Source organism: Spermophilus citellus (genome assembly GCF_964194105.1).
Source record: "Spermophilus citellus genome assembly, chromosome: 2".
NCBI lineage: Eukaryota > Metazoa > Chordata > Mammalia > Rodentia > Sciuridae > Spermophilus > Spermophilus citellus.
Genome location: NC_138183.1, coordinates 193,791,831 through 193,915,249, shown reverse-complemented (window position 1 = coordinate 193,915,249; position 123,419 = coordinate 193,791,831). Strand labels below are relative to the sequence as shown.

Here is a 123,419-nt window from a genome sequence, read left to right as displayed (position 1 = left end):
CAATCTACTGTCCATGAACCAAATCCTACTCACTCCTTTTTTTTTTTTTTTTTTTTTTGGTACCAGGGATTGAACTTGGGGACACTCACTGAGCCACATCCCCAGCCCTATTTTGTATTTCATTTAGAGACAGGGTCTCACTGAGTTGCTAAGTACCTCGCCATTGCTGAGGCTGGCTTCCAATTCACGATACTCCTGACTCAGCCTCTGGAGACACTGGGATTATGGGCATGCACCACCGTGCCTGGCACTCCTTGTGTTTTATAAAATAATTTATTGAGGTAAACTTCACATACCACAGAATTAGCCATTTTACAGAGGCATTTAGTACATTCACCATGTTGTACAAACACAACCTCTTACCTAGTTTCAAATTCCCATTCTATCTTTTTGTAAATAAAGGTCTATTGGAGGAGGGCCATGCTCATTCACTTAATATTATCTATGGCTGCTACAATGACAGAGTAGTTGGAATGGAGTCCATAAAGCTAAAACACTTTCTGGTCCTTTGTAGAAACAGTTTGTCAAACCCTTGTCTAAATGATTGATTCTCAAACTTTAGCATACATCAGGACCTCTGGGAGGGGGTTTCTAAAGCACAGATTGCTTGATTTCATAGGTATGGAGTGAGAGTCTAGAATCTGCATCTCATATGAGTCCCCAGGTGATGATGTTGCTGCTGCTCCAGGAAACCTCTTTGAGAACTAGTAGTCTAGGTGATCTCTAATGTTCTGTTTCTTCTGAGCCTTTGTGCATTTATACTTTGATGCAGAATAGCTATCGTTTATTGAGTTGGACCTTGTGCTAAGTACACATTTAATCTTCTTACCAGTCTTTCAGGGCGTGTATGTATATGCCTGTGTATAAGTATATGTGAGTGTGTTTTAGTCAGCCTTTTGGCTGCTGTGACCAAAAAGACCTGACAAACATATTAGAGAAGAAAAGTTATGGTTTCAGAGGTCTCAGTCCATAGAAAGCTGGCTCCATTCCTTGGAGCTCAAGGTGAGGCAGAATGTCATGGCAGAACAGTATAGCAGAGGAAAACAGCTAGAGACATGACTGTAGTATACAGAGACAGAGAAGACTGTACTCACCAGGGATAAAATATATACCTCAAAGGCATGCCCCCAATGAGCCACCTCCTCCAGCCACACCCTATCTGCCTACAGTCACCTCTCAGTTAATACCTATCAGGGATTAGCGCACTGATTGAGCTGAGACTCTTATAACCCAGTCATTTCATCTTTAGACCTCCTTACATTGTCTTACATGAGCTTTTGAGGGAAACCTCATACCTAAACCATAACAAACATGGATCCTTGTGTCTCTGTCTCATTCATTCTCCTTTTTTGCTGCATACTTTGTACAAAGTATCCTTTGAGGTTGTTGGTATTATCCCAGTTTTACAGTTGCGAAGTTAAAGTTTGAAGAGTTGAAATGACTTCCGAGGGTCAAACAGCTAATAAGAAGCCAAAACCTCTTTACCCTCTATTTCTAGCCTTCTCTGGGGTAACCCTAACCAGATGTCTGTAGAAGCTTAACACATTCTCAACATTGCATGTACATTTCTGAAACTCATAGCTTCAGTCCTGAAATTATTTTGGGTTTTTTGCTTGGTCTCCACAGGCAACAAGAGGAAACTCAGATTTCTTCCCAAGGTGAACATTAAGGGAAGGCTGTCAAAAGAGCAGATGCCCTTATATTAAAATGCTTCTCTGAATTCAAATGGAAGTCCCAGGACTTCCAATTGAACCCCAATTGGAGTGTGGACAGAATTTTCCAGTGAAGACTGATACTTTGATTTTAGAATTCCCTATTTCTGGGCTAAGGGTGTGGTTCAGTGGTAGAGTGTCTCCCTGATATGCATAAAGCCCTGGGTTCAAACCCTATCACCACAAACACATTTAAAAAAGCTTCCTGCTTTGTGTAGGTGTTTGAGTAAATAAGCAAAAAATAAATTTATAAAATTATTCCCTATTGCTAAATCTCAATTACAGAAGATAAAAGAGCAGCAACTAATGGATGAGTGTGAAGCTGGGGGATATATATAGTGATATGAAGAGAGAATGTATATACACATACATATTTCCCCATAGCACATAGGCAATGCCACATGGGTTCCGTTTAGGAATCTGAGAAACACATTAGATTCCAGCTGCCCAATTTTCCTTGTTATAATATGTAGAAACAGGACTCAGAGTTTCATAAAATGGATAAGATACTGGAGCAAATGCAGGTTAGAGGCCCAGAAAAAGCAGTGCTTTGTCCCAGGTCATAGGCCATCTCCATGGCAGAGTAACAGCAGAATTCAGATCTAATGTCCCACTCCATTCCTTCCCATCACATTTGTTTCAGAATAAGTTAGGTTTATCTTAAATAGGAGGCAGCTGGATTCTGTCACTCGAGCTCTGGTGTCACTAACCTAGTTGATGATTTATCCTCTCACTGGAGTCAAAGGGCTTTTGTTGCTCATAATGACTCTACTCTAAGAAATGGAAATTGCTCTTAATGCTCCATCCTGGTAAAGGACAGGAGATAGTCTGATTGCTATAACCTCAGGGTTATAAAACAATTACAAGCTTCATTTGACTCTCTCAAGTGAGGCCCGGGGGATTTGGATTTTCTTAGGATCACATGGCTGTGAAATCAAATGGAACACAAGTCTCCTGGTTCCAAGCTGAAAATACCTTTCCCTCCCTCCTTGAGACAATCTATTATAAGAGGCAGACAAACTTGGGTTGTGCCTGGGTTTCTACACTTATTAGTTTTAAGGTCTTTTGTGAATTTTTTTTTCTCATGAATTAACATCACTGAACCTCAGTTTTCTGACCTATAAAATGGGTAATCCCTTTTTAGAGTTTGTGATAGAGATCTGTAACAGGCTTGTGCTTGGTAAATGTGATATTTCTTCCCTTCTAAACAACTTCAGTATATATATTCTAAGAGATTCTTTGAGATCTAATTTACACATAGTGAAACACAGATCTTAATTGTGTATTTGATCAGTTTTGAATCTGATCGGTTTTGAAAATGCATTTACCCATGAAATCCACCCTTCTGTCAATTACCCCAGAAAGTTCCCTCATATTCTTTCAGTCATTCTCCCCTAGAAGCAACCATTAATCTCATTTATATTACCATGTCTATTAAAACAATTAATCTTGTACAATATATACTCACTTGTGTCTTATCTTTATTTATACACTTTGTTGCATGTGTCAGTAGTTTATTCCTTCAGCATACTTTTAGTTTTGAATGCCCCAGTTAAAAAATTCCTAGTAGGGGGCTGGGGATGTAGTTTGGTGATAGTGTCTGCCTGCTATGTAGGAAGCCCTGGGTTTGAACCCCAGCACTGAAAATAAATTAGATCTACAACAGTGCTTCTTGCTTTGTGTAGGTACCTGTGAGTAAACAAGCAAAAAAAATAATAATAATAATTTAAAAAATAAATAAAATAAAAAGTCCTAGTAGAACCATGAAAATACAAGGGATAGGTGGGGGTGGGGGGTCAGTGGATTAGGAGTCAGAATAACTAGGTTCGAGGATTGGCTCTATCAATATGTAACTTTTGGGATAATCCATTTTTGTCTTCATTTTACTCATGAGTTAACTGGCCCAGGGAGGGAAACAGACTTGTCTAAAGTCAACCATTCAGCCAGTGGCAGAATCAGGGATTGTTCCAGGTTACTCAATTGCTGGTTTATTGCATATAATGGATTTTTAGAAGTGGATTTTTATGTATATCAATAACTTTCAAGGACAGAATGCCTGGGTCAAATGGGTGGTTTTCTTAGTTAAGGCCAGCAGATTCCTCAGCTACATGTTTTAGTCCTTTCCCTTTGGATGAGGATGTCTGTTCTTCTGCCTTAGAAGCTTGAGAAATGGCCAGCTGTGGATTCTAAAAGGGTATGTTTTAATCACTGAGAAAGAAATAAAAATCTTGGTATTTTGAGTATTTGGACACTGTAGCAATGCTGAGACCTCTATCTCCTCTGTTTCTAGGACAAAGAGTATAATTAAGGAAGGAAAACTGAGTAGACAATGGGCATGTCTAGAACTAGACCAGCTGGAAAGATACCAGAGGCACAAAGTGACCAATGTGTTTTGGGCTTGTTTCATCTGTACTTTGATTTCTTCTTGATGTTTTCATCTCCAATTGTCTGATTGACCTGCAGAATCTGGAAAGATTCATTTAGCTTTTACACTCCCCCTGGAATAATTTATTCTCAGACATTTCCACTCACTTTAGGGAATCAGCTCACCATTCAGGCAAAATGCCCAGGCTCTGAAGAATGAATATTCTTTAAAAAATAGCTTAAGGAAGGGAAGAATCCTTTCCACTTCCTCCACTCCTTTAAGTCTTGCAGAGAAAGGAGGCCATGCATTTTCTACAGGGAGAAAGTGTAAGGTTTCAATCTGGACTCGCTCCAGTTCTTTTTGGATTTCTGAAGTCAGCAGCCCAAGGATTTAGTCTGTCAACTTCACCTGAGGGAGAGACAGAAGTATCTTCTTACTCATCTAGTAAAGCACATTGTAGTGCACCTATGTACTGAGTATGAAGCCAAGTCCTTGGCCAAAGACCTTGCAGGGAAGAGCTTAGCCATCAGTCTGCCCTAGGTCTAGTCAAGAGACAACCAGCCAAGAGGTCTCTCCACTCATTGCTGGCACTGCACCTCTTCCCAGGAGTTACCCAAAGCTGCCAGAGGTAAGTGTAGATTATATAGGGAGAAACTCAAACCACACTGCACAGAGCACAGAGAACAGTATGGACTTTAGAGCAACATATGCCTGGAACCCAATTCTTAGGTCTTACCTTTATTTCCTCCTCTGTAAAAAGGAATGAATGCTATGTTCTAAGGATTAAATTAGACAGCCTACCTCAGGACAGTCACTAGCACACAAGAATGGGGTGCCAGGCACTGTTTCTAAGATCCCCACCAATATTAATTCTTTCAACAATTCTATGAGGAAGGTCCAAACTAATGTTTTGAGGCTTGTGAGGAAAGCATACCACACACACATACACACACAAGAAAAAAGATTTTGAGATGTTAAGTAACTTTTCCAGTTAGGTGTGGTGTATGCCTATAATCTCAGTAACTCAGGAGACTGTGGCAGGAGGATTACAAATTCAAGGCCAGCCTCAGCAACTCAGACCCTTTCTCAAAATAAAAAATAAAGAGGTGGGCTGGGGATGTGGCTCAAGCGGTAGCGCGCTCACCTGGCATACGTGTGGCCCGGGTTCAATCCTCAGCACCACATACAAACAAAGATGTTGTGTCCGCCAAATACTAAAAAATAAATATTAAAACTCTTTCTCTCCCTCTCTTTAAAAAATAAATAAATAAATAAAGAGGCTGATGATGTAGCTCAGTGGTATATGCCCTGAAGAGTTTTATCCCCAATACTAAAAAAAAAAAAAAAAAAAAAAAAAAAAAAAGTGTCCAGTCACACAGCTAGTAAATAGTGTAAAGGGATTGACAGCACAGACTCTGGAACTGGATTGCCTAAATTAAATGTTCAATAAATATTAGTTATAATCACTCAATAAATGGTAACAATTTTTACTTATTTATTCTTTTGTTACTGGGGATTGAACTTGGAGTGCTCTTACCACATGGCTACATCCCCAATTTTTTTTTAATTTAGACATTTGATTCTTCTGCCTCAGCCTCCTGAGATTACTAGGTGTGTGCCACCACACCCAGCTATTTGTTTTTTTGTTTTGTTTTTGGTATTGAACCCAGGGGTGCTTTACCAGACTATACCCCCCATCCCTTTTTTATTCTGAAACAGGGTTTTACCAAGTTGCTTAGAACCTAGCTGATTTGCTGAGGCTAGCCTCAAACTTGCCATAGAACTGCACCACCTTGCCTGGCTCCAGCTATCATTAAAGGCTCAACTTGACTAACTTCCTCCTCTTCTTTGAGATTCTTGGTGACAGCTCTAGAGCACACTGCTTCCTCCCTCTGATGATCCACAGCATTGAGTACACACAGACCCAAAGAAACACGTTTATATATTCACCTGATCATCCCCTTTGGCCTTAAATAAGATTCTACTGTTTCTTTAACTCCTCATGTCCTCTCCTCTTTCTTTCCTTCTTTCCTAAAAATACCAACACAAAGGCTCAAATTTTAGGGCCTACTATACTTCAGGTTTGGGTTTTTAAAATGTAGGTGCTCAAAAAGTATTTGTTATTAATAATGATGAAAGCATTCTAGCTTCTATGGCTAGAGCCACTCCCCTAACCTTCTTCTCACTCCCAAATGTCTCAAGGGGCTATTCAGGAATAGCGGTTGGTCTCACTGAAGAACGAGAAGTGATGGTAACTTCTATAATAGAACACAAGCCCCTGAAAACAGGCAGTATTATTCAGCTCCAGCAATTTGTTGTCAAGTAGAAATATAAGCTCTGTGTACAATAGCATCTCCATTTTTCAAAAGCTGAAAATCTGTATTTTAATGTTAAACATACTTTTAAAATGTCAGGCCAGCTTTCTGTATTGGTTGAGTTGGGGAAAAATTCTGCATCTGTTAATCAACAGAGTCTAACATGTAACAGGTACTCGATATTTTTTGAATAAGTTTCCATGTTTGCTTTCTTCCTTTATTAAACAGAATAAAACACTCAAGAGTAGGTGATAAAAAGACAGAGGCACTCACATCACTGCTGGAAGCTAAATTAGTTGGTCCAGTGTTGTTTTATTTCCATCTCTCAAACTAGACCCTAAGAAACATGAAGGCAGAGATCACATTCCAACACAGTGCCTTAGAAATACTTGATATAATTGAACCCATGACTGAAAAATTGAAGACCTAATTATGTAACCAATTTAACTTCAGGTTGTGAGTTTACTTCTAAAATTAAAACATCCCTATAATCATCTTAGTATTTGGCACACTAACGCAAGAGGTGGGGTAAGGGAGCTTTCTTTACCCCACTTCTTGTTATACATGGCAAATATTGGTGGAACAAGAAGGGTGAGAATGTGTGAGATCTGACCATTAAACATGGCAGCTCAGTATGGTAGTCATATCCAAATTTATGGTGTCTGGCTCTCAATCCTAGTCCAAAAGACCATCTCCAAGTTTGACACCTCCTGGCCCATACTCCCACCATGATCTATGTGCTGGTTTCTGCAGGACCATCCTCTGGAGACAGGTGGTTTGGGGTCTCAGCGGTGGGTGCTAACTTGTTCTTTTCTTCTCTGTAGCTCCTCCCGCCGCTTTGCCTGCTGTTCACTCATGCAATCCCTGAAGGCCTGCACCTGTGGCTGGCACTGCCGCCAGTCCTGATGCTGGGCCATGCACTCCTGCACTGCAAAGTGGGAGGCAGCACAGCCAGAGCGGGAGATGAGCTGGTCCAGAGGATCTACTTCTTCATCCTCCTTCTTCACCTGTCGGGCCCAGTTATGGCCTTGAGGGACTGAAGTTGACATCTTGAAGTCTAGAACATCAACAGAGACAAGGTAAGAGTATAAATATGATTATAATAAGGTCCCTGTGTCATAAATAGCACCAACTAAACTGCACTATTAGAACTTGCTTATGTATTTATCTCCCCTAGAAGACTAAGCTCTTTTTCAAAATATTTATTTTTCAGTTATAGGTCGACACAATGTTTTTTATTTATTTTATGTGGTGCTAAGGATTGAACCCAGTGCCTCACGCATGGTAGGTAAGCGCTCTACCTCTGAGCCACAACCCCAGCCTGAAGACTAAGCTCTTTGAGGAGATATTGAGCCTGATTTACTTTGGTGCCCCCAGCAGTAGGCCTGGCAGAAAAAACAGGCCTAGAAAATGGTTCGTATTGAACAACATTATATATTTGAGAGTGCTTTAAACAGTATTCAATAAGCTCAATAGATTCTGCTGATGGAATATGAATTAAGTGAAATGTCATCTTTTTGGAGAAGCAATCTCTGACCTACCTGAAAAGAACTAACCGTTAGTTATTGTTGTCTCCTTTGGCTTTATTCTATGCCTGAGAAAGAACAAGTTGAACACTTGGGATGATACCCAAATACGGATAGGTTTTGACATGGGAGGAATGGAAAGAGTTCACTTTGAATGTAATAAAACATTCAGATGCCAGGGCAAGAGTTCAGTCTATAGAGTAAGTGAAAATGCTTTGTCAGCTATGCCCAAATGTTAGGTATGTTTGCCCAGAATATGTCCCCAAGATCATCTGCCTCACAGCAGTCAAAAGAAAGTAGCAGAGCTGGGCGCAATGGTGCAAGCCTGTAATCCCAGTGGCTAGGAGGCTAAGACAGGATATTGCAAGTTCAAAGCCAGCTTCAGCAACTTAGGCCCTAAGCAACTTGACAAGTCCTGTCTCCAAATAAAAAATAAAAAGACCTGGGGATGTGGCTCAGTGGTTAAGTACCCCTGAGTGCACTTTCCAGTACCAAAGAAAGAAAGAAAGAAAGAAAGAAAGAAAGAAGCAAGGAACTTAAGAAACATTTGAAGAGAAATGATTACCCTTTCACAAATTTTGTCATGATGAGCTAGCTGTAAAAGAGCATTAGAATTTCTTAATGCCTCTCTTGTGTCTCATTCATTCAATAGATGTTTGTGTTTTTTTTTGGTGCTGCTGGGGATGGAATCCAGAACTTCAAACATGCTAAGCAAATGCTCTTACAACTGGGCTACATTCTTAGCCCCAGAAGATGATTATTGCGTACCTACCATGTATCAGTCATTATGCTAGAGTATCCAAAAAAGATATAGTTCCTGTTTACAATGTAGATAAGTAAGCAGACAGTTTCAACATGTGTATAGATAGCTAGGATTGGGAACACAGAGGAGGGGTACTTAATCCAGATATAGGGCAAGAATAGGCACAGAAGACTTCCTGGAGGAAGTGATTTAAAAAATGAGACTTAAAGGATAAGTGGGAGTTGGCCAGAGATGGGAAGAATATTTCTGGCCAGTGGAAGATAGAGACAGAATTTAACATATAAGAGGAACCAAAAGTTCAGTGATGGGCCTGAGGGTGCAGCTCAAATGTGCGAGGCCCCAGGATTTGATCCCTAGCACCACAAAACACACAAAGAAAAAACCTGGCTGGAGATGAGAACAAGACCAGAAATGAAAACTGGTAAAATGACTAAGCATCTCATCGTAGAAAGGCTTTGCAGGCCATATTAAGGAGTTAGGACTTTTATCCTAAGAACAATGGGGAAATCACAAGAGGAATTTAATCTCTACACAAAACTCACTTGCTTTGAAGGCAGTATAATTTAAGAAAGGAAATGGCTTTGAAATAGACATGGATTGGAAACCTTGCGTTGTCACTGTTTCATTGGATGCTCTTGTGCAAGTCACTTAGAAGCCTCTTTTGAAAAACAGATGATAATGTTTGTAAGGAGACTGACGCGAACAAAAGTTTAAATATTTGAGAGTTCCTATTACTGTATATGTTTCCGCTTCCTATGACATTGTGAGGTCTTCAAAGGCCCAGAGCAAATCAATGAAATCAAGAACAGTGGAAAGGAAAGTACCTTGGATTCTAAACAAAGAGATCCAAATTCAAATCCCAGCACCACGCCTTACCGTGCAATAATTTCATTACTCATTAATAATGTTTAACTCGCAGAATTTAAGTATTAACATAATGAATGAAAAGTGCTTTGGGCTACAATAGGACTCTGTAAACGCTATCTTAAAATCCTGCCCGCATCCATCATCTGATTTCAGTCTCCTGTGGAATAAAATGAGGGCGACCCCTGCTCAGAATTCAGGGCAGGTGAGATAGTTGGCAACTGAACAGTGGAAGCTGGCTTGAACTAGGAAGGTACGGAAAGGATCGGAAAGCAGAGCAATCCAGGTTAGGTCACCTTAAGCTCCTCTGCCACTTTAAGGAGAGGACGCAAGCCTGCACGGCAGCCGAGTGCACCCGCGTTCTGTCCGCAGTGCCTCCCGGCGCAAGGACTAGGGGTGTCGTGCTCACGGAAAAGGTGGGAGGAGAGGACCCAAATGGAGCGACGGCACAGGTTCTTCAGGCAGTTAGAGATCCTCTGCGTCTCTCCACAAGAACCAGCCCCTCATGGCAGCACGCCGACGGAAGGGCAAGATAGTGCATTTTCATTGGTGGTTTCTCCGTGTATTTCCCGCCCTCCGTTCCTACCTCCTGTTTGGGGGCTCCACTTCCGGGAAGGGGCGGAAGAGGCGGGCTAGTGGAGGCGGGGCCAAGATGGCGGCGCCTTTGAGGATTCAGAGCGACTGGGCCCAAGCCCTCAGGTGAATCCAGGCCCAGATCAGGGTCAGAGGAGGCGGGTAACGGATGTTGCCTTAACGTCAAGGAGAGCCATGCCTGATCCTGGATATCCACAGAGGTTAACCTTCAATTGTTGAGGAAGCTGGAGGCCACAAGGTCCAGAAAAAAAGTCCCAAACCCGCATGGTTATTGCTTTTCATTCTTTGCAGTTGTCCTGAGGCCAAGGGAATACGTACGCACTGTGTGATCCCTGCGTAAGAAATAGTATCAATGAGTGGACAAACTGGGAGACAGGAAGACGTTTGGCCAAGTAGTCTTTTTGAAAATATTTCTTGGTCATCAGTTATTTGTAAAAGTTCCAGTACTCTCTACCACTTTTGCGTTTTATGGACTCTATTTTCGTGCGCCCCCAGTGCCCTATTAAATGTATTGCACAGTTCTGTTCAGAAAACCATGCCAAATCCAGGCCCTGTCCTAAAGTTCTGTGGAGCTCAGATGTGTATTCTAAATTTAAGTGATAGTTCCTGCCCTTCAAGAAGGTGACATTTAATTGGAACTACGCAGTAAATCATTCATTCACTCATTTAATGTATATTTGTTGATCATATACTGTGCCAATTATTTCTCTAGGTATCAGGATGAATACAGCAATGCCATAAATGACAGTTGCTATTACAAATTGATTAGTAACTGTTATCACCATTGAAACAATGGTGAAGATGGATGAAACACAGCCTCCTGCACTTAAGAAATTTATACTTTGGTAGGTGGGACTAACCAAAATACACATTACTTATTAGTGTGCAAAATATGATAAGTTACAAATGAATAACAGTACCATTAAGTGCCACAAGGTACCTATGAAACAATGCAAGATCAGAATCAAAGGCAGCTGCTCATGTGATAGAAGGCTGCTGTCAACCTGGAGCTTTCTGACTTAAAAGTCTAGGTCCTTTCCATCTTACCTAAGAGATCAGGATTTAGAGGATTTGGAGTCATGCATTCTAAAACATGTAAAAAGTCAGCATGAGGTTTTAGAAAGAACACATATTGTGTACCAGTTCCAGATTTCAATTCTTACTTCATAGCTAGGGGTTTGGGGCAAGTCACTTATCCCAGACCCTCAAGTTTTTGCATTTAATATGGGGATAATAAAAGGTATCTTGTTTGGTTTTTGTAAGGAATAATTATGCTATATGCAAAATGTCTAACCCTTGTTTTATAGTTATCTCAATAAATGCCTAAATATAAATAATCTTGATTTTTTTCAAAGCAAGCTCCTTGTTGATCAAAGTATTTGAGAATCGATTTAACTAGTGATATCTATTCATTAAATACTTAATCCACAAATATTTCTTTTTTTTTTTTTTAAAGAGAGAGTGAGAGAGGAGGGAGAGAGAGAGAGAGAGAGAGAGAGAGAGAGAGAGAATTTTAACATTTATTTTTTAGTTTTCGGCGGACACAACATCTTTGTTGGTATGTGGTGCTGAGGATCGAACCCGGGCCGCACGCAAGCCAGGCGAGCGCGCTACCGCTTGAGCCACATCCCCAGCCCCCACAAATATTTCTTTAGCAATAAAATTTGACTGTCTTAAAATAATGTATGCCTGGATGGGAGATTAGACTAGATCATGTTTAGGTACAATGAACAAACTGAAGGTTATATGACCTTTCTCCCAAGTGTCATTCTTTTCAACTTTGAGCCTAATTAGGCTTTTGTCTCTCTTCATAGGAAAGATGAAGGGGAGGCCTGGCTGAGCTGTCACCCTCCAGGTAATGTCTATAAATCTATTTGTTCTCCTTTGAAAGAAAGCTTTAGTACCCCTAGTACAAAGCTGCCTATTTTCTGCTGGCCCAACCTTCTGGCACAATGCTTATAGTTTACAAACATGCTTCAGTAGTTTGTATTTTACTGAAATAATTCCCACTCCTCTATTCTAGAAGGGCTTCAGATTGTGTTTTCCATTTGTAAGCCACAGATGTTTATGGAGATATTATTAATGCTTTTGTGTGTGTGTGAGAGAGAGAGAGAGAGAGAGCGTATATGAATGAGATATTGGGGATTGAAATCAGGGCCTCTCATACACTAAGGCAGGTGGTCTACCACCAAGCTACTTCTCCAACCTTTTTTTTTTTTTTTTTTTTTTTTTTTGCCATACTGGTGGTTAAACTCAGTGGTGCTCTATCACTGAGCTGTGTGTGTAGCACTTTTTCTTTTTTATACAGGGTCTCACTAAGTTGCCCACATTGATCTCCAACTTTTGATCCTTCTGCCTCAGCCTCCCAAGTATCTGAGATTACAGGTACCACTGCACCTGTGCTGGTGCATTTTAATTAGCCCATTAGCCTTTATGTGATATATTCTACAGTTTTTTTTTTTATCTAATTTTTTTGGTGGTACTGTGTATTGAACTTAGGAGCACTCTACCATTAAACCATATTCCCAACCCTCAAGGCCTCGATAAATTGATGAGGCTGACCTTGAACTTTTGATCCACTTCCTTAGCTTCCCAAATAATTGGGATTACAGGCATGTGCCACTGCATCAAGATGAGAAAATATTTTAAACATAGAATCTTTCTTGAGGAAATTGGTGCTGTATGGATGAAGCTAAAAATCTCATAGTCCAGAGCTTTTGTTTTTGTTTTTGTTTTTTAAAGATGGAAAATAATTGAAGAAAGAGCAATTTTTAAAATACAGTTGGAAGCTAGATGTGGTGGCACATGCCTGTAATCCCAGATTGAGTTAGGAGGATGGCAAGTTTGAGGCTAGCCTCAGTAACTTGGCAAGGCTCTAAACAACTTAGTTAGACCCTGTCTATAAATAAAATATAAAGACTGGGGATGTAGCTCAGGGGTAAAGTGGTTCTGGTTCAATCCCCAGTACCTAAATAATAATAAATAAAATGTAGTTTGAAGGTAAAGGAAAGAAGGATTAACTGAATAACCAATATCTTTGAAGAAAAAGAAAAAGAGATTGAATTACATGTCTAACTCTAGCCAGGAAGTTAGACATGTAATTGTTATATGGGCTTTGATTTGAATATACAAAGTCCAGAAGAATGGACAAAGTGTTTAGCTTCATTCTAGTATCTGCATATGTTTATATTTAGGACAGTATTTCATTCAGTTCATATGACTGCAAAAATTCTATTTAGGCATATTTTCTAGAATACTGAAGCTTAATTATTTACGATGTGTTATATAATGTATATACTGTTGGTAAATACACATATGTATGATGATCTTCACCTTTCATCCTGGAAGAATTCCATTTCATAGCCATAAAAGCAGGTTGAGATCACTTCAGCAGCTTTTTCTATAAATGTATCTCTGAATCTCCATTCCTAACTTTTAAATCTTTTAGTGTATTCACTCCCAAATTAGGTTTATTCTTTCTACCTCACCTGAATTTCAACACAGGTATCTGTTTTTCTTTCATGGGCCAATTTCATTATAGGTTCCATCTATACAGATGCTTGAATTGGGTCTGTAAGGAGAAAAATAATAAGTTCTTATAATTTTTTGAGACAAACTTTTAATTTTTTTTTTCCCCACGTAGGGAAACCATCTTTGTATGGCAGCCTAACTTCTCAAGGAATTGGCCTAGATGGTATCCCAGAGGTTACAGCCTCAGAAGGATTTATTGTAAATGAAATAAATAAGGTAAGTTTTTATGTCTTCTAGATGGCATACTATTCAGAAGTATGGCCATACCTCTATATCTACTTCAAATATTTACACTGTTATCTTTATATATGTGTCATCTCTATTTTATTTGTATAATAATCATACTGTTTGCTCCTTTGAATGTCAAGAGTTTTCTTCTTGTCTTTAATTATATTTACTTTAAAATGGAAATGTATTTCTTCTTATTTACCTTGCACCAGCTGTGATAATAACAAACTACATATACAATTTTGAATTTTCTATTAGCCACATTAAAAAGGTAAAAGAAATAGGTGAGCTTAATTTTAATAATCTACCTTACTTAACCCAATATGTCTAAAATATTATTTTAATTTTTAAATAATATACATATTTACTAATAAGATATTTTATATTACTTTTTAAAAATTTTTACAATTTTCTATTTTACATTTATAGCACATCTCAATTCAAACTTATTTTTTTATTAGGAATGACTTGATTTGTATTTATATTTCATAAGATTTACAGTTGAGCTGGTGGGATAGTGCATTTAGTTACATCCCAGCAACTCAGGTTGCTAAGGCAAGAGGATCACAAGTTGGAGACAATCCTGGGTGATGTAGCAAGATTCTGTCTTAAAAATAAAAAGTATTGAGGATTTAAGTCAGTAGTAAAGCACCCCTGGGTTCAATCTCCACTCCCAAAAATAAAATAAAATTTACAATTGAAAGCATAGATTCATAGGGGTTAGAGAGTGTAGCTCAGTGGTAGAGTATGTCCTTAGTGTTTGTGGGGCCCTTGGTTCAGTCCTTAGCACAAAAATCCTCCCTGATTTTATATGAGTACATATGCCTGTACTCCTGACTGCTTTGGAGGCTGAGGCAGGAGGATCACAAGTTCAAGGCCAGCCTTGAAAATTTAGAGAGACTGCCTCAGAAGTGAAAAATATTTTAAAGGGTGGACTGGGGATATAACTCAGTGGTAGAGCACCCACTAGGGTTCAGTCTGCAGTACTGCAAAAAAAATTTCATATTGTTGCAAACATACCTAAAAGTTTTCTTTTTTAGTACTATATCACTGAGCTAAATACTCAGGCCTTTTTATATTTTATTTTGAGACAGGGTCTTGCTAAGTAGCTTAGAACCTCACTGGCCTTGAACCTGTGTTCCTCCTGCCTCAGACTCCTGAGTCTCTGAAATTAAAGGTGTGTGCCACCCTGGCTAACTAAAAGTATTCTAATTACTGAATCAGATATCAATTTTTATTTAATTTATTTATTATTTATTTTTTGTTTTTGGTACTGGGGATTGAACCAAGGGGTGCTTAACCACCAAGCCACATCCCCACCTCTTTTTATTTTTTATTTTGAGACAAGGTCTCACTAAGTTTCTTAGAGCCTCACAAAGTTGTTGAGGCTGGCTTTGAACTCGCAGTCCTTCTGCCTTAGCCTCTTGTGTCACTGGGATTACAGGTATGCACTACCATGCCCGGCTTTAATTTTTTTTTTTTTTGAGAATTTTTTTTTTAATATTTATTTTTTAATTCTCGGCGGACACAACATCTTTGTTGGTATGTGGTGCTGAGGATCGAACCCGGGCCGCACACATGCCAGGCGAGTGCGCTACCGCTTGAGCCACATCCCCAGCCCCCAGCTTTAATTTTTAAATTAAACTTCAAGTTAAATAAAACTTAAAACTTACTTCTTCATTTGCACTGGCCGTATTTCAAGTGTTGAATAGCCCGAATGTGCCTAGAATCTACCATATTGGATAGTATAGCTTCACGAACTATATCTGCCTAGGCCTTGGTGAGAAGTGTACATTAATAGTATATTAATAGTATTTAAGAGTTTTTCTCATTTGTTTTTGAGGTAAATAGATGGCTAAAGTATTACAGAACTCATGATCTACCTTTTCATACTCATTCTAATGGCTATAATCAGTGTGCTCTGGTGAGATGCTTCCCAAAGGGTGAACCAGTCTTTTATTTATTTTTTATTTCCTTTTCTTTTTTTTGTGTATATTTTTATTTTATTTTTTGGTTTTAAGATATTTGAGTATCCTGACAAGAATAGAGAATACTTTGTTATTTACATAAGATTTTTACCAAATGTGCATTCATGGGTTATAGGCTTCATGTTACATATTTTCATAAGCAGCTATGGTTGTAGAAAGTGTCAGAAGATCTGAGTTTAAGTCTTAGTTAACTCTGATACTTATTAGGTTTGTGATTTTGGACAAATAAAAGTTACCTGAGCCTCGATTTTTTCATCTAGATCCCAGAGATAATACTGTATCTCATAGAATGGTTAATGGAGAGTTAGACTACAAATGATAAAACTGTAGAATATTGCAAAAAAAATAGTTATTTTTATCATAATAATCCTGTGGGCTTGGCATTTTAAATTTCCATTTTTTTCAGATAAGAAAACATACTCAGGTTAATTAATCCCTATTAATCAAAGTCAAACTGTATGCTGGAATTAAAACCCAGTTTTATTGATTCCAACTTCAACACCACCTTGCAAGTCTCTGTTTTTCTCAGATGTTTTGCCAGTATCCATTCACAGCCTGGATACTGATTCTTATATGCCTTTTTTTCTTAAGTTTTCAAAATTCTATGTATATTTTATACTTGTAACACATCTCAGTTTAGACTCTTTAAGTTTTTTATTGGAAATACTTGATTTATATTTCTTCCCTTCATACTTAGGCCTGGATACAATCCTAATCTCTTCAAACATCATTGCTAATTTCTGCTGTGAACCTGCTGGGTGGGTTCAGACAGTAAGTGCTTATGGTTGAACATTAATTTGTTTCCTAACTGCCATGAGTCACTTGCTATTTGATGTTGCTACAGTGTTTTGTTAAATAGTATACCTGTCGTTATGCTTAAATGCCTAACTCTGGAATATAAAAAAAATTGACTTTGAATTTCATTCTAGTGTGGCATACTCACTTTTCCCTCCTTGGATTTGTCTGTTTTGATATCTCCTGCAGCTTTCCTTTAAATTTTTTTTTCATTAACAGCATGATTGTCTACTCTGCTGACATTGGAAGATAGCTCAGTATTTATCTTCTTCCATAGTCTGTTTATGGATTAATGGTTGATTTGTAGGGTTGATAAGCAGGAGAAAATCACTGATTCTTGAAATCTTTCATGTAATTTTTCCCAAAGAAATGAAGTCTTCTGGGCTGGGGTTGTGGTTCAGTGGTAGAGTGCTCGCCTAGCATGCTTGAGGCACTGAGTTCCATCCTCATCATCACATAAGTGTAAAATAAAGATATTGTGTCCACTTAAAAAAACTAAAAAATAAATATTAAAAAAAAACAAAAAACCAAGAATGAAGTCTTCTGAGAGCAAACCCAGTTTTTACAGAGGTCTGAACATTAACCTTTGGAACTCCTTGCATCCATGCTGGTATGACTGTTTAGCCAAGAGTTTAGCTGACACTTCAGTTTCTGGTGTAGGAGGTAGTTCTGAATCCAGGTCAGCTGTCTTGCTATATGGGCTTTGTCATGCAGTTAGAAGCAGAAATTAATTTAGTGAAAAGACTGTAGGCAGCCAGGCATGGATGTGCTGGCTAAGAAAGTGCTGTTTGTGTAGATATTCTAATTGTCATTTAAAAGGAGAAGATGGCCTGTAATGAGAATATAATTGATTTTCAGTAATGAAAATATGATCTTGAAGCTGTTCTTTCTAATGAAGTATGAGTATCTGTGCCTGTTGGATATAAAAAGATTCAGAAAATCTTGATTATTGAAGGCATTTTCATTGCCCTCCAGAATTTCCAGAAAATCTGAAGTACCGTGGCAGAAGATATAACAGATTAGGGGCTCTTTAGTGAGTTAGCTCCTCATAAGAGATATACAATTAAGTCATATTCTGTTGGTTAGAGTATTCTTTGATTAAAGGATGTCATATTGCAAGAATCCTTGACAAAAAGTTGACCAAGCCTTTTATTAGTGTACTACCTTTATCAGTCAGCTACCTTGAAATGCCAACATACTTGGGAAAATTATTATAAATGACCATTAGCAAGTCTCATATCACCTGAATTTAACATCTGGTTGTAGGCATACTTTCCTACTACACTACCAGCCAAAAGACATGAACATGACTAGTCAAAACACATGGGGCATCATAAAACAACTATGTAATGATGGCTAATCTATGATCAGGTTGTCAGTTTTAAGAGTTAGGTGGGAATGGGCACTGCAGTTCTGACCCATCCCTACACATTTATGGGTATACCATAATTTACTTTACCAATTTCTCTAGTAACTATAAATGTCAGTAATCTAACAGGTTTTTCTTAAAGTTCTTATAGGTAGTAGGGGCTGGGGTTGTGGTTCAGTGGTAGAGCACTCGCCTCACATGTGTGGGACCCTGGGTTCGATCCTCGGTGTCGCAGTCTGGCTGGGCACAAAATCCCGAGCCACTCAAGCAGGAACAAACTTTATTTCCAAAACTCCCGGGACACACCACACCAACAGGGAATCCCCCTTCCGGAAATCCCTCCAACCGCACTTCCCCAACCAATGGGAACTCTCCGGGAGTCCTGCCAGAGCTCCAAAGTAGCAGGCCAAGGCGGACATCAGGGGTCTAATATCCAATTGAATGCAGATCTTAACATAATCATTATCATCTCAATGGCTTGCTGGCATCACCTTTCAACCAAAGATGCCATGTGTCATTCCTACTATGGTTCTTAGCACCTCAGCACCACATAAAAATAAATAAGTGAAAAAAAAAAGTTCTTATAGGTAGCAAGTTCACTTTTAGACTTGTTTAGACCCTAGACTTGGGGGCAGGTGCTAAATTTCCTCACATCTCTTTATGTACTCTCCTGCTTATCCTAGGAGTTCCTTGTCCCATTGCTAATTGAGAATATTGAGATTTGATTTTCTTCTAAAAATTAATGCTCTCTTGCTTTTCAGTTGTATCATATTGTTAGTCTGTCCTCTAGGGGACCATTTACTTCAAAATAAAAACAAAATGGCATCTCAGTGATTCTAAATTGCAGTGCAGCACTCTGCAGTGAAAGGACTTCTAAACCAAGGGAGGGTTCTAGTTTTGTGGGCTGGGGAAGAATTAGAATGAGAATTTCCTGTGGTCTTAATGTTTTCTTTGAGAGGCTTTAATTACTTGGGAGTAGCTTCACTGACAGATTTTATCTTTTCCTCTTTGTTTAGAAAAGTATTCATATTTCATGTCCAAAGGAAAATACATCTTCTAAGTTTTTGGCACCATACACTACTTTTTCCAGAATTCATACAAAGAGTGTAAGTATTTTGATAAATAAAAAGTATAATAGCATGCTAATTCTTTTACTTTATCTGCTTTTCTAGTGCTGTAAAGATATTCATAATTAATGAGTCATTCATTTGCTCTACATTGTAAAATGATACAGCTGATGAAGTGTGATGTGTGGCAAAACTGGTGTGAGGGTCCGGAGTATGTACACAGACAGGCTCACTGGTAATCTTAGAGATTGTCTGAAATTTTTTAAAATATATTTTAGCAGAGTCACTTACCAGCTTTTGGATAATGATATAATAGCCGATGCTTGCATAATTTGGCACTGCTCATATTTCATTACCTTGTCTACTAGACAGGAACATTTTCTCAATATTCTAAATATACCTCATTGAGGAATAATTTTCAGATGTTTTTTGTAATAAAGCCCTTTCTACTTTTTTTTTAAAGCAGAAGTGAAAAAGTGGTGGATAAACTGTCTCCTTTTTACTGTGTGGTACATTTTTTTAAAATATATTTTTTGTTGGGTGCAGTGGCATATAACATAATCCCAACTACTTGGGAGATTAAGGCAGGAGGTTTGCAGGTTTGAGGCCAGGCTGGGCAATTTGGTGATACCCTGTCTCAAAACCAAATAAGAAATGGCTGACATCCATTGAGTGGTTTACCTACCATTGCATGAGCCCTGGGTTCAATCCCTAGTACTGCAAAATCAAATAAGTTACTTTTTACTCTTGTTGCAAAGCAAATAAATATTTATAGTGATAAAATTAGGAAATAGAAAGTAAAAAATTACTCCTGTTTTTATATTCTAAAAGATAATTGTTGTGAACTTTTATAGCCTTTATTGATAATAATAATAATAGCAATGATAACTAATATTTATTTATTGCTTTCTATGAGTTAGCTCCATGTTGAACTTTATATATTATTATTTGACTTTATTCTCTCAGTCTTTGGGAAACTCTTATGTAGGCAAGTTTATAACTTGCTTTTTATTACTTAATAATATGTACATTATTCTCAATCATCTTTCCTAGTGTTCTTGTAGGAGCTGCATAGTATTACATTGTATGACTTTGTTATAATTTATTTTTCTAGTCTTACATTACCAAACATACAGGTGTTTCCATTTTCTTCATTTGTGTTATGAACATAGGAAGTATATCTCCATTTATACCTTGATAGAAGTATCTTTGCTTGAATCCTTCTGGTGTATGTTGGAAGATTCTTTTGTATAAGTGGGCTCCTAAGAATTAGGAGAAATATCCTAAAAAAATAAAATCATGAAAGATGGAAACTTTATAGGGAAAACCTTTTAGTTATAGTAGAACACTAGAGATGATTACAGGAAGTAAAGGATATTTATTTCAGCCTTGTGGGGAGGTTGTTGATGAAAACAGCCTTCATATCAAACACAGGTCCTTGCTGTTGGGAAACATAGTCTTGAAGAAGATTTGGAAGACTATGAAAAAAAGGAGATTTATAACATGTTTCAAGGAAATAAGAGCATTTCATTATTTGTATTATAAGTTGTTTTGTCTTTTGAACAGATAACATGCCTGGACATTTCCAGTGGCGGCGGCCTTGGTGTGTCTTCTAGTTCTGATGGTAGCATGAAGATCTGGCAGGCTTCCAATGGAGAACTCAGAGTAAAGGATTTGGATACACTTTTAGAATCTTATACATAAAGGGTAGTTTCAGAAACCTTGGATTGGATCATGAAAGGAAGAATGGCCCATTGAAAATATGTAGGACCACTATACTTAAGTTGATCTCTCGTCTCATGTTTGTTAATTGGTACTATCCTCAAGCTTAGTGATTTACCAGACCCGGACAGAGTGGGACTGTAGCATTTGAGTGAGACCAGTGAGTGTCTTAGATGGGTGGGCCCTTGGTTTGAACTGCCTTCAGTGACCAGTTTCTAACGAAGAGTAGCTAGGCTATTAGGGTAGGTATGGCTAAGCTTCAACCTATACAAATGATTTTAAGGAGAGATGTTGAAGAGTTCTGAGTGTCCTCAACTCATACTTAGAACTAGAACTAGGGATGGCTGTGAGACCCTAAATTTAGTTCTATAACATCTGTAGCTCAGTCCCAGGAAAGGAAGCCAACCAACTCTTACAATACTACTTGGTAGACAAATGATCTAAAAAGTCCTCTGGGCATCCTTTTTATTTTTATTTTTTTTTAACTTTATTTTTATTTATTTAATTTTATGTGGTGTTGAGGATCGAACCCAGGGCCTTGCACATGTGAGGCGAGCGCTCTACCGCTGAGCCATAACCCCAGCCCCTGGGCAGCCTTTTTAAAAATGTAGTATGAGGGGCTGGCTGGGGTTGTAGCTCAGTAGAGCGCTTGCCTCGTACATGTGAGGCACTGGGTTCGATCCTCAGCACCACATAAAAATAAATAAAGATATTGTGTCCATCTTTAAAAAAAAAATCTTAAAAAAAAATGTAGTATGAATTCCAGACACACTGGCACATGCCTGTGATCCCAGTTTCTTAGGAGGCTGAGGCAGGAGGATTGAGTTAGCCTAGAAAATTTAATGAGATCTTGTCTCAAAAAAAAAAAATAATAATGATAAAAAAATCTAGTATGGGGCTGGGGATGTGGCTCAAGCGGTAGCGCGCTCGCCTGGCATGCGTGCGGTCCGGGTTCGATCCTCAGCACCACATACAAACAAAGATGTTGTGTCCACCGAAAACTAAAATAAATAAATATTTAAAAAAAAAAATCTAGTATGAGCTGAGGAGCAATATTGCCCATATTATATTGTGTGCATGTACAGATATGAAACAACAAATCCCCTCAATATGTACAACTAATGCACCAATAAAAACATAAAAAAAATCTAGAACAAGGGTATAGCATATATATATTTCACATAAGGGACCAAAGATATGGGGCAGGGGGAATGAAAGAACATCAAGGGATGGACAAAAGAACTAGCATGGCACTTTCTTTTGTTTTTCCAGAGAGGATTGGAAGGACATGTGTTTGATGTGAATTGTTGCAGGTTTTTCCCATCAGGCCTTGTGGTTCTGAGTGGGGGAATGGATGCTCAGCTGAAGATCTGGTCAGCTGAAGATGCTAGCTGTGTGGTGACCTTCAAAGGGCACAAAGGAGGTATGAAAAGCTTTCTCTAATGATCCCCACAGAGGAATTACAAGAGAGGAATAGAAGCTGTTCACAAATGTACAAATAATTCATCCAACTGGTCATTTGGATGAGCTGCTATTTCCCCAAGGACTAGAGATTTCTTTGATAGTCTTGTTATTGCTATCTAGAACGAACAGTCTTCCACAGGTAGTTGTTTTCCACAGTCAATAGGGGAAAACAAATCCTCCCAGGAGATTTTATGCTTGTGTGCTGAGAGAGATGAAAAGAGGAAGAATCCACATCTTATTAGTCCTTTGAGGTGACAGTAAAAGCTGGGTGGCAAATGGCTACATCATCAGATAGCAACATTAGGGCTCAATATTGAGTGTCAATATCCATGAATTTAAGTTATTCTTCATATTTTAAAGATAAAAATAGGTTAGCCTATAATATAATATCAGATAATATCAGATTACAGAGATTGTAAGACTCTTATTAAAAATTGAAATTGATTAGTTGGTATGTTGAAAAAGATATAGAATTTAGAGATGTTTAATCCTTAATTAGAACATTAAGAGGGTAATAAAGTCGGGTGCAGTGGCACACTCCTGTAATCCCAGCGAGCAGCTCAGGAGGCTGAGACAGGATGATCTCGAGTTCAAAGCCAGCCTCAGCAATGGCAAGGCCCTAAGCAGCTCATTATAAGTTTGGATATTTCAAAAAAATGTCATAACATTCTCAGTTCCTTACCTTGAATCCCTCCCTGGGAACCATAATAACATTTTCTGTGCTGGGTATGGTGGCAGGCACCTATAATCCTAGTGACTCAGGATGTTGAACTAGGGGGATTACAAGTTCAAGGCCGGCCTCAGCACCTTAGCAGGGCCCTAAGCAATTTGGTGAGACCCTGTCTTAAAATAAAAAATAATGGGGCTGGGGTTGTGGCTCAGTGGTAGAGCGCTTGCCTGGCTTGTGTGAGGCACTGGGTTTAATCCTCAGCACCATATAAAAATAAATAAATAAATAAAATGAAGTTATTGTGTCCATCTACAACCCCCCAAAAAATTAAAAAAAAAATCTCACTTCTTGAAAAAATAAATAAAAATAATAAGGGCTAGGGGTGTGGCTCATTTTTAAGTATCCCTCATTTTAAGGGTTCACTCCTTCCTATAAATAAATAAATAGGAAGAAAGGGTGGGGGTATAGCTTAGTAGTAGAGCACTCCTGGGTTCACTCCCCAGTACCACTTAAAAATTTTTTTTTAGAGAGAGGAGAGAGAGAGAGAGAGAATTTTTTTATTAATATTTATTTTTTAGTTCTCGGTGGACACAACATCTTTGTTGGTATGTGGTGCTGAGGATCGAACCTGGGCCGCACGCATGCCAGGCGAGCGCGCTACCGCTTGAGCCACATCCCCAGCCCTCCACTTAAAAATTAATAAATAAAAATAGCATTTTCTGTACCACTTATTTGGGAACTAATTATGTATTGTCCTCTACTTATAGTATTTGTACCTGTGTTTTTGCTTTGTGAACCTCACTACATTGTAACTTATAGGCAGACATCAGGTTTTACGTTTTAATATAATTTTTTTTAATATTTATTTTTTAGTTGTAGTTGGACACAATATTTATTTTACTTATTTACTTTATTTTTATGTGGTGCTCAGGATCAAACCCAGGGCCTTGCACATACTAGGCGAGTACTCTACCACTGAGCCACAGTGGTAAAACCCAGCCCTGAGTTTTAATATTCTCTGTGATGGTTTGTCAGATTACATGGAGATGATCTAAGAAACACACGTTAACCTTATCAAATAAGTGATTTACTTCTATAACTGTAAGTAAATGGGTACACAGAAATGGAATAGAAACAATATTTGGCACCTTCCTCACATTACTAAAGAACATGATGGTGCACACTGTAATCCTAGCTACTTGTTAGGCTGCGGCAGGAGGATCATAGGTTTAAGGCCAGCCGGGGCCAGCCTGGGCAACAGTGAGCTTGCCTCAAAAAAAAAATTTTTTTTTAAATGGGCTGGAAATAGTAGTTCAGGGGTAGAACATTTTCCTAGCATGTGCAAGGCCCTGTGTTCAATCCCTAGTACTGCTGGGGGAAGGGAGGGAATATATATACACATACATAATTGTTCTTCCTATTGTGTATTTTAATATGGATAATCAAAGGATTAGCATGTTCTTTACTTAACTGACAATCAGAGGTAAGATTTCTGTATATATTCTGAATCTTTCAAATACAAAGATAAACTAAAAGTAGTTCAGTGTTTCTAATATATGAGTTTAATAAGTAGCTCTAAAATGTGTTTTAATCAGTTTGAAGTTAAATTGTCCAAGTTGTTTAATTAAAATTGGTTCATTTGGAGGTATATATTTATACTACTGATTTTTGTAATAAGCATTATACTGTATCATTCATAATTTATGGAACATTGAGACCAAATTAAATCTCATTTCATTTGACTAGTTATTGAATTTGTTCACCAGGGTAGTGGATGTACTTACATTTGTAGAATAATTTTAAGAATTCAGGTTGCATTGTCAGCACTTTGACCATTATTATCAAACTCTTAGAAATGGTGTATTTTTTTTTAAACAAGTGCTCAGTTTTTCTTTTTTTTTTTAATATTTATTTTTTAGTTTTAGGTGGACACAATAATCTTTATTTTACATTTATGTGGTGCTGAGGATCAAACCCAGTGCCTCGTGCGTGGTAGGTGAGCACTCTACCACTGAGCCACAACCCCAGCCCCAGAAATGATGTATGTTGACTCCAAGCAAAAACATGTATTTTCATTGTTCCTTAGAAACATTAAAAAAGGCTTAATCTGGGGCTGGGGTAGTGGCTCAGTGGTGGAGTGCTTGCCTGGCATGTGTGAGGGTCCTGGGTTTGATCCTCAGCACCACATAAAAATAAATAAATAAAATAAAGGTATTGTGTCCAACTACAACTAAAAAAATAAAAATTAAAAAAAGCTTAATATGATAGTAAAACTAAATCATTTTAATAGAGTGAACTTGTTAAAAATATACATATAGAAATATGAAATTTGCTCTGTGTCTATAGATATTTTAGTTGTAGTTTTGTGTAATGTTATATGTGAACTTGCTGGGATGCTTACATGTAATTCAGTGAAATCTTTTCTTGAAGGCAAATGTCTGTTTGCCTTGATTTATATTCTGAAGACTTGTATTTATTTGGTTTGATATATAAAGCCTTTTGTAACTGCCAGTAGGTCTTAGCTAGTCTGCTTCTCTTACAAAGGCATTCTTGAAATTGCTACTTTCATAGCTTCTTTCTGAAATAATTTCTCAGAGGTTCCCATTCTCTAGGGCTCCTCTTTCCTTTTATTCTTATCATCTAAGTATGAAGAAACCCACACTAGGTACCATTATATTGTGAGTGACATTTTATTAGAGGATGGTAATTTTCCATGCTACTTTTATAGGAAGGGAAACTTTTCTGGATGGCACATCTTTGCTGAGTGTTACTTGAGACTTGTACACAGTTAATACTGTTCACAGTTCCTTAGCTACAACTGTAGCTTCCCTGCCTGGGGTGTATACATTTCAGAATTGTTTTTTAAAAAAGCTTGTATCACTTTTGTGGAATTCAGTAACATTTTAAAATAGTGGGAACTTTACAATGAAGACAGAAGCAGATCTTTGATTGTTTATTGTGTAGGCCCAGCAATACATACCTGTAATCCCAGTGGATCTGGAAGCAGAGACAGGAAGATTGAGAGTTCAAAGCCAGCCTCAGCAACTTAGCAAGGGCCTGAGCAACTCAGAGCGACCTTATCTCTAAATAAAATGCAAAATAGGGCTGGGGATATGGCTCAGTGGTTAAGCACTTGCATTCAATTCCCTGTACCAAAAAAGAGAGAGAGAGAGAGAGAGAGAGACCCCCTTCCTGATGGGGTCTCTAAGATCCTTTTTCCAGCAGGATCTTTTAACATAATGATTTGCAAACTGAACTCCCCAAGATGTCCACTTACATTTTCTTCAAAATAAAAAAAAAAAAGATGGGGTGTTGAAGCCAAAATAAAAAACTTAAAAACCACTTCTGTAAAACTCTACTAAATTTAAGTCCAGAGCTTGGTTTTGTTGTCTGTGTCTCACTACTGATCTTTGAACCATTGGGAAGCAAGGATCTATTTTTGTTTTCTGGCACTTAAAAACACCCAGAATGTGGAACATGAATGTTTTTTTTTTTAAAGAGAGAGAGAGAGAATTTTAATATTTATTTTTTAGTTTCCAGCAGACACAGCATCTTTGTATGTGGTGCTGAGGATTGAACCCGGGCCGCACGCATGCCAGGCGAGCGCGCTACCGCTTGAGCCACATCCCCAGCCCTGGAACATGAATGTTCATGTTCAATATATGTTCATAAAGGGATGAAGTCATTTATGCAGTCCCATCTTCTCTCCCTTTATAGTTGCTTTACCCCCTTCTCCATCTTAGCTACTTTTTTTCTCTTGCCAGGTATCCTTGATACAGCCATCGTTGATCGAGGGAGGAATGTGGTGTCTGGTTCTCGAGATGGAACAGCACGACTTTGGGATTGTGGACGCTCAGCCTGCTTGGGAGTCATTGCAGACTGTGGTTCATCCATTAACGGAGTAGCAGTGGGTGCTGCTGACAACTCCATAAACCTTGGCTCCCCAGAGCAGACACCTAGTGAGTCGATAATGATGCATGAGTTTGTTTTGTTTTCTTAAGCCCCCAGCAATGTTTGCATTAGTGTCTTTTTTTTTTCCTCATCCCTTTCTGTTCTGTAGCTGTATTACTATTTTCACTATAAGATTAATATTTATCTGTGTTCCTACTATAATTCTGTTGCTTTGGAATCTACAAAGAAAGTATATGCTATAATCATTGTATTTGAGTAAGTACAATGTTAGTTAGTAGATAAAATTAATCTATAAAATAATGTTTTGACTAAAATAGTTATTCCTTTTTTAAAATTTTTTTTAGTTGTATATGGACATAGTACCTTTATTTTACTTATTCATTTTTATGTGGTGCTGAGGATTGAACCCAGTGACTCACAGATGCAAGGCAAGCGCTCTACCACTGAGCCACAACCCCAGCCCCCCAAATTAGTCATTCTTAATGCAAATATAATAAGTTTTCAGAGGAAAACTACACATAAACAGTTATTTATTAAACGAATAATTGAACATTCTAGACACTAGATTATAATGGAGAGCAAAGAAATAGATAATATATATATATATATAGATAAGAAACAAAAAAAAAATAAGTGCATGATTGGGCAAAGGGTGTAGCTCAATGGTAGAGTGCTTGGCTAGCATGCACAAAGCCCTGCTTAGCTAGCATGCACAAGGCCCTGCATTCAATCCCCAGCAGTATACCAAACAAACAAAACCTTCACAGATGAATTCCTGATGAATAGATTAGAATGGGTAAGGGTAGGAGAACAGGAGCTGTGGCTATGGGTAGATGTAGAGCCAGCTGGCATTATGGCATGGAGGTGAGATTGATTGTTATATAAAAAGATACCCTTGGGGCTGGGGATGTGGCTCAATTGGTAGCGCGCTCGCCTGGCATGTGTGCGGCCCGGGTTCGATCCTCAGCACCACATACAAACAAAGATGTTGTGTCCGCCGAGAACTAAAAAAAAATAAATATTAAAATTCTAAATAAATAAATAAATAAAATAAAAAGATACCCTTGGACTAGAAGGTTGAATTCAGAGTAAGGTTGAATAAATGTTAAGACAGAATAGTATAGTCCCAGGAAGGCAACTTTCATTTTTATTTTCCCATGATAATACTAATAATTGCTCCTCTGTTCCATAGGACCACTTTTCCTGTCATCATCTTAGCACCTCACATTTTAAAAAGACATTTTTAGAGTAGTTTTAGATTCACAACACAATTTAATAGATAGTATAGAGTTGTCATATACCCTCTGCCCCACCTCCTCACCCCCAGATTGCCTCCCTTGCTGTCAATATCCTACACAAAAGTAGTACATTTGTTTCAATGCATAAAACTACATTGGCACATCATTATCACCTAAGATCTATCTATAATTTACATTAGGGTTCACTCCTGGTGTACTTTCTGTGGGTTTTGACAAATGTATAATCACATGTATCTGTTTTAGTTAGCTTTTACATTGCCATGACCAGAATACCTGAGAAGAACAACTTAGAGGGGGAAAAGTTTATTTGAAGCTCACAGTTTCAGAGGTTACAATCCATAGATGGATGACTCCATTGTTCTGGACCAAAGGGTGGGCAGCACAATAAGGGAGAAGGGCCAGAAGGAAGAACGCCCTTCCAGGGCATAACCTCAGTGACCCAACCTCCTCCACCCACACCCCTCTTACCTTCAGTTACCACCCAGTCAGGCCATTTAAACTAGGATGGACTGATTCTATTAAAGTTCTAATAATTTAATCATTTTACCTCTGAATATTCCTGCAGAAATACAGGAGCTTTGGGGGGCCATCTCATATCCACTCCATAGTACTATCATTATAGTATCATACAGAATAGTTTTAGTGTCCTAAAAATCCTACGTGGTCCATCTATTCATCATTTCCTCCCCTGACCCCTTATACCCACAGATCTTTTTACTATTTGTGTAATTTTGCCTTTTTCAGAATGTCATAGTTGGAATCATTTAGATTTAGCCTTTTCAGATTGGTTTCTTCTACTTCATAATATACACTTAAAATTCCTCTATATCTTTTCATGGCTTGATAGCTTATTTATCTCTTTCTCTCTTTTTGGTACTCGGGATCAAACTCAGGGATACTTTATTATGAGCTACATCCCCAGACATTCTCTTATTTTTTATTTTGAGTCAGGGTCTCTCTTAAGCTGCCAAGACTGAGCTCAGACTTGTAATCCTCCTGCCTCCTCCTGAGTAGCTGGGATTAAAGGCATGTGCCACTGTGCCTGGCTCCATTCATTTCTCTATAGTATTCAATAATATTCTATTGTCTAGATATAATACAGTTTATCCACTCACCTACCAAAGGACATCTTGGTTGCTTCCAAGTGTTGGCAATTATGATTAAAGTTGATAAAAGCATCCATATATAGGTTTTCAATTCATTTGGATTAATTTTGCCCCTTGCTTTTAGACACACTGTAGGTGCTCCCCCACCTCTCTAAAACATTCCATATAGATGCACTATGGTAAAACTATTACTGACCATTAGGTGTTCCCTGACCCCTCTTTGGAGATTAATGGATTAATAGGGAGTATTTATTTCCAATGCACATTACATGTACAATTAATGGTTAATGAAATAATTTCCCACAGTATTTTTAATTTGTTAAATATTAATATAATACACATACTTGAAACCTAGGAATTTTTTGGGGGGTGGGGTACCAGAGATTGAACTCAGGGGCATTTGACCCCTGAACTACATCCCCAACCCTATTTTATATTTTATTTAGAGACAGGGTCTCACTGAGTTGCTTAGCACCTAGCTTTTGCTGAGGCTGGCTTTGAACTCACTATCATCTTGCCTCAGCCTCCTGAGGTGCTGAGATTACAGGTGTGCTGGGATTACCGTGTGCCATCAAGCCTAGCCTCAAACCTAGGATTTCATAGACATATGATTATTTAAAACAGGGTTGTTTTCAAAGATTAGTTGATGATTAAAGTAATTTAAATGAATATATTCTTGTTTTCTTTCCTTCTTCATTACCTATTTACTCTTGAGTCCATTCTAGGATGGTTTATGCTCCAACTACTTGACTGAAATGACTCTTGTCAAGGTCATCAGTGACCCCCATATTGCCTAATCCAGTCTGACTTCTCTGTGCTTGTCTTTCTGAATTCAGCAGTATTAAATATAGTTAAACCTCTTTCTTCTAAGCACTTCTTTCTTTGCTTTATGATACCACTCTTAAGTTTTCTTTCCTATCTCATTGACTGCTTCTTCTTAATCTCCTTTTTAGTCTCCTCTCTTCTACTTTTAAACATCATCAGGCCTCACTCTTAAGTACTAGGTGCTCAGCTCTGAGTATAATATCACCCTAGGCAAGCTCATCAATTCCATAACTTTCAGACGCCTGCAGTCCTCCCCTGCCTCATGTCACACCAGCCTTTGTGAAACCTAATGTGTTCTCATCACCCACCTTCTCCTTGTTCTTCCAGCATAGTGAACTACCTCAGCTTCCTAGCCTTAGCTGCCTTCTTCCTTAGCCTGGAATATACTTCCCAAAGCTCTTCATATGACTGGTTTCTGGCTACCATACAGGTCCAATTAAAAGTGACCTCCATAGAACCTTTGTAAAGTTGAACTTTAAACTTAAAGTCACCTTCCCCTACCCAACCTCCCATCATCTAGTTATGTTTGGTAACATTTTCCTGTTTTGGTTCCTTTGTAGAATTTACCATTCTGAAAGTATCTTATTTTATTTTATTTTTTTTTAGTTGTTGATGGGCCTTTATTTTATTTCTTTATTTATATGTGGTGCTGAGAATCAAACCCAGTGCCTCACGCTTGCAAGGCATGTGCTCTACCACTGAGCCACAATCCTAGCCCCAAATATTTTATTTTTTTTCCTCGTATGGGTTCATTCCATTGGAATCCTCAAATGGAAGGACCTTGTTTTTCTGTTCATCACCACTGCCTAGTAGACCCTCAGTGAATATTTGTTGAATGAATGGATATATTTCATTTCCTTCAGACTAAGATCTTAGAAGGCAGAAGACTATTTTGTTCTACATTATATTTCTACTCTTGGTGTGGTGTTTTAGTACATTACAAACAACTTAAGCTTTTTAAAGTTGGGTTTGTCCAGGTATCTTTTATATACAGTAAAAACCACTCTTTAATACACAGCTTTTTAATTTAAATTTTATAATTTTTTTCTTTTTTGGTACTAGGGATTGAACCCAAGGGTGCTTTAACACTGAACCACATCCCCAGCCCTTTTTATTTTTTATTTTGAGACAAGGTCTTGCTAAGTTGCTTACTTAGGGCCTTGCTGAAGCTGGCTTTGAATTTGCAATCCTCCTGCCTCAGCTTCCTGAGCCGCTAGGATTATATGCATGCACTACCATGCCTGGCTAGTTTTATAAATTTTGACAGGGGATGTACCATTGTATAAAAAATACAACAGTGAGAAATAGAACATGACTTTTTAAAGAATTAATGAATCCCTGACAAAGTACATTCTGCTGGTAACTGGCCATCATGTCTGTTGTGTGGGCACTGCCAGCTCATCTGGCTGGTTGTCATTAACATGGCTCCTCTTTCATGCAGGTGAACGAGAGGTTGGAACAGAGGCAAAAATGCTACTATTGGCCCGGGAAGATAAGAAGCTGCAGTGCTTGGGACTACAGAGCAGGCAGCCGGCAAGTTGTTCCCATGTTTTCCTATAAGACCTCTGAACTCTGAGTTCACTCTGACTCTTTTTTTTTTTTTTTTTTAAAGAGAGAGACAGAATTTTAATATTTATTTTTTAGTTATTGGCAGACACAACATCTTTGTTTGTATGTGGTGCTGAGGATCGAACTGAGCCGCACGCATGCCAGACGAGCGCACTACCACCTGAGCCACACTCCCAGCCCCTCACTCTGACTCTTGACAAGCTGTTTGAGAGATATTTTCTATTCATTCCTTATGGTCACATTTTGAGGAGGCTGCATGTGTGAGCGATTAAGAGCATGGGACTTGGAATAGGGCCAACATTTAAATCCTAGATATTCCATTTAATGGCGTATGACACTAGACAGTTTCTGTAACTTCTGAGCCTGTTTCCTTATCACTAAACTGGGCATAATAGGATTTACCTCATAGGGTTATGTGATTAGGATGAAATGCTTTATGCTTTATGACCTTGTTATAGTTACTTTTCCTCTCTGAGCCTTACCATGTTGTATGTAAAATGATGAGGTTAGATAGATCCTATTTATGGGTCCTTCTGTTTTTAAGATAACATAAAGAAATTCTTATTAAAGGGCTCATACATTCAGGATTCTTGATCAACTAATGACCAGAAAATATTTGAAAGAATTAGGTGATTTTTCTTCTTTCATCCTTGAGGTTTTGTTGGGCAAATTGTACTCTTCGCTAAACTCAGTCTTCCCTAAGATTAGATAGATTTTTAAAATTTCCTTCTAGTTCCTGTCATCATCATTCAGAACAACTTGAATGATTTGATTTGGCCAAAATCTTTGTATTTTCATTCCTATTGTTACTCCATTCTTCTAGTGATGTTTTCATTTTCAAAGTTTGTCCCAAAGGCATCACCATTTTTGTTACCTTTTATTTCTAGAGGAACATCAGTGTTTTTTTGTTTATTTTTGGGATAAGTAAAAAATATAATTTTTTTTAGATGCATGAGAAGAATTGTGATTCATTAAGTTGTCACTTTATTTAAGTTTCTTTCTTTCTTCTTCTTCTTCTTTTTTTTTTTTTTTTTTGGTGCTGGGGATTGAACCCCAGGAGTTTGCACATGCTAGGCAAGCACTCTTAAGAAAGGGTCTCAATAAGTTACTCAGGCTGGCCTTGAACCTGGGACTCTCCTGCCTCAGCCTCCTGAACAGCTAATTAAGCTTGTTTCTTTTTCTACAATGTACCCCTTCAAAAGGTTGCTGGAAGTGATATGAAGCAAAATTTAAATGTGGGAATTATAGATGTTTCTCAAATAGAGAGTTGTAATGGAAAGGGGTGGAAATTTTTGTAGTGAAAGTAAGTCAGAGTGTTGGTTTGAGAACTGTTATTTCAAAGTATGGTGTTATATATACTACTCAAGTCCTCAGCCAACCTCAGGTTCTGAAACCCTTGGACAGCTTCCTTCTTCAGCTACTGGTGAATGCTTTGTTTCCCATTCAAGTCTACTTAAAGAGGGAAGAAAGAAGATATCTCTAAAAAATAAGAAATTTCCCCCCTTTTTGGTGACTGTTTATTCCTAGAAACAAATTAATCTTCAAACAACATTTGTGTCTCCTGTATATTTCCAGGTGTTCCTCTTTATTGGCTCAGATGCCTTCAACTGCTGTACTTTTCTCTCTGGCTTCTTGCTATTGGCTGGGACACAAGATGGAAACATTTATCAGCTAGACGTGAGAAGTCCAACGTGAGTCATCCTTCCCTTTATGATGTAGATCTTCTACAGAGTGGAATTTTTTATTGGCTTTAACATTGGTTTATCCTAACATATAATGACTGTTGAATTAAGAGTATAGTTTTCCAGCTGGGCTTGGTGGTGCATGCCTGTAATTCCAGCAGCTCTGGAGGCTGAGGCAGGAGGATCATGAGTTCAGAGCCAGCCTCAGCAAAAGGGAGCTGCTAAGCAACTCAGTGAGACTCTGACTCTAAATAAAATATAAACTAGGGCTGGGGATGTAGCTCAGTGGTTGAATGCCCCTGAGTTCAATCCCCAGTACCAAAGAAAAAAAAAGTTTATTTTTGCATCATTAAAGTTCTTCTGGTGTGAATTATCTGATTGTTTTTATTATTCCTGGAATCATAGTAAAAGATTAATTTGATTCCTACTGTCATGATTACCCAACTGTAATATTTGCTTTGAAAATTAAGCTTAAATAAGAACTAACATTTCATTTAAAATGATTTTCTATGGAGGAACTTTGGTAGGTCAAAGGGGAAGGAGGAAGGGAAAGGGAGGAGGCATGGGGGTAAGAAAGATGGTGGAATGAGATGGACATCATTACCCTACATGTATGAAGACATGAATGGTGTGACTGTACTTTGTGTACAACCAGAGAAACAAAAAACTGTGCTCCATATGTGTACTATGAATTGAAATGCATTCTGCTGTCATGTATAAAAAATTAGAAGAGGGGCTGGAGGTGTGGCTCAAGCAGTAGCGCGCTCGCCTGGCATGCGTGCGGCCCGGGTTCGATCCTCAGCACCACATACCAACAAAGATGTTGTGTCCGCCGAGAACTAAAAATAAATATTAAAAATTCTCTCTCTCTCTCTCTCTCTCTCCTCTCTCACTCTCTCTTTAAAAAAAAAATTAAAAGAAATAAACTAATTAATTAAAAAATGATTTTCTAGAACTTTTTTTTTGGTACCAGGGATTGAACTCAGGGGCACTGAGCCATATCCCTATCCCTTTTTTATATTTTATTTAAAAACAAGGTCTCACTGAATTGCTTAGGGCCTTGCTAAGTTGCTGAGGCTGGCTTTGAATTTGCGATCCTCCTGCCTCAGCCTCCAGAGCCACTGCAATTATAGGTGTGTGCTACTGCCTTGGAACCTTTAACTTTAAGGAACTCAATAATTTTCTCTAAGCAGTTAGACCTGGACTGGCCTAAGATTGAATGCTAATTTTTAATTCAAGTAAAGCTGGTTCTGTGTTTTGTTTAGTTTTATCATGACCTAAGACCAGCCTTATCCTGGGCTTAAAGATATCTAAAGAGAATCATGTAAGCTCTCTGTTGCAGGACCTAACAATCTCTATTATTCTGGCCCTTCTTTCTTTTGTTTCCTTCTTTTGTTCAACTAATATTTATTGAATGGCTTTTGTAGCCACTATTTTTATCTTTCATTTCAGTGTCCTGACAATTTTAATATTTTATAAATAGTTCTAATTCTATCTTTAAATAAAAAGATTAACACATTGTTAAAAGTGTAACTATCTGTTTTCAATCCATGTCAGTTTTCTCCTAAAAACTTGACATGTTGCCCAGCATGATGGGTCACACCTATAATCTCAGCAATTTGGAAGTTAGAGGCAGAAGGATTGCAAGTTGGAGGCCAGCCTCAGCAACTTAGCAAGGCCCTAAGCAACTTAGCAAGGACCTATCTCAAAAAAGAAAAGAAAACAAAAAGCTGGGGATGTAGCTCAGTGGTAGAACATCCATGAGTTCAATCACTAGTACCAATAAAAATAAAACCTGAGATGTTGTTGGTGACTTATTTCATGTTTAGAGACACATTTAGATTTACTTCAAGGTGAATTTGAGTTACTTCAATCTTCCAGTTAAGGATCTTGCCAGGAAAGAGATCATATAAAGAGATCATTTGTCCTGTTTCCTTTTATGTGGTTAGTACTATATGTTGAATATAGTCAAGCAGTGCTTTCAAAGAAAAAGAGTGAAAGTAAAATTTCCCCTTTTACTTTAAATTCTAGGGTTCCGATACAAGTCATCCACAGATCAGGAGCACCAGTTCTATCCCTACTGAGTTTCAGAGATGGATTCATTGCTAGCCAAGGTAGGTCCAGTAGCCAATGAAGAGAGCTTGTTTCATCTTGTTCAGTTAATTAAACATAGTTGTAAGTGGCTCATCTATGTCTGAGTTGGGGCATGGTCCTCCATGATTCTTTGGCATATTGTGCTTATGACATAGTTTTTATCACTCTGCTTTGTAATTGTCTGTGTTTCCCCCTAGTCCAGGCTTCTTGCAATAGTAACAGTGCCTTATTCATCATTTTATTATCCCCATCAGTTAGTTTAATGCTCACTAAATAGTGGGAACTCAGTAAACATTGGTAAAGCAAATGTGTGGTCCTAAGTTGCAAAACACTGAGGATTCAGTTATCAGTCAATTATGTTCTCTTCCCTAAAGGAACTCACAGTTAGTGTGGCAGACACGTGTGAATCTTTGATTGTGAACTCAATAGTAGATGTCATTTTTCCTTGCTGAATGGTGTAATAATGGTGAGAAGATGATGAGATCATGGTTAGTTTCCCACTATAGCTTAAAGTGAGATTTTTGAGACAAAAGGAATGTGGACTTCAAACTAGCGTCATATTATGGCACATGAGCAGCTTATCTTGTCTCAGAGGCATCTCTGAAGCAAGAGCTTAATATCCCTGACAACCTGCAGATTGGCCACCCAGGAGGGCCTTGATAATTCTTCCCTCCCTGCCTTACCCTTAGGCCATTTTTTCATTGAATATGAACATCTATGTTGCAGGCAGTGGGTGGGTTAGAGGAGGGGTAGCAGGTGGAGAAGAGCTAACTCCTGGATTTTCTACTTTTTGTAGCTGTTTTCTGCTGGGAAGAAAGCAAAGCATGACTTCTGTCACTAACAGCTGAAGGCAAAGCGAGTAAAAGTATAACTATCTGTTTTCAGAGGATAAAACTAAAACCAATGGGAGAAAGTTATCAGACGTCACATCTCAGTTATAAGAAGGAAGCACTTTATGTTCCTTGAGAAGGAAGCTGTCATTGAGCACCCTAGCAGCACAGCTGGTGGCTACTCTGCAGGGGAATTCTGTACTTGTTTAGAAGTTGGGCATATTACAATCTTTGAGCTCTTTGGAATTCTTTAGTGATTAGTGAGGAGACCTCTCTCTCTTTTTTTTCCCTGGTACTAGGAATTGAACCTGAGGGTACTCTACCACTGAGCTATATTCCCAGCCCCTTTTCTAATTTTGTTTTGAGACAGGGTCTTATTAAGTTGCTGAGGCTGATTTTGAACTTGCAATCTTCCTTCTTCAGCCGCCTGAATAGGTGTGATTATAGGCATGTGCCACCACACCCAGTTCCTGTACAAAGATATTCCTTTTTTTTTTTTTTCCACCAGAGGCAACTACACGGCCTCTGCTCTGCTTTATTGACTTCAGAGAATATTTGGATACAGTTTTTTAAAAAAAGAAAAGAAACACACACACATACACAATGGAAACTGGGGATCCAGGCTGGTGTCACCTGACCCCAGAAGAATTCCCCAAAGTAGGTTTATTCAAAATGCCAGAGGAAAAAAAAATGAGGTAATGTGGTGCTGAGTCCAGGGGTGGCCAGTTGGCAGAGGAATAGTCAGTGACACTGCTGGTGGGTCATGCCTCTTTCTCGTAAGTGCAAGTGCACACTACACTGCCATGGGTGAGTGTCAAGATGAGTTTCCCATCATTTAGCTCCCGCACAAGTGTAGTCTCTTGCCCATCCCACTTCTGCACATGGACAAGTTTTCCTCCATCCAGTGTCACAGTGGACTTGACCTTCCTGTCATCTGCTGTAGTCTCATCAAACTCCACCCCCAGTTAAAAACCGATCTCCATGTTCTTGAAGGTGCTCTGTGTTTTTAAGATGATGGTGTCCCCATTCTTTTCAATGATTGTAGTGGGCTTGGTCATGCTGGCCACTTGCCTGGTAGCAAAGCCCACACCAAGTGACTTCATGTAGTCATCGAAATTCTTGCTGTCCACTAGTTTCCAGGTGCCCACGAAGGCGTCCACCATGGTGAGGCTGGGCTAGGCTGAGAAGCAAGCTGCGAGAGATGGAAGGCTTGTAGAGTCCGGGACCAAAGATATTCCTTTATGCAGCATATGCAGCATGCTTTTAACCATGTAAAATAAATTTTTTATTAAGATTAGAAGAATGGTCAAAATTTTAATATTAATTATCTTTGGTAGATTATGGGTGATTTATTTCCCGTGTTTTATTTATTTTTAATATTCTCTTTATTGAGCATGTACCACTTTTATATTAAATAAAGCAGCAAAGATCATCTTTTTAAGTAGTTTACAGATTATCTCAAGTTTCAAGAAAATTAAGTTTAAAATTAGATATAGTGGGGAAAAAAAAAAGATTAGATGTACTTAATTTTTCCCTCTGTGGGACTGGGGATTAGTCTCAGGGCTTTATACCTGATAGGTAGACACTTTATATTGATCTCCATCCCAATTAAGATTAGATATATGTTTATTTTCCTCCTGTCCTAGGATATGTAGCCAAATTCCCAATTTTTTTTTTTTTTTGGTACCAGTGATTGAACCCAGGGGTGCTTAACCACTGAGCCATATCCCCAGCTCTTTTTAATATTTTATTTAGAGACAGGGTCTCATTAAGTTGCTTAGGGCCTCGCTAAGTTGCTGAGGCTGACTTTGAACTTTCGATCCTCTTGCCTCAGTCTCTCAGGCTGCTGGGTTTATAGGCGTGCACCACTGTGCCCAGCCCAAATTTATAATTTCGGGAATAATTTGGGGATATAAAAATTTTTCTTAAAGGAAACTTTTGTATAGACAGTTCTTATTAAAAATCATTGTTGGACTGGGGATGTGGCTCAAGCGGTAGCTCACTCGCCTGGCATGCGTGCAGCCCGGGTTCAATCCTCAACACCACATACAAACAAAGATGTTGTGTCCACCGAAAACTAAAAAAAAATAAATATTAAGAATTCAAAAAAAATCATTTTTAAGGATAAGTTTGTAAATAAATGTATAAGCCTACAGTTGCTTGCTCTGTGCATTTGGCAGGTTCTAAAAGTCAAATATGGTCCTTTTTCCACTGACTCTACTATTGACCTTCAAATCCTCCCCAGCCAAGCATTCTAGGCAGCCACTGTAGATCATTGTAGTTAGCCCACATAGTAAGACTTACTTGCTTTTTGCATCTTAGGACCATCTTTTTCAGGCTACTAATCTGTATAAAAAAGTCAAAATATGGAGTATATTAGTTTATGGTATGCAGCATCTCTTTAGTTGTCTAAATTACCTTTCTGCCTTTTAGGTGACGGAAGCTGTTTCATTATTCAGCAAGACCTAGACTATGTCATTGAACTCACTGAAGCTGACTGTGACCCCGTGTACAAGGTATACAGGCATAAAAGGACACCAGGTCTGAGTGATTCTCTCCTGGGATCTAGGGCTTTGAAAGGACTAAATCAGGCTATCTGTGGTCATTAGGGTGCTAAAATACTGCTTATTATGGAAGTTATTATAAAATACAACTTATTATATAAGTAGTATGGTGGGACAGAAAGAATTCCAGGTATTGAGTCAAAACCGGCTGACTTCCTCACTGACTGTAGAAACTTGAAAAATTACTTTCTATCTGTAAATGAGGATAGTAATGAGATAATGCATGTGAAAGGTTTTTTTTTTCTTTTTTTGAGTACCAAATGAGGATAGTAATGAGATAATGCATGCGAAAGGTTTTTTTTTTTTTTTTTTTGAGTACCAAACTACTAATGAACTACATCCCCAGCCCTTTTTAAATTTTATTTTGAGATAGGATCTCACTCAGTTGCTGAGGCTGGACTTGAAATTGCTATCCTCCTGCCTCAGTTTCCCAACTAGCTGGGATTACAGGTGTGTACACCACACCTAACTATAAATATATTCTTTAAGTTTTAGCAATAATTTTATTTAAAGGTAAAGACTGATTATCTCATTTGATTAGAGTGGAAAGAGAAAAATGAAAGATGAAGTCATATTTATTGACCAGACATTATATTGGATGTTTTTATAAATATTATCTCATCTAATCTTTATTACTTTTCCTTGAGATATGGGTATTATTATTCCGATTTTTTCTTGTTTTCAAAAAGTTGTACAATTAATACATACCTATAAAAAGTTATAACAGACTGAAAAGTTGGCTCTAAAACTTATATAGTTCCAGTCTTTGTAGCAATAACTGACACTTATAGTTTTGCATATATCTTTTAAGACTATTATATATTTGTATCCATGTATTTATGCCCTTATATAAATATAGTTTTAATCTTTAGTTTGCATATATAACTGGGATTATTCCATAGATGTTTCCCTATGACTTATTTATTTTTTACTTAACATCTTGGAGCTTTTCCCAGGTAAATGCATATAGGTCCATTTTACTTTTTAAAATTCCTAAATGTGATCTATATTGTGAGCTGGCATAACATTTCCATTTTACAAAAGAGGAAACTGGGGCCAAGGATTTCTCAAAATGATTGAGAAAATTGCCCTAAGTCGTGCAGTTATATGGTAGCAGGCCCTAGATTAAGTTAATTTCAGAATGCATGCTATTTCCCTGATGTTAGTATTTCTTCCCTTTCTTTGAGAAGTTAATGAACTCCTCCTCAGAAAAAAGGCACATATTTGGAACTTTTTCACATACAATTTTATGAGGTTCAAGGATACCCAAGCCAATCTGTGGACCATCTGTTCCTCAGATGCAGACCCTCTGCATGAAATCATACACAACACTAAGAGGTTTGCATTTCACTTAGACCGTTTAGTGTCTCTGTTCTGCAGTCTTAGTGTTCCCTGACCTTGGGCAAAGATTTTGTAAATTTGTATTATGGATGTAATCTTCTCTTGCCTTCAGAGTTACTAAAGTTTCTCAGACTCCTTTGGATTAATATGGGCTAATAGCAAACTTCCACCATTTTGAAATGAAAAAATTCTAGGCTTCCTTTGAGCTGTGAATTCTTGTGTTCCAGGTAGCCACGTGGGAGAAGCAGATCTATACGTGCTGTCGAGATGGTCTTGTGCGACGCTATCAGCTTTCTGACCTCTGAACCCTTTCCCAGTTAGTGAAAAGGGTTGACCCTGATCAACAAAGAACAGAAACATTACCCATATTTCCCAAGGTCTTTGGCTCCTTAATGTCTTGGGCACCGCTTGGAAGTCACAGCAAGTTAACTGTACTGGCCCATGTGGAACAATCATCCCAAGACCTACTTGAACTGAGTGAGAAGCTCACTTGTGCTCACTGCCTTTGCCCCAGCTTTTCTTTGCGTAAATTTAGCCCACAACACATGGCAAAGATCTGGATGCTTATATTTTATTCTCTCACCAGTTGTGTTAATTGTTTACAAGGCACAGAGAATTAAAGCCTGTTTGCTGGAAGAAAAAGAAAATATGTTTGAAAGAGTCTTGAGTTTGGAAAACTTTGTTAAATTTTCTTACTCGATCTAAAAGGGAAGATGATAGAACTCCTTCCTCTGCAGTCCCTGTTGACCTGGCCCTAGAGAAGGATATTTGGCATTAGCAGTAAATATCCTGAGAGAAATTCTTAGGCAGGGTATCAGCTCTCCCTGTTTTCCCAGAACTGAGGGGTTTGGGCAGCATGGGAATTTTGGTGCTCAAACTGGCACAGTCCCAGGCAAACTAGCATGGTTGCTCAGCCTCTGTATAGGTGAGGGAGTTGAATCTTGATCATGGTGAAGGCAGTCGTTGTCAATCTGTGGTCCCTGAAATAGTGGCATCAATATCACCTAGGATCTTACTAGAAAGAGAAAAGTTTGGGTCCCACCCCAGACCTGAGTCAGAAATTCTGTGAGTTTAGCCAGCAGTCTATATTGTAACAGACCTCCTAGGTGATTCTGCTGCAAGCTGAAGTCTGAACCATCGACCTAGAGGAAGACATCCTGAGGGCACTTTAGTTATAGCAGGAACCAGGGCTCATAGGATGGGAGATGTGACCAGAAAGGCTGGCAGGACCAAATAGTGAAGAAGCTTGATTGAATGTCAGGTCAGGAGCTTGGACTTGGTCAGCAATGGCAAACTATTGAAGAGTTTTTAGAGAATGGCATGGTCTCCTCTTTTCCTAAACATAAAACACTTATTTTCCCCAAACATAAAAATCGAATTGTAATGTGTGTGCCATGGTTTATTTTCACTTAGTATTTCCAAGATCTTTCCATCTCAGCACATTTAGACCTTCCTCATTGTTTTTAGCAATGTTGAGCATAAAGATACCCTATTATTTACAGTTTAGAGATGATTTTAGAAAGGATTCTTGGAGGATACAACACTTGAGTTGGGCTATGCAGGCTAAGATTTTGGTTTATTTAAGGGAAGAAAGTTATTTCTGGCTAGGGTAATAACATGGTTAACAGAGTTCCTAAATATATATTTTCATCTGGGTGTGGTGGTGTGCCCCGGTGATCCCAGCAACTTGAGAGGCAGAGATAGGAGGATCACAAGTTCAAAGTCAGCCTCAGTGACTGAGCAAGGCCCTAAGCAATTTAGTGAGACCCTGTCTCAAAATAAAAAAAAAGGGCTGGGGATGTAACTCAGTGGTAATGCACCCCTGGGTTAAATCCTGGTACCCCCCCCCCCGCAAGAAAAATACATTCTTAAAACTACACTGTGACTTTCAGAGATTGAACACTGTGAGACTCAGATGAAGTAATTTGCCAAGTATCTGATTTGCCAAGTGTCTGAGAGCAGGAACTTTATCTTTTTTTTTTTCTTCTGTTATTAGGAATTAAATCCAGGAGTGCTTCACCACTGAGCAACATCCCCCACCCTTTTAATTTTTTAATTTTAAGACAGGGTTTCACTAAGTTGCTCAAGCTGGGCTCTGATTTGTGATCCTCCTGCCTCAGCCTCTCAAGTTGCTAGGACTACAGGTGTGCACTACCTTGCCAGGCTAATTTTTTCACTTATATTTTAACTTTAAATTGAATTTTTTCTACAACACTTTTGATTATACCTAAACCAAAGTGTCAAAATACTGCATTTTGTTGAATATCTAACAAGTACCAGCTCTGTTCTAAATATTATATTTATATATCTAAACATCCTCATAATAATTTTTTTTTTTGGTAGTACTGGGGATTGTACCCAAGAGGGTTCTGCATCTGAGTTACATCCTACTCTTTCTTAAATTTTATTTTGAGACAGGGTCTCACTAAGTTTCCCAGGCTGGTTTCAAACTTAAAATCCTTCTATTTGAACTTATGAGTAGCTGGGATGGCAGGTGTGCACCTGAGACTCGCTGTCCTTACTCATAAAAATCCAACTGGATTCCTGTTTTATTCAGATATGGAAACTGAGACTCAAGAAATTAAATACCACAGCTTTGATTTGGACCTTGGTCAGTCTCCAAAACCTGTTTTTATATCCTTTCCATAATCATCTCTAAACTGTTTATGTAGTCACGAGCATCATGTAGTCGTGTGCAGGTGCCAAGAGAGATGACTGAAGTAATTTTTCTTTTTCTGTGTAAGTTTTCTATCACTTTAGCTCTCACAAAAGTGTAGTCCCTTCTTGTCCCACTTATGCACATGGACAAGTTTTCCTCCATCCAGCGTGAAAGTGGACTTGACCTTCCTGTCATTGGCTTTAGTCTCATCAAACTCCACCCCTAGCTGAAAGCTGATCTCTGAGTTCTTAAAAGTGCTCTGGGTTTTTATGATGTTGGTGTCTCCATTCTTTTTGATGATTGTGGTAGGCTTGGTCATGCTGGCCACTTGCCTGGTAGCAAGTGACTTTGTGTAGTCATCAAAATTCTTTCTGTGCACTAGTTTCCAGGTGCTCACAAAAGCATCTACCATGGTGAGGCTGTGCTAGGCTGAGAAGGAAGTTTCAAGAGATGGAAGGCGTGCAGAGGCTCTGGAACCAGTCAGCAAGCTCATTTTAAGGAGTGATTTTTGATAGAACCAGGTAGATCAGAGGGGACAGATTCCAGAGTTTTGTGAATCCTAGAAGGCCAAGGGGGAACTTTCAGAAGTTCAAGAAAACAGGGTGACCTGAGCACCATGGCACATGCCTATAATCCTAGTGATTCAGGAGGCTGAGGCTGGAGAATCTCAAGTTTGAGGCCAGCCTCAGCAACATGTGACACCCTCAGCAACTTAGGTTGTATTTCAAAATAAAAAAGGACTGGGGATGCCGTTCAGTGGTAAAGTATCCCTGAGTTCAATCTCTAGTGAAAGAAACAGGATGAAGAGAGAGATGGGTGAGTTCTCACAGCAAGTGACCATCTCTGAGTTCCCACTCCAGGGTTTACTCCTCTGCATTGCTGTTACATTCATAAGCCGGTTTTCATAGGTCTAAAAAATTGATGTCCTGGTTGTGAGAGATGTAGTGACCCTTGACAGCTGCTCTGAAATCCAGACCCAAACAGAAGGATCAGAGGCCAGCTCCCAGGCGCTCCAGAGCCTTGGGCACTGTGAGTTGAAGGAGCTCCAGTTGTCAGCAAAGTATTTTTTTCCTTTAGGATTGAGGAGTAAGTTCTGGATCAAGAACAGTGTAGCTCCTGACCATCTGTGGCAGCACAGGCCTGGTGAAATCCTGTGGTGGATCTTGTTTCTTAGCTTTCAGGTGCCCCCTTGTGACTTCTAGTGAGAAGTACCTCTTTTTCTCAGGCTTGAAAACCTCAGTGGCCTCTGCTATGGAGTATACCATCTGGGCCAGACACAGTCCTCACAATACGTAAAGATTTCTTTTTTGGAACAAGTCTCTTTGTACATATATTTTATATTCTTTTATTTTACTTATTTTTAAATAATTTCAACCTTACAGAAAATTTGCAAGAACAGCACAAAGGATTTTAGTATACCCCTGCCCAGATCTCCCAGTTGTTAAACTTTTTATTTTAATATATTTGCTTTATCCTTCTTTCTATGAGTGCTGTATATATTGTTTCTGATTCATTGGAGAATACATAAGTGTCATGTCCTGTTATCCTTAAATACTTCAGGATGTATTTACTAAAACAAAGGACACCCATTCATCACCATAGTGTAGCTGTAGAAGAGGGAAATCAACACTGACCCTGTACTGTCAGGGTCTCAGTAAAGTTTTTCCTGGTGCTCCAGTGATGTCCTTTATGATCACCCTTTCCTCTGTAGTCCGGGATCTAATCCAGCATCACATGTCACATCTATTTGCTTCCTATCAGAAGCAGTGTCTTGGTTTTTCCTTTTCTTTCAGGCCTCTCTTGTTTTTGGAGTATAGGCCGATGTGGGGAAGAAACCCTAATTTGGGTTTGTCTTATGTTTCCTCATGATTAAATTTAGGTTATACATTTTGGCAAGAACATCACAGAGGTGATTCTGTGTCCTAAGCGCATCATATTGGGGGCTGTATGATGTCCACTTCTTCTGTAACTGATGATACTTATTTTTATTCTTTTTAATACATGACAGTAGAGTATATTTTGACATATTATACATCCAGGGGGTACAACTTACTCTAATTAGGGTCCCATTCTTGTGGTTGTACATGATGTGGAGTTTCACTGGTGGTTGATAATGTTTATTTATACAAACAGCACAGGAGGACACCAGCCCAGGTGGACAGTAGCCCAAGGGACACCATACACCTTTATTCTGGACCCTTCCTGGGGGCCTGGGTCCTTTTGGAAGTCTGAAGAGGAGCTGCAGCTTCAACCTGGGACTGAGTCTTGGTTTGAGCCTTTGCTTTGACCTTTGCTGGCAGATCCTGAGACTTTAGCAACGTGGGCACAAACACACTTCCCAAGCTTGGGTGGGAGAGTTTATGGTGCTTGCAGCTGGCACCCTTGTCCCCATTGGGCTATCTAAGGGCCCCATAGCCTCGGCACATGGTCTCATAGCCTTGGTCTTGCTTGCCTGCCTCTGCTTTTCGGCCCTTCTTGTATTTCTTGGCTAAATGCATGTTCCTCGGGTACTTGGGCTCTACCCTCTTCAGAAACTCATAACTTTGTGATTGGGTTTTTGACACCATTTCTGTACCATTTTTCAGGACTGGTTGTATGTGGTTGGTTCTTGGACTTGGCCACCATAACCCACAGCTCCTGAAGTACCTCGGAGGGTGTCCCATATGCTTTAGCAGCCACTCCCTATACTCCAGCCCTGACAACCATTAACCAATTTTTTGTTTCTGTGTATTTGCCTATTCTGGGTATTTTGTGAAAATGGAATCATGTAATGTGTGAACTCTCAAGTCTGGCTTCTTTCTCTTGGCAAAATTCATCCGTATTTTAGTACACATCAGTACTTCGCTTTTTTTGCCAAATAATATTTCATTTGTTATGGTTAATTTTATAAGTAAACAGAGATGCTATTTTACACCTACTATAATGACAAGCATTTAAAAACTTGACATCAAGAGTTGGTGAGGAGGGGCTAGGGTTGTGGCTCAGCGGTAAGCATTCGCCTAGTACTTGCGAGGCCCTGGGTTCGATCCTCAGCACCACATAAAAAAAAATCAATAAATAAAATAAAGGTATAAAAAATTAAGAATCCTTTAAAAAAAGAGTTGGTGGGGAGGTGGAACAGTAGGAATTCTCATACACTGCAATCGCCAGTGTAAATTAGAATAACCACATCAGAATTGGGCTCATGCCTATAATCCCAGCTACTGGGAGATTATGGCCTGAGCATTGCAAGTGTGAGGCCAGCCTTAGCAATTTAGCCAGGTTCTGTCTCAAAATAAAAAATAAAAATGACTGGGGCTGCAGCTCAGTGGTAGAGCACTTGCCTACACACCTGGGTTTGATCCCTGGGCTTGATCCTTACCAAGTATCCATTTGGAAAAAAAATGGTAATTTAAGTTCTTCTTTTCCTATTTTTATGCCTTTAATTTCTTTCGTCTGTCTAATTGCTCTGGCCAGTGTTTCGAGAACTATGTTGAACAGAAGTGGTGAGAGAGGGCATCCCTGTCTTGTTCCAGATTTTAGAGGGAATACCTTCAATTTTCCTCCATTCAGAATGATGCTAGCCTGAGGCTTAGCATAGATTGCTTTTACAATGTTGAGGTATGTTCCTGTTATCCCTAGTTTTTCTAGAGTTTTGAACATAAAGGGATGCTGTACTTTGTCGAATGCTTTTTCTGCATCTATCGAGATGATCATATGGTTCTTATTTTTAAGTCTATTGATGTGGTGAATAACATTTATTGATTTCCGTATATTGAACCAGCCTTGCATCCCAGGGATGAATCCTACTTGATCATGGTGCACAATTTTTTTGATATGTTTTTGAATCCGATTCGCCAGAATTTTATTGAGGATTTTTGCATCTAGGTTCATTAGAGATATTGGTCTGTAGTTTTCTTTCTTTGAAGTGTCTTTGTCTGGTTTAGGAATCAGGGTGATGTTGGCCTCATAGAATGAATTTGGAAGTTCTCCCTCTTTTTCTATTTCTTGAAATAGCTTGAAAAGTATTGGTATTAGTTCCTCTTTAAAGGTTTTGTAAAACTCTGCTGTATACCCATCCGGTCCTGGGCTTTTCTTGGTTGGTAGTCTTTTGATGGTTTCTTCTATTTCCTCAATTGATATTGGTCTGTTTAGGTTGTCTATATCCTCCTGACTCAATCTGGGCAGATCATATGACTTAAGAAATTTATCGATGCCTTCACTATCTTCTATTTTATTGGAGTATAAGGATTCAAAATAATTTCTGATTATCTTCTGTATTTCTGAAGTGTCTGTTGTGATATTGCCTTTTTCATCCCGTATGCTAGTAATTTGAGTTCTCTCTCTTCTTCTCTTTGTTAGCATGGCTAAGGGTCTGTCGATTTTATTTATTTTTTCAAAGAACCAACTTTTAGTTTTGTCAATTTTTTCAGATGACATGATTCTATACCTAGCAGACCCAAAAGGGTCTACAAAGAAACTATTAGAGCTAATAAATGAATTTAGCAAAGTGGCAGGATATAAAATCAACACGCATAAATCAAAGGCATTCCTGTATATCAGCGACAAATCCTCTGAAATGGAAATGAGGAAAAACACTCCATTCACAATATCCTCAAAAAAAAATAAAATACTTGGGAATCAACCTAACAAAAGAGGTGAAAGACTTATACAATGAAAACTACAGAACCCTAAAGAGAGAAATAGAAGAAGATCTTAGAAGATGGAAAAATATACCCTGTTCATGGATAGGCAGAACTAACATCATCAAAATGGCGATATTACCAAAAGTTCTCTATAGGTTTAATGCAATGCCAATCAAAATCCCAATGGCATTTCTTGTAGAAATAGAGAAAGCAATCATGAAATTCATATGGAAAAATAAAAGACCCAGAATAGCAAAAACAATGCTAAGCAGGAAGTGTGAATCAGGCAGTATACCGATACCAGACTTCAAACTATACTACAGAGCAATAGTAACAAAAACAGCATGGTACTGGTACCAAAACAGGCGGGTGGACCAATGGTACAGAATAGAGGACACAGAAACCAATCCACAAAACTACAACTGTCTTATATTTGATAAAGGGGCTAAAAGCATGCAATGGAGGAAGGATAGCATCTTCAACAAATGGTGCTGGGAAAACTGGAAATCCATATGCATCAAAATGAAACTGAATCCCTTTCTCTCGCCATGCACAAAAGTTAACTCAAAATGGATCAAGGAGCTTGATATCAAATCAGAGACACGGCATCTGATAGAAGAAAAAATTGGCTACGATCTACATACTGTGGGGTCGGGCTCCAAATTCCTCAATAGGACACCATAGCACAAGAGTTAATAACAAGAATCAACAAATGGGACTTACTCAAACTAAAAAGTTTTTTCTCAGCAAAAGAAACAATAAGGTAAATAGGGAGCCTACATCCTGGGAACAAATCTTTACTCCTCACACTTCAGATAGAGCCCTAATATCCAGAGTATACAAAGAACTCAAAAAATTAGACAATAAGATAACAAATAACCCAATCAACAAATGGGCCAAGGACCTGAACAGACACTTCTCAGAGGAGGACATACAATCAATCAACAAGTACATGAAAAAATGCTCACCATCTCTAGCAGTCAGAGAAATGCAAATCAAAACCACCCTAAGATACCATCTCATTCCAGTAAGATTGGCAGCCATTAGGAAGTCAAACAACAACAAGTGCTGGCGAGGATGTGGGGAAAAGGGTACTCTTGTTCATTGTTGGTGGGACTGCAAATTGGTGCAGCCAATTTGGAAAGCAGTATGGAGAGTTCTTGGAAAGCTGGGAATGGAACCACCATTTGACCCAGCTATTCCCCTTCTCGGTCTATTCCCTAAAGACCTAAAAAGAGCATGCTACAGGGACACTGCTACATCGATGTTCCTAGCAGCACAATTCACAATAGCAAGACTGTGGAACCAACCTAGATGTCCTTCAATAGATGAATGGATTAAAAAAATGTGGCATTTATACACAATGGAGTATTACTCTGCATTAAAAAATGACAAAATCATAGAATTTGGAGGGAAATGGATGGCATTAGAGCAGATTATGCTAAGTGAAGCCAGCCAATCCCTAAAAAACAAATGCCAAATATCTTCTTTGATATAAGGAGAGTTACTAAGATCAGAGTAGGGACGAAGAGCATGAGAAGAAGATCAACATTAAACAGGGATGAGAGGTGGGAGGGAAAGGGAGAGAAGGGAAATTGCATGGAAATGGAAGGAGACCCTCAGGGTTATACAAAATTACATACAAGAGGAAGTGAGGGGAAAGGAAAAAATAATACAAGGGGGAGAAATGAATTACAGTAGAGGGGGTAGAAAGAGGGGAGGGGAGATAGTAGAGGATAGGAAAGGCAACAGAATACAACAGACACTAGTATGGCAATATGTAAATCAATGGAAGTGTAACTGATGTGATTCTGCAATCTGTATACAGGGTAAAAATGGGAGTTCATAACCCACTTGAATCAAAGTGTGAAATATGATATGTCAAGAACTATGTAATGTTTTGAACAACCAACAATGAAAAAAAAATGGTAGGGTTTATTCCCTACCAACAAGCAGAGGAACAAAAAGAAAAACCACATCAGAAAACTGGCATTGGGCTGGGGATGTGGCTCAAGCAGTAGCGCGCTTGCCTGGCATGCGTGCGGCCCGGGTTCGTTCTTCAGCACCACATACAAACAAAGATGTTGTGTCTGCCGAAAACTGAAATAAATAAATAAATATTAAAAAATTATATCTAAAAAAAAAAAACTGGCATTACCTTACAAAGTTGATGCAATACCCAAATGTTCATCAACAGAGTAATATACCCTCTGTAAAAGTAGGTCATACACACAGAGATACTTTTTATTTGTATAAAACATACCACTTGTATAAAATTCAAAATATGAAAGGTAAATATGTTATTATAAATAAATACAATGAGCCAGGTGTGGTGGCACACACCTGTAATTCCAGTGGCTCAGAAGGCTGAGGCGGGCAGATTGCAAATTTGAGACAAGCCTCAGCAACTCAGTAAGGCCCTTACTAAGCAACTTAGTGAGACCCTGTCTCAAAATAAAAAATAAAAATGGTTAGGGATTTGGATCATTGGTTAAGCATCCCTGGGTTTAATCTCTGGTACCAAAAAAGAAAAAAATATATATATACATATACATATATATATATATATATATACACACACACACAGAGTGATATGATAGAGCTGGTTTATATCCGTTTGGGAAAAAAAATGGCAAATGCTACAAATCAGACTCTTTGGACCTCTCTGCAGAGCCAGTTGTTAAAAAGGGTAAGAGACTAATAAACAGGTAGGAGAGGGAGACACAGGGTCGATATTCCTTCAACAAGGAATGTTCTAATACTGCTTTTTTTGTGCATATAAAATTATTTCATGAAAGTAAAAAACAGGAGTTAGCTAGTTGGAGGCCAGGTTCATGGTAGCTGGTGGGAGGGTTGTGAGCAGAGGTAACAAGCATAGTGAATTTCAGGGAGAGCAGTTCAGGCGGTAAAAGTGCTGTGGTCCATTTTAACTAGCATGGTACATGTAGGGTAGGTGGAGGGGGGGAGAGTAGAAAGGGACACAGAGGGCAGGTGTGCCACAGGCAGCAGTTTCACCCTGGGCAACACAGAGTATGGTCTTGGCAGGAGAGACAAGGCAGGCAGATGGTGAGGGAGCCATAGTGGTCTTGCTGAAAGATGCAGCCAGAACACGGCCATGGCTGTGAGAAGTAAGGGCAGAGCAGGGGCCTGAAAGATGCCCAGGAGGCAGGACAGACTGGGCTAGGTGATTGACACGAAGGGGTGGTGTCAAACAGGGCTCGGCTGCCCTCAACGAGATGAAGCTTGACACATCCTTGAAGGGTGGTGACTTCCTTCCAATGAGGGCAAAGTGAAACCGGGGAAGACTAACTTTACAGCGAGAGAACCAACAGACACTGCACCAGCCAGGTGAGGGAGGTTCACACCATCTGTGATGTCTTGTTGACAGTACGTACCTTTGATATGCCGGGCTAGAAATGGCACTTCACTCTGTCATGTCCCCGTAAGCCAAGTCTACACATGAGAAAAGCATCAAAGAAATCCCAGTTGAAGATCATATATCTGACCAGCACTCCCTGGCCTGTTGAGGTCATCAAAAACATGAAGAATCTAAGAAACTATCACATGAAGGGGAGTCATGACAACTGATGTGGTCTGGAAGTGGATTATCCCTCGGAGGGGGATTATCAGGTTTGTTCCCAGTGTGGTGCCATTAGGGATGTGGAGTCTAGTGGGAGTTGACTGGATCATTGGGGGCACTGCTTTTGGAAGGGATTCTTGTGGGACCCTGGTTGATTGCTGTGTGAGTGAGTTGTTATAAAATGGTTAGTCCTTCCTACTCTCTGACTTCTTGTCTCATTGTGAGGTCTCTCTCACACATGTGCTCCCACAATGATGCCTACCATCTGTCAAGGTGGGACAATCATGGGTTCCTTGCCTGAACTGGCATCATGCTGTTTGGTTCTTTCAACCTCCAAGATTGTGAATTAAATAAACCTCTTTTCTTTATAAATAATCCAGTCTCAGGTATTTTGTTACAGCAACAGCAAATGGACTAATACAGCAACTAAATGTAATGTGATGTCATGGACAGAATCTTGAAAGATATTAGGTTAAGAACTAGGAAACTGGTCTGGGGTTGTGGCTCAGTGGTGGAGCACTTGCCTAGCATACGTGAGGCCCTGAGTTCCATGCCTGGCACCACATAAAAATAAAACAAATAAAATCAAGGTATTAAAAAAAAGAACTAGGAAACCTGGATAAAATATGAACTTTAGTTAATAATAATATCTCAATATTGTTCATGGGGCTGGGGATGTAGCTCAAGTGGTAGCGCGCTCGCCTAGTGTGCGTGAGGCACTAGGTTCGGTTCTCAGCACCACATAAATGTGAAATAAAGATACTGTGTCCATCTAAAAATTAAAGAAGTAAATATTTTTAAAAAATAATATATCAATATTGTTCATTATTTGTGACAATGTACCACACTAATGTAAGGTGTTATTAAAGGGGGCTGGGAGTGTAGCTCAATGGTAGAGCACTTGCTTAGCACATGTGAGGCCTTGGGTTTGATCCTCAGCACCACATAGAAATAAATAAATAAAATAAAGGGATTGTGTCCATCTACAACTAAAAAACATTTAACAAAATAAAGATGTTAATAAAGGAAACAATGTGAGATATGGGAACTCTCTCATCTATCTTTACAACTTTTCTGGATATATAAAACTATTTTAAAGTAAAAAGTACTTTAAAAAAAAATCTGCCAAATGCATTTGTTCTGAAAACTTTTAGAGTGGTAGAAGTCTTGCCTTGTGTGAGCAAGGCTCTGGGTTCCATGTCCAAAAATAACCCCCCCCAAAAAAAAAAAAACCACTAAATAAACAAAAAAAGTAATTGCTGCTCTTTTTAAAAATAAAAATACAGTGGAGCAAAATGGGACTCTGTAACGCTCCAGTTTCTGAGTTGAATGACCAGGGTCACAGTAGCAGCCTCAGTTCTCCCAGTCCTTTCATTCCTCTTTGAGAGCCAAGCCAATTTAGTGGTTTGTTTAGGAAGGAAGGACTACAACTCCCAGAGTGCCCCTGGGCAGTTGTCAGGAGCAACCAAGGAATGCAACTAACAGCCCTGCTGGAGTTTAAGGAGTACTAGGATTCACTGCCTGCCAGCCATGGGCCAGGATTATTACTCTGTGCTCCAGATCACTCACAATGCAGAGGATGCCCAGATCAAGAAGGCGTAAGTTGAAGTGGGAACCAGGCCTGAGGGCTGTGCAGGCCGCCCTACCCTCACCCCTTCCCAGCCCAGCTTTCCTGCATAGCTTAGCAGGCAAGATGAGCCTGATTCTTCTCTTGCATATCTTTATTCTGGTTTGGAGCTGGTCCAGGGAAGGGGATGGAAATCTCCCTTTACACTCTGTGCCACATTGTCCTCTCCTGGGTGCTTTAGCTTTCCTAGCAATGAAGTGGGGACAAAGGAACTATTTGAACTTTATCCTGAATATTATGGAGAACCAAAGGATTGTAAACAGGGGAGTGAACTGGCCAGATGATGTGGATATGTTACAGATTTCATTCTGGTCATCATTTGTTTATTTATTTATTTAGTGGTACCAGGGATTGAACCACAGGCCTCCTGCTTGCTTCATATGAATTTTTTGGCATTGACTAAACTCCATCTCTAAGTCGCAGAGAATTTTTGGTCCTTTCTTAAGAAAATTGAGGCTTGCTGGGTGTGGTGGTGCACACAGCAACTCCGGAGGCTGAGGCAGGAGGATCACAAGTTTGAGGCCAGCCTCAGAAATGGGAGGAATAGAAGTTCATTGGCTCAGACAGAGGGAAATGAAGGGAAGGAAAGGGAGATGGAAATAGGAAAGACAGTAGAATGAAACAGACATAACTTTCCTATTTCATATATGAATATACCACCAGTGTAACTCCACATCATGTTCAACCACAAGAATGGGACCCTAATTAGAGTAAGTTATACTCCATGTGTGTATAATATGTCAAAGTACACTCTATTGTCATGTATATCTAAAAAGAACAACAACAACAAAATGTAGTGAGTTCCCGTCTCAAAAAAAAAAAAAAAAAAAAAAAGCTGTGGATGTATCTCAGTGATAGAGTGCTCCTGGGTTCAATCCTCATTACTTTCCCAAAGGGGGGGGATGTTAGGTTAGGAGTAAGCACATTTTTCTGAAAAAAGAAATGTGTATACACCCATACACACACTCTGAAATACTGGCAATTGAACCCAGGAATACTCTACATCTAAGCTAGATCCCCAACCCTTTTTATTTTGAGATAGGATCACTCAGTTGCCAAGGCTGTTCTTGAACCGGTGATCCTCCTGCCTCAGCTTCCTGAATAACTGGTATTACAGGCGTGTACCACCACACCCAGCTGGAAAAAATTTTTTGTTTTTGGATCTTTTAATTTTTTTTTCTTGTTTTCTTTGAACAAAAATTTAACAAGTATCTGCTGAGCACTGACCAGATAGGTTAGGTGCAGTGGTAGCAGTGTGGAGATCTAACTGTAACCAGACAGACATGTCCCCTTCCCTCAGGCAGCCTGACTTTGCTGGTGAACACACATATTGATTACAGCACGACTATGATGACTGTTAGAAAAGGGAAAGAGCACGGTGCAGAGGAGCCTCTACTGGAAGGAGAGAGACCTTAGGAGGCTCTCGTGGTCATATACACAGAAGTCAGGCTTGAAGAAGGACAAAACCTCTTCAGTGGGCTTCAGGGAAAGGAGGGATTGAAACTGGCAGTTCACTGGGTCACTGGAAGGCAAAGAGAAGGAACAGTCGAGGACACTTATTTCATTGAATGTGTAGGTGCAATCGGGAGAACCTTCATCAATATTTCATTGACTCCTCACAATGACCCTGAGAGGCAAGTGCCATTATTTTTTTTATTAAAGAGTAACATTTTATTTTCATAAAATCTCAAAACTTTGGTTAGAATTTTCTCTTTGTATTGTGTCACTTAAGTTCCCTAATAACCTCATAGTTACATAATCTAAGAGGCTCATGCTCACTAAAAACAGCACACCAATTGCCCATCCCCTGAGTTCCAAATTAAGGGGGAAATTTACACTGTATTTTAAAAAATAAAAACTTTAAATCCTGCCCTCATCGATGACTAAATTATATTTCTGGTAAGGCTAAAATTGAAATTACTTTGATCTAGAGTATTTTTAAAGATTTTAGACTATTGTGGAAAAAACTGAGTTCATAAAGTCTATTTTTCTTCAAAATTCCCTTGTGTTTGACACTTCTGAGTTTGTGTAATCACCTTTTTTAGTTTCTCACATTGACACTTCTAAGAGTCAAACCATCTCTCTGTTCTCACACCTTGCATCACAAATTAGAGATAAAAAAAAAATGTTTCATGGCGGGAATTCCCATGCCAAGATGAACTCTGGTATTTCACAGCCTGAAGAGAGTACACTTTAAAATCTTATGTCCAGATTTTATAAAATAAGCTTCTTGGGAGATAGAGAAGCAGGACTACCTGGCATTCCAGATTTATAGCATTCTATCAATCTTAATTCTAGGAGACAGTTGAACAAAAACTAATTTTCTGAGAATTTTCATTACATAATATGATTCTAAATGTAAGGTTTTAGGGAAAATGTTGTAATATATAATTTGTATGTCTTTTTTTTGTTTTTTTGGTTTTTTTTTAAGATTTTATTTTTTATTGGTTGTTCAAAACATTACAAAGCTGTTGACATATCATATTTCATACATTAGATTGAAGTGGGTTATGAACTCCCAATTTTACCCCAAATGCAGATTGCAGAATCACGTCGGTTACACATCCACAATTTTACATACTGCCCTATTAGTGACTGTTGTATTCTGCTACCTTTCCTATCCCCTACTATCCCCCCTCCCCTTCCCTCCCATCTTCTCTCTCTACCCCATCTACTGTAATTCATTTCTCTCCTTGTTTATTTATTATATAAATAAATAAGCAAGTGCCATTATTATCCCAAGGCAGAGCCAGCAGTCAGAAACCATCCCTTCTAGAGGTGCCATCTGAGGGCTCATCTCCGGGCCAGGTCCTGTAGGGCCCCAAGGAGGGTGAGTGGAGTCCATAGCATGGTTGGAGAACAAGACAAACTCATGAGACAATTTGAGAACAATTCAGTCAGCACTGGTTAGGTCATGTCATTGCCCAATGGGACCATTCAGGAGAAGGTTACCAAGAGGCAGAGCAGTTGGAGGGCGGAAGGATAAGCAAGCCTAGTTTGAATCCAGGTTCTCCTGCCTGCTGCTGTGGGACATGGGCAAATCATTTAACCTCTCTGAATCTGATTCTCATTTCTAAAAAAAAAAAAAAAAAAAAAAAAAAAAGGGAGGGGATTGTTGTGGCATTGAAATAGGATTAGATGAGGGCTGGGGTTGTGGCTCAGCAGTAGAGCACTTGCCTAGCAGGTGAGAGGCCTAGGTTTGATCCTCAGCACCACAGAAAAAAATAAATGAGTGAAATAAAGGTATTTTGTTAAACTAGAACTAAAAAATAAATATTTAAAAAAAAGAATGTGTAAGCTAGGCACAGTGGTACAAACCTGTAATTCCAGTGATTTGGGAAGCTGAGGCAGGAGGATCCCAAGTTTGAGGCCAGCCTCAGTAATTTATTAAGCCCCTTTTTCAAAATAAAAATAAAAAGGCCTGGGGACATAGCTCAGTGATGATAGAGTGCCCTTGGGTTCAATTCCCAGTACCCCTCCCCCCCACACATACACACACAGTGATTAAAAGAACTGCCTATATTTCTTTTCTTTTCTTTTTTAAAAATATTTTTAGTATAGGTGGACCCAATACCTTTATTTTATTTATTTATTTTTATATGGTGGTGAGAATCAAACACAGTGTCTCACATGTGCAAGGCAAGTGCTCTAACCATTGAGCCCCAGCCCCAGCCCAATGTATTTCTTTATTTAATTTATTTTTTAGTTGTAATTGGACACAATATCTTTAATTTATTTATTTTTATGTAGTGCTGAGGACCAAAGCCAGGGCCTCACCCATGCTAGGCGAGGTCTCTACCTTTGAGCCACAACCCAGTCCCAGAGCTGCCTATGTTTCAAACAGCCCTTAACTCTTCTCCCCTGCAACAATTTTTAAGACATGACACTCTCCCATGATAGTACCTTGATTTCGATCAAAAACAAAACAAACAAATCCTACTAAAGTTATATAATGAAGAAAAGCAAGGCTGGAGTAAGGCCCTGGGTTTGATCCTCAGCCCTGCAAAAAAAAAAAAAAAAAAAAAAAAAGAATCTGGGCTGGGGATGTGGCTCAGGCGGTGGCGCGCTCTGGCTCAGGCGGTGGAGCGCTCGCCTGGCATGCGGGTGGCGCTGGGTTCGACCCTCAGCACCACATAAAATAAAGATGTTGTGTCCGCTGAAAACGTTAAAAATATACATATTAAAAAAAAACTCTCTCAAAAAAAAAAAAAAAAAAAAAAAAAGGAATCTGGTCATCTCTAACTAGGGGCCGTGTAATCCCAGTTACTCAAGAGGCTGAGACAGGAAGATCATAAATTAGAGCCCAGACCCGGCAATTTAGCAAGATTCTGTCTCAAAATAAAATTTAAAACAAGCAGTGTGTGTGTGTGTGTGTGTGTGTGTGTGTGGCTCACAGGTGGAGCGCTCCTGAGTTCCATCTCTAGTACAGAAAAGGAGGCAGGAAGGAAGGAAGGGAAGGAGGGAGGGAGGGAGGGAGAGAAGGAAGCAACTAGGACCCCTAATCACCCCAGCTAAGGACCCGCTCAGCGTCACTCTAGCCACGACTTCACTTTCTCGCCCTCTCAGGAAAGCAGGTGAAGGAGCGTGACGTTACTACAGAGAGAGAGAGAAGGGCTTGAACCTTTAAGGGAGAGCTTTGGATCATGTGCTGAAAATAAGACGACCTGGGGGGGTTCCCGGGAGGGTGATGTGGTCACAGTGTTTTAGGAGCCTGAGGAGGAGACAGACAGACAGAAGGAGGGCGGGGGAGCGGTCTTATAGTTGGCGGCACCCAGCTGGACTGCTGGGGAGGGGACTCCTGGAGAGAGACGCGGTCCTCTACAGGATGAAGGGGCAGGCAGGGGACATTTAGAAAGGAAAACTGGTAGGACTTGGTGACGGACGAGTTGGGGAGGAGGGAGCAAAGGAGAAGCTGGAGTCAAAGATGATGCCCAGGTTTCTGGCTGCTGTGCCTGGAAGAAGGAGTAAGTCCTGAAAGGTGCTCCCGCCTGGGCCGGGGCGTGCGAGGCGCTGGGGCACCGGGCGGAGCGGCCAGCGGGCGGCTGCCCGGCGGAGGCCGGGCCCCGAGGGCGGCTCGGGAGGTCAGCAGCCCTGCAAGAGCCAGGGAGAAACTAAAGAGGAAGCGCAGAACCCTGGGCACGCCCACAGGAAGGCGAGGTGGCACTGCGACCCCGTCTAACTGGGACCTGAGAGTCTGGAAGGATTACTTCCTTTTGCCCTGAAGTCCCCTCCGCACCCTGCCAGGCATCCTGTGGCATCCTGCTCAAGGAGAACGAGTCAGGGGAGTGGACGGAGGAGGTGGGCTGCAGTCTTCATGGGGTCTCTTCAGGCTGCCTGGTCCCCTCACCGAAGGTCTTGGCTCCTGCCACAGGCCCTGCCCACACACTTCTTCTGTAAGTGCAAATGAAGGAGAGGAAAGCAGAGTCTATCAGATTGTCAGGCAATGGAGGGGCTCACTTTCCGGTTAGAAAATGGCCACGGTTGCAGGAGGGGTCTGGGTGTTTATAGGTTACAGAGAGGTGACTTAATCATTGGAGACTTCAACCGAACGTGTCAGTTTGAGCAATCAGGAAAAAGGTTGTAAGCATTTGAAACTTGTTTTTACTGGGAAAGGATGGAGGGTCTCAGTGCTCATCTCTTCCCTCTGGAGGTCATTGTATTCTAAAGGATCAATGTTTATCCAGGGACTGTCATTTTAGGATTGACATGTGCTTCCTTCCCAGGGATTGTCTTGTCACTGGGAAAGGATTTACTGGGAAGGATCAATGTTTTGCCTTCTTCCTCCCTCCCTCCTCCTGGGTCACACTGTATTGGGGTTATCATTTTCCATATCCTTCACCTTCCAAATTTCTAAAGCTGCTCCCTCCTGTCACTTCTATGGGTTTAGTGAAGGTCAGGGCCCCAGGGTTCCTAGCCTCTCTGTACTCTGTCCCTCATCTTTTCTCCCCTGCCTGTACCTTGGTGAATGGCCCCTATGGTAGCTCTGCAGATCATCTAGACAATGCCATCTTTTCCCTCCTGGGAGACTGACAGTGCATGACAGGCTGCAGTTATCCTGTGACTGAGAGGTACAGAATCGAGAGCAATGAGCACAGAGCGGGAGACCTTGAGGACCTGGCAGGTGCAGAGTGCTTCTCTGTACAGGCCCTTCCCACACCTTATTTTATCCTTCTCCAAAGAAACCTGTGGGTCAGTTTCATCTTCTGAGAAGCAGAGACCAAGATGGGGTTAGATGTGCACAAAATAGGTCAGGAAACCCCAAGGAAGGAGGAGTGTACAGGGGGAGAGCTTCACACTACAGAGCAGCCAGGAGATGGGGAAGAAGGGCTTGGGTAGGGAGAGCTGTAGCTCGAGGATCTCAGGCAGGCTTGTCCTTTGAAGGGGTGCCATTCTCACAAAAATGGGCCACCATGCTTAGGCATTGGCTGGGAGAGCTTGGGGAACAGATGCACACAGGGCAGCTCCTGGGGCTGCCAATTGGCCACGGTCCCTACATCCCTAACTAGGTTCTCTTCAAGGCACTCTGAGCAGTGCATCTTGGTGGCTGCCACAGCCTGTGAGGTCATCCCTAATTCATAGCTAGGCAGTTGACAGTGGCATCTGCTTGGAGCCATACTTCTCCGGAATGGGTCAGCTGTTAGGACTCACACTCACTTTCTCTCCTCTAGGTACCGGAAGCTTGCCCTTAAGAACCACCCTTTGAAATCAAGTGACCCTGCGGCTAAAGAGACCTTCAAGCAAATAGCAGAGGCCTATGATGTGCTGAGTGACCGTGAGTGACCATGAGGCTGCTCCAGGAGATTTCTGTCATCCCCTCCTTTAAGATCGTCCCTTAAGTCTCTATAGACTATTTTTTCTGAGGGGGTCCTAGAGAATAAGTATCTGTCCCGCCTGTCTCAGTGGACACAAGCTAAGGTGAGAGATGGGTGTGCAGGGTCACCAGGGCAGGGCAGGAGCAGGGGCACATTCCCCACACCCCACGCCTGGAAGATGGAGCCTTCCCCCAGGAGGGGAGTGGAAGGAAATGCTGGCTGCCAAGGGGAAGAAGGCCAAGCCTGAGCAGGGTGCCACTTCCCCTTCCCAGACTGGCTGAGGAGCGAGTCTCCATCACCTCAAGGACAGCAGGAGCATGAAGGGGCAGAGAGAGGCCAGGAGTCTTCCTTCAGAAGTCTCTGTCCTAGGGAAGCCAGAAGCATGGGGCAAGTGTGATTCATAGCCCCAGCACAGGGCAGTGCTCTGTGGCTTCCCTGGGGGATTGTCCTGGAGACTCTGCTTATGCAGGCTGCACAGGAGGGCTAGGAGGCCACCAGGGTTTCTCCAGGGCTGGGTTTTCAGGACGTTGATAGCCTCGAAAGCTAGCATCTGGAGGCTTTAGAATTCTCAGATTCAAAAATTTCAGGATTCTAGGATTCTAATGACTCCCAGGAAGACAGTAGCTGTGAGGACTGAGTTAGGCCGACCCCAGGTCTGTAGCCTGACCCAATCCCTATCCCACCCCCACCCCCCCCGGAAATCTATTTTTTCATCTCTCTTCTGGGGTGTTGGGATCCCTAGGCCCACTCAAGAATGAAAGTCACCTCCAACTTCTAGGATCTCATTCCAGAGACTCTGGGATGAGCCGCAAGCCCCTTGGAAAAGGTTGTTTTGTCCCATCTCCTTCCCCAGTCCTCCTTCCCTCTCTCCCCTCTAAGCTCTTAGCCCCCAAGGCTGTACCCCTCCTCAAGGTCCTCCTGCCCACAGCTGTGAAGAGAGCCATCTATGACAAGTTCGGAGAAGAAGGCCTGAAGGGCGGGATTCCCCTGGAGTTTGGATCCCAGGCCCCGTGGACAACTGGCTACGTCTTCCACGGCAACCCTGCTAAGGTGTTCCATGAGTTCTTCGGGGGAGACAACCCCTTCAGTGGTAAGAGATCCTCCCAGTCTCCTTGCCTCACTGGGAAAGGACACGGCTAAAAAAGATGCTTTTCTCTAAGTAGTTTTGTTTTGTTTTTTCACCTTAAGAAATACATATAGAGTATGTTTTTTTTTTTTAAATGGTAAAAGAGAATTTATTGAAAAAGAAATAAATTCCAGACCTACATTTCCTTTCCAGAAGCGGTCTTCTGGAAGTTTTCTATGCCTTGATGAGCACATTTTTATGTTAGCCCTTTATTTTCTTAAGGAATCAGACTACATTATACATACATTTTTAAAACTTAAAATATCTTGGAGATTATACAACAATACATTGTGCTACCTGTAGATCTACTTTATTTGTTTTTTTTTTCCTCCCTTGTAGCACTGGGTATTGAACCCAAGGCAGTAAACACATTAGGCTAATGCTATATCCCCAGCCTCTTTTTAAAACTTTTATTTTATTTTATTTTAAATATTTATTTATTTATTAGTTGTACCTGGACCAATACCTTTATTTATTTATTTTTATATGGTGCCCAGGATCAAGCCCAGGGCCTCACATGTGCCAGGCAAGAGCTCTACCACTGAGCCACAACCCCAGCCCTAAAATTTTTATTTTGAGACAGGGTTTTGCTGAGTTACCCAGGCTGGCCTGAAATTTGCAATCCTCCTTCCTCAATCTCCTGAGTAGCTGGGATTATAGATATGGACCACCATGCCTGGCTACTTTATTCCTTTTAATGACCACATAAGACTCTATTGTACAGATGTGTATTAGTCAGAAATGGGTTTCAGGCTTATGCACACCTGTAATCCCAGCAGCTCTGGTGGCTGAGGCAGGTGGATCGCTAGTTCAAAGTCAGCCTCAGCAACTTAGCGAGATCCTAAGCAACTTAGGCAGACCCTGTATCAATATAAGAAATAAAAACAAAAGGGTTGGGGATGAGGCTCAGTGGTAAAGCACCTCTGAGTTCAATCCCTGGTGCCCCCCCCCCAAAAAAAAAAGGAGCAAAGAGAGTTTGCAGGGCCAGTGCTTATTGTAAGGGAAAGTTGGCCTCTGGGTTTGGGGCTTCCTTAGGCAGTGTGACCAGGGACTATACTGCCACAGAGCTCCACTCCAGGGTTCTTGTGTCTGTTCTCCCTGTAGAGTTGAGGGGCTGGGTTTGCTGTGGCCTTGCTCTTGGGATATCTACTACCTGCTACAAAGTAGGTATTGGGTAAACAAACAAATTTAGTATTGCAAGAGGGAACTAGGTAGTTCACAGGCCTCTTTTTTTTTAAAAGTATTTATTTATATGTGGTGCTGAGGATCAAACCCAGTGCCTCACACATGCTAGGCAAGCTCTCTACTGCTAAACTACAACCCCAACCCCTAGTTTACAGGCCTCTTGATGAACCATCACATCTTACAGGGACACAGTGTGAAGCCACTGCACCCACTGCCTAAGGTCACTGCATCATTTTAACTTGTGAAGTTCATTCTATGGCATTAACCACGAGAGACAGGCTGCTTCACAGTGACTCCTGTCTATATTTGATGAAGGGCTTTCACATCAACAATATATTGTAGGGGTTAGAATTTTTTTCCTGTAGTCAACTTGTCCTGTGGTGCGGGTCAACTTCTTCTAGTTGTGGGAGTGAGAATTTTTTGTGGCCTTTCCAGCCCAGTGAAATAAAATTGAAGGGCTGGAGGCGTAACTAGGTGGTAGAGCACTTGCCTGGTGTGCATAGGGCTGTGGGTTTGATCCCCAGCAATGCAAAAATAATAAATAAGCAAATAAATAAGCCAAATAAAAATGAAAAATGCTGAACACAGTGCCCGATGCAGGGTAAGCTCTCAGCAAATTTCAGGTCTTTATCGTCTTAATGGTGGAAAGCAGATCAAGCATTATTACCCCATCCCGCAGACAGAACTGAAGGTTTGCACAGCACCTCAGGGGCTGGGCTGGGCTGGGGCTCCCCCTCTGCACTCAGATGGAAGAGCACAGGCAGGGAGCATCAGAGGAGGCTAAGGCTGTAGAGCTGGGCAGTGAAGCTGAAGAAATAGGACTTTGGGGTATGCTGGTGGCCTCTCAGATTTGCCAGGGACTAGCATTTTCCTCCTTAATATCAGCTGATAACTTCATAGAAACTTGAGTCTGGGATCTCTAGTGGTTTTGGGCTGGACAACAAGGGGAAGTAGAACCTGGGGAGGAGTAGGGAGGACTCAGCTCTGACCCTCTGGAAAAACAGGAGTCTTTTCTGGCACTACCAGAATCTGCCACTAGAGGGGGTGCCTCACATCGTGAGATAGCCTGAGTTGGTAACTCCCCAAGTTGTAGGGAGGTAGGTGGGGTGGAGGGCAGTCCAAAGTGGGAGTGGGGCCATTCTTGGGTTCTGACAAGGAATGATATTCACTGGTCTGCAGTGGAGGACAGAGTCTTGATCTGACCAGTCTGAGAGGTGGGAATGGGGTGCTGGTGTCACACTTGGGTCACTAAGAGATTGGAGGAAATACAGGGGGTGGGGAGTGTGTGTGTGTGTGTGTGTGTGTGTGTGTGTGTGTGTGTGAGAGAGAGAGAGAGAGAGAGAGAGAGAGAGAGAGAGAGAGAGAGAGAGAGAAATGTGTGTGAAGGTGAGAATCAGAGTCTTTGGACCCAGTTTTTCTTACTCATCTCCCTATATCCTATAGAATTTTTTGATGCAGATGGAAGTGAAGTGGATTTAAATTTTGGGGGGCTCCGAGGCCGAGGGGTCAAGAAGCAGGATCCCCCCATTGAACGGGACCTCTATTTGTCCTTGGAGGACTTATTCTTTGGCTGCACTAAAAAAATTAAGATCTCCCGAAGAGTGAGTACTTGGTTTGCTCTTTCTGGGAGTCACTATCTGTCCCTCTACACCCCACCCCCACCCCCGTCACTTTCTTCCTTATCCTAACTAGAGAACTCAGGAATGGTTTCTGATGGAGTCTTCGATCGAGAGACCTAGGATCTTAGAATTCTAGGATCTGAAATTTGGGACAACTGAGGGGACTAGCCTGTTTCTTTTCCTAGAGCAGAAATCCCCCCTGCAGCCCTTTACTGGGGTAGGACCCCTTCCTCTCAGTTCAGCCCCTCGCTGTGGGAAGTGGGAGGAGTCTCCTGTGAACCGCACTCTCTGGCATTACCTAAACATGCCCCCAGGATTTCATGAGGGGTGTGCTTCATCAGTAAGAGGGAGTCATGTGGGCATAGAGGGTTGGCTGGGACAGTCCCCAAGGTCACTGGTTAAAGAAGACCCTTGTGAGTCCCAGAGTTCAGTCCTTGGTTTGACTCTGCCCTATGTGCCAGTTTCTGCCAGGTGCCCTCACCTTTGCCCAGCAGAGGACATGCCTTCCACAGATGGCACCCCTGTGGGCAAGTGCCTGGGGATAGATGGACAATATATGGGGAATGCATTGGGTCAGGGTCAAATGTGCTGACTTCCATGTTCTTTTTTCCTTTGGGATTAAGAGAACTGCCAGAGGCTAAGGTTCAGGATGTCTGGGATTTGGAGAGAGGAACTGAGTACATTTTCATTGTGCATTTTTTAGTGGCCAGGGATGGAATTGTGAGTTTGATCAACTCATGGCTTCTCTGACCCCAGCTCTAGCACTAGGACATGCCCTGCCACCCTAGAGTCACAAGTTTTTAGCTCCAATGGCAACGAATGGGTGTGTGAATGGCTCAGGGCAGGTCCTCCCCACCCTAGGGCTCTGAGCCTGAGTACAAATTCTGCAGAGCATCTTTCATGTGTGCAGAGGGGGCTCATGGGATCTGAGTGCGCCCCCTCCCACCATCTCCCTGCAGGTGCTAAACGAGGATGGGTACTCCTCTACCATCAAGGACAAGATCTTGACGATTGACGTGAAGTGTGGTTGGAGGCAGGGCACACGCATCACCTTTGAGAAGGAAGGGGACCAGGTAAGAGGGAGGGAGGCTGACTAGCATCAGTCACCAGGCTCAAATGGTGAGAAGACGAAGGGGAAAGAGAAAATGATTTTGGTTTGGTAGGGAGTCCTGGTGAGATGACCTCTAATGTCCTTTCCCAGGGACACAGCCTCACAATGCCTTTGTGAGTGGGCAGCTTAGGGGTTATCCCCATTTTACAGAGTGGGAAACTGAGGCCCAGAGAGGGAAGGAAGTTATCCAGGGCAAGAGCACAAGAGCTGAACCCAGTCTTACCCTCAGTACTCTGATTTTCTTCAATGTTTTTCTATATAAAGCCCAAGTATAGGAGCTCCTCAGAACCACTTACTAGTAATAATTTTAAATCAAAGACTTATGTTCATCAAAATATAAAATTAAATGTCCTAGGCATGCTGAGTCCTAAAGTGCTGAGAAGAGGCAGAGCAATGCAATATTCAGAGCCAAGAGAGATTAGCTCCTCTGCCTTCACTTCTTGCTCCTTTCTCACCTATAATACATCTTCCAAAAAGGACCCTCCAAGCTGGGCACAGTGGCATGTGCCTGTAACTCCAGCTACTTGGGAGGCTGAGGCAGGAGGATCTCTTGAGCTTGAGGTCAGCCTGGGCAACATAACAAGATCTCACTTCAAAAGAAAAAATAGCCTTAAGGGCCCACCCCCAATGTTCCCCTTCTGGACAGCCTTCCCTGGTCACCCCACATGAGTCAGCACCTCCTAGGAGCCCTTGCCTCTGGCCTCCCTTTATCCTGACCTCAAAATAGCTGAAGACTCACTGTGTGTCTATCTCAACATCCAACTGGGAGCTCCCTGGGTGGAAAGGGCTGGTTTGATTCCTTAGTCCCCTGTGCCCAGGAAAGACCTCAGCAGCTTTTTGGTGACTTAGTGAAACTTGGATGGGGGTGTCACTTCTGAGTTACTCACAGAACAAAGATGTGCAGGCATTGCCTGACCCAGCTCAGTGTTCCCACTGCCATCTGGGGAAGTCCCTCTCCCCTCCTGCTGAGTGCATCCATGTTGGGTGTACTCAACTGAGATGATTCAGGGAGACTTGTCTGGGTAAGCTTCCAGAGCAGGGTCTCTGTGCACTTCCAGAAATCCTGATCTGATCTCCCCACTGTAGAGATGGAAGACATGGAGACAAGTAGAGGCGGGAACTTGGCCAAGTCACACAGGCAATTAGTCCTTGTCACCCCTTGACCTCTCCTGCCCAGGGCCCGAACATCATCCCAGCCGACATCATCTTCATCGTGAAGGAGAAGCTCCACTCTCGCTTCCGCAGGGAGAACGACAACCTCCTCTTTGTGTATCCCATCCCTCTGGGAAAGGTGAGTGGACACCAGCCTGGACTCGGCCCCCTCACCCGGTCACTAAGTCCTGGGAGTTCCACACCCGCCCCCACATGGCTCTCCATTTCCTCTCCCTATTGGTCTCCATTGTGCGATTCTGGGCAGTGCCGGGTCTGTGCACAGGCCTGCCGTCCCCCTGCCTGCTGTCCCCCTACCTGCTGTCCCCCGGCCTTCCCCCAGCTCTTTCCACATGCTGCCTCTCGGCTCTATTGCTTTTCCTGGGCCCTCTGCCTGAAGTGCCGCCTGCCCACTTCATCTACAAAGGCCCTTGTCAACTGCTGCCACTATGTGGAGCCGTCCTCCACTCCAGAATGGCAAGGGGCCCCTCCTTGGTGCCCACAGACTCCATTATTTCCATCTCTATCATATCCTTACATTAGGTCACTTCGACTGACCTACTGGACTGTGCACTCCTAGAGGGCATGTCTTGGCCTGGGGCATCATCTGATAGTTCTCAAACAGCCTTTGTCTCCCTAGTGCTAAGCTCAAGGTTTGGCACCAGATAGGCTCATCAAGTGCCTTCTAAGTAGGATGGCCCTGGTGACCCTCCCCACTCCCATCTTTTGGCCCTGACCCCCCCCAGGCCCTCACCTGCTGCACTGTGGAGGTGAAGACTCTAGATGACCGTCTACTCAACATCCCCATCAATGACATTGTCCAGTGAGTCCACCTGCCTTGGGCCCTAATAGGCAAGAGAGGGCTGGCCTGGGACTTAGAGGGTAGAGTCAGAAAGTCCGCTCAGTAGAGTTGTGCAAGCTGTACCCAGCACAAGGGTCCCTTGCCGAGAGGGTGAGAGAAGATGGAGGACAGCCCACACTCTGGCCAAGCTGTGGGCTGCACTCACCTGGCAAAAGGAACGGCTCTTCTAATTTTCATGAAGCCACGGAAAGACTAGGGGCCCCCGTGTTGGGCAATCGCTGTTGTCTTCAGCCCTTCCAAACTTCTCACTAGAGTTCTGAGAAAGGCCTCTGCCTGGGAGTTCTGCTCAGCAGCCTGGCACACCCCCACCCCTTTCCCTGCACTGTCGCCCATGCTTAAAACAAGTCTCCTGGGGCCTCCAGCAGAGACCTAGTGTTAACAGGTCTTCCAGGCAGTGCGCCCCTTGGGACAAGCCAGCCTCCTCTCCCACCCAGTCTTGCTGCTGAGAGCCACCCTGTGGTGGAAACTGGGGTGCTGGCCCATTCCTGTGGCTATGTGAGCCCGGGGTGGGGTGGGCCAGTCAGGGGCTGCTCCAGGGTGACCCCTCAGCTCTCTTCTTTCTTCCCTCAGTCCCAAGTACTTCAAGAAAGTGCCAGAGGAGGGGATGCCTTTGCCCGAGGACCCCACCAAGAAGGGGGACCTCTTCATCTTCTTTGACATCCAGTTCCCCACCCGCCTCACACCTCAAAAGAAGCAGATGCTGCGTCAGGCACTGCTGACCTGACGTGGGGGGCTGGAGCAGTGGAGGAGAGGGCTCCGGGCCTGACCCCGCTGGCCCCACAGTGCAGGGCTGAGGACAGGGAGGAGGGCTGGGAAGCTAAGCTGACATAATAAAGATTTATTATCCTCCATTTTCACCCTGTAGAGTGTTGGGGAGGAGCTTCCTGCTCGGCATTTTTATTTCTCCTCTCCTCCTCCTCCTCCTCCTCCTTCCTCTTCCTCCTCCTCCTCTCTTCTTCCTCTTCTCTTCTTCCCTCCTCCTCCTCCTCCTTCTTCTTCTTCCTCCGCCTCTTCTTCCTCTTCCCCTTCTTCCTTCCTCCTTCCTTCTTTCTCCTTCTCCTTCTTCTGTGCTGGGGATGGGACCCAGGGCCTCATGAGCCCAGCAAGCACTCTACCACTGAGTCACATCCCCAGCCCCCTGCTAGGCCTTCTTGCAGATACCAAGAAGTGTCCAGCTTCTTGGCTTCATGGGCAGGTCCCTGAGGATTCAGGGCCTTGGTGCTCCACCTTGGAAGCACAGGCAGGGCTGTGTGGCCTCTGAGTTCTCAGCTCTGATGACTTTTCATGACACACAATCTTTAGAAGGGCTATTTTCTGGAATGTGGTATGTCACATTATAGAGACAGGAAAACTGAACCACAACAACGTTTGTCCCAGCTTACTGGGAGTGACAAAGCTGTCATCAGAACAGTCCCTTCCTGCACTCACCAGCACACAGAAAACACAAGAACTGGGATGGCTTTGGTTTCTCCCTCCCCAGCCTTAATTCTCTTGCCTGTGAAGTGGGTTCTGGGCTGTCTCTAGGCAGGAAACCTGGCTTTTGGCCCCAGCCCTGCCACTGCCTCCTTGCACCGGTTACTGCCCACGTCTTGTCGGCAAAGTAGAGCTCATCCCCCTTGTGGGCTTGAGGATTGGGATCATTGATGTGGAAGTGCTTGGTGAACTCAGGCTTGGATTTCAGGGAGATTAAGCATTGCTATGGATTGGCCTGAAGGGGTTCTGACCTCCAGGCCCAACTAGACCCATGTGGCCCACACCTGCCCCACCAAAGCCAGCAACAGTGTACCATGCTCATCTACTGTGCTGGGGGTTAGAGTCCCCTCTCTGGAGTCTGAGTGTGGGCTATAAAAGGTCATGGAAAGAAGGTGGCCTCTTCTGGGGGGGGGGCTTCAGATGTGCTGGAAAAGGTCCCATATCATCTACATAGCTTGGGATCTCCCTATTCAAAATACCATATTAGCTTAAGTTTCTAAAGTGGGAACTCAGAACTTGGCAACCATTATTTTAGTTTAAGAGATAATGCTTGGACTGGGGATATAGCTTAGTTGGTAAAGTGCTTGCCTTGCATGCACAAGGCCTGGGTTCAATCCTCAGCACCAAAAAAAAAAAAAAAAAAAAAAAAAAAAAAAAAAAAAAAAGAGAGAGAGAGAGGGAGATGCAGTGGCACAGACCTATAATCCCAACTACTTAGGAGGCTGAGGCAGGAGAATCACAAGTTTGAGGCCAGCCTCAGTAACTTTGTGAAACTCTGTCTCAAAAAATAAAAAGGGCTAGGGAATATCTTAGTGGTAGAATGCACCTGAGGGGTAGTGAAGACAGGATATCACTATGTTGCCCAAATTCCTGGGCTCAAATAATCCTCCTGACTCAGCCTTCTGAGTAGCTGGTAGTACAGGCATTTGCTACTGTGCTCAGATTCAGCAGCCATTTTTAAATTGACATGGAGAAGGGAGCAGCAGAAAGATCTTGAGATAAAGACTCCAGGGCCAGGGTTCTAGGAAGCATTTCAGCACAGTAGTCTCAAATATGTGGGGAGTCAAAAACACCTGCTAGAATACAAGGTATGTGACCTTGGGCAAATCACTTCACCTCTGTGGGTGAAGGTTACAACCTGCATCTTGCAGGTCATCTGTGAAAACCAGATGGAGTGAAAGACTGCCCTCTGAGGCAGGACCTAGGTGGAGGGGTGTCATAATTGTCTCTCAGTTCTGAGTAGACTTGGGTGGGTGAGGGAGGGCAGGGCCTTCTCCAGGACAGCTGCTTCTGACCCTTATGGTGGGCTCTGGACGAAGCCTGGTCTTGGGCCCAGGGATAGACCTCTATGAGATTTCCATTACCACTCTGTGGCCTATGAGTCAGGTAAAGCAGGCTTATCACAGGCCATCTTACAGGCTTTACTGAGGCCTACCGTGTCTTCCAGTGATCCCTGCCACCTCTTCCAGCTGTCATTCCAAGGTCATGCCCAAACCTATAGGGAAGTCTGATAGCCTTGTGTTCACCCCAGTGTCTGGGGCACAAGGCTGGTGAGTAAGCAGCTGAGGCAGTTCACCCCCAGCTGGCCTGCTTAGCTCTGTGGACAGACATGCTTAGGGCAGCAAGCTGTCCCTTTCCTCCAGTGCAAAACAGTTAACAGCACACCTCACGGGATAATGTGAGGGCACACAGAGCAGTGGCCAGATCTCTTTATGTCAACTTCTTGCAGCAGAGCAGCCCCCGGGCTGGGGCCAGGATTCCAGGAAGTGTTTCCGGACAGAAGTCCAAGGTACATGGGGAGTGAAACACACTTGTTGGAATCCCAGGTGTGTGACCCTCCTTGGGCAGATCACTTCACCAGGTTCCGCCAGTACCACTCCCTCTAGCAGGCTCACTCTGCTTGCTGCCTAATGGCACTCAATCCTGTCCCTCCTGCAGACTATGAGACCTCAGCTCAGTTTGTCAGAAGGTGGGAAGTAAGACGAGGAATCCTGGACCTCTTGGCCAAGCACAGAGGGGCTCAGCCTCTGGCTCTGACCTACAGGCTAATCAGGACAGGAAGTGTCAGCTGCTTTAGGTTGGGGAAAGAAGGGCGGTCTCATTCTCTGGGCCTGGCTCCATACAGCAAGCACACTTCCCTAAGGACCACATTGGTGCCTGGGGCAAGAGTCTAGCAAGGGGAGAGTCTGAGTCCTAGTCCCTGCTCAGCTGCTGACTGCATGTGTCTATCACCATAATGTGTCTCAGTCCTCAGACACCTGGGTGACTTAATTCTAAAGGCCCAGACCTGTGCTGGGACTTCATTTCCTCACCCTTTGAAACAGAAGTAGCACTGCCTACTTGCTCTCCTGCCTCTGAGGGTAGAGGTTGAAACCTATGTGCAGCCAAAGCCCTGACTTGTCAACATCTCCTTGGTATCTCTAGTCTGGGGAAGGGTGACACTTTGAGCCCCAAACCCAGGCAAGCATAAGCAGGATGTTTGCTCTGCAACCTGAACCCAACCGGTGTCCAGTTCAGAACAGTTCCTCCTCTGGGTGTGACCAGGGAGGGTGGGAGGTAGCCCCACTTGTTCTATCAAGGTCTATGATTTTGGAGAGGTAGGCTTGCCATTTGTTTTGGGTACCGTGGATTGAACTCCAGGCACTCCTCCCCAGCCCTATTTTGTATTTTATTTAGAGACAGGGTCTCACCGAGTTGCTTAGCACCTTGCTTTTTTCTGAGGCTGGCTTTGAATTCATGATCCTTCTGCCTCAGCTTCCCAAGCCGCTGGGATTACAGGCGTGTGCCACCGTGCCTGGCTGGTTTTGCCGTTTGTAATAAAAAATAAAATAAGCCCACTGCATCTATTATTCTCAAGGTCCTCTGAATCTTCCAAGAAATACAGGAGATGCAGGGCAGACAGAGTACTCTCACTCTGCAGGACAACAGGCCTGGAGCCAGCTGGAGGCTGGGAAGGTAGGCACTGGGTCACCAGGCTCAGCAAGGGATGGGGAGGCAAGGATTAAGCCACTGCTGTCTCTCTGGGCTGCTCTTCGCTTGCCACCTTAGCCCAGGGTTTGGGTCTGGAGAGAAAAATGGGCTAGGGGCCCCCATGGAGGTGGAAGGTGCGTTTCATTCCTTTTTGAAGTCAAGTGGCTCCTCCCCAACCCACCAGGGTCCAATGGACAAAAAGACCTCTGGTAACATCTATGACAGAGGGAAGAGACACCAAGGTTGAGCTTGCTTTATGGGTGACAGGCTGGCTGGGGGTGAGGACAATGAGTCAGGCTGAACTTCTTAAGGGACTGAAGGCTTGGAATCCTGGCTGGAACCAGGCGTCCCGAGATAAGGTAATAGACAGGGTGGGAAGGTAGGAGCAGGGAGGGAGGCGGAGGGAAGAGAAGCAGAAGGAAGAGGTCGGGGAGGGAAGGAGGAAAGGGAAGCAGGGCAGCTGGAGGAGAAGCCAAAGCCAGGTGGCCAGGTCAGCAGCAGGGGAGGCTCAGAAGGGAGCCTCCCGGGAAGCACAGGCAGTCGTGAGGGCCCTTTTCAGCTGCTCATAGGTGACAAACATCACCACGTTCCAGGAGCCCAAGCGGAGAAAGGAGGGCATGAACCTAGAGGAGAGAAAACACAGGTCACAGGGGCATCCCTGTCTTCTCCCACTGGGCCCTCGCATCCAATCCGAGCTGGTTGCTCTATTCCAAGGAGGACTCAGTGAATTGAGCTATGACTATGAGCAAGAATCCCACCCTGTGGTTCCCCCAACCCCCAGTGCTGGCCATTAATCCCAGGACCTCATGCATGCTAGCCCAGCCCTCTACCACTGAGTAGCACCCCCTGCCCTGAGTCCTCATTTTAATAACTAGACACTTCATTATAGGTGGTTCCCTCCCACCTGTGATAGGTACAGGTTGCTAGAAGGCCTGGAATTGGGGAGTGGTGCTGGGAGATCAGAGGCTCACCCTTTGTAGAAGGCTCGGGGCCCCTCCTTCTGGAGCATGGTAAGGGCACAGTGCCCAGCGCTGCTGTACTGGCCCAAGGCAGAGTTCATGTATCTTGTCTTGACCACGTCGACAGGGGAGGCGATGACAGTGGTACAGAAGCCCGCCCCAAAGGCGGAGGTGAAGTGGCAAGGGAGGTCATCTGCCAAGGAGCAGTGGGCAAGGACTCAAACACACCTCACCCACCATCCCAGAGGCAAGAGAATTAAGAAAAAACTAAGATGCTCCTGGTTGTCAAAAGAGACTCCATTGTGAGAACCTAAAAAGTCCTTTTGTCAATCCTGCCTCAATTCCTCAAGGTGCCAAGTAAGATCTTCATCCCCATTAGCTTCCATAGGGTAAGTACAAAATAAAACTCCCTCTACAGGCAAAGGGCAAACAGAATGAAAAGATGTGGCCTTAGGCCACCAGTCCCCCACCCGACTCCTGCACCATCCACCCTAATTTACCAGTCATGAGGTTGGCCTTCAGGAGGGCATCCTTGATAAGGTCATAGGTCACCAGCTCAGCACAGTTGACAATGGCATTACGAGCAACGTTGGGAGAGGTCCCTACAACAGGGAGAACCTGCATGAGACCAGGGAAAGGGGAGGAAGATGGGGGAAGGAGAGACATCTGGTACACACCTTTCCACAGTCCCCGGAACCCTTCCTCTCGGGCAATGGTCTTGTAGGCATCGATAGTGCTTTGGTACCTCCGACCGGCTCCAGCACGGGCCTGAGCTTGGAACCGGACCTTGACCACATCTGTGGGCTGGGCCACAGCGACAGCCAGGGCACCGGTGGTGCTGCCAGCCAAGAGACGGCTCCCAATGCTGGCATCTGTGGGTGAACCATGGTGTCAGTGGCCGGCTGGGCTTGCCCTCATTTCTCACCTCCTCTCTCCTCTCTCAAACCATGTCACATGGTCTGACTTTCAGGAATAGGGTCCAGACCAGAGCTTGCTCTAAGAACTTGTCGCATGAAACACCATATCATTGTGTCTACTGTTTGCTAGGGTGTAGCAAGGAGTAAGACAGAAATGGGACCTAGGGCTTTCTTTTAAAATACACTTCATTTAACCTGCTCAATGGCTAAGAGAAGTCAGAATTGTTTCCATTTAACCAGAATCCAAGGCAAGAGAAGTGGGTTCTTGATAGACTGGGACTCCTAAGACTTGGGTTCTCAGCCCAGATCTACTCCCTACCAGGTGATTCTGGGCTCTGTTTCCTCATGGGTGAAATGGAGGGTTACCAGGGCATGTCACAGAGGTGAAGTGCAGGAGAGCTGGCCCTGGAGGCAATAATCCTGCTGTGTTTTCTGGCTCCCCACTGTGTGCCCTTGGCTGAGTCCTGCCCCCCACTTCAAGGCTCAGCCTCTTCATCTATGACACTGCAACAATTCTACTTACTACAAGGGTGGGATGAAAACTGTCATGGGAGGGTGCCCTGTTCAGAGCCTGGCATAGCCCAAGTCTTCAGAAATCATTAGAATTAGGGTCCCTTCCACTTCTCCATTCCTCTGACCCTCGTAGGGATCATGGGGCCTGCAACTGCTCTTCAGCTACATGTACTAAGTATCAGCAAGGAAAAAATAAAGGAAAGACCCAGAGGCCTAGGTCCAGCTGCACACTCACGCTCAGAGCCCTTGGTGTAGAATTGCTTGACAGAGTCATAGAGGCCGATGCGGACAGAGGCGAAGCTCATCTGGCGCTGCAGGCCGGCCACCAGCCCATTGTAGAGGCTGCGGGGGCCCTCAGTGCGCACCATGGTGAGGATGGTGCCCAGCACACCACGGTACTGGGTACTGGCTGCAGCACGCACTGACCCCCGACTTTCTCCTTGAATCTGCAAGGTCAAGACAGGTAGCTATAGAAACAGGCTGCCTCCCCATCTCCTGCCATTCCTGTGTTCCCAAACACCCGCCTTGCGTGAGGGAGCAGATCCGGTACCACTAGAACCCCTAGGCAGCCTCGCTTTATTCCCTCTGCCTTATTCCCTCACCTGCAGCCGGACTTTGGCAGTATCCAAAGGAAAAGTGATGAGATCTGCAATGCAGGCGGCTGTGCCAGCCCCCAGGAACTTCACGGTGGCTGTAGGGGGCACATCTGTGGCCTTGAACCCAACCATGATTCTGATTTCCTGCTATCTCCCAGGAGATGAAGAACTGGAGAAGGGGGCACCTTCAATCAGCAAGACGAGATAAAGGAACTCTGCCGGAATCTAAGCCAAAAGGAGAGAAGCCCCATCAGCAACAGTGCCCCCAGGCCCTCCCTGCTCGCCACCCCTTCCTTTCCCAACAAATCCCCTAAGCAGGACTCAGCAGCCCTAGGAGGGAAAACAGGAGTTAACTTCCAAGTGACGAAGTAGGGGCTAGAGAAGCAATTCCGGCCCAAGGAGTTCAGATGTTGTGAAGGACTCCCTCCTGCTTCTTTCAGGAAGTCAGGATCCCGGTGATCCCAGTGTTACCTCATGACAGCCACTGACCCCACTCTTGGTCTGTTGGAACAGTGATTGCTCCACATTTCTGCTCATGGAGCTCTCTGGAGGGAAAGGTTTCTGCCAGACCACGACCTGACAAGCAAAGACCTACAGGCTTATGTTCCAGGTTTTGAAGCAGGAGAGGTTCCTGTGGGTCTGAAATTACTGAAGAGAAGAAAAGGAAGGGAGGAGATGACTAATCAATCCTTCCAGGCCCCCACACAGCTTGGGTTCTCTAATCATCCTTCAACAAACCTGCTTTGTTGGGCACTGGTTCACTGAGACACAGGGGGCAATATTCACCCTGGAGGGGGCTTATTTTCAGGCACCAGGATGGGCAGGGGATTCTAGCTGCTGTGCAAAGAAGGGGACAAATAACTTCTCAGGGAAATAGGTAAGGAAGAGGGGTGATCAGAAAAGACTTTAGACCAGGTAAGCTGAGTCTTACAGGATGCTGGGCAATTTCCAGGCCTGAGAGGAAGCAATATAGAATGCCGGGCTCCTCCTGGCCTACACTTTCCTTCAATAGGTGGATTGCTCCTCTACAAGAGAAGTAGGGATGGGAGGTACAAGTCAGAGCTCTGAAAAATGATACAGGAAACCAAGAGCTCCATTTTGTTCTCAGAGTTAGAACACCACCCTCCTCTGCTAGCCCAGGAGGAAGTGAGCCCAGCACCCCAAAGGGGGAGGGTAACTTGCTTCTCCTTCCCTGATTACACAGGAGCAGCTGCTCTGAGCTCAGCTTGATTGGTTGCTCCTGTCGCTGGGCCTCAGGAGGTAAGAGCTGGGTGGCGGAAGGAGGACGTTGTGGGAGTTGCCTGTGACCCAGGGAAAGAGTTCACCCAGCTTCTTCCTCCTGAGCTTCACCCCAGATGGCTGGGGCAAATGGGGAAATCAAAATGCAACTAACCAAAACAACTGCTTCAAAAACTCCTACTGGGAAAGGGCTGGACCTGATGATTCACATTGCCATGGAGTCTGACCACATGAGGCTCAGTGAGACTGATGCTCAGATGGCAGAATGGGCTAACAGAGTTCCTTGCCTCTCCAGCTTTCCTGCTGATACCCTATTCCCCCATGAGGGTGCTCCACATTTTATCCCATCTTACTGCCTGGGGCACTCTATTAGCTCACTTAGACCTCCCAGTTGCCCTGTGAGGCAGCTGCACTTACTTCTATGTTAGATAGGCAACTTGGGAAGCACATTTCTTGGCTCCAAAGCTTATGCTGTTTTGCATTGCTGCCCAACTTGTCATTTCTTTCTTCCTGTTTTCTTAGCCCCAGGCACAGACAGGACCTTTCACAAGGAAGCTTTTCTCATGCCAATCAAACAGTTCTGAGAAGGATCAGGCAGCTGATGTACCTTCTCTGGGCAACAGATATGAGAGTCTTATCACTCCAACTGGATTGCAGGGTGTTGTGAAGGCCAGAGAAGGCCAGCTGCTATCTAGCTCAAAGGCAAGTGGACAGGGGCTCAGCTGCCATTTTGAATGCTGACTTGGGTTTGCCAAAGGTCAGGTCTTTGATGAGAGGGGTGGGTATAGTGGCAAAAATATTAAAACCCTACTAAGAACAGTTAGTAAAACTCAGGCCTAGAATTAATCATATTTTGTAGTCCCCAGGATACAAAGTAACAGTTTCAGAGCTCAAAAAGTACACTCACTTGACTACTAATCTCAGTCACAGGGATAGTCAAAAGTTAGAGTCAACAATAAGAAGTTTGAACAATAGATTCTTGTCTTCGCTCTCCTGCTGACTTCCAGGGTGACTTAAGGCCATTGAATATGCCTCAGGTTCCTCCTTTATAAAATGGGGACCACCATCCTTGGCTTGGCAAGGTTGGCTTAAGGGCTAGAGGAGATCAAGGATGATGAAAGTGCTCAATGAACTGTGAAGAGCCACTTCACCTGGGTGGTAACAGTAATTATTTTTGTCAATATGCTGCTGACACAAGAACAGGGCAGAAAGGCAATAGGAGACCACTCCCTTATCCTGGACTCTTACCCGGCTTTGCTTAGGTCTCAGGATGAGGCCTCCAAGATCAAGCTTCTCTAAAGGCGTCCCATTCTTCAAAGTTGCCAACTGCTATCATGGCCCGATCCCCTTGGTTTTCCATAGAAAATGGCTGGAAGACGAAACACCTAAAGGACATACTATGTGTCCTGTGGGTGAGGGCAAAGGAAGAAAGTTTAAAAGGAGAAATCTGCCTTAAAAGACCACACCCCAGCAAGGACCACCTTGCCTAAGACACAAAAGCCCACTCAGTCATTGATCTGGGGGAAGAGGGTTGGGGCCCATTCCACCCAGGCAGCCAGGGACTAATCAGATGCACACCCAGGCTGGGGTGGGGGATCAACTTAGAAGTCCTTTCTCTCCTGTCTGCTTAGTATCAAACCTTGCTCTTGCAGGCTTGTTTTCCTGATAGTCCCCTAGGCTGGTATCACTCAACAGTCAGCAGACTTGCTGAGTGGGAGTACTTTAAGGGGTCATGATAGGACAGTCCCTCTCTTTGGGGTTGGCTAAGGTCCAGATCTGGGCTGCCAGGGGCCTGGAGCGGCTGGTAGTGGGCCGGGATAAAGTAGCTCAAAGCCTCCTCCCAACAGAAATGCCCCAGGATAGACGCTGTGGGCACAAGGCCTGGAGCCCCCAGGGGAGGATCACCCTGGCCATCACAGAGGCCCGGAGGACCCCCACTCAAGGCAGGCTGGACATCGTGGCTGAGGGGAAATAACGAAAGGCTTAAATTACAGCCAACTGGACGCAAGAGGAAAAGGACAAAAGGGAGTTGGGAAAAGGGCAACAGAAGAGGGATAAAGAAAAAGCACAGGAGGACAATAAGAACTACAAACTAGGTTGGGAGGAGAGGAGATAATTAAAGAGCGGGGAGCGCAGAGTCTGCAGAGCCGAGTTAGCGGGAATGGGCAGGTGTGGCGCTCACCGGGCTGCAGAGAGAACACGAGAGCGTAGGCGACTCTGTCGGCGGGCGGAGGTCACGCGAAAGCAGCACCCACTCAGCCGGATCCCAACGCGCGGTTTACCCGGGCTTGCAATGGGGTTTGCGCGGGCGGCAGCGCAATTTAAGCCTCGGGGGCGTGGCTTGCTGGCGGGGCGGGGCCAGGCAAGAGCCGCCTGCTCCCACAGTGGGAGCGGGAACTCTCGAGCAGACGCCTTTCCACTGGAACTGTCTCTCCTGGAGGTTGTCTGGCGCCTTCCTCCACTCCCATTTCCTCGCGGGCCGATCACCGTATTTACCTTTTCTTTCTCGGAGGAACGCCCCCTCGCGCCTCCCTACTCCGCCTCCCCCTCTCCGGGGGGTCAGCCCGCCCGGAAGCTAGAAGAGTCTGGTCCAGGGCTGCACGTTTCTGGCTGTCGGCCAGGGCACCTTCTACCAGCGGCCCAGAGGCTGCAGGGGGTACACGCACTCCCTGTGTACCCAATTCCCGCCACCCCAGGCTGTGGAGGGAGGCGCGGGCTCCCTGGGCTGGGGGAGGAGCCAATCCGGCTGCAGCAGCAGGTGGCCCGGCAACCGTCGCCGACAGCTGGGCGCGGCGGGAGTTCCTCTGCTGCGGTGCTAGTCTTGCCCTTGGGGACCCCGGGAAAAAAAGGCGGGGCGGGGACACCAAGCGTGACCTCCTGTCTCCAGGCTAGGAGGAGCAAACAAACCGCTGGCGCCATGAAAGGAAGGCAGAGCTGGGCTGGAGCCATCTGGGTGCTCAGCCCTGGGCAGGGATCTCAACTGGCTGACGATCTTGTGGGGATGACTACACAAAAACAACCAATAGGTGGGTCCCCTGGCCAGGACAACACTTGCATTTGAGGAACAGAAGAAGGAAGACTGTCTCTGTTCTTGAACTCCCAGTCCCTAGTTCTGTGTACCCTCTGTCCTTCCTCTGCTTTCATTCTTGTCTGCTTCACAGGATTCAAGTATTCAGTCAGGGCATGGACTATGTCTCCTGGATTACATTGTGAGCACTCCAAGAGCAAGAAGCTATTTCCTTTGTTTATGGTATCACTCCCTCCAAAAGCCTGTATATAGGGGCTAAGTACAGTTTTAACTGCTATGGAAAGTGCTTTGTAGAAAGTTCAGGGGGAGTGAGATAGTAGGGACAAAGGGCAAATGCACTCAGGGGCCTTGGCTAAGAGCCTGATTGCTGTTAGAAGGTCCCACCTTAATTCACGTTATCAGATACCAAATAAGCGTCATTTATTTATCCTGAAACATCACCAGGCACACCATTAGAGCCAGGATACTTTCACTTAACTCATCCTTAACACAGGGCAAGGATACTTCAGTTAAAGTACCCTCACAGGTTGAAGTGCACCTAAAGCTAATTAACATCCAAAACCCCACTCCACACCTGCAAGCAGCCTGTAAAACTAGCTCCTTCCTTTTATTCCAGCAAGCCAACCTGACACTTTGTTGCCCTCAGAGCCTTGTCTCCCTTCCTAAGTGAAGGCCCCACTCAACGTTTTGAGGTATACTTGAACTCAAGTGACTCTATTTCATTTCTATCATCAAAGTTCTCAGTATCTAGCATCAGGAGGATAGGGTGGAGAGGAACATTTGTTGAGTAGAAATACTATGTGTCGGGTTCGTTGTGGTTATTTCACATAATCTTTTGAAACCTGTATTAACTTTTATTTTGGGGAAGAGGAAATAGAGTCCCAAAAAGGTTAAACTGTTACCAGAATCCTACGACAAAGACCTGGGCTACAGGGATCCCAATATATCAGACTCAGTCACCCAACTCTATATGCCAATCAAAAAGATGAGCAGTGATGAAGGGTAAGAAAGGAGTTCAATCAGCATGACTGTGCAGGAAAGAACAGATAAAAGGGTTCAGTGACTAAACCTCTGTCTTTAAGAGGCTCATAAGAACTTAAAGGGGAACAAATGCAAAGGCCTCAGTTTGCAAGGCTGGGTTTTTTTTCATAGCTGGCAGAGTAGGTCATCTTCAGACCATGGTCTGGTTGATCTTTGTCTCAGGACTGGCTCTGTGGAGCTCCACAGCTCTAGGAAGGTCATGGTCACTTGAAAGGGTGATTCAGTTCATGAAATGACTACTCTTGCTTAGTGGGGAAGCCTCAGTTCATTAGGGGCAATCACACCCACTTTGGAGGGCAGTCTCATGGATGATCTGTCCCTATAGTTTGGGTCCCTTGTCATAACTATGCTTAACAATCAGGCCTATTATTCCCAGAATCCAAGGTAACGCTGGAAGATGGAAGAGAGTGACATATATATATACGCACAGAGGAAGGACAGAGGGTACACAGAACTAGGGACTGGGAGTTCAAGAACAGAGACAGTCTTCCTTCTTCTGTTCCTCAAATGCAAGTGTTGTCCTGGCCAGGGGACCCATATATATATATATATATATATATATATATATATATATATATATATATATGTCACTATTCTGGAGGTTGAGGTAGGAGGTTCAAAAATTTAAGACCAGTCTATTCTAAGTTAGCAAGGCACTGTCTCAAAATAAACATTTTCACTGAAATTGTAGCTCAGTAATAGAGTGCCCCTGGGTTCAGTCCTCAGTATTGCAAGAAAAATAGAAGAAAAAAGAGACAATGGAGTCAGAGAGGGACAAAATGGAATTGGCCAGGTCCGTGACTGGGTCCTCCTTCAAAATGACTTGCTTAAATGTCACACAGATCCCTGATTTAAATCCTGATCAATCCGGCACCAGGCATTTGTTTTCTGTGTTGTCCACAAGCAGAAGGAATTGTCAGCTAACAGCTGAGGAGATCAGAGCTGGATTGGGACTAGATACTTGTAGCAAGAAAGAAAAACACATTTAGCACATGGTTTTGGCAGAAGCAGAGGGAACACTCAGAAGTTAAGGCAGAAAATCTTTTCCGGCACTATGGAGTCTCCCTTCTACTCACTGATCTAGGTTTTTCATAGGAGCCTCTTCCTCTGGCTGTGATGAATTCATTGGTGAATTCATAGAAAAATCGCTAAACTCGTAAGTGATCTCTGATGAAATATCAAAAAACAAGATGGAGCCAAAGGCCTGCGAATGAAAAGGGGCTCCTGAGACATGGACTTAGACTCTTCAGTTTTGCTGGCATCTCTCCCTCCTTTGCTCTGAGTCACTGTGGTGATCCATAAACATCTTGTGATGAGTTGAAGCCACCTTTCAGACAACAGCAACTTTCTTACAGCCAACAAGACCCCATCTAAACAACCTTGGGATAATGATGGACCAGACCACCCCAGATCAAGGTCACCTGCTTTGGCAGCTGTGCAAAGCCTCCAACTCTGCAAACACCCATCCTTGCCCTCATTCTCCCTTCTATATAACCTCGAAGTCATTATCAGACCTTTGAAGACAGGGCTAAGGATGAGTGTTCCCCTGGTCTTCCCAGTATAGCTACACTAATTAAAGTTCCTTTCACGCTTTTCACCATTATCTTTTCTGTATGGTTTTCTGGATGAGTGACTGGAACTGGCATGTTGGCTTTCCAGAGTCATACCTCTGGCCTAGGACTCCAGTAACAATGATGGTTGTAAAACAAGAATCTGAATTCCAAAGACTTCATATTATTCCTGAGATGTTTGTTTACTTTTGGCAAAATTCAAGATGATGCGCAGACACTTGGAAAGGGAAGTAGAGAACACCAGGCTACAACATGGATTCCTTAAGAAGGAATTTCGTTAAAATAATTTTTCCCCCAGTGGAATCAGGCAGATCACAGCACTGCTACAGACCCTGTATTTCTGGATTTTTAATTTAATTTTAATTTTTTTGGTACTGGGGATTGAACCCAAGGGAGCTTAACCACTGAGTCACAACCCCATCTTTTTTTTTTTTATATATTTTATTTAGAGAGAGGGTCTTGCTAAGTTGTTTAGGCTCTCACTAAATTGCTGAGGCTGGCCTTGAACTTGCAATCCTCCTGCCTCAGCCTTCTGAGCCACTGGGATTATAGGCATGCACCACAGTGCCTGGCTATTTCTGGATTTTTAGCAAGCAACTTGCCCAAGTCATATGATACCCTGTAGAGGACGGGGTTGTAGCTCAGTGGTAGAATGCTTGCCTATCACATGTGAAGTACTGGGTTGGAACTTCAGCACCACATAAAAAGAAATAAAATAAAGTTAAAAAAAAAGATAACCTGTACAAAACCTGGAGACTTTATGGATACAGATAAGTGTTTTTTGAAAACTTGTTTCATATCTATTTCATTGAATTTTATATATAACAGTTTTTTTTGTGAACATATTACACATGCAAATAATCAAGTTAGCAATGTTTCATACATTTTGTTATATAATTTTAACACCATACTGAAACTGGAGTTTGAGATGGTGCTTATTCAATACTGTAAAATAATCCTCTGAGCTGGGAGATTGGGAACTTCAAAATCTTTATATACAAACTAGTTTGAAATACTGAAAATGAAAAAAGCCACAAATGGAAGAGGAAAAAAAAAAAAAACAAAACAGAAAACTTCAAGCAATAAAGGCCAACATGAGAAGTTGTGGCTGTAGCTCAGTGGCAGAGTGCTTGCCTAGCGTGTGCAAGGCACTGGGTTCAATCCTCAGCACCACATAAAAATAAACAAATAAAGGCATTCTGTCCGTTTACAGCTACAAATAAATAAATAAAAAGCCAACGTGAGAAAAGGTTGAACATTTCCAATGTCTCTAGTGGTTTCTGCTAACAAGATTGAGTAGATTGACAGTATTAATTCCCCTCAGTCCACCAAGAAAACATTATTTGACTGCATTTGAAATGAAGTCATGGAAATTTGATGCTCATATATTTTTAAGTGAATTATTTTAAACCCACTTGAGAGATGACATTGAACCAAACATTTAGAGAGAGTTTCCTACTGAGATGTAAGCATTGTGGAAGATTCTTTCCTGTAAAGTTTGTATGTGATGGTATTCACACAGATTTTCTCATTTAATCAAAACTGAACAGTGGCATTCCAAAGTACATCTCAAGAGAACCCCCAGCGCTGGGCACACAGTGACCCATGCCTGTAATCCCAGCAACTTGGGAGGCTGAGGCAGGAGGATCACAAACTCAAAGCCAGTCTCAGCAAAAGTGAGTCCCTAAGCAACTCAGTGGGACCTTATCTTCTAAATAAAATACAAAATAGGGCTGAGGATGTAGCTCATTGGTTGAGTGCCCCTGAGTTCAATCCCCAGTAAAAAAGAAAAAAAAAAAAGAAACACAAATGAAAATGTTTTGAGGAATTACTACGGTTGAGATAATTTTATGCCATGTGTTTAAATTATTACCTATTATAATCAAAGGTCTGAGGATAATACCACTTTAATAGGGAACTAGGGAGAACATTTGGGACAATGGGATAAGTTATCATTCACTGCTCAATTTTACTGGAGCTGAGTACCTCAGGTTTCTTTTTTTTTAAATTTTTTTTATTGGTTGTTCACAACATTACAAAGCTCTTGACATATCATATTTCATACATTAGATTGAAGTGGGTTATGAACTCCCAATTTTACCCCAAATGCAGATTGCAGAATCACGTTGGTTACACATCCACAATTTTACATAATGCCCTATTAGTAATTGTTGTATTCTGCTACCTTTCCTATCCCCTACGATCCCCCCTCCCCTTCCCTCACATCTTCTCTCTCTACCCCATCTACTGTAATTCATTTCTCTCCTTGTTTATTTTCCCATTCCCCTCACAACCTCTTATATGTAATTTTGTATAGCAATGAGGGTCTCCCTTCATTTCCATGCAATTTCCCTTTTCTCTCTCTTTCCCTCCCATCTCATGTCTCTGTTTAAAGTTAATCTTTTCTTCCTGCTCTTCCTCCCTACTCTGTTCATAGTTGCTCTCAGTATATCAAAGAAGACATTTGGTATTTGTTTTTTAGGGATTGGCTAGCTTCACTAAGCATAATCTGCTCTAGTGCCATCCATTTCCCTGCAAATTCCATGATTTTGTCATTTTTTAGTGCTGCGTAATATTCCATGGTGTATAAATGCCACATTTTTTTTTATCCATTCATCTATTGAAGGGCATCTGGGTTGGTTCCACAGTCTAGCTATTGTGAATTGTGCTGCTATAAATATCGATGTGGCAGTATCCCTGTAGTATGCTCTTTTAAGGTCTTCAGGGAATAGTCCGAGAAGGGCAATAGCAGGGTCAAATGGTGGTTCCATTCCCAGCTTTCCCAGGAATCTCCAAACTGCTTTCCAAATTGGCCGCACCAATTTGCAGCCCCACCAGCAATGTACAAGTGTACCCTTTTCTCCACATCCTCGCCAGCACTTGTTGTTTTTTGACTTCATAGTGGCTGCCAATCTTACTGGAGTGAGATGGTGTCTTAGGGTGGTTTTCATTTGCATTTCTCTGACTGCTAGAGATGGTGAGCATTTTTTCATGTACTTGTTGATTGATTGTATATCCTCCTCTGAGAAGTGTCTGTTCAGGTCCTTGGCCCATTTGTTGATTGGGTTATTTGTTATCTTGTTGTCTAATTTTTTGAGTTCTTTGTATACTCTGGATATTAGGGCTCTATCTGAAGTGTGAGGAGTAAAAATTTGTTCCCAGGATGTAGGCTCTCCATTTACCTCTTTTATTGTTTCTCTTGCTGAGAAAAAAACTTTTTAGTTTAAGTAAGTCCCATTTGTTGATTCTTGTTATTAACTCTTGTGCTATGGGTGTTCTATTAAGGAATTTGGAGCCCGACCCCACAATATGTAGATCGGAGCCAACTTTTTCTTCTATCAGATGCCTTGTCTCTGGTTTGATATCAAGCTCCTTGATCCATTTTGAGTTAACTTTTGTGCATGGTGAGAGAAAGGGATTCAGTTTCATTTTGTTGCATATGGATTTCCAGTTTTCCCAACACCATTTGTTGAAGATGCTATCCTTCCTCCATTGCATGCTTTTAGCCCCTTTATCAAATATAAGATAGTTGTAACTTTGTGGATTAGTCTCTGTGTCCTCTATTCTATACCATTGGTCCACCCGCCTGTTTTGGTACCAGTACCATGCTGTTTTTGTCACTATTGCTCTGTAATACAGTTTGAAATCTGGTATCACTATACCGCCTGATTCACACTTCCTGCTTAGCATTGTTTTTGCTATTCTGGGTCTTTTATTTTTCCATATGAATTTCATGATTGCTTTCTCTATTTCTACAAGAAATGCCATTGGGATTTTGATTGGCATTGCATTAAACCTATAGAGAACTTTTGGTAATATCGCCATTTTGATGATGTTAGTTCTGCCTATCCATGAACAGGGTATATTTTTCCATCTTCTAAGATCTTCTTCTACTTCTCTCTTTAGGGTTCTGTAGTTTTCATTGTATAAACCTTTCACCTCTTTTGTTAGGTTGATTCCCAAGTATTTTATTTTTTTTGAGGATATTGTGAATGGAGTATTTTTCCTCATTTCCGTTACAGAAGTTTTGTCGCTGATATACAGAAATGCCTTTGATTTATGTGTGTTGATTTTATATCCTGCCACTTTGCTGAATTCATTTATTAGTTCTAGTAGTTTATTTGTAGATCCTTTTGGGTCTTCTAGGTATAGAATCATGTCATCTGCAAATAGTGATAATTTAAGTTCTTCTTTTCCTATTTTTATGCCTTTAATTTCTTTCATCTGTCTAATTGCTCTGGCTAGTATTTCAAGGACTAAATTAAATAGAAGTGGTGAGAGAGGGCATCCCTGTCTTGTTCCAGATTTTGGAGGGAATGCCTTCAACTTTTCTCCATTCAGAATGATGCTAGCCTGAGGCTTAGCATAGATAGCTTTTACAATGTCAAGGTAAGTTCCTGTTATCCCTAGTTTTTCTAATGTTTTGAACATAAAGGCATGCTGTACTTTGTCGAATGCTTTCTCTGCGTCTATCGAGATGATCATATGGTTCTTATCTTTAAGTCTATTGATGTGGTGAATAACATTTATTGATTTCCGTATGTTGAACCATCCTTGCATCCCAGGGATGAATCCTACTTGATCATGGTGCACAATTTTTTTTTGATTTGTTTTTGTATTCGATTCGCCAGAATTTTATTGAGGATGTTTGCATCTAGGTTCATTAGAGATATTGGTCTGTAGTTTTCTTTCTTTGAGGTGTCTTTGTCTGGTTTCGGAATCAGGGTGATGTTGGCCTCATAGAATGAATTTGGAAGAGCTCCCTCTTTTTCTATTTCCTGAAATAACTTGAAAAGTATTGGTATTAATTCTTCTTTAAAGGTTTTGTAAAACTCCGCTGTATACCCATCTGGTCCTAGGCTTTTCTTGGTTGGTAGTCTTTTGATGGCTTCTTCAATTTCATCCATTGATATTGGTCTGTTCAAATTGTGTGTATCCTCCTGACTCAGTCTGGGCAAATCATATGACTTAAGAAATTTATCGATGTCTTCACTATCTTCTATTTTATTGGAATATAGGTTTTCAAAATAATTTCTAATTGTCTTCTGTATTTCTGTAGCATCTGTTGTGATATTGCCTTTTTCATCCCGTATGTTAGTAATTTGAGTTTTCTCTCTTCTTCTCTTCGTTAGCATGGCTAAAGGTCTGTCGATCTTATTTATTTTTTCGAAGAACCAACTTTTAGTTTTGTTAATTTTTTCAATAGTTTCTTTTGTTTCAATTTCATTGATTTCTGCTCTAATTTTAATTATTTCTTGCCTTCTGCTACATTTGCTGTTGGTTTTCTCTTCCTTTTCTAGGGCTTTGAGATGAAGTGTGAGCTCATTTATTTGTTGGTTTTTTCTTTTTTTGAGGAATGACCACCAGGCGATGAATTTCCCTCTTAAAACTGCTTTCATTGTGTCCCATAGATTCCGATATGTTGTGTCTGTATTTTCATTTATCTCTAAGAACTTTTTTATTTCCTCCTTTATGTCTTCTGTAACCCATTGATCATTCAGTAACATATTGTTCATTTTCCATGTGATGTAGGATTTTTCCTCCCTTCTTTTATCATTGATTTCCAGTTTCATTCCATTATGATCAGATAAAATGCATGGTATTATCTCCACCCCTTTATATTTACTGAGGGTTGCCCTATGGCATAATATATGGTCTATTTTTGAGAAGAATCCATGTGCTGCTGAGAAAAAAGTATATCCATTTGATGATGGTTGATATATTCTATATAAGTCAGTTAAGTCTAGGTTATTGATTGTGGTATTGAGTTCTATAGTTTCTTTATTCAACTTTTGTTTGGAGGATCTGTCCAATGGTGAGAGAGGTGTGTTGAAGTCACCCATAATTATTGTGTTGTGGTCTATTTGATTCTTGAACTTGAGGAGGATTTGTTTTATGAATGTCGCAGCACCATTATTTGGTGCGTAAATATTGATAATTGTTATGTCTTGTAGGTGAATGGTTCCTTTTAACAGTATATAATGACCTTCTTTATCCCTTTTGATTAACTTAGTCTTGAAGTCGATTTTATTCGATATGAGGATGGCCACCCCTGCTTGCTTACGAGGACCGTGTGCGTGGTATATTTTTTCCCATCCTTTCACTTTCAGCCTGTGTATGTCTTTTCCAATCAGATGTGTCTCCTGGAGGCAGCATATTGTTGGATTTGTTTTTTTAATCCATGATACCAGCCTATGTCGCTTTATTGGAGAGTTTAAGCCATTAACGTTTAGAGTTACTATTGATATATGGTTTGAACTTCCATCCATGTTTGATTGTTTATCCTTTTTTTAAAATATTTAGTTTGTTTCTCCATGATTATCTTTCCCCTCGCCCTCTGTCTTTACTGAGGCACTTCCCACTGATGGTTTTGGTTATTGTTTTTCATTTCTTCCTCGTGTAGTGTTTTGCTCAAAATGCTTTGCAATGCTGGTTTTCTGGTTGCAAATTCTTTTAACTTTTGTTTATCATGAAAGATTTTTATTTTGTTGTCATACCTGAAGCTTAATTTTCCTGGATACATAATTCTTGGTTGGCATCCATTGTCTTTCAATGTTTGAAATACATTGTTCCATGACCTTCTTGCTTTCAGTGTCTGTGATAAAAATTCGTTGTTAACCTTATTGGTTTACCCCTGAATGTAATCTGTCTCCTTTTTCTTGTAGCTTTTAATATTTTCTCTTTGTTCTGTATATTGGTTATCTTCATAACAATGTGTCTTGGCGTTGGTCTACTGTGATTTTGTGTGCTCGGTGTCCTGTATGCATCTTCAATTTGCATATCTGTTTCCTTTTTTATTTCTGGAAAGTTTTCTGTGATTATTTCATTCAGCAGCTTACTCATTCCCTTGGTTTGAATCTCTGTACCTTCTTCTATCCCGATGACTTGTAAGTTTGGTTTTTTTATGTTATCCCATAATTCTTGGATGTTTTTCTCATGATTTTTTACCAGCCTTTCTGAGTTGGCTAGACTCTTTTCAAGATGATATATTTTGTCTTCATTATCTGACGTTCTGGCTTCTACTTGCTCCACTCTGTTAGTGATACTCTCAATTGAGTTTTTAATTTGGTTTATTGTTTCCTTCATTTCTAGAATTATTGTTTGATTATTTTTTATAATCTCTATCTCCTGATAAAGATGCTTAACTTCTTCTTTTATCTGTTTATGAAATTCATTCTAAATGTGTTCTTTCGCTGCTTGAATTTGCTGTCTTGTATCCTCTTTAAGGTTCCATTCCATCTGTCTAAGGTGTTCCTTGAGTTCTTTATATGACCATTTTTCTGATGCCTCTAGGTCCTCCTGAATATTTAGGCTGTCCTGCATTGTTTGTACTCCTTTTCTTCCTTGTTTTTTGAAGCTGCTCATGTTACTTCTTGTTCTGTTTGACTGCTGAGTTACTGTTTACTCCTATAAATTAATTTGATGCTTGGGAGGAAAGGTATTAGAAGGGAAGGGAAGAAGTCACTAAAGAGAATGAGAGTAGGCAGGTAGAATTCAAGGAAAGGGGGATAAGAAAAATGAAAAGACTAAAGAAGAAAAAAATAGGAACTAAAAAAAGAAAAAAATTAAAAAAAATAATAATAATTAAAAAAAATTAAAATTAAAATTAGAAGAAAAAAAATTAAAAAAAATATTTTGTAAAAAAAAATAATAAAACAACAAGAAAGAAAAATGAAAATGAAAGAAAAACCCAAATCAAAAAAAAAGAGAAAAGAAAAAAAGAAAAAGAAAAAAAAAAACCTAATAAATGCCGTCTTAGAGTTTGATTAACTTCTCTTCCAGTAAGTGGCGCTGTGCCCACCAGGTCAAGTTTCTCCTGTCAATACGCGGGAACCAATCACTGTGCAGCAGCTCCTCCCAGACCGGGCGAGTCTCCAATCTTGAGTGTCTAGGGCCTCCTCTTGTGTCTAGTCACTTCCCACTTTTCCTCTAGCCAGGCCCCTCTCACCACAATACTGGCTACACGCCAGGTCTGCTGCTCCCGGGAGCCCTGTTTTCATGAACGACTGGGCACACTCTTCCAGTTTGCCATTCCCTCAGACCCTAAGTTTGTAGAGCTTGGGGCTGAGAATCCTCAGCGGATTTTACTTGCCCTCCGGTATCCATTTACCCGTAGCTGGTGCAAGAGACCTCAGCAGTCAGCCCTGGTGGGAGCGGTAGTTCCGCGTCGCGGGTCCCGCACCACCTCTGATTCCCTCGGGCTGGCTGTAGCACTCACGGGAGAGCTGCGAGGGGCCCTTACGGGAGAGCTGGGAGGGGCCCTTAAGGTTTCCCCGAAGTGTGGAGAGGGAAGGCTAGGGGATCACACACCTGTAGCTGCAGGTTTCAATGAAGTTATCTCCTCTGCAGCAGTCTGATGACGTCAGTTCTCTGCCACAGTGGTGTCTCTTGCAAATGGCGACAGTTCGTTTCCCTTTGCCGGGCGACCAATGCAACGGGTGGGTCCTTACTGTCTCTCCCAAGCCCCGTTTCAAACCTGTGGCCATTACTTATGAAGGCTCGGTAGGCATTTACCTCCGTAGGATGAGAAGGGCTGACCAGTTGTTTCAGCAGGATGGATTAGTGCTGAGTCACAGCTGTTTGTTGCTCGCCCTGAAGTCGTGATGGACTCCCTCCACCTTGGCTGGATTCGTGGCGGATTCACTCCACCTAGGCCCCTTTCTTGACACGGTGTTGGGTTTTTGTCGACAGATCTCCTTTAATGATCTTTACCTCATCTTTTCAGACGCGGCGGCGCAGAGCACGGAGCGGCTTACTCACTTCCCACCTCCATCTTCTCCCCACAATGCAAGTTACTCCTTGCCCAGGCTCCCACGCAGCTGGCCTTGCCTGCTGATCAGGGAGGAACCTGAGCTCTGGAAGTTGTACACCTGTGAGCAGAGGGAGTCCTGGGTATTTCCTGAGATCTGCTGGTGGTCTGCTGGTGGTGGGAAGGAGCCAGTCCTACCTTGGGCCAGGATCCTGTCAGTGAGGCTGAACTGGGCTGGGCTGTTTGACTTCCTAATGGCTGCCAATCTTACTGAAGTGAGATGGTATCTTAGGGTGGTTTTGATTTGCATTTCTCTGACTGCTAGAGATGCTGAGCATTTTTTCATGTGATTGTTGATTGATAGTATGTCCTCCTCTGAGAATTGTCTGTTCAGGTCCTTGGCCCATCTGTTGATTGGGTTATTTGTTATCTTATTGTCTAATTTTTTGAGTTCTTTGTATACTCTGGATATTAGGGCTCTATCTTAAGTGTGAGGAGTAAAGATTTGTTCCCAGGACGTAGGCTCCCTATTTACCTCTCTTATTGTTTCTTTTGCTGAGAAAAAAACTTTTTAGTTTGAGTAAGTCCCATTTGTTGATTCTAGTTATTAACTCTTGTGCTATGGGTGTCCTATTGAGGAATTCGGGGCCCAACCCCACAGTATGTAGATCGTAGCCAACTTTTTCTTCTATCAGACGCTGTGTCTGATTTGATATCAAGCTCCTTGATCCATTTTGAGTTAACTTTTGTGCATTCTTGCCCAGTATTTTGAGATAAAAAACTAACACACACACACACACACACACACACACACACACAGACACACACACCTCTAGATTCTATAGCAAGAATTCAGCCTATTTCACCCCCTTGGCATCTTCTGCTTATATGTGAATCAGGTATGAAATGCAACTTGTAAAAGTAGGTGCCATCTTGTGTTCCAGAAGACAAAATTACAAAAGTGAAAAAGAGTAGAAGAAGAATTTGCATATCATGTATCTAAAAGGAAGTTTTACATAGAACGTATAAGTAACACAACTCAATAATTAACAAAAAACACACATGACCCAGCTTAAACATTAGAAAAGAATCTGAATAGAAATCTCTCCAAAGAAGATATACAAATGATAAATAAGCACATAAAAATATGTTCAACAACATTAGCCATAAAACAAATATTAAGTAAAAAGACAATAAGACATCACTTTGCACATACTTGAATGATTATAATCAAAAAGACATAATAAATGTTGGATATGATGTGGAGAATTGGTGAGAATGTGAGATGATTCAATAACTTTGAAAAATAGCCAATTCCTCAAAACTTCTGTATAACTCAGTAATTCTACTTCGGGATATACTATATATTCTCAATTGGAATGAAAACACATGTCCACAAAAAACTTGTACTTGAATATTCATGGCAGCCTTATTTACAACATCTAAATAGTAAAAACAACCAAAATGTACATCAACTGAATTGACAAAAAAGAAATGTATGCCTATGTAATGGAATATTATTCAATAATAAAGGCAATGAAGCACTGATGCATGTTGCAACATGAATGAGCCTTCTGGAATCAGAGGTAATATACAATTATTGTATGATTATATTTATAATACATAACCAGAATAGAAATGCATAAGACAGGAAGTACATTATTGATTGCCTAGGGCATCTTTTCATCTCATGGTTAAGTGAAAAATAATTGCTAATGAGGATGAGGGTGTTTTTATTCAGGGTGTTAAAAATGTGCTAAAATTGATTCTGATGATAGTTGTATGCCTTTAATATACAAAAGCTATATGTACTAAAACCAACTGGATAGTATAGTACTCTTTAAATGTGTGAATTACATGGTATGTGAACAAATGCTACCATTCATCTAAGGAAGGAGCTGCTGATCCTCAGTATCATGGTTTTTAAGCACAGTTCACATCAGTATGTTTCTGAGTAAATCCAATATTTCCAAATAGGACAAGCACCATGTCTCAGAAACTTCCCTCTGAGATATAAGAGATTTGAGTTTTTGCCCACACTGTGCTACTATTAGTATTGTCTATATATTTACCTTTGGTCACTTACTTTGTCACTCTTTTCCTCAGTCTACTCAAATGGAAAATAAGTAGATTAAACTAGATGGTTACTAAGCTTTCTTCCAGAAGTGTGCTATAGCATAGAGCATGTGAAGTTTGATCAAAGAAAAGTAATGGATATGGCAAACCCTTAAATGACAGACACATAGGAAGTAATATAAAACTAGTTTAGACACCTAAGTCAGAGCTTACCGAATTTTTTAACATATGCAGAATTCTTAATATTGTAAGCCAAAATTTTTTGATGTGAACCCTTTTCCAGTCATCTACCTAAACAATCACCTATGATGTTCTAAAAGAACCCTTCTGTATGAAAAAAAGAGGTTGCTTGGATACCTACATATTTATTCACCAATTATTCATCAGTTCCATGTGAATCAAAATTGTGCCATATTGCAAAAACTTCATATATTCCCTGACAACCTTTTCAACAATTAGTCATCGCTTCAGATAATTTAACATTTATATTAATTTTAGGATAACTGAGAAAATGTAAAATGTGTCATGCAAAGATGTAGAATTTGAACTGTTAAATTTTAACATATCCATAAGAATATAATTATGATTATAGGTAAATAACCTTAAAATCCCCTTCTTCAGCTTAGAACTGTTATAATTTTATTCAACTTGTGTTGTATTTTTTTTGGTTAAATGTTTATCTTTCCCAGAAGTAAATGCTCCTAAAAATCAGGATGCATCTATTAGTTTCCTTAAAAATATAGGACCACATGTAAGAATTAAATATATTTAATTAATATATTTAACATGTTTTGTGCTACCTCATGTGTTCTGCTCTAAAGAGAATCTACAATTTTAGGTGGTAGGGAAGAGAGGTATGTTTATTTATTAAATATATGTATTGGCTATTTCTAGATTAAACAGCAAGCATGGCACTGTCCCATTGCAATTTTTAATCAACTTGTAGTGAACACAATTATTTAAAACTTATTTCATTTATTAGAAAAGTCATTGAAACCCACCAAAATGAAATATGGCATAATAAATTCATGTAGCAAAATGTTCAAGGTTCTATTACAGAGAGCATAAAATAATTTTCTTTGTGAAAATAAAAGAGTTTAGGACATGAACCTCTTGAAACTGACTTTATATTTCAAAGTGAAGAACAGTGACTATGAGGTTATGAGAAATGGATCTTAAACTTGATTTTTGTAAATGCATAGCTGAGTGATAATGCACTGCCGAAAGCCTCAGCTTCATTATGTGTAAAATGAGAAAATTAGACAAATCCCCATATCCACTCTGCCTGTAAAATTTTGATTATTCAATGTAAATACTTTTCTAAAAATATCCCCTTCATTTTCTTAAAATTAATCCTCTTTATTTCCCTACTACACTAGTTACATTGGCTAAAAAAGCCTTTTCAATCCCTTTAGACCTTTCATTAGAAAAATAAAACCTAAATGGAAATTGCTTATTAAACTATGAACGGGAACTGCAGAACTCTATGACAGGTGGCATTTTCCTCCCAAAGAATGAAAAGCAGCCCATTCTCTCCTTTTAAAGGAAGGTGACATGCCACAGCTGCAAAACCAACTTTTGAACTTTTGAAATCCCTTCATTTTGCAAGCCCCCAACCAAGAAATACAGCAGCTGTCCCCTAAGATGTAGCAGCAGGATGCATCTACTTCCCAATGCAGGATGGAAAAAATAAATGTGCAAGTGAGTGTGTGCAGGCTGACATGTTTTGTGCTACCTCATGTGTTCTGCTCTAAAGAGAATCTACAATTTCAGGTGGCAGGAAAAAGAGGTATGCTTATTTATAAGAAATCCTTAAATTCATCCTCCAAATATTTTTTGTTTGTAATTCCACCTTTACACAAACCTACTTAGATTTGGCCCACCACTACATCCTCATTAAGAATACTCACATATTATATATTCAATATTATGGTTTGTATGTGAGATGTCCCCTAAAAGCTCACATGTGAGACAATGCAAAAAGGTTTGCAGGAGAAATGATTGGGTTATAGCCTTCACCTAATCAGTGAATTAATCCCTGATGGAGGCAGGTGGGGTGTGATAGGAGGAAGTGGTTCATTGGGGTATACATTTTATATCTGGAGAATGGAGTCTTTCTCTGCATCCTGATCATCATGTGAGCTGGTTCTTTCTGCCGCACTCATCGCCATGATATTCAGCCTCACATTAAATCTTGAGGAATGGAGTATGCTTTCTATGGATTGAGACCTCTGAAAGCATGATCCCCTAAGAAAACCTTTCCTCCTTTCCAGTTGTTCTGGTGGGGTCCTTTCATCACTCCAGCAAAAAAGCTGACTAAAACATCCAATAATCTTCATGGTAAAAGGTCCCTATTCAAAGCTAAGGGGTAGAAAATGTAGTTTTGGTAATCTCTTTCTGCAGCCCAAGTTTGGGTTCTTTTCTAGCTAATCCATAATGCCTCCAGAGGAAGAAAGAAGTCAAAAGATCTTTTCAAGGTATGCCTGTATTTAAGGAAAATGCAAATTTTACAATAACTCAAGGAAAATGAAAAAAAATAGCTCATAATCAAGGTGGTTACACCATTCATAAAATCAAGTCTCAACCTTTATTATTACAGTCTCTATTCAAGGGCTGTATAGACACTTTCTGGGAGACTCCTGAAGCAGTAACCCAGAACTCCTATCTAGATTGTGGGCCAATATTCAAGTGGCCTCATGCCTTCCTGCAAATCCCAGCTTAATGGAATCTTTTGGGATCTACTACCTAGATAACTTTTATTAGTTAACTAACTAATCATAAAGCCTTCTATTATTCACCTTGATATATCTATCTCTCTCTCTCTCTCTCTCTCTCTCTCTCTCTCTCTCACACACACACACACACACACACACACACACACACAAAACTTTGTCAAAAACAAGCCATGCTGCATATTGAAAATGAGATTAAGGAAATTTTAAGACATGTATTTTTTACTATTTTATTCACCATTAATTAGACATAATATTTTACACAAGCAAACTAGCTTCTTTGAACTTTCTTTCCTCTCCCCAAAATAGAGACTTTTAAAATATTTGTCAGAGTCTGGCATTATTGTGTGGGGACAGAAAGAAAGCTGAATGAATGTATTCTTGCTTTGGAGAGAAGAAAGAGAGTGATTTGTATTCTCAAGATACTAATATAAAGATGGGTAATTTAAAAAATAAAATAAAACTATATCACCATGTACCACATAGTAACATTTTGGTCAGTGATAGACCTCATATCATTATATCATATAATTACAGCCCCATAATATAAAAAAGCTGAAAAATTCCGAGTGGTGCTGTTATGTGCTGGTACATGCTACTCACATGTTGTGGTGCTGCCAGTCCAGTAAAAATACCACACATGCAATGCTGTATACACATAATAATTGATAGTGATAAAAATTGCTGCTGGCTTAAGTTACACTTTTTATCATTATTTTACAGTATACTCATTCTGGTCATAATGAACATTTACTGAAAACAGTATGCATCAGCATCCTTTGTCTTGTGTTATTGAATTCATAGCAGGATCAACAAGCCACATTGAGGGACTGACCTATGCCATCTAGGTTTGTGTGAGTCCACTCCATGATGTTCACACAAAGACAAAAATCACCTAACAGCATTTATCAGATTGCATCCCTGTCGTGAAGTGATACATGAACAAATTTTCTTTAAAGACCTTCTAGGGTGTGATACTATCAAAATCCATATATAGTTTAATAAATATAATCTACTGAGTGTCATTTAATTTTATTATTGTGATTACTCAAGATTTATATTACCCTACAGTCATAATTCTGATCATTAATATTCTTTTTATAATTCTGCAAATATAAAAAAATAACTGTACGGTAGACCAAATGTACATTTTAGATCATAGGCCAAAGAATATTTCCTTATGCTATACATTGGGGTTTTTTTGCCTTTAATCTTTTCATTTGAAGACAATAGATTTTTCAAACCACATAAGGCTAAGATTTTAAATTGAATCATATTAAAAATTCATGTCTTGGATGTTAGAATATCTTTAATGCTTTAACAACTAAAATTACATGACTGCAAGCATAAAAAAGCAATCAGTGTGGCTCATGGTCTTTGAAAGAAGGATGCAGAGGAAGTCAGAATCACACACATTCCAACTTCCCCCAAGAGCATTTACCAATTAGTAAAGTGCTCTGGAGAGCCTAAGATGAATGGAAGCCTTAGGAGGCAGAGCAGACAGAGATCAGTGTTCCTGGTATCAGTGGTTGGACTAGACTGGGCAGGTTTACACCAGAATTCTTATTGGATCTTTTGTAAGATCCTCAGTCCAAGGAGAGATTCTGAAAGGACTCACACAGAAAAGCTCATAGTATCTGGAGACCCTATCACAGATCATAGAGACCAAATTGTATAAGGGAAGGTGGAAAAAAACATTGAATCCAGCAACAGAGGAGTTTGATGGACATTGGAATTACCTTGAGACCCAAGTTGAGATCCATGTTGTATGAATAAGAGCTGGTCTCTTGGATTAAGGGTCATGTCCTTACTAGGAGTAAGGAAAAAAATGAAATAGAGTGTCTTTACAAAGGCTAAAACCGAACCTTAAAATGATCAAGGAGATATGCTGAGATTTAACTGTTTGTCAGAACAACCTTTGAAGAAAAGATAGCATGGATCAAGCCTATTTAAAATATCTTCAAAAACTGGCACATAAAAAAATTAAGATAAAGGTACAGAGAAAATAGAACTATCAAGAAAAGAAAACCCGGAGATAATCCAGGTGTAGTGGAATCAGAATAAGAAGTCTTCAGAATGACTCTAATCAATATATTAAAGAAATTTGAGGAAAATATAAACAATGTGGAAGAAATTTAAAAGAAAACACAATGTTATTCTTTTATTGAACTAATTTAACATTAGGTCAGATGGAGCAGCATAAATATTAGTGAACTTGCAGACCAGTCAATAAAAATTATCCATACTATAGCAGAGAGAGGAATAAATAATGAAAATAGAAGCAAGAGATCTCTGGAATATGATGAAATATACAAACTGTAGTTATCTCTCAAAAATAGTATAATGATCACAGAATAGAAGCTGTATTTGGAGTAGTATTGGTCTAGAATTCTCTGAATTGAATGAAAGCTATAAACCCACATACATTTTGATCTAAGTAAAACATTTTAGATAAATATGAAGATAATCACGTCTAGGCATACCATAGGGAAGTCACTGAATGTCAAAGACAAAGGGTTAAAGAAATTAGGGGAAAAGGCCATGCTATCTTCAAAGGAACAATAAGACTAATGGCTTTGCTTTATATAGATAATAAAAGAAAGACATTTTTAGAATACTGAAAGTAAACATCAATAGGCATTGGGGAGGGAAATTGATCCAATTATGATATTCATGAATGAATATTTCACAATGAAACCCACTATTCTGGACAGTTATTATGTACCAACAGCAATAAAAAGAAGCCTGATCATTCCGACAACTGTATACCATATAAATAACCTCCAAAATGATAGATGGTGCATGCCAAAAGAACTCAACACTAGCAGATCTCTTCTAAAATAATTAGTAAAGATTAAATTGTAAAAAAAAGAAAAGAAACAAACAAAAAACTCTCGAATAAAAACATAAAACTGTCAGAAGAATATGGTGATTATAAGAAGGAGTAATTATGTGTTAATGGACAGGACTAATAAACGGTATCCAACTGGTTTTGCATTTGGTGGGGGAGTGAGAAAACAATGGAACTAGAGAGCAATATGCTTCAAATTAAGGATATATTTAAAAATTCCCACGATTGTAATTAAACACAAAAAGTTATAATTAAAAAGCTATAAAAAATAGTGCCCACATGTTGATGTATTTCTGTTTTTCCAACTAGTTATTGCAGCCATCTTCAACATTTTCCTTAACAAATTATTATGAAGTGTTCCCTGCAGGTGTGCCTTGCCTTGCCAAAGATATCCAGCTCTTAAGCATCTGCTGTCCTAGCACCTTCCCAAAGTAGAGCTGTTATTTGTAGTGCTTACAGTTTGTTTCTCCCAGGGCCATGGAATTCCCTCCCACCAGCACAGAGTGAACTGTTCTGTTGCCTTCTTAAAAGAACCACTAGCTACTGAACAAACCTCCTTTGGAATTTTCAATGCACTAAAACAACTCTGTTTCCCGCAGAAGTGGGCAGCATTGCTCAAGCTACTCTACTGCTCGGTGTAACTGTGTTTCTCAGTGACACTTCTCTTCCTTTGCAAAGTGAAAATGACACTTTTAGTTTTAACTTGTACACAGCTTCTCTTTCTAGGACTTATGTAAGTGGCCAGAGTAGAGTGATATAAAAACACTTCAGAAAAGGTGGTTTTCTACTATGGTTGATTGTGCCCAGGGAATATTATAACTGGTATCTGATGGGTAGTGACTAGGGATGCTTTTAAACAACCCAACCAGGCATAGAACAGCCCTACACAACAAAGTATTACCAGTCTAAAATGTCACTTGTCCCCAGGTTGAGAAAGTGTAACTACTATAACTATGTAGGAGTTTCCTATGCTCTTCCCTGAATTCCTTTTGGCTAAGATTTCCTTCCTTCCTTCCTTCCTTCCTTCCTTCCTTCCTTCCTTCCTTCCTTCCTTCCTTCCTTCCTTCCTCCCTCCCTCCCTCCCTTCTTCCCTCCCTTCTTTCCTTCCTTTGACTCTTTTTTCCCCCCAGTACTAGGGACTAAACCCAGGGGCACTCTACTATGAGCTACATCTCCAGCCCTTGTTATATTTTCATTTTGAGACAGGGTCTTGCCAAATTGTGAAAGGTGACCTTGAAATTGTGATCCTTCTGCTCAGGCTCCTAAATCACTGGGATTACAAGCATGCCCCACTGTGCCCAACAAGGCTTCATTTCTTATTGACTGATTCCCTCTTCCTTTATAATTAGTTCTAATCTCAGAGGCTCATCACATCCTCAAAACAAAGATACACCTCTTGTTGTTGTTACTAGTGATGGAAACCTGGGGTGCTCTGCCACTGAACATTCAACACCCCTAGCTCATTTTATTTTTCATTTTATGACAGGGTCTTCCTAAGTTGCTCAGACTGGCCTCAAACTTGAGATCTTCCTGCCTCAGTCTCCCAATTAGCTGGGATTGCAGGTGTGCACAATCACAACTGGCCAAAGACATATTTTAATGTACCCTGCACACAAAAATATAACCAGTTAGTTATGCTTTATCAATAACACAGGAGTATAGTTATATATTATATTTATATATTAGTTATATATTAGTTATATATTATATTTATGCTTAATATTCTAGTTGAAGGATTTTTGCTAAATATATTCTCTGAAATGAAAAAGAATTATAATTCAGCTAAAAAAAGTGCATTCTACCTTCAATAAGCCTATGTGCTTATTTTTGTCGATAAAAACAATCAATTTAATTTCTATAACTTTTTGTTGGAAAATGATGACATATTTTCAAACTCTTTTTCAACTAAGGTTTCAAAAGTTAGGTTTCAAAAAAATAGAGAGAGTTAATAGGGAAAATTTGTAAAATGATATAGGATAGACTATATATAGATTCTGTATATGACCAGGGAAAATTCTGTTAACATTCAATCAAACACAAAATCAAATATAAAGGGGACATTTAAAAGCATCAACAAAACAGTAAATAATGAGAAAGAAAAATTCTTATATCTTCAAAATGAAGTATTTCAAGTTTATCTGATAGGATGACTTAGACTTGTTTTAAAGAAATCCAGTGGTAATGAAGAGACAGATATACTGGAAGGAGGGATGAAACAAGATTGACATGTTTTGAAGCACAGAAAAGAAATTATGGCTGGTCCCTCCTGCTGCTTAAATTAACTGTTGTCTTGGGCCACCTTGGTTCTAATAAATTCACATGGCAGTGTTGTACTCTTTAGGAAATGAAGAAGTTACCACACACATAGTCATACATGCAAAAAATGATAAAACCTGGTAGGTGACCTGACATTCTAATATTTCAACCCGAAAATAAGTTGTGGTGTCTGAAGTCCACAGCCATGGTCAATGGCTTATGGTGTCAACCAACTGCAAACTCTTTAAAAAGATGCTTATATAAATATATAGCCCATTGCTTAGGACACTACTCATTCCAGAATTAAACTGACAAAGAAATACGAAAGATGAGAATTTAACAATTGTTTCCTGATCAAAATACTGGTGGGGAATATGGACCTATATAAAGGATTCAGAAACAAAGTAAACAATGCTCAATTTTCCCTAAGAACAAAGTGAAATGAGAAGATATTTCTGTAAAACTGGTATTTCCCAATGGCCTGACTAAGATATTGGGGTGTGTGTGTGTTGGGGGGTCCTACAAAATGAATATAAAATCTACCAGAGGCAACAATTTAGAAATCATTAAACACTTTTATATCATCAATAATGTCTTTAGGATCATAAAATCTTGATGTTTTAAATATTTACCAAGAATTTTTGAGATGGCCTCAAACCTCTTCACTTTAAGGAAGCTCTCTCTGTTGTTCTATTGTATCCCAAGTTTAACTGCAACACCTAGGTGTACTAAGAATTCACTCATTTTATTTCCCTGCAAAACAGGGAGGGCTCTGAGTATCAGTTCTTTTGCGACGACTTGCCTGAGTTATGTATTTTCATTTTGAATTGTCTTAGTTTAAACATATATTTTTTCACTTCATAAACACAAAATATGAGACATCAGGTTCAAAAGTCATTGTGTCTAGAAAGAGTTCATCATATAGTTTTCCTTCAATGCTAGTGCATCAAAAATGCAGTGGAGTTTGGAAAAAAAGGACCTATTCAATATTTATACAAAATAGATCTAGTATCCAGTGAGCTACTTGTATTATAAAGGGTTAGAATTTATCCTGCATTGTGGTAAAATCAAGAGAGGAGGATACAAAGGAAAGAGGAAGTTAAAAAGAAAAGAGATAGGAATTAAACAAAATAAATTGCAATACACATCAGCTTTGGAATATTATGGAGTTTAAAACCAGATTTCTGCCACTTACTAGCTGTGTGTGCTTCAATTACGTCATCTGTAAAATTGGAGCAAAAATATCTATTTAAAAACATTATGATAAGGATCAAATGAGGTGGTAATGCAAATTGTTCAGAACAGTACCTGGATTATAGCAAGTGCCCATCAACCTCATTTATTTTTATAATCTCTGTGAATTTTAATACTAGCACTGCTAGCATACTAATTATGAGAAGTTTTCCTAGGAAACAGAAACCCAATGTATTTCATCTATGAAAGGTAAAGATTTTATCCTATCCTTAAAATTATATTACTTTCTGCTATGTTAATGAGGACACAATTATTCAAAAATATGCTTGGATCTTAAATTATTTGTATAAATGAATATATATCCTTTCACAAAGGAGCTTTATTTTTTAATCTAATACTTTTTAAACCTGAGTTTCATTCTTCACTAGAGGTCTTATATTATGAGAAAATTTAAACAGTAATATTTCATGTTATATTTTAAAAAGTCCCAAGTTAGCATATGTACTTGATCTCAGGACAATTTTGTGATCAGTGCCTAGGAATGAATTTTACTGTGACATTTCCATACATGTGTATTTCATGTGCTCATAATGTCCACTCTCTATTCCATCTTCTCTCATTCGCTCTCTCACTCCCCTCCCTGTAGTACCCCTCCCAGTCCCCAAAATGGTCCATCTTCTCCTTTCAGGTTTTTTAAGTTTCTAAGTACAAGAAAAACCATGCAATACTTATCTTTCTGTGTCTGACTTACTGCACTCAACATGACATGACTTTTTCCAGTTCCATCCATAGAATATTAATCTTTGAGACAACAAATTAGTTGATTCATTAAAACATTTTATACTTTGGAGGAGTTAGTATGTCATTCTTATTGGCTTCAGTTTGTACGTATATAGATAGGTATATACCTTCCCTGTCCACAGTGTTTTTGCAAGAATAATTATCTAAGGGCTTACACAATGCTTTATCATTGTTATCATTTATAACATAGATCAAGAAACATTCTTTACGGTGAAGGAAGTATGACAGAGAATTCACTATTTCTATGCTCAAATTCCATACCAGTGAGTCCTGACAGGCTATGAAAATAGACTGTCTCAACCAAAGAGCTAACTAAATAATGAAATTCTGGTATTGATTCACTATTCTGTAAGATGTGACTTATACTTGGAATCAAGAACACTTATATGATGCTGTGTTCTTCACAGCTAGATTTCCAAGGACTTGCTCTTTTCATAAATATTTCCAGTGACATGTGTGGGGAATTTATGCCTCTTAGACCCCAATTTAATCCTCTTCTGAATTAGAGTTCCTGGTTGTTGCAGGAAATGCTCATAGGACACAGTGCATGTTCTACAGGTTAGTTCTTCTAGACTAAACCTAAAGTTACAGGACCTACCCCTGGGTATTCTCCTGTAGCTACACCAGTAGGAGAATAAATAGGTTATTCTACTGACAGAGGTGATCCAGGATGAGGAGATAAGTTTGCTATTCTCTAATAGAATAGTGCTGAGTATTTCTGGAATACAGGGAATTCTATGGAGTGAGTCTTATTGTTTACATGACTACTGAAAGTTGTAAATAGAAAATGAAACAACTGTGGCCTGATAAATTTATGGAAACAAAGATGTATATCATTCAGGCTGGGCGTGGTGGTGCAAGCCTGCAATCCCAGCAGCTCCAGAGGCTGAGGCAGGAGGATTGCCAGTCCAAAGCCAGACTTAGCAAAAGTGAGGCATCAAGCAACTCAGTGAGACCCCGTCTCTAAATAAAATACAAAGAATAGGGCTAGTGTTGTGGCTTAGCACATCCAGTGCCCCTGAGTTCAGTCTCTGGTACTCCCCTGCAAAAACAAGAGATATATATCATTCAGGAATGAAAGTATGAATTAGTAATGCATATACACTAGCAAACAAAATAAAACAAAAAAAATGGATGAACTGAAATGTTGAAGTAGAAGGAATTATAGAATGGTGACAGAAAAGGGGAATAAATATTGTCAGTTACAGCCTTTGGGTCAACTGCAGAATGGGATTTACAGCTCCAGAGCAATGTCTTATTTTTTAATTGGTACCACTTGTAGAATCAGAAACACACAGAATGCACAGAATGGGGCCAAGCTGAATCTCACTGATTTAAAAGATAGACTGTAGCAGATGCTGTTGGTGTCTCATCCTCATCCCTTTGGTAGCTTACTCTCAATAGGCCCCTATCAATAATATTTTTTTTTGGGGGGGGCACTGGGTTTCCGTGGGTTTTTTTTTTTTTTTTTTTTTTGGTACTGGGGATTGAACCAAGGGTACTTAACCACTGAGCCAAATCTCCTGCCCTTTATATATTTTATAATGAGTCAAGATTTCTCTAAGTTGCTGGGGCTGGCTTTGATGTGCCCAACTCAGCCTCCTGAGCCTCTGAGATTACAGGCATGTCTCTGGGATTACAGGGGCATGCCTGTAATAGCTTCTTAATGTAAGAACCAGTGACTATGTGCTTGAATTATTTCTGTGGATACAGGAGAATGTGCTCTGTTTATGCAAATGAGTTCAGATGCATTTGGAAATTAACACACACAGGGACTACCTTCAGTCAATTATGAATGGAAATATGTTGAACAGGACCTAAGTTCATTGTATCTTGGGTTATTCTATACTTGATTGCCTGCAGAGGGAATAACTTCCTTATACTACTGATCCTCTCTTTTAGAAGTGTTTCCTGTGAACACCTTCCAAATAACCTACTTGCCCTCAAATCTTAGTCTCAGCATTTGTTTCTGGGGAAACACAGAATAAAACAGTGAGTTAGCTGTAGAGACCAGAGATCAAGAATCAAGCTCATCACAGTGATTATTTTATGGTTATAGTTCAGGGTTTTATTCATTCTCATTTTATGACATTTAAAGAAATTCTATCATTTGTTCCCAGGAATTTTAAAGGTATTTCTAGGCTGGTAAAACTGAATTTAAAAAATTAGATTGATTTTAAATATTCTTTAAAGACAGTATACTCATTTTCCCCCTTACTGGCAATATTTTTTTTTACATTTCTAATCAAATAATCCATTAGTGTTTACTTTTTATCCTGCCTAAAATCATGTCAGAAAGAATAGAATGGTTTACAAGAAGTCTCAATTTTAAATGCATAATCCATTACCTCTGTTCCTCAAGGAAAAATAATGAGCCCTTTAAATATGTCAGCTCAGGGAGAGAATGTTTTTCATAATTTATTAAGTTGTTCTATTGAGATTGATAATATTTGTTACACATAAAATATTGATATTATTAATGGAGACAAACTTTTAAGTTCAGAGAAGGATGTATAAGAACTGAAGAATGAGTATTATAATAATTATTTAATTAAAAACAACATGCAAGACAAATAAAGTGATTAACTCAGATGTGTTTTATGTCTCTATTAATGCTGCGAGGTAGTAAATACCATTTAAAATATTCAACAACAGACAGTTATTAAAGATCAATGTTCTGTCCAACACTCTGCAAATCTCAGTGCATATAATAATCACTCATATGGTATTTTTCCCTCATTTCAGAAAGAGTGGCTGAATTTCTTTGTGAAATTTATACTTACTGTCACATTTATTGACAGAAATTTGAATGACAAGGAAATACAAAAATATTGTCACTACCGTGTTTAACTGGAGCTCGTGCTTTTTATGCTTTAACAAAATTCACCATGAAAACATGCCCTAAATATTTGACCAACATAATAATTTCTTGTACAAAGTGTTATAGCTACTACACCTGTAGCTGACCTTGATGTGAATGTCTTCATCACTCTTGAGATAAATATAAATATTATTGTTTACAAATTCTTCATAGGTGAAATGGGATATATAATGGAATTATTTTAACTAAAGACTTGGTCCTTCTAAATAAAGTCTGAAATAGGGATTTGATTACAGACAACTGAGAAGAAATTCCAGTAAGCAACAGTAAGAGAGAGGAAGAAAGGAATAGAGGAAAAGTACATATAAAGAATATAGTATTAAGTTGGCCATATCTGTATAAAACTATGGCTCATTCATTAGGGACCCTTCTGGAACAGTGAATAGAATTGTTCCTCTAAAAAAAGTTGAGTTCACTGATTCACCAATTCCCATCCTCCATCATTTGTGGTTTGCTCTTTGGATTATTAACTCTCATATATTTCCAGGCTACATCTACTATGTGGACTTCCAAACCCTGAGGAAGCACATGAAGTAGAAATCATTGGCAGACACTGACTAAGGGGCCCCATGAACATGTACAAAAGTGTCTAACACACTGTGAAAATTGAAGAGGGGAAAGAGAAAAGGTCTGGAAGTGTAAGAAGCACCCTCAACACATTGTTTATATTTGAAACTTTAAAGATATCTTAGAGATGGATTTATTTTTTCTTTGAAGTACTGTGAATGGTACCCAGGGACACACTACCACTGAGTTACAGACCCAGTCCTTTTTTGTTCATTAGTTATTCATGACAGTAGAATGCATTTATGCATTTTGATATATCATATATCATACATAATTGGGGTATAATTTCTCATTTTTCTGACTGTATACATTTTAGAATCACATCAGTCATATATATATATATATATATATATATATATATATATATATATATGAATGTTGTTTCATTCTCCTATTCTTCCTATCTCCATATCCTCATATTCCCTCCCCTTCCTTCATTCTCCTTTACCTAATCTAAAGTAACTCTATTCTTCCCTAGCATATCCCCTCTTATTATGAATTAGCATCTGCATATCAGAGAAAACATTCAGTCTTTGATTTGGGGGATTGACTTATTTCAGTTAGCATGATATTCTCCAACTCCATCCATTTATTGGCAAATGCCATAATTTCATTCTTCTTTAAAGCTGAGTAATATTCCACTGAATATTAAAGTTTTTATTTTCAGACAGGATCTCACTAAATGGCCCAGGCTAGCTTTGACCTTACAATTCTCCTGCTTCAGCCTCCCAACTCACTGGATCACAGGCACATGTCATCATACCTGGCTGAATTCTATATAAGACTAGAATACAGTTGTATTTCATAGTGTACTTATTTTACTTTTGGCAACCAAAATTTAACTGGATAAGGATGTAGAGCATAGGGATCTTGTGAAAACAATTGGAAGCTAATGCATATGACACATTACTAATTAGTAATTTACAAATATGAATTCTTATATTTTAATTAACAAATTAACAACCATTTAATTAGACTTTCATAATCTAATAATTATTTATTAAATTTGGTTAAGTGCTAACAAAATTAGCAATTCTTTTGTGCCAGGTGCAGTTATAGACATTTGTGGAATATTGGTAACCAAAATAAACACAAATCAGAATGATTTCTACTCTTGACAATATGGAATAGATTTTTTTTCTCTATTTATCCTGCAAATTACATATAAAACCCCTATAGTTGTATCTGAAACAAACATAAGAAGAACTCCAAAAGATGGAAAGATTCATCTTGGACCTCAGGACACAAGGAACAACACAGTGGTTCTTTTCCTAAGATTCTTTCTTGATTCACATATACCGGTTTGGAACTGAAGAAGCCGGCAACCTGGAAACGCTAACAGGTAAAAAACAAAAGGAAATGATTTCTCTTCTCTCTAGCCACAGAACTAGAGAAGGGGCAAGCTAGCAAGGCAGAATAATTTTAGTCAATATGCTAATACTGTAGCAAAATAGCACAGATCTTAAACTGCTAACTTCCTGAGGACGTAACCAGTAGTACTCTAACAACCCCAACGGCACATTGGAGAGAGAGAGCCCAGTAAAGAGCTGAGACCTCTATCCTCACTGACCAATAATGAGCCTGCCAGCCCTTTCTCTCACGTCAGTTAAGACAACTGATATGCGTTTTACTGCCATTATCAGTAATGAGGTTCCTTTGCCCATTACTGCAAAAATGCCAACAGCTAATTTCAGGTTTAAAAACTAAGAGCACTCCTCACCCACCCTGTCATTGGAGGCTGTGTGGGAAGTAGAAACTTAGGAGCCACCTGCTTCAGGTGTCAGCAGTGGCTAATGGTGACCATGGACTTCTACATTCACCTTGGTAACAAGCACCCCAGCTTTATATGCCAAAATGGATCTGCTTCAATGGAGAAAGAGCTTCTGAATAAGATGAACATTTCATAATATTAAAATACACAAGTTTTAATTGACAATTATTTGTCTTACGGAGAAGCAGGAATATATCAAGCTGACTCAGAAAAAAGGTAATGGATACCAACAAAATGACAGAAATGCCCAGGCTCAGTGTGCAGCATGCCTATAATCCCAGTGGCTCAGGACACTAAGTCAGGAGGATGCAAGTTCAAGGCCAGCAACTTAGCAAGGCCCGAAGCCACTTAATGAGATCCTATCTCTAAAAAAATATACAAAAATTGTCTAGGGATGAGGAGGGTACAATCCCCAGTATATTAAAAAGAAAAAAAAAAGACAAAACAGAAGTGTTAGTATTACCTGAAAAATATTTCAAAACAGCCATGATACAAATCCTTCAGTAAGCAACAAGCAACACATTTGAATCAAATGAAAAATCAGAAATATTTATGATTAATTAAATCACTTAGCAAAGAAATACAAGATATACTGTTGCAGGTATAGCTTGGTTCATATCAATAATTAAATTATAAGAAGAACTTCATAGATTATATGGAAATTAACTCAAAATGCATCATAAACTTAAATGTAAAAAACAAGCCACAATTTTTTTATAAAATAAAAAAGGTAAGAATCTTCAGATATTAGGTTCAAACAAAGAGATATTAGATGTGACATAAAATAGTAAGTTGGAAAATCAAGCCAATATAAATTAAAATTGCTTCCTCTATGACAGAAGCAGTTAAGGAGATAAAATTCAAGATACAGAGATGAAGAATTCGCAAGCCATATATTAAACAAGGGATTATTATCTAGAATAAGCAGCTGTCTTTCATTATCTGGAAGAAATTTATTCCAAGACCCCCAAAATTCACAGATACTGAAGTCCCTTATGTCACGGTGTGGTATTTGAAATATACAGATATCCTCCCATACACTTAAATCATCAGTAGATGACTTATGATGCCTCATACAATTTAAATCTTCTTTTTAAAAAAATGTTGACAAGAAAAAAAGCCCATAAATGTTTAAGTATTCTTTTAAAATATTTTTTTAGTTGTAGATGGACACCTTTATTTTATTTATTTATTTTTATGGGGTGATGATGATTGAATCCAGGGCCTCATACATGGTAGGAAAGCACTCTACCACTAAGCTACAACCCCAGCCCTGTTTAAGTATTTTCAATGTTCAGTTAGCTGAATCTAGGAACATGGAATCCATGGATACAGAAGACTCACTTTTTAAACAACTTATAATATTGTCCATAAAAGGACAAAGAAACCAATCAGAAAATCAGCTTAAAAAAATGAAGAGACATTTTACCAAAGATATGCAGATAGCAAATAAGTACATGAAAGGATATGCAAGATGCTCAATGTCATGTTTAGTGTTCTATGTTCACCAGGGAAATGCACTTAAAACCACAACAAGGCATTACAATACTCCTAACACAATGGGGGGGGGGGGAAACAGTGACAATGTCAAATTTAGGATGCAGAAATATTATATCACTCATTGACTGCTAGTAATAACCAAAACCACGAAAAACAACTTGTCAGTTTCTTAACGAACTAAACATGTGACCAATTTGACCCAGAAATTTCAGTCTTCAGTACTTATCTCAGAAAAACCAAGATTTATGTTCTCACAAAACTGTTTATATTTGTATTTACAATACCTCTTGTTATAGCACAAACTAGAGAAAATTTAGACATTCTTCTGAGAACGAATCATTAAACAAATTGGTACATCCATATAAAGGAATAATTCTCAGCAATAATGAAAGAACAAACAATTGGTCCACAAAACCATATGAAGAAATTTTCAAGAATTATTCTGAATGTAAAGGTCATCCATTAAATTATTCAATTTATAAAACATTCATGAAATGACAGAATTATAGAGAACAGCTTAGAGGGTACCAAGGGTTATGGAGTAGGGGGTGGGACTGAAGTGGGTATGGCTATAAAACACCACCATGAGAGCTAAAGGGGTACAAGATGTAGAGCCCAGTATTAAGCAGGCAAGAAACACCTTAGGGAGGTAACGCCCGAGTATGGATTCAAGGAATTAAAGAATGAGGTCTGAACTTACCTGTGGGAAGAACCCTCCGGACAGAGGGTTCAGCGTGTATAAAGACCCTAAGGAGGCCAGTTTGGCTGGGCAAATGTGAATAGAAACAGCCAGCAATAGGACTGGGGGTCAAGGAGGAGGCTGGGGGTAGATCATAAAGGCCAATGTAGAACACTGTGAGGACTTTGGCTTTTATCATCAGTGATATGGGGTGTTTAATTAAAGAGAAGCAAGAAGTTTGAACAGGCTGCTTATTATCTAGAATTAATTATTCTGTCATGATGGGAGGCCCTGCTCTTCCCAAGAGGCCTCTTTTCTACTTACTTCCACATGCACCATGAAATCTGCCACATGACCTAACTACATATGGACATTTTCAGCAAATCTCTGTCTCTGTGTGCATAAGGACTTAAGGCAAGGAAGCAAGCAAAAACCACTATTAGAAATACTATGCCGGGGACACTAAGATGTACAAAGCATTTGTTTTCCCCCAACATCATTCTATAGTTGAGTAAAAAAGAAAATGAAATTGAAAAAAAAAAAAGAACAGAATATGGAGATGACCTAAGAAACATCTAGCAGGTTCTAAGGTGCAAAATAATAGAATAAAAATGATAAATTTTAGCAGAACCAAATAGGCAATTCCTCATGGGGGAGGCATTCAAACTGAATCCTGAAATGTATGCAGGATTTCACCAGGTGTACTTGAGATAAAAGCCTACTTGATGCAGAAGAAATTTTACATAGATGGAGGGTCAGAAACATACTTTCAAGAGTGAATTTAGGTAATATTAATTTTTTCATATATTCTTATCAGTTTTGACACTTGTACATAAGATTAATATGTAGATGTTACAAGATTAATTAAATAGAAATAATGATATTATAAGAAATTCCACTTCAATTTTAAAATATTCACTTAGGAATAATTATTTTTATAACTCAACTTGACTTTCCAAAATATTTACCCTAAAAAACAAAAATCACAGTTCATAAATTTTCTTATAAACTCAGGAAATATATGGAATAAGATTTTATATATTATAGCAGAAATATTGCTCAGGTTTTTCAATGAATATAATGTTCCTTGTTATGACTAGATAAGTTAATTTTCTTATATAGCTTTAGCAAGTTATTTTAAACTAACAGTAAGATACTATTAATCTGTTTTATGGAATATATACCAGAACATGATAAAATACACTAAACCAGAAGGATTATAATATTGAAAATATGAATTGATCTCTAACTTCATTGTTTTATAAAATTATTGTCTTTTGGTGCCATAGTAATATGCCAATGCATTACAAAAATATATATGGCAGGAACTTTCTCTTTATAATTATTTAAGAATCAGCACTAAGTCTGATGATATAAGGTATAAGCCAGTAAATAATAAAAATGAAAGCAAAGAAACATTCTCCCTCCAAGTCACCCACGTTTCTGCACATCTGTGGACAAGGCACTAGCTGCTTTGTTTTGGATGATCATTTCAAGAATGTTTATATAGCAAAAAAAAAAAAAAAATCTTAAAACAAAGAACTGATGCTTCACTCCAGAGCAAAGAGCAGGTTTATTTTCAGGCTTAGAAATTTTTAATAGTGTCTCCTTCTGGAGCAAAGAGTAGATGTGCATATTGTCCAGTCCTTTCTCTGGAGGAAAGTCAGGCATGCTTACTGTCCATTATAAAAGTTTGAGGTCACTAAACTCAGGATTTCTCTCCTGTAATGTACTGCATGGCATATGCAAATGTTATCTGGCCCTCTCCATGCTAGTGAAAATTGGGGTTTGGAAAACTTGTAGAAGAAAATTCTAATACTGCTGTCTACCACTAATCCTGTGAGTGATTAAGTCATGTGTTTCTAATCCCGGAGTCTTGTAACTTCTGCCAGCATACATGAAAATATGACAGACAAATGTGTTAATTTGCAAGTAGGTAAAATCTCAAAGACTCTTCACAGTTTTTGACAATATGATGTTTATCTTATTATTGAGTGCTTTTGTCTATTTTTAAAAATATTTTCTTGCATTTCTCACAATGGTTTGTTTAGTCCCTTAACTGTCCTCAAATTAAAGAAACATGCTTCAATTTATCTGTTACCCAGAGTATTAGTGATATTATCAAGAACAACATTACTTCAGAATTGAAACTATTAAAGGCAGGCAAAATTTAATATGTACAATATTCTTAATCTAAGAAAAACCTAACAGTTCCTTTTGTTTGATTAGTGTTTTTTTTTTTTCAATGATGCCGTAGGAATTGAGTATTGTAATCTGGAAACAATTCAACTAACGGAAATTGATAACTTTGTGAAAACATTAATTATCTGTTCATAAGAGATTCTTAAAATATTTATTAGGTTTTTAGAGGCACCACAAAAAAAGGAACAAGCTGTATTTTGCTGATATTTTGAACATTAAGAATCTGCTCATAGACAGCATATGGTTAAACTGTTACTTGTTTCTTGATTCAAAAAAAAAAAAAAATAAGCCTTGGTCTGGGGTTGTGGCTCAGTGGCAGAGTACTAACTAGCCTTACACATGTGAGGTACTGGTTTTGATCCTCAGAGCCACATCAAAATGAATAGACAAAATAAAGATATCGTGTCGATGTATAACTAAAAAATATTTTTTTAAAAAAAATAAGTCTTGGGCTGGGGTTGTGGCTCAGCGGTAGAGCACTTACCTAGCACAGGCAGGTGCTGGTTTCGATCCTCAGAATCACATAAAAATAAATAAATAAAATAAAGATAATGTGTCCAACTACAACTAAAAAATATAAGCCGTAGTAGAATACATCAATTTATCTTATCTCTATCTGCCATTATAACACATAATGAAGAGAAACATAATACAAATTATCTATTCCTAAATATTTTTAAAACTTAGGTGCTTAAGGGTTTTCCAGATTAGGATATTAAATATAGATTTGAATCTCCTCTGTAAAATTACAGTCAAGAAAAATACTTTTTAAGGCCAAATTCAAACGAGTAGGAATAATAGAATAGATCATAGTAATAGAATTCTGAAATTCTATTATGTATCAGCTTACTTTGTTCCGTAGAACTGAGACAGCCAAATCCTAAACTAGAACTCGAGAAAAAAAATATATATATCTCCCAGGATTTGGTGTACACCATAGTAAACTTAGAAACAAAACACACATAGTAGCCTACATTGCCTGAACTTAATCAGCATTTAGTCTTCACAATAGATCTGACATATTTTTCTTCTCTTATGAGTCATATCACCCAATAGACTCCTCTAGTGCATTGATCATTAACATTCTTATTCTGAGGGAATTAGAGTCAGTCTGTGACCCAGACACTCTGACTGGCTTTCCTTAAGTTAAATTTGTTTTTGCTACTCTACTTTTCTACAACCAAACAATATATTTGGGAGTTATAACTACATTGCGTATAAAACTATGAAGAAAAGGAAAGAATGATTAATTAACCATGTTACAGGTTGCCACTTGGAGTTCAAGAGAGACGTAATTAAGGAAAGGCATAAGCACTTGTACAAAACTGGTTACTTCTACTTAACCAGGTTAGAACATTGGTATTAACAATTTAACAATATTTATGAATGTTTATAGTCATCTGTATGATGACTTTCCAAAGGACATTTAGTCTCTCTTACAAAGTCAAGAAGGTGTATTAGACCATTAAAATATGTCACTGTTTAAAGAATCTACAATTATATAAAATAAAATAAAATCTGAAAAGGCAATTATAAGATTATGTGTTGACTTTTACACCCAACCTAGAAGAGCCTACTGAATATTAAGGTTAATATACTTAATAAAACACACTCACATATTATATTCCATTATTTTGCTGTTCTATATTTGGATTTGCAGGGTATTTATTATTCTCAAGCACTAATTATATATGGAAAAGAGTTTTTTAAAAGGTGCTAAATATTTTGAGGGAAAGAAAATGTATAACAAGGGACATTCATACTCAGTTACCATTTTTCCACACAGTATATTTACTTATTTGCTTAAAAATTAGTGTATCATATATTTTAGATTATATTTTCGTTCTAAAATGCTGTAATTTGTTCTCACTTATCTTTAAAAGTTCTTTGGCTGTGTTTAATCAGCCCCTGCTATAGACTATTACTGACACGTTTGGTTAATAGATATAAAATTAATTATTCTGACCCCTGGATAAGGATATAATTACCTAATTAGAAAGAGCAACACTTCATTGAGCAATGCAAAACCTGTGACTTTATGCCTGATTAAAAACCTGTTGTGTTTTTTAATAAGTTGATTCAAATTCCATTGAAACCTGTTTTTAAATTACTACTGTTGTTTTATTTAAATCCAGGAGAAATATGAAGACATGAATTGGTGTGAATATACTTTGTAAACAACCAGAGATATGAAAAAAAATGTGCTCTATATGTGTAATAAGAATTGTAAAGCATTCCGCTGTCATATATAAATAAAAAAAAGTTTTAAAAAGAAAAAAATCAAGGAGAAAATGACTTATAACTTAATATGCTAAAATCATATTTGTCAAAAAGATGTTCACTTACATACTTTATTATCTCACAGGAGATATTTGATCCTCGAAAAGGTGCTTCTATATATGGTGACTAGCATTTTGCCAAAGCTAGGGGGTGGAGTTATATATCCAAGTAATAAAATAAGCCTAAAGGGAAGGAAAAGAAAATGTTATTTTCTATATGAAGAGTAGCTCAAATCAGAGAAAACTTGGAACAGTCTCTCAGAAGAAGTAGTTATTTCCTTTTGCCATTTACAAAGATTATAAAAATATATTTCGCTGATGATATAAATGGGAAGAAGGAATGAGTATTGAACAGTGAGGTTTAATAGAAGATGGATAATTAGAGTTGGGTCAAGAGAAAGAGCCACCTGAGATGTAGCAGCAGGAAACGAGAGCTCTACATTACCACTGAATGGAATGAGGTGGGAATTATCAGGTAAAGCCACTGCTGGTTCCAAAATTCAGGCGATAAGGGAGTTGGCAGGAGAGGCAAATACTAGTCTTCTCAGCTGCAGGGCATTAAAGGAATAATGCCTGAAGCTACTGGCAAATCCTCACATCATCAAAACCCATATTTCTCTTTGTCTGCCCTCTAAAATTCAGGTAAATAACATTTAAATGAGAACCTTTTGGCAAGAGATAAATAGTGAATATTTAATATGTAAATATACAATGATGAGCTATGTAACAAAGACAGATTAAATAATATCCAGGTTAGACTAGTAAGTGTGTTATTCAGCTTTTTGTGACTATGACTAAAATACTTGACAAGAACAATTTGGAGGAGGAGAAGTTTGTTTTGGCTCATGATTTCAGAGAATTCAGTCCATGGTGTGCTGGCTCCAAGGCAGAAACATAATGGCAGAAATGTGTGATGTGGCAGAGGAAAGCTACTTAGCTCTCAGAAACTGGGAAGCAGAGAAGGAGTAAAGCCACCGCTGACCAGAAGGGGCCAAGGACAGACATAGACCCCAGTGACCTACTTCCCCCATCCCTGCCTTTCCTACCTGTAGTTTTTTGTTTTTTTTTGTTTTTTTACCAAAGTCCAGTAAGACCATTCAAGAGCAAGTCCACTGATGCGTTCAGAGAATTCATGATCCAATCTTTTGAGCTCTGAGAACTGCAACACTGCTTGAACATGAGCTTCTGTTGGGGAGGCAGGGGACATTCCAGGTCTAAACCATTATAGTAAATAGTCCATTAGTTATCAAATACAGCAAGTTCATCTAACAGGGATTAGACATCATGCATAATAAACTATTATAAATTCTAATTTCAGAACATTATTAACTTGAAAGCCTGACTAACATTTTATATTAACCCATGAAATTCATACTGGGAAATAGAAAATATGATTAATTAAAATATGTGTCCAGAAATCTAGAAATCTGAGTCATTGTTTTACATAATTGTAGATATTAATATCTTTAACCAAGACAATTTTTACAAATAATATACACTTTTATAGGTGATGAAACTATACACAATTTTCTCTTCATTTTTCAAAGCAGTTCAATCCTCTTTTACTCTTATTCTCAAACTTGAAGAGCCAACTAACTGTTGGGCAGGCCCAGGATGGCAATAGTTAGGCTCCCTCACCAAGGCTTCTGAATGTCTATGTTTTTAGTATGTAGCCAAGGTCATAAACACCCTGATTTAGTATATGTACTCAAGGTCATAAACATTTGCTTGTGAACATGTGCTCAGTTATGTAACCTGTTGGCAATGTGCCTTCTTTGGCCTGCATATAAAAATTTTAAAAAAGGCCTATAGAAATGTCTGGAGGTGGGGCTGCTCGCTGGGTACTGTTGCCACCTCCAGATAAGCACATCTACTATCCCATTGGCACTTCACATCTTCTTTAACCTGCTGCAGGGATCTCAAATCTGTTTCCCAGGATCTGAGCCTCAGCCCAACACCAACCTATCACATTCCTTTAATGTATTGGGAAATGTATCTAGCCTTCTTATGAAACAGTGATGGTTACATATAGTAAAATTCCATTTTTTACATCATCTCCTCTGTAATCTTCATTCAACAATCAACTCCAGAGTTCCTAAACTAATAAAAAAATCTACCATTCCACTTGTATTTCTTGAAGTACTCTTTTTAAGAGAACACATACTAATTTTTATGTCTAGTGCTTTTCTTTATTTTTTTATTGACAAGCCAATAGAAAAAAATAGGTTAGAGAAAAAATATTCATAAAAAGCTTGCAAGGGCACAACTTCTAGAGCTACATTCTACCTGAGTTAAAACACTAGTACTCCCACTTACCAATAATGTCATCTCACAAAGTTTCTTAATATCTCTGGAACGCAGCTGGTTTCTCCTGCTTGCAAAATGAGAATGATATTTATATAAATAATGTCATTGCGTGAGTTACATGTATCAATGTTTATAAAGGGCTTAAAATGTCAAATTCATAAATGTTACTAAGCATTTTATCAATAAGATGACATATATATCAAGATGATAGGCTGACCATGATATTTTCTCTCTTTTCCATCTCAAATATATTGAAAGCGAAATGCTATTTTTTTTTAAAAAAGAATAAATTGAAGAGAAATGCAGGAACAATTTTTTTGAAGAACCAAATTAATCTATCATCAGTTCTCAGCAGAAATGAATCCAGGTAGGAAATGAGCGTCCTATAGGCATACTCCAAGAGCCTGTTGTTGATAAAATATTATTATTAATGCTATACTGTGAGTTATAGAGTAGTTGCTGTAGTCCTCAGATTTTGGAAGAAGGAAAAACTCTTTCTTTCTCAATCTTTCACTTTATTTACCAATGATAAGAAGCTCGGTTTGTTCCAAACCTCATTACTGAATAATACTCTAGAGAGATATATTTGAGGAAAAGCAGATAACTCTGTTGGGTCCTGTCTCCTAAGCACTTGAAACCATTCAAAGACACAAAAGTGAAAAATATGGCATTTTGTCTTTGGTAAGTGAATTCTATGCTCTGATTAAATGCTCTCAAAGCTTTTAAAAATAAGAAAAAGCATAAATGTGTTTACTAACTCAAACCACCCACCAGAGAAATGCTCTTTACATAAAGTTATCCTATGAGAGACTGTATTTAGAACAAAATAAGAAAATAGGGCTTTTAAAGTTTTGCAGCAGGTATTCCTTTAGCTTATTTCCTTTGAACTTAGATATTCATGGGCAGGGGTGTGGCTCAGTGGTGGAGTTCTTGCCTAGCATGCAAGAACTGGTTCAATCCCCTGGTTCAATCCCCTGTACCAAAAAAAAAAAAAAAAAAAAAAAAGATTGTTAACATAAATTTAAAGATTTTGTGATGGACCATATTTTGCATATAAATTTATCCTTCCAAGTCTGCTAATTCAGAGCTTTATTACAATTTGTGATTAAATTAAAAATTGGCATCATCCTGAAATATTTGATATCATCCCAAATAAAAATAGGCAACTATTCAGGCTCCTAATTGAAATTTGTATGGGTTCTCATTAAACTGTAGCCAAATAGAGAAGTGTTCTGTGTCTCATGCTCAATTCTTTAGAAAAATTAATATCATATTCATAGATGAAATTTGTACCTATTAATAAAACACATTATCACGAGATAACTGTGGGTTTTTTGGTATCATGCTCCAATGACTCCTTGCAATAGCACCATAATGAGACTGTAGGGAGCCCTAGGGCAATATGCACAGTGATGCTGCCTGCTTGCTGTATCTTGCTCTTCTCCAGAAGAACTAATCAGTCATGATCATGGTCTGATTCTTTCTTCAAGGTGGAGAACAGAAATCATTGGCTAATAAACCTGAGAATTCTCAAGCAGGAAAAAAAATGCAATGAAAACAGACAGATCATTGCAAAATTACTGAAAAGCAAAAACAATGAGAAAATCTTAAAAGCATCAGAAAACTATTATGCTAATATTTATTTTAGTACTTCTAGTAATTGAATCTCTGGTTTTGTTTATTTAGAGTGCTTCTGTTCCTATATAAGATTTTCCTGAGTACAGTATTCTACAAAGGCAGTTACTGTCTTCCAACTTTCAAAGAACTCATTCAGTTTTCACTGGTCTTGCTTTTTGTTTATTGAGATGCTAGCTCTTTCTTATTGTTCTTTTAGGGTAAAGAGCACATTTAAAATCTGTGGCTGGATGGCCCAGTTTTTGCAATATTAGCAATCTTTAAAGTACCAGTGACTTCATACAAAGTCCCCCAAACCATCCAGGACTCTCCTCCACACATTACTTTAAGTAACATGACCTCTTTCATGAGTTAAGATGAAGTAATTTCTGTATTTTTCTGAAGTGACTTTAAATTTTTTGATATTTTGAATTCCAATTTTCTTTAATAGTGGTCGTAAATGTTGTCTGGATATTCCCTGTGGCATCTCAACCTTCAGGAAAATCCATAACTGCTTTTAGCAGAAACTCCGTGTCTTAAAGTTGGAAGGGTAGACCTTAGATTTCCAGTGTCATCTGAAAGATTTTCATGTGATATCTGACTTAGCTTGGGAAATTATTTTGTTTCCTATTATGATCTGGCTGCTCTGGAAGAATTTGAGGATCAAAAACAATTTTTTCTTATTTCCTTATCTTTAAATTCTTTATCTAGCATTTCATCCATTTTAATATCTTTGGAGTCAATATCTTTGCTGTGTTGGGTTTTATAGCACAGTGGGGTGGATTTCTCTCCCACTCTTAAGGGAGGGCCTGCCTTTTTAGGGCACAGCCTTCTTGTGCCAAAGTGTTTTAGAGTGATCTAGATTGGGGCCACTTGTAGGTACCACATCTATAGATTTTGTGTAGACCCTTCCAAAGAAAAGGCAGGGGAAAAGAACTACATTTTAAAGTACTAAAAATGGGAAAAGAAACAAATATGTATATTTATATGTGTCCACAAATGAATCAGCCCAGAAAGAATACATGCACACATTATAAAAAAAATTATGAAAAAGTTAACTACATTGGTCAAAATAGTAATAGGATGGATGATTACTGTTTATGCCCAACAATTCTTCTTTCCATGTCTTTTGGACTACATATGTAGAGAAAGAGAAAGTGTAAGGCTAGAGGTTGTTAACCCCTTCCTCTTTTGTGCTGCTTACCAAACTGCCAGAGCTGGAGTGTCCTAAGACTGAAGTCTGTTCAAAATAGCTCTCAGCTTCCCTTCTCACCAGTGTAAGATAGGGTGGAATGAGAAGAATTATCTACCTGAATTTTGCCTGCACAGACCCTATCAATGCATTCCCAGGGGCTGCTACTGAGTTCTATGAGGGGAGTTCTGACTTAGGAACTCGGAGGGGTGGGACTTAGGTCTAATCAGGCCCCAGGGGCTTTGTTGGATGGTGTCTATTCTGGAGAGATTAGATCAACTTGTCTCTACCTCCAAGCAGTTGCTGATCTCTGTGGGAAGTCTGAATTTCAGAGTCTCTCAAGAGTTCTACTTGAGGGGCAGGGAAGTCAATCCTCCATTCACTCCAAAGCCCATGAACATAGGCTTCCGGGCTTAGTCCCTGAGCCTTTTATTCACACCCAGAAGTTCAGATTACCCGCCTTCTAAAAGCCAACTGGGCTCCCCTTCATTTTTCTGACTTGTATCCCTGTGGCTACAATCTTTTCTGTGCCTGTTTCACACACATTCTGCTAAGTATACCTGAGATCACGTGTTAGGCACTTACCAGGACAGTATGACAATGTTCCCTATGACCTCCTGGCTCCACATCAGCAGCTGCTGTGTGGCTGCAAGATGGCTCCCCCTCAGCTCTCCATGACCAATTGAGAAATACAGAGCACCTTTCAAACATTAGTTTATGGATCAGCTAAGTTCAGGCTTCTTTTCTGACCTACAGGGTTTTCTGTACCAAATCTGTCTGTGTTTCTCTCTGTGCATTCTTCCTCCCTTTTGTGGTGAACCCAAACTGCTGCTGCCATAGCAGACTTGGCTCCATTGTACTCTTCTTTGTTCAATGCACCAGAAATTCTGAATTTTAGCAAAATTACTCTTTCACCCACCTTGTTGAGAAGCAGTATTTCTGCTGCTTGAATTACAAGCCACAGAAGCAACTAGGAATGCAACGTTCCTCCAATCCACCATGTTGTAACTCCCCTATTTCTATATTCTGTCTACAAATCCCCAAATTTGTGTTAATTATGGGTCATATGCAATTGATTTATCTTCTTATTATGGATCATATTTTTCTGCTAGGCACAAGGAGCTTTACATGGTTGGGTACTAAATGTTTCGTATATCCATAAACACTCCTGAGCTTTGGTCAGTATTGCAGTTAAATTACCTGTAGTCATGAACAGTAGTGTTTGCTCCAGGTCTAATTATTCCACACTGCCAAGGCAAGGAAGATTTTCTGTGAACTTGACTCAATGACTCATTGATTATTGAGGTTTTCAGTTTGCCATGTGGGAATAGGCAAAATTCTCTGCCCTGCATAAAATCCAGGTACTATCTGCTCTAGTGTTTTTGGACAGTTCTTTCCTAGGCCAAAGTAAGTTTCTCACAGGTATGAACTAAGCAATACCACACTGAGTACATGAAGAAGAATCTTCCTTTCCTGAGTTCTCTGCACCACTCCTCTTCTCAGGGACTCTAGCTGCCTTAGTCTCCCCTGCACTCTCAGCTCCACCTGAGGGAGCTCCACTCAGGGACACCATCAGGCTATGACTGGGTCACTTCTCCCTGCCCTGTGGCCTGGAGATGCTCTCCAGCTGGGAGGCTGGGGAAGTCACGGGCCTCACTTGGCTTGTTTTCACTTCACAGGGATCAATGCCTTTACTCAGTTGATGTACAGTGTCTCAGACATCATTTTATATATTCTGCCTATGGTTCAGATGTTTCAGTTGAAGGGTGAATCTAGGCCTTGTTACACTATCAGGGACAGAAATGAAAGTACCACATTCAAATTGTATTTTCCTTTTTTATTCTTAAATAATATACTGTTTTTTTTCCTTTCTTTTTTGCCTGTTGGGTTATTTTAAGTCTTCTCACTGTGATTTTAGAATTATGGGAGTGGGGCGGTGAGAGAAAAGAGAAGCACATGTTCTACAGGTTCAAACATGAATGTACACTATCCCTTACAGATCCAATTTGGACTGCAGGACACTGCTAGACAAAGATGGTGACAAAGGTGCACAGGCCAAGAGAAAAGCAACCTAAAAAAAGATAACAAAATAACACAGCAGTAATGGAATAGAGTAAAAAGGGGATTTATTGGGCATAGATATTTTTGGAATAAAATTACAATTATGAGGAAATTGGGAATAAAACTAACTAAAAAATTAACTTGTGTAAATGGTGATTAGAGCCATTTTCTGAGAGGAAACAAATGTTGCTATGGCTATGAATTAGTATGATTAGTATGACAGAGAGAGAATGAGATTTTATTTGGGGCAGGTTTCATTTGCCTTGGCTCAGGTGTTCAGTAATTGAATCCTGAAAGCAGAAATATTTGTCATGATTCAAAAAGATCCTGGATTAGGTTTCAGTGAGCATATAAGTAATAGGTATAACGACAGGAATAGTTTAGGTTTCCCTCAAAGAATGTGTTTTTTTATGAGAATCAAAGGGAAGAGAAGAGGAAAAAGAAGAAAGAAGGAGAGGAGAAAAGAGATCATTTATGTTGGGAAAGGAGGAATGACATTAAAATGCTGCATCATGAGGAAGGATGAATTTCTAGGGTAATAGACAGGATAGAATAACTAAATGTGTGTCAGAAGAATTCATAAAAATTTGTTTGAGTTGCAACTTGTTTAGTCTAATTAGCAGCATGAAATTCAATGAATAATGAAAACTTAAAAGGAGTTATTTGGTCTAGCGATACATAGATGATTATTGACCAAGTTATGATCAACCTCAGAAGAGCCAAGCATGTGGAGGCAACATTAGAATGAGGCAAGGAATAAATAGTGGTTGAAGAATGAGAGTAATCCTGTGCACAGCATCGTTTCAAGAAGTTTGTAACGACAGAAGAACTGGCTGATGATTAGATACAATTTGAATGGTATTTGAATTTGACTTTTATTTTTGGAGGACAAACAGCATATATTTTATGCATGTATAAGTTACAGGTATTTTAGGAAATATATATATATATGTGTGTGTGTGTGTGTATTATATATGTATTATACACACACACACATATGCATCTAAGTTTGAATGTAATGAGATAATAGGAAAAAAAACAGATTAAATTCAAGAAAGGGCATTTGATGAATAATGAAGTAGTATCCAAAGGAGACAGCAAGAAAAGTGATCACAGTATGATAGGATAATAAGTCTTGAAGAATTTGCTGAAACTCATGTATACTCTTTGATCTTTTAAATTTATATATTAAATAATTTATTTGGAGACTGTTTTTCAATAGTGTCCACTTTCCGGTTCTAATGACTATTTGACAATTTTAAATTTATATATATACACTTTATACATAAAGTATGTGTGTGTGTATACATATATACACACATATAAATCAAAAAATATATGAATAATCAATATAGAAAATTAAAATTAAATAAATATGTAAAATAAATATATAAAAAATAACTAAATATCAACTTAAAAAATTAAACAATGAAACAATTCCACTTGCTAAATATACCTTGAAATCCCCTCCCCTTTCTTTTATCACTTCTATTACCTCCTCCTGGCCTAAGTCGTCATCATCTTTTGCTTGGGTCACTATCTTGACTACCTAACCAGTCTCCTTGCTTCCCCTCTTCCGTGCACATTGAAAGGATACTTTACATTCAAAGCCATAAAATGTCACACATGTATACCACTGGGAATAGAAACCAAGGCCCTTGAAATGTCCTCCACATCCCTGTACTCTTCATCCATCACTTCCTCTGACCTCGTCTCCTACTACTGCCCTGCCACTCCATTGCAGCCTCACCTGTTCCCCATCCCCTCACCCCATGCTCTGCTTTGGAGACTCTGCACTGGCTCTTCCCACTGGCTTTTCCCAATGCCTAAATATTTATCTAACTACATTTCTCACCCCCTTTGGGTCTTGTGAGCCCTACCCATCTTTAGGTCTTGGCTCGCATCTCCCTCAGTGAGGCCTGATCCAACATCCATTTATAACTGCAATTGTTCACCATCTTCTCTCCCTCTCCATTACCTTTATTTGACTTTACACACAGTTATTAATTAATTACATTGTTAAATTTTATTATTTCATTTTATACATTTATTAATTTAAATTATTAAATTCTGCATTAACCATCTTCACTATTGCCTTGTCTTTTACTCCTTTGTTCTGTGTATTGTCTGCCTCCATTAATCTGCCAGTGTCCCAGGATGGGGGGGGGCATTTATCTGTGTTATTTTTCTAATATATTCATGAACCCAAAAGGATACCTACCACAGCATTTATTCACCAAATTTTAATTAAAAAATTAATACTAGCATCTTAAACTGTGCATGTGTCCAGACCAGTTCAACTCAGAAAGCACTTTCCAGTTTGACCCATTCAAACTAAGCTGGAAGAAGAAGGCTGGCTCCACAAACGTTTGACAGTACTCCAGCTGCCTTCCTGTCTTCTCTGGCTGGTCTCCAATCACATATATGTCAACTTTCTCCATTTTGTCACAACAGAAATCTCTCATCAATGAAGCTTTGCAATTCTAACACTGCCTTCCATTCTCTTGGTCTAAAAATATGCAAAATATTCCAGAAAACCTTTGGTTAAATTTGATCTCATTGATTCCTAAACTATACTCTGGCGTTATAGTATATGGTCATCAACAAATGGCTCAGAAATAAAGATCAGAATAATTGGGGCTTTAACTTTGAGCTATATTTTTCCCTTACCCTTTAAATACCAAGAAATCAAAAATGATATACAATAACTAAGACCATAAAGTTATTTCTTACAATAGATACATATGTAGAATATATATGACTGGATAACTGGGCATATGTGTAGTTTTCTTTGGAGAATATATATATATATATATATTTCTAACTTTTGTTATAGTGTTAGATCTGCCAGAAAAACTCCTGTAACCTCAGGTAACTCATAAAACATTCC

At 40.1% G+C, this 123,419-nt stretch overlaps 5 protein-coding genes and 1 pseudogene across 10 annotated transcripts; 2 read left to right on the top strand and 4 right to left on the bottom strand.

Moving 5' to 3' along the window:
* Positions 1 to 6,670: 6,670 nt before the first annotated feature.
* On the bottom strand, positions 6,671 to 10,377 carry COA4 (cytochrome c oxidase assembly factor 4 homolog). Of its 3 annotated transcripts, none has more exons than XM_081279439.1 (2): positions 10,132 to 10,377; positions 6,671 to 7,449 (listed from the first exon to the last, which is right to left on the bottom strand). In XM_081279439.1, exon 2 carries the CDS (start codon positions 7,439 to 7,441, stop codon positions 7,178 to 7,180), a length of 264 nt encoding a protein of 87 aa, XP_081135565.1. In that variant the 5' UTR covers positions 7,442 to 7,449; positions 10,132 to 10,377; the 3' UTR covers positions 6,671 to 7,177. The 3 variants fall into 3 exon arrangements, with proteins under 3 accessions (XP_081135565.1, XP_081135564.1, XP_081135563.1); XM_081279438.1 differs by lacking the exon at positions 10,132 to 10,377 and adding an exon at positions 9,955 to 10,072; XM_081279437.1 differs by lacking the exon at positions 10,132 to 10,377 and adding an exon at positions 9,842 to 9,981.
* PAAF1 (proteasomal ATPase associated factor 1) lies at positions 10,051 to 40,802 on the top strand (the record flags this gene model as incomplete). 2 transcript variants are annotated; one of them, XM_081279436.1, is made up of 12 exons in its annotated part: positions 10,051 to 10,244; positions 11,954 to 11,994; positions 16,584 to 16,657; positions 19,067 to 19,156; positions 20,684 to 20,782; positions 22,112 to 22,262; positions 26,738 to 26,932; positions 31,517 to 31,608; positions 33,220 to 33,335; positions 35,358 to 35,440; positions 38,684 to 38,766; positions 40,383 to 40,802. In XM_081279436.1, 12 exons carry the CDS (start codon positions 10,051 to 10,053, stop codon positions 40,458 to 40,460), a joined length of 1,296 nt encoding a protein of 431 aa, XP_081135562.1. In that variant the 3' UTR covers positions 40,461 to 40,802. The 2 variants fall into 2 exon arrangements, with proteins under 2 accessions (XP_081135562.1, XP_081135561.1); XM_081279435.1 differs by lacking the exon at positions 16,584 to 16,657 and adding an exon at positions 13,783 to 13,886.
* LOC308642816 (fatty acid-binding protein, heart-like) lies at positions 36,924 to 37,474 on the bottom strand (annotated as a pseudogene). The gene has a single exon. The product of its transcript is annotated as a fatty acid-binding protein, heart-like (transcript).
* A 2,109-nt stretch (positions 40,803 to 42,911) lies between the features above and the next one.
* LOC308641708 (fatty acid-binding protein, heart-like) lies at positions 42,912 to 43,226 on the bottom strand (the record flags this gene model as incomplete). The annotated part of the gene is made up of 1 exon (XM_081280322.1): positions 42,912 to 43,226. One exon carries the CDS (start codon positions 43,224 to 43,226, stop codon positions 42,912 to 42,914), a length of 315 nt encoding a protein of 104 aa, XP_081136448.1.
* A 9,323-nt stretch (positions 43,227 to 52,549) lies between these two features.
* Positions 52,550 to 67,444, top strand: DNAJB13 (DnaJ heat shock protein family (Hsp40) member B13; the record flags this gene model as incomplete). Its single annotated transcript, XM_081280321.1, has 9 exons — positions 52,550 to 52,617; positions 57,533 to 57,610; positions 59,315 to 59,418; positions 60,387 to 60,548; positions 63,213 to 63,370; positions 64,348 to 64,461; positions 65,677 to 65,790; positions 66,395 to 66,471; positions 67,081 to 67,444. The coding sequence occupies 9 exons, from the start codon at positions 52,550 to 52,552 to the stop codon at positions 67,232 to 67,234; spliced, it is 1,029 nt and encodes a 342-aa protein (XP_081136447.1). The 3' UTR covers positions 67,235 to 67,444.
* A 3,631-nt stretch (positions 67,445 to 71,075) lies between these two features.
* UCP2 (uncoupling protein 2) lies at positions 71,076 to 77,873 on the bottom strand. 2 transcript variants are annotated; one of them, XM_081264858.1, is made up of 8 exons: positions 77,674 to 77,873; positions 76,426 to 76,583; positions 73,945 to 74,163; positions 73,578 to 73,788; positions 72,590 to 72,784; positions 72,413 to 72,514; positions 71,925 to 72,105; positions 71,076 to 71,576 (listed from the first exon to the last, which is right to left on the bottom strand). In XM_081264858.1, exons 3-8 carry the CDS (start codon positions 74,068 to 74,070, stop codon positions 71,462 to 71,464), a joined length of 930 nt encoding a protein of 309 aa, XP_081120984.1. In that variant the 5' UTR covers positions 74,071 to 74,163; positions 76,426 to 76,583; positions 77,674 to 77,873; the 3' UTR covers positions 71,076 to 71,461. The 2 variants fall into 2 exon arrangements, with proteins under 2 accessions (XP_081120984.1, XP_081120983.1); XM_081264857.1 differs by lacking the exon at positions 77,674 to 77,873 and adding an exon at positions 77,360 to 77,505.
* Between the last annotated feature and the right edge of the window lie 45,546 nt (positions 77,874 to 123,419).

Excerpts from the sequence above, each read along its gene's own strand:
- COA4 (XM_081279439.1), bottom strand. The coding sequence starts at position 7,441 with ATGTCAACTTCAGTCCCTCAAGGCCATAACTGGGCCCGACAGGTGAAG.
- UCP2 (XM_081264858.1), bottom strand. The coding sequence starts at position 74,070 with ATGGTTGGGTTCAAGGCCACAGATGTGCCCCCTACAGCCACCGTGAAG. Across the intron at positions 73,789-73,944 it reads CTGCCAAAGTCCGGCTGCAG|ATTCAAGGAGAAAGTCGGGG; the intron begins GTGAGGGAATAA and ends TTGACCTTGCAG. Across the intron at positions 72,106-72,412 it reads GAAGGCCAACCTCATGACTG|ATGACCTCCCTTGCCACTTC; the intron begins GTAAATTAGGGT and ends GCTCCTTGGCAG.